We start from the raw sequence: 125,033 nt of genomic DNA, 5'->3' as shown, positions 1-125,033 counted from the left end.
GCTTCCCGAAATGCAGTTCTGAAGTCCACAGCCACCTTGGTATTGGCTGGATTTACCCGATGTCACTTCCTGTGTTTGCCACTGTGTGAGGTTGACGCGCTTGTTTGTGGACCTCGACAGGCAGCCTTCAGGAGGTCAGGTTCACACAGGGCTGAAGGCTCTGAATGCAGGCGTGTTCCGTGCAGGGTGTTATTTGCAGGTGTGTGAAGGTGTGTGGAGTTGGGCGCTGGCCTGGGCTCGTGGTGCAGGATGCCTGATGGATATGCAGGTAAGTTTCAGACGGAGACGTGCCAGTGTGCTCTGTCAGTGCTAACACTGCACTGATATTGATGTATATTAGCACTGCTATTAGCGAAATACAGAAGCACCAATGTGAAGTCACTCAGCTGGGTGCTCACAACATCCCTGTGTTTTTTTAAAATGGCTGCCCTCACCACAGGCTGAAATTAGCAGTCACCTGAGCTCGCCTGCTTTTGGAGCATCAGGAAGTTGCCTTAGTCACCGAAGATCCCGCCAAAAATGGGACCCATGAATCACCCCTCTGTCAACATCACTGAGGTCGCCTTGCGCACCCATGATAACCATTATTTTATGGGCAACCAGGCCTGATGCATCATTTTTGCATGTGACCCAATGCATGCTGGGACTTGCTTAATTGAATCTCACCTGTGGGGTTGCATGTTTCTGTCCTTGATTTATCGGAGTGCTTTTATTCTTCTGTTCAGTACCTGTACACAGCAAACTGAATGGAGATAAGCAGTAAAATCTGTTCATCTGGCATTTATTGCTGAAGGAATATCAGGGCTATCAGTGCTATTATTGGAATATATTTGCACTGTATAGAGAGGGCTTGTAGTCATTATTTCATTATGTTGCGGGCGTTCTAGCAGGTTGCGTTTCCGAGCTTCTCCCTGCTGATTTTCAGGCCCTTCTCAGGGACGCACCCGCAGCTCTGCGAAGGCAGCTCTGGATGTGGAGCAGTTCAAACGCTGTTTTCACTCTGAGCACGTGCGAACCGAGCTTAAGACCCACGATCTCCTGTTTTCAAAGAATCGCGCAACGCAGCCTTGTTCCCGTCGCTGGCGCTGTCTATTTTGAGCCTTTTGGGTGGGAGCCATTGCGTTCCCTCAGTCATCTCTGTTTGATTGACATCAGTCATCATTAGTCAGTAGCCATTCAATGCACTCATTTATTGGGTTTTAGGGTGACTACCACTCGGCCTTGCTTGGGGACAGACTGATTCATTCCCCTAAATCAGAACCTTTTATTTCGCCCATTTATTACTGCATTCTGCATCTGAAGCCTTCACTCCATTTTCAGGGTTTTTCCTGGCTCTAAATTGGGCTCGGGTGGTGAATTTTATTTCTCGGTTCAAACTGCACATATAGGCAAAAACAATGTAGGCTAACGATAAAATGGTAAAATCCGCTTTGTTGCATAGCGGATTGTCGCATAATTTGGGTTTTTGCATAGAACTGCCAAATCCCGAACCGTTTCTAATTCATGCCATTGTAAAGGGGTAAATTGCTACATGATGTACAAATAAGTTCATGGCTCGGATAATAAACCCGTACCCCATCTGACCACATGTCACAGAGCTAAACATAGGCGTGATACTTGACAAAAGCACAGCATATCTTTGGACCCCGCTTCGGTCAGGATGCAGACCTCTTAATATGATGTGATCTCCTGGTCTGTAGAATTATCATTCTACTGGATATTTCTTATATGCGTTTCATCTATACTCATAGTGGCTAGTGTCCAGTTCCAGAAAAAATGGTTTTGTGAACTTCTCATTGCATTATCTTAAACTGCCGCGTGCCCGCCTCCTGTCAAACTGATATGGGTCTGTTCGCTGCGATACCATGAAATAAACACTAATTAAATATTTATCCACTTTTTAACACGAAGTGTACACTAGTTAAATATTTATCCACTTCTTAACACAAAGTGTATGCTAGTTAAATACTTATCTACTCCTTAACATGAAGTGTTAAACACAGTTACTGATCATTTTGTATTTTTGAATTAACCCCACAAAGTCTTCTCATATGCATAATCTTGGCGTCCCAGGTTTGACATAGTAATCTTTTAGCCTGCGGTGGTCATTGTGCACTGCAGAAACTGTTTTAGTCACAAATTAGTCCCCATTTTCAGTTTCTCAACAGTGTCTATCCATGATTATAGAGACATTTATGAAATCTACAGGAAAGTCATACGCATGGCATAAGCTCTTCACTTTCTACCACAATACTACTTTCAAATTGTACCTTTATTAAGTGTAAGCTAGTCCTAAGCTTCCCGGTGCTAGGTATCTGTACGGAACTTTATTAAATCTACCATAGGTGCACAAATGTGTCATAAGATAGCAACTGTCTTCTACAGCACTCCACGCTAACTGTAGTCTCTAACTGAACTCAGGCTGTAGTAAAAAAACATATTTAGTAAAATCAAAGTAAAATGAAGCAATAAGCTCTTGTTCACATGTCGATGTGCTCCTTTGAAACTGGAGAGATGTTTATTGAATGTTAAATGAAGTGCATATGTGTGCCACACCCTTGCTGGGGTGGTTGAGTGCTCTGCCAGTGTTCGTCTGCCACAGTTGGTTCAGTGCCAGGCGGGTGAGGTAGGGGCGCACCTGCGCTCGGGGTGAGGGGTGGTCGGGGTGGGTGGGGGGGGCAGCTCCTCCGCAGCAGGTCTGGGGGTGCTGCAGGGCTGCAGAAAAGCTCCTGCAGGTGTTCTGTGCTTCTTAAAACTCCCACTCATAAAAAGACGCCTCTGCTTTAGTACACACACACACACGCACATGCACACATACATCGCACACACACAACAAAATACAGACACACACTCACCTGTGCACGCACACACACGCACGCACACACACACATTGCCATAGCATTGTGGGAACACGCTTCATTTCGATGTTGCTCAGTGATAAACTAAGTAAATCAAACCCTTCAGACTGTGTATTTATCCACGGTTTGAAATAACATTCGAGAACATTGTCGTGACTATTATATGTTACAAAAATGGCAAATATTTTTTCCAAAATCTTTTTTATCTGAAAATTGGGCACCTGCTGGAGATGAAGGGAGGGAGTTAATAAAATGTGTTTAATAACAGACCTCAGTGTTCCTCGGAAGTCATGTGACCATAAGCAGTGAAGGGGTGTCCTTGTTGGACGAAGCTGTAAGTGCTCCAGAATGAGGATCAGGCCTCAGCCGCGTAGCTCCGCCGCTCCTTCCTGCGCTCGTCGTCGCTGGTGCGTCTGTCAGCCATGTGGCCCGGCAGGCCTGCCTGTGATTGGCTGAGGAGTGAGGCAAGGGGGTGGGGCTTGAGCAGGCAGGCAGCGGCGACTGCTGTCCCAGCTGCGGGGACGGCGGCAGCGGAGGTGAGAACCGAGGCAGAGAAACAGAGGAGCATGGCTGGGCTGGTGCACCTGTGCGCGGTGTTCATGTGGACCACAGGTAAGCCCACACCTGTGCGCGGTGTTCATATGGACCACAGGTAAGCCCACTCTGTCCACACCTCGCCTTCTCACCACCCCTTCTGTCCAAGGGCTGGGACCAGGGCCCTTCTTCAGAGGGCTGCAGGCTGTTTGCAATGACCATACGAGCAGAGAGCAGAGCGTCTTATTTTACTCAGTTAAGAGTTAGCGAAAGTCTGCACCTGTTTTTTGTGCTTAGTCCAGTGTTCATGTGCAGAAATTTGGGAGTTGATGGAAATTCTTTTGTTCTGTAGAGAAGAGCAAATGGATGAAATACCATGGGAATTTGTTAGGCTGTGGTGCTGGTGTTGCTTCTAATTATCACGATTACACTGAATGTTTAATTGTATATTTAACATTATAATTTGTTCAATATAATGTTTTCTAAAAACATTCAACTATATTCATAATGTTGTAGTGAAAACATTATGTTTACTGGACCTGGAATGTTTATTTTTTATTTTTGGCCCATTCCATTTCCTAGAAATATGGAAAAAGCAGGAAAACTACAATTCAGACAATTTTTTTTTACATATTTGTGCTCCAGTTATGATTATTAATATATTGTAAATTGTGTGTAGCTGCCTATTTTTTAAAAATGCATTATTTATTGTTATTTATTCTGTGTTTACAGTTTATTTTTTTAAATCAAAGTGGGAAAACTCTGTACAAATAATTTTTAAGATTTAGGTCACATACAATTGTCAAAAATATGTATGGAGAAACTAATATTTATAAAAGTCTTTCCTTTATTAGTATAATGTGTGATATACAGTATTGAGCCATATTTACACAGTAATGTCAGACTCGTGTTATGCTACTTGTGCTGGCATAAAGAGGCAAAAACCACACAAAAAAAGTCACTCTTAAGAAGTATTTTAGTCTAAATTTAGACTTAAATCTTGTTTCTGTTAGTTTTTTGCTAAATACGACAAAGATTGCCAATGAGGTAAAAGCTTTACTTGCTTCAAGATTTGCCAGTGGGGTAAGACAATTTCACTTATCAAGTAAAAAGTAACGTAAAACACGCTAATATTTTCTAGTCTCATTACAAGACAAAAACACTTGTTAAGACACTGTTTTTGCAGCCCAGTGTTACTGGCACAACAGTGACGGCCAGGTTTATAACAGCAATATTATATAGCTGGTACAGTTATAAACGAAGCTGCATGAAAAGGTTATTTGGGGTTTAAATATATTCAATATTGCATAATATTCATATAGGACTACTGTAAATATGCCAGTGATCTAGGAGTGTTTATGGTTTAGTCTCAGGGCTTAGCTCCATTAGTTGAGTTTAGTAACTCAGAAAATGGAGGACAGGTCTATGGGCCCGATCTCAGCACCATGTTGCAGTCTTTGATTGTTCAGACCATAGCCGTCAGCACTGTATAAATTAGGGAAGAGCTCCCCATTGACTTTGCGTTAAAAGCTTGTTTTTTATTTGTGGATATTTGTGCAGATACACGTAAAAATGTCCTTCTCTGGAAAAACTACGTTGTGTGAATTTTGACTGTTGCTGAAGTGTCAGATTGAAATTGGAAATGGGTGTACTTTTTTTGAGCACAGATGTGTAAGGTTCAGCAGTGGCAATCTCCATTTTGAGGCGCCGTACACTTTCCACTGTTGCGAAACGCAGGGCCGTGCTGTGTAAGGTCTGCTCCTTGTTCTGCTCAGTGTGGTGGAAAGGTTCAGTTTGTGATTTCACAATGTACGCGACAGTCACTACCATGTTCATCGCCCTCAAGGTCTGAGCAGTCTACGGGGGTTTTTAAAATTCATTTTTAAGCATCTTAAGAACAGAATTACGTGCTTGTTTTTGGGTCATATGGGAACACTGGTGTGTCCTTGAGAAATTACCAGTAATTTAACATTCAAGATTTCAGATCAGTAATTGACTCAGTTGTCACAGCAACTGTGTGTACATCTGCTATTTGAATCTTATTTTCTGTTTTACGTTTAAAGTTGTTTAGAATTAAAAAACAGCTGTGGAATAAGTTTGCCAGGATATCCTCTCTTTCTATCTCTTTCACTCTCTCTCTCTCTCCCACTCCCTCCCTCCGTCTCTCAGTTCAAGTTGCTTTATTGGCATGAAATACAAATGTAATTATTTCCAAAGCATGCATATAAATAATATGTAAAATAATAATAATATTAAATGATAATAATGATAAACGTAATAATATATAACAATGACAACAATAACAGCAACAACCACAAGAGAAGTAAATAATTTAGACATGTTTATATGGGGTATATATAAACTCTCTTGCTTTCTCTCTTCCTCCCTCCCTCCCTCCCTCCTTCCAAGTGGCTGTCCAGTCGATTGGCTGGACCACCCGCTACCCGGAGCTGGGTAAACTGGAGAGCCTGCAGTGCAGCTGTACGGAAGGGCAGTGCCAGCCTGCGTTCTGGTGTCGATTACGCAGCGGTCAGTTCCAGTTCCTGTTCTCCCACAACACGGTGGACAAGTCCACGTACGGCTCGGAGTCCGACAAGCTCCTGTACACGGGCGCCGTTCAGGTGAGCAGCAGGACCACCTACTCCCTGAAGATCCTGAGGGTGACGAAGGAGGACGCGGGGCTGTACTTCTGCGTCTTAATGGGCAAAGGAGCCCTGTACCTGGGATCTGCTGCGGACCTCAGGCTGGGAGGTCAGCTCATCGCCCTGCTTGTTTATCGGCCTGTCGCCTGTTTGCAGTCGCGCCAGATAGTCTTTATTTTTTCTAGTCGTTTAACAGTGTAGTTAATCTGGCCTTTATTGTGCTTTGGAAATTTTCTGTGGCATTTTTGGTCTGTCTACTTCACTCAGTCTTAATCTCGTTGTCTCGGAATCTTCCAGAAACGCCTCCTACACTCGCCCCCATCACCACCACCACCAAGGCAAAGGCCAAGGCCAAGGCCCCCCCATCCTGCTCCTGTCGTGACCAAGGCAAAACTAAGCCAGGCAAGCCAGGTACGCACTGTAATGTAATGTAATGTAATGTAATGCACTCAAAAAATCAAACCACAAACAGTAATCTGAGGGACGGATGGCATCATTACTTGGAGTCATGTCTTTTCTGATTTTGAACCGCCCGATGCCGGTTGCCGCTTCTTAACAGGCTGAGGTTGTGCTTGGTTTCTTCTCGGGGGGGAGGGGGGGGGGTGTGCAGAATGGTGCCTGAATTCAGCCTGGGAAGGCAAGTCTGTGCCCAGCTCTTAAAGAGCCACTTCAGTGTGGGGTTTTGTGATCACGCGAGCGTGCAGTGGGCTGTGCTGGGCTGAGATGACACCGCCTGAGGGCGGAGCCAGACGAGAAGCCGTTAAACTCTGCGCAGACGCGCACGTCCAGGGCCTGGCGGGCGAGGTCACACACAGCCCCACAAAGCCCCCACCCCACCCCACCCAGGGTATTTTTTATATTTTGGTGTCAGCATGTTGAAATTACAGTACATTTTATACAAAGTCCCACTAAATGTTTCTCGGTCTCTCTCTCTCTCTCTCTCTCTCTCTCTCTCTCTCTCTCTCTCTCTCTCTCTCTCTCTCTCTCTCTCTCTCTCTCTCTCTCTCTCTCTCTCTCTCTCTCTCCTGCCCTCCCTCCCTCCCTCCCCTGTAATCCTGTGTGTATTCTCAGTGAAAGGATGCAGTCCCGCAGTGTTTTGGTCGCTTGTGGGAACACTTGTGACCCTGGCTCTGGTCTTACTGGGCACACTGCTGTACTTTTCGCGTGAGTAAACCCCTCGGCTGCCACACTCCTCTCGCCAAAAAACCACCAAAAACCGAAACGACCAAAACCCCGCTCAGAACCCTTGTGCACGAGGGACCAAAAGGGTGCGTGTGGACAAAGAGATGGTGCAGACCGCCCTGACGTAACCATGGCAACCGCACATTATCCTACAGCCTTACAGAAGAAGCGCGTTCTGTGAACACACACAAAGCACTGCATTTTTCTTACAGTTACATTTTGTGGCCATTTAACGGACGCTCTTATCCAGAGGAACTTGCACACAAATCTGTACACGAAGTGGCCAGAATTCATAAATCACCAACATTCCAAGTAGCAATTAGAGCACACTACTTGGGCCATGACACCCCAGCGATAGATACTCCTTTGTCACTATAATTGGCATGTGGAAGGGAAGGTGTGTGTGGGGGGGTGGCGGGGGGAGGGGGGTTGGGAAATATAAGGAGAAGGAAATAGGAAATAGGAGAAGATGTGGAAGAGGGGAATGGGAATAAGGGTGGAGACAGGTGGAGTGCCGTCAGCCAATGAGAGCACAGACTGAGGACAAGCAGCCACAAAGATGTTTATTAATTTGTTTAAGATGCTGTTGTTGCAGGTCTTCCCAGGAAGTGTCGCCACCGTATTGCCAAGTGAGTGCTGAACTGTACATATCATTTATCTTTGATTGTATTACTGATTTATAAATGTATTTATTATACAAACAAATTATTGCACTGATGCTCTTTCCCCGGAGACCTATATTCCTGGATGCCAAGCATGTGTCAAATAGGCATTCAACTTTACTGAACTCTTTAGATGCTGGTGAAAGTTGAAAAAAAGTACATGAGAATAAGCAACACAACATCTCACTAAGCAAAACATGCAATCATGTGAAGGAAGAGTTTTGTCCTCAGTACTGTTGAGAAGTTACGTTTTTTTATATTAGTGTATCTGATATACGATGTGTGTCTGATGTGTTTGTGCCTGATATGCATTGTGTGCGTGTGGGTGTGTGTGTGTGCCTGTATGTCTGTGTCTCCTGTGTGCCTGTGTATCTGATATGTGTGTGCATGTGTAATGTGTGTGTGCGTCTTTGTGTCTGTGTCTGATGTGTGTCTTTTCCTCTTCAAGAGGTCGTTGTCAGGCTAAAGAATAGGTCACACAGCCAACCCGTGACAAGAAGGCAAGTTCTCCCTCATACTCTCCTGTCATTATCAATGAACATGGCTGCTGCCATGGATACATACTACTGTAACATGAATGGATGCATTCTGTGCATGGGTACATACTACTGTAACATGGATTTATCCATACATGAATACATACTACTGTAACATGGATGCATACTGTACATGGATACATACTACTGTAACATGGATGCATACTGTACACGAGTACATACTACTGTAACATGGATGCATACTGTACATGAACACATACTACTATAACATGGATGCATACTGTACATGGGTACATACTACTGTAACATGGATGCATACTGTACATGAATACATACTACTGTAACATGGATGCATACTGTACATGGATACATACTACTGTAGCATGGATGCATACTGTACACGATTACATACTGCTGTAACATGGATGCATACTGTACATGGATACATACTACTGTAACATGGATGCATACTGTACACGAGTACATACTACTGTAACATGGATTTATCCATACATGAGTACATACTACTGTAACATGGATGCATACTGTACATGAGTACATATTACTGTAACATGGATGCATACTGGACATAAGTACGTACTACTGTAACACGGATGCATACTGTACATGGACACATACTACTATAACATGGATGGATACATACATGGATGCATACAAATATAGCATAGATGGACACATGGTGTATGTAATTTTGAGCACACAACAAAATAAACATTCCTGTCAAAATTAAAAAATGCATAAATTATTAATAAATCAAATAAAAATAATTACTGAAATAATACATAAATAAATGCAATTACAATAAAAATTAAAAGCATTAAATACATTTAAAACTGAAATGAATTCATATAAAAATAAATGATTATTACTCTTTTAATTTTTTAATTCCGTAAGCAAATGCCATCTATTCTCAGATTTATTTATTCAATTATGCAATCATTTATTTTTAGTTTTGACAGATGTGTGTGACACCTCCACACTTGTGAATATGGGATTAAAGGTTAGGTCTAAGCAGATTTGATTGTGAACAGAAACACACTTAAAAGAGAAAACATTACTTGTCTCTCTGCGATGTGTCTGTGTGTATGTAGGGTTCCCAGTTCAGAGGCTTTTAACTGGATCCAGTTCACCACGGAACCATAGGAGTGGAATCACATGCTTCGTCCCGATGGCTTCTGCAAGTTTGTTCTGTTTGGTTCTGTTCTCCATTTGGACTTTTAAAGGGGTTGGCTAAGGGAATATGTAAAAATTTTGATGGTATGTTAATTCTTTAAAAAGGTTGACCCCTTTACTCTGTGAGATGAAGTCTCTCTCTCTTGTTACGGTATGACTGACTAGAATGTACTTCTCATTTTCATACAGTATATACTTTCACATAACGCACACACACACACACACGCACACTTGTAAAAAATGTTTGATATTTTTATATGTGTGATTTATTTTGGGATATTTGTATGACTGTGTTTTTTGAATGACTGTATTTTCTAAATTTGACAAAAAGTATTTCATTGACTGGTCAGGAATCTATTTACTTTACACACATTCTTAAATTACAACTGATGTTATGACCAAAAGCTTTTTCTGTGCTGCATTTATCTAGTGCCATCTTGTTAAAATAAAATGTAAATATTTATGCTATAATTAGATTCATTTTGCTATTGGTTTGCAGTTGTGTTTTGTCTCCAGTAATGTGTGGTGCCAGCTGTTGATGTTATTAGAATGCATGAATTAGTTCTTGCTCTTGCACAAACGCATATGAAAAACACGTGACCTGTTCTATTTGGTGTGGATGTGCAGTTGGAGGGGGCTGACGTCAATGGGGAGGTGATTCATTTTCCGTGGTGCCAAATTAATTGATTCACACTCACTCACACCACTGAGGCATGCTGGTTAAAATCCAATGATGACAGAGAGCAAACAGACTGTGATGTTCACTGAGGCAATTTGAGTGTAAACTGTCCCCTTCCATCAGTTTCATTCTTTCTATTTCTCTACTTCATCTGCTCTCCTTCCTGTTATCTCATGCTTTACTTGAAATGACAATTATAAGAAGTGGTTTATATGTGCACCCAGTCACTTGTTTGTCACAGGTACATGTCAGGTATGCTCCTCTTGTTTTTTAAGTGCACTCACATTTTCCATCATGCCTAGTGTTTTGATGGCAAATTTAACCATAAACCTTTTGAGGGCAACTCTTCCCTCTCACTTTAGAGGAAGCATCTGTTTACATGTCTGTGTGTGTGTGTGTGTGTATGTACAGTATGTGTGTGTGTGTGTGTGTGTGTGTGTGCGTGTGCATCTGCATTCATGTTCGTGTGTGTGTGTGTTTTAGATGCATATAAATTTCTGAGATTATGACTAAATATCTTTTACATAAGGGGATGAACATTTATTAGTACTTGTATACCCGTGTTGATGATGACAACGGTTTAGTGAAAATGTTTTAAATGGAAACCGCACTGGCTGGTAAAGACCCTTTCCTGTGTATGTGTGTGTGTGTACAAGTGTGCCTGTGTGTGTGTGTGTGTGTGTGTCTGTGAGGGGGAGGTGCAGAGTGCATTGAGGTGCCATATCTTCACCTTGCTGGCTTTACAGCTCAGAGCTTCTCGTTTCTGTACTGCAGCAAACGGAGACCGCAGAGAGACCACAGCTGTCACCACAGGAAGAGAAACAGATAGAGAGATGAGGGAAGAGAGTAACAGATAGAGAGGTGAGGGAAGAGAAACAGATATAGAGATAGAGGGAAGAGAAACAGATAGAGAGATAGAGGGAGAGAGAGAGAAAGAGAGAGAGGAGGGGGAGAGAGAGATTGAGAGAGGAGAAAGAGAGAGAGAGAGGAGGGGAGAGAGAGAGAGAGGGGGAGGTCTGGGGCATTGAGCTGGCCCTAGTAGAGCACAGCTGTGAGTTCTGTGCAGATTGAGCTGTGTGTAGGACAGACTTTAGGGGGAATCATACTCTCTCTTCCTATCACTCCCTCTCTCTTCCTTTCTCTCCTTCTCTCTCTCCAGCTCTCTCTCTCCCTCTCTCTTGAGTTCACAAAGTAGGCCTATGTGTTAGTATATGTGTGTGTGTGTGTGTGTGTTTCTCTTTCCTGCGCTCTCTCTCTCATACATTTCTTTGCTCATTCATTCCAGTGATTTGTACTGCAGCATTTGAGGCAGTTTACATGCACAGCACATGTATTTTAGCACAGCACTGCGACAATCCATGGTCTTTCCTTCCATAGAAAAAAAAAGCTCTGTTTCAGATCACATGAAGTCCCTGAGTGAATCTATTCTCCTGCTCCACTGGTGGGCTACTGTGCAGAAGCAGCAAAGTTTTGGAGGGAAAGTTTGAGTCAGCACTCACGGGCCGAAAGGAAACGCTAATGGAAACAGGAAAAGGCCGGTTAACAGCAAACCCCTGTGTCTCTATCTCACTATCGCATTCACACACCCACCTCTGTTAAAGAAAAACAGAATGCGCCTTGCAGAGGCGAGACCAAGTCATTGTTTTGCAAGTCACAAGTAAGTTTCAAGTCTTGGCATTCAAGTCCAAGTGAAGTCACAAGTCATTGGTGTTAAAGTCAAAGTCAAGTTGCAAGTCATTTGTGATATTGTCAAGTCGAGTCTAAAGTCATCAAATTTGTGACTCGAGTCTGACTCAAGTCCAAGTCGTGTGACTCGAGTCCACATCTGTGATGTCTTGTGCGTCATAAAGATGCATGATGTCCGTGTATGCTTTTTCCCCCACAACACATTAACTGAACTCATCAGAGCAAGGCCTTAAAGTGAGGAAGGCGCTCGCATGGAAAGCTCTGAACGGCATGGCCAGTGTGTAGAAATCCAACCGCCCCCGACATATCAAGCGCAGCTTCTTCTCTGCGACTATTGAGTCCGTTCTTCTGTATGGATGTGAATGCTGGACCCTAAAGCCCACCCTGCAGAAGTCCCTGGACGGATGCTACACCAGAATGCTGCGTGTAGTACTGAGCATCAGCCAGAACGAACATATTACCATCAAGGATCTGTATGGGGGGTTATCAAGGGTGAGTGGAAAAAATAGCATCCAGGACAATGAGGCTGGCTGGTCACTGCCAGAGACACCGGGAGCTCCCAGCCAGCAAACTGGTGCTGTGGGAGCCAACACACGGGCATCGATCACGAGGGCGTCCCACAACAACGTACGTGGACGTAGTAAAGGAAGATGCAGGGGCGGAAAGTACTGGCGACCTAGCCAGATGCATGGAGGATTGAGATGACTGGAAACGCCGCTGGAGGGCTCGTCTGAGGAAGACCTAGATTAAATATTAAGGTCATTAAATTTAATTAAACTGAAATTGTAGTACATTATTATATATTGATTAAGGAAATAAATAAATAAATAAATAAATAAATAAGTAACAACCTGGCAAAGAGACTTAGGCTAAATAAGAATGGACAAAGGCAATTATTGATAGACTATCACTGAGACATAATTTAAATTTAAAAAAATATATATTATTGTAAATAATTTAAATCTTAATATTAATGTGGTTTATTAAAATATGTTAATAGGCCTAGGTTTATTACGTTTGCAATTAGACTTCGGTAAAATACATTTTGTTAAAGAACTGCCTATTGACTTAAATGTAGGCATATCATGTAAAGGTATAACGACGGATGCACAAAGTTCTGCCATAGTTTCCATCCGCTGCAGCACAATTCGTGACGTCTCCTGTCTCGTGCATAGATATTTTTTGTCCGTGAAAAATCATAACGGTTAATAAACGGTCTGTGACGCATTACTGTACGCAAGCTTAGCGAGCCATTTTCTTTTAAATTGACCTAACTATAATAACTGTTAGCCAGGCAGTTCGCTCGATCGGCGAGCGGTTCATCTGTCCAACCCTTCACGGTCAAGAAGATTTGGACAGCACCATGTCAGAATCTGACGAAAAGCGCCGACCTGGTAAGGAATCGCTTTCTATTTCAAGTAACGTTAGTCTAGACTAGCTAACGTCCAAACTCTGTCTGAAGTAGCAAGCAGGCTTGTTTTGTGAATCATGCATTTGAGTGCCTGTTCTGTTATCAGCATGCAAGTAACACGGGGAAGTAGCGACATCTAGCTGTCTGCTAGCTAACGTTATGTAATTTATATAGCTACATAATACAGGTTAACTTGAGTAACTTTCAAGTTGCCTTGCTAGCTAACAGTTATATTTGTATCATGCACAAATAAGCGGATGCAAACATAATACATACTAACGTTAACGTTAGCTTGCCTGATCAAATTACAAATAACTTTAATATTCAGATCAGTCAGTTAAAATGGCTAACTATCCAACAACTCCAGGCTAACGTTAGCCAGGTAGCTCCCCGGCTACAGATAATCAAGATTTTTACTATTTTACTCCTGTAGCTAAGTGCAACTACCACGCGCAGCCAGCTGACGTTGCATTATGGAAATACTGCAATATCGAGTAAATAGTCTATTATTCATTCATTCATTCATTCATTCATTCATTCATTCATATTGATCAGTTGGCCTGTATTTCACAGCAGTGTACTTAGCAAAAATTGGCCATTCCAATATCTGAAAGAAGCATTGCATATTTGGGCATATATTGTTTTGCAATATTTATATTTCAGTGTATGTTCAGTACATTCTATTTCCATAAGGGTTCAAATATGACAAAATCCTGATGAAAACCAGGATGTTTTTTTTATTTTTATTTTTTATGTGAGGTGCTAAGAGGAAAGTTTGTGGAGACACCACGGAACTGTGTCACCTGTTGTCTCGTTTGCTGCCGATCTCCTGCTGTCTTTTGCCCCAAGCTTCAGTTTCTACATATCCGGAGAACATGGACGGTAGCTTTGGGCTGTGCGGGTGGCTTATAATCATCTTCTCTGTCCTGCTGATCATCATCACCCTGCCATTCTCCATCTGGGCATGCATGAAGGTATCTCCACACCCCGGTTTAGATCCTGATCATTTCCCCAGGCCATCATTAATGAACGAGCACTGCTGGTCGCTTTGGAGATACGACTGGAATAGCATGGCTGCTTTAGATAAATAGGTTCCCCTGGCTGTCAGGGCATAATAATTATTTGAATTTTTTGAGGTACCCTGACCAGCAATACGCAGGTATAAATTATAGATGGATGGATGTTTTGGAGTGTGTGGGCAGGAACTGGGTTGTCCTCTACATCCTGGCCCTTGATGAGGGCATCTTTCTGCATGTCAGGCTGATGCCCTTTGACCTTTAAGCACCCTGATAACACAGCAGGGATTGGGCCCATAAGGATGTAGCGTTGGGAGCCTCCTCAGCCCTGATCGTGGAGGGCCATGGAGTCCGCTGGTTTTTATTTACGCTCCTGTTATCACCATCCAGTTTATAACACAGTAACCCTGGTGACGTGAGTTAGCCTAGCTGTGGGATCACAGCTTTAATCGATCAGTTAAGTTAAGCTCAGTACCAGTAAAAACCAGCGGAAACTGAGCCTCCTCTGAACCAGGGTCGGGGAGAACCAGCTCACCCGTTTTCTGTTGGTGTTGTACAGACCGTCAAAGAGTACGAGCGGTCCATCATCTTCCGGCTTGGGCGGATCCTGCGGGGCGAGGCTCGCGGGCCAGGTACGACGCCACAGTTGTAGTTCACAGTCTGTAGCACTCCACCTCATAGAAACAACCTTACCATGGTGCTCATGGCTTTGATTGACGTTTGTCCAGTAAAGCAACGCTTTTTTTTTTTTTTACTGCACGCACTCTTCCAGGGCTCTTCTTCATATTGCCCTGCACTGACAGCATCATCAACGTGGACATGCGCACTATAACCTTCGACATCCCTCTACAGGAGGTAAGGCCACACATCAAACTCCTGAGTAGAGGGACAAGACTCCATTTCCCAGCAGGCCCCTGGTCTCTGCATTGCTGGGACAGTGCACACTCAGCATTATTCACTTAAATTATTCACTTGTTTATCTCATACATATGTTAACACACTAGGCTTTGTGTGAGCACTGTCACTGAGAGGAGAGACATTTGTTTCAGCTCTTCCACAAAAAGTTTTTGTGTCACAAAAAATTATTTTTTCATGGTCATAAACTTTTCCCATAACATCAAAAATGTGAACCACATTCACTGACATCAGTCTTTAGTCAGACTGAGAACTGGTTATGGTGCTTGGAATTTCCATTTTTAAAAGTTAACTTTGAAACTTATGTCCCTAATTATTTTACAAAACTGAATTTGAAAACTTTGAAAGTTGAACTTGAAAAGTCTTTGAAAAGTCTTTGAATTTTGAACTGAATTGTGAATGCCTGTAGCTAGGGACATCCCTGTGGTAATCTGACAACCCCCCGTGTCCTCCCCACCAGGTGCTGACTAAGGACTCGGTGACGGTGAGTGTGGAGGGGGTGGTGTACTATCGGGTGAAGAACGCCAAGCTGGTTGTCGCCAACATCACCAACGCGGACTCCGCCACACGCCTGCTGGCCCAGACCACCCTGCGCAACGTGCTGGGCACCAAGAGCCTGGCAGAGCTGCTGTCCGACCGGGAGCAGATCGCCCTGAGCATGGAGGTACCGTTAACCGCACCTGAGAGAGGTACCGCACGCTGAGCATGGAGGTAGCGCTAACCGCACCTGATAGAGGTACCGCACGCTGAGCATGGAGGTACCGCTAACCGCACCTGAGAGAGGTACCGCACGCTGAGCATGGAGGTAGCGCTAACCGCACCTGATAGAGGTACCGCACGCTGAGCATGGAGGTACCGCTAACCGCACCTGAGAGAGGTACCGCACGCTGAGCATGGAGGTAGCGCTAACTGTACCTGAGAGAGGTACCGCACGCTGAGCATGGAGGTAGCGCTAACCGCACCTGAGAGAGGTACCGCACGCTGAGCATGGAGGTAGCACTAACCGTACCTGAGAGAGGTACCGCACGGTGTGAGGGGGATAACTGTACCTGAGAGAGGTACCGCACGCTGAGCATGGAGGTAGCGCTAACCGTACCTGAGAGAGGTACCGCACGCTGAGCATGGAGGTAGCGCTAACTGTACCTGAGAGAGGTACCGCACGGTGTGAGGGGGATAACCGTACCTGAGAGAGGTACCGGATCGGATGTGTTTCTGAATTAGCAGCTGCCATGGAATCCGCCATTGGAGTTGTCCAGAATGAAATGTGCAGTCTCCTGTGTTTGGACAGTAAGTGTAGCACAGGAGCACAATGGTACAGGGCTAGAGATTGATGAAGTAACCCCTCCCCCCTGCCTCCTCTCCAGCTGTCGTTGGACGTGGCCTCGGAGGCCTGGGGCATCAAGGTGGAGCGGGTGGAGATAAAGGACGTGAAGCTGCCCCATCAGCTCCAGAAGGCCATGGCGGCCGAGGCAGAGGCCGCGCGTGAGGCTCGAGCCAAGGTACGCCACGCCCCGCCCCCTTCACACTCTGGGGCGGGTTTAACAGGAAAATGCCCCGCCCCCTTCACACTTTGGGGCGTGGTTAACAGAGAAATGCCCCGCCCCCTTCACACTCTGGGGCGTGGTTAACAGAGAAATGCCCCACCCCCTTCACACTCTGGGGTGGGGTTAACAGAGAAATGCCCACCTCCTTCACACTCTGGGGTGGGGTTAACAGAGAAATGCCCCGCCCCCTTCACACTCTGGGGTGGGGTTAACAGAGAAATGCCCCGCCCCCTTCACACTCTGGGGCAGAGTCCCATTTCAAATCGTCATACAAGAAATACAAGTTATACTCAGGAAAGCATCAAAATTTCAGTATTTCAGTAGATCATGCAGATTCCATCGCCCCCCTGCAGATCCTTCTTCCTCTCCTCCCCGAGTCATCCTTTCTTTCTCGTCATTCCCCTCTGACCCACCCACTTACTCTATCCCTCTCTCTTTCCGTTCTGACCTTATTACCTCTCTCTCGCTGTCCTCGCCTCCCTCTCCCCCGGCTCGCCCCTGGCTCCGCTCTTCTTCGCGGTGTGGCGCCCCCTGCAGGTGATCACGGCGTACGGCGAGATGAACGCCTCGCGGGCGCTGAAGGAGGCGTCGCTGGTGATCGCCGAGTCGCCGGCCGCGCTGCAGCTGCGCTACCTGCAGACGCTCAACACCATCGCCGCCGAGAAGAACTCCACCATCATCTTCCCGCTGCCCATGGAGATGTTCGCCGGCTTCGTGCGGAGCAGCCCCGACGCAAAGGCCTTCCCGTAGAGCGCCTGACGGAGCTATCCCGTCGCCCGCTGGCGTTTGGGCCTTCCGCACACCGCCACCGCCGCTCTGGAGGGACCCGAGCCAGACGTTAACCCTTTGAACACCAGAAAATTCCATTCCTCCAGAAAGAAACGTTTTAAAAGCATCTTTAACTGAAACATAAAAAAACTGCTTTTTAAAGTCATTTAAAATCAATTAATTGAAGCATTTTTATCCTTTTGACACTGCTAAAATTCCTGCAGATTACTGTCCATTTTTAAATATGAGTTTTCACTCATGTATAGGAGAAAATTGTTCTTACAAATGATTGTACATTTTGATTTGATGTCATTTTCAGGGAGTTGTGGTTGTGTTTTCAAATTTTAACAGCATCTAAAGAGTTATAGTATTTCATATATGTATTTGACCCCGCACAGTTGCCGCAAACTGGCTCTGCTTGACTTGACGTGTCACAGTGTGTTTTAATCGTTGTTAAACAGTCCCGAAGTGTCTGGTGCCCGTTCAGAGTTCGGATTTCTTAAGGATTGCCCAGGAATCCAGGAATTGCCCCGGTAGTTTTAAGAAACGCCCACAAAAGTTTGTTTGTGTTTGTGTGCACGCGTGCGCATGTATGTGTGTTTTTCTGTGTATGTGTGTGTGTATTTGTGTGTGTGTGTGTTTGTCTATGTTTGTGTGTGCGTGCGTGCGTGCGTGTGTGTTTGTGTGCATGCACGCGCATGTGTGTGTGTATATGTGTTTGTGTGTGTGTGTGTCTGTGTATGTGTGTTTGTCTGTGTGTGTGTGTGTGTGTGTGTGTGTGTATGTGTGTTTGTCTATGTGTGAGTGTGTGTGTTTGTCTATGTGTGTGTTTGTGTGTGCGTGCGTGTGTGTAATAGAGGTGGGTAGCGCCCCCTACAGAGGAATCTGTTGAGGCTGTTTCCTGTCAGCCCAATTTAAGCTTCTATGTGCTTCTGTTGGTGTGAAATGAGGACGACCACAGTTTGGAGGGCTCTCTGTTCTTAATGACCATCTAATAAAGACTCTGGCTTCCCTTCGATTTGTTTATCCTCTGTTGTCAAATGCTGTGCAGTATAAGAAGTACATCATTTTTAATTTAACTGTATTGTTTTTTATTTATTCAAATGTGAAGTTTTACGGATGTTTTTTGTAATGTTTAGTAATGGCAGGACAGGTAATGCATTAGCTTGTGTATTATATGTATTGTACTAACATACCCTTTTAAAATTCAAACCTGCTCCCTTACCTCTTTTCTTTACCTTGACAGTAAATTTTTTTAAATCAGTTGCTGTAGCTTGTTATATAAATTTCATTTTCTCGGAGTAAAATTCAGCATCCCTCAAGTGTACAAATGAATCATTTATTTATAATACTTTTAATGTAAACTATACTGTACTTCACTAATTCAGTAATATTCAAATCAATAATTTATGAATATTTTTCGAAGGCAGGTAGTTGCTCCAGGTGCCATGTAACCTTGTGGTTACATTAAAACCTTTTTTATGGTGCAGTACTGGTGCCAGACCAGGTCAAGTGCAAGACCAACAACCACGTACGCTAGCCATTTCACTCAAGCACAGCAGGAGGCAGCGTAGCATTTTTCTGACGTGACTTGCTGAGGATGTCTTCAAACATTTATATTCACCATAGCTGCTAAATAAATTAGATTGTCTGTGCATGGCAATTTAAAATGGCATTTGGAAATTTGTTTACATTTTTTGCTTTGTTTTGACAAAAGGCAATGCACTTTGCCAAATGTTGAAACATTTGTAAACAACGTTTACATTGGTTGCTTCTTTTTTCGTAACTCCAGCAACCAACCAACCCCATAATACATGCCGACCAGCCCTGTGTTGGGGCTGGTTGGCACAAGTGTGAGAATTTTAGAAAATATTTGTGGACAGTTAAATATACTTATTTATAGCTGAGACCTTAACTTTTCATTTGCTACTGATTAGAATATTCTAACATATATTATGCTGAGAAATATGGCAAAGAGTGAGAAGTGTGCCAACTAACCCCGGCCTCCCCTCTTTGTATGCCACCAGTGACTGGATATTGTAGGCCTAAGATCGAGTGTTTTTACGTAGTAGACTCCATTATGACATTTCATAAGCGTCTACATACAATACAATGCACAAAATAGCCTACAGTGGCAAAATATAAAGACAAGAATAAAAACACATAGCGACACAATGCAGAATAGATAGCACAAACAATCAACAGTCACCTGTATTTGTTTGCAGAAATATTATTACTAAAAAAGTTGAATTAACTGCCTGTTGTCAGTACACAGTGTTGATTAATCGATTGATTAGACTTGTTCCACTCGGACCCGATCAACGTAAATATATTTAACTCAACGTGGTGACGTGACATCGACTGAAACAGCTGTTTGGGTCAAAAATAGACATTAGACAGAAACCGGAGAATAATGTACAGCCTTGTGATAGATTTTTACCAATATAAGTAGGCCATAAAAAACATAAGCATGTAAACAAAAATAAATCAAAGACTGTATCATATTTAAAAAATTGTATTGAAGTGCCTTACTGTGTGCTAACATAAATCTATTAAAACTGTTAGGTGTAGCCCCCACCATGTTAGTTTTTACCCCACCCACGGGGTTAAACACAACATTTCACTCCCAGTACTTTTGGTCAGATTGCTAGTGAATGGTATGTCCCTGAAATGTCATTGTGATGCGTAATCATAGTCAAGGGATGCAGGTTGTTTGTATTTTTAAAATTATTAATCTACTGTGTTATTAAACACAGTGGTGCAGTGGGTACCACTGTCGCCTCACAGCAAGAATTTTTTGGGTTCGAGCTAATTACAAGATGAGATGATGTTATTGGCAGATGTAGCCGAAAGTCCAATGGGGAGAATTATTTATAGTGGTACTGGAGCATTTGTGATGATGTAATCAGCAGGAAAAAGAAGGAGTGAAAAGACAAAATAACCCAAGTTTGGGGCTTCATTGCATAGACATGTGAAGTTGTTTGTGAATTATGTCTGTTTACATGAGGTCAGAAGGTACAGAAGTTAGTGTTCTTAAGGGCTGAGAGTCTGTGGTCATTGTGCTGTATTGGTAAGGTACATGTATGGGGCATACCCCGCCAAGGCGTAATTTGGCGGATGGCATACCTGCCAGCCCAATGTCCGCAGGGCTACCAACGGCAACGGCATTTGTGTTTGTCCCATGTACCCTTTTCTTTTTGCATATTTTTTGTTTTCAAGGTTTTGCATCATTTAATAATGCCACAGAAATATACTGACAAGGATTTTGTGTTTATCACTTAGTTATTTAAGAAGAGAGTACAACAATTATTTTATTTTGTCTGGAGCAATACACTTTGATCACACACACACACACTACACACACACACACACAGACTTTTCCTTGTGGACTTAAAATGTTTGATTTAGTAATTACAATGATAAATACATTTTTATTATTTATTATTATTTATTATTAGAGACACTGATAAATAAAATGATGCGTTTTAGGATTAAACCAACAAAATTTCAGTTCAAAGGGGTATCAAATCAGGCTGAAAAGTTCAGCTAAAAGACAAAATAGTATCTCTTAAATCTGTATGTTAAATATTTTTTCCAAACCAAATTACGATATACAGGTATAATATTTCTCCGAAGTGAAAATGTAAAGACATGGTGCTTTCTTTTTATTTCCTTAGCATAAAATGAGTTCTTTCATGTAGGCGAGTGCATTTGTATTTACAGTAAGTAGAACTTGCCTTTACCTCACCGGGGTCTCGCTCCTGACACGCAGCGGGGCTGTGGTTAAGAGCAAACTCATACTTTAGCACAGAACGCTGCTGATTGGTGGGCTGCAGTCCTGCAAGCGCGTGCAGACCACCCCGCGTTGCGCGCGGAATGCTCTGCAAGGTTTGTGCAATTACACTTTCTTTAATGGTGCGTTTAAGTAAGACTTTTTTTGAGGATGTGGGGAGCATGAAAGCTGCTTACTAGAATGGGGGGAGACATATGATTCTAAGGGCGTTAGATGTAGCTGGAATTATATATATATATATATATAGCGCAAGTTGGTTTGCTGTAGTCTGTATAATTGTTTCTTTTCCCTACAGTAAAATATTCACTGTTAAATTAATACTAATCAATGGATTTTGCGCAGAGTACATTTTATTCTCACTGAACTGATACAAATCCAATAGAAATAAATAACAACTTCAATGTGCGCAGACTGCGCCAAGTCATTATTTGGTTTGTATTTGGTTCTCTTTCAGTGGCCCAGATGATACAATGAATAATGATGCCTACAAGAAATCAAATAATTTCGGAAATCAAGGCATTAACAATAAGCACCATCGTTACGCAAACATTCAATGAATAGGCTACGAGTAATTCACTGACGAGTGCAGCCTAAATAATGAAATATTACGTCAAACGATAGCCTACTTCGTGTTCATTATAGACTATCTATTACAATAGCTACATTATGTAATGTTAATGTTACATTAAATTTGACTGTAGGTTTATATACGATATAGGTCAGAAGCACATCTCACTAAAATTAAAGTCGTTTAGCTTATTTCTTGGTATTTCAGAAATGAACAACCACAGGCCGTTTTATGGAGAGGCTACCCGTGGATTTTCCCAAATTTTAAAAGTTGACAAATGAAGTTTCTCGCGATATTTAGCTGTGAAGTGTAGGCTAAAACACAAAATGAAAAAAAAATATTCGACTCTATCCTTAACAAGAAGACTGAGGCGCGCGCGCGCGCGTGTGTGTGTGTGTGTGTGTGTGAGAGAGAGAGAGAGAGAGAGAGAGAGAGAGAGAGAGAGACTCAATACATCTCGGAGGAAAATATCTCATGGGCACACGAAAAGAAAATGTCGCAAATGTTTGAGCGGATATTTGTCATTCTGGTCATCTTTCAATGTAAGTATGCAATTTTTATTTTATTATTGTTTTTTGTAAACTAATATATATATATATATATATAAAGTTTATGTGAAGTTTTCATTACTATCATATGCGATAAACGTGGCATATAATCCAACAATTCACAGGTAGCCCACTTTGATATAAAGAAGTTGTCAAAATATAAAATAAAAAAAACACCAAAAGTAGGCTTCAGATTAGCAACATGAACACATATGCGCAGGAGATGCTGCGTCTCTCTTAAAAAATAAATAAATAAATAAATAAATCATTATTTTTATCGAACCTGCACAGTCTGTCTAATCCTGTGATATGAACGATAGCCTATATCAACTATCAGGGCCACTGAAAAATGTACCTATCATTTATTCTGGCACAGTTGACACAGAATTCACACATGCTAAACTGCCAGCTAAAACTTCAAATAAGGAATGAAGTCCGTCACATTTTCATAATTTCGTAGGCTTATTATGCACACTAACACAAAATTCATTATTGTTTTTAGATACACATCAACAGCCAAGCGCTGACTTTTATGAAGAGAAGGCGACGGTGCATTTAAAATGTGAACCACCGAGCAAGGGGAATATTATTAACTGGATCCGAATACGGGAGGACAAAATTGAGTTTATAGCATCATTTACTACAACGGGCGAAGCAAAGACGAATCCCTACGCCAGTTTGTTCAGCGCTGAAAAGATCAATCAGAACATCTTAACTCTGAAAGAGTTCCAGAAGGCACGAGACAGCGGAATTTACAGTTGTGCTTCATTCAACAAAAATGCGTTGCATTTCGGGAAGTCGACTCGCATCCAGGGAAAGCAAGGTCAGTACTGTCTGTAATAGCATAATAATAATAATAATAATAATAATAATAATAATAATAATTATTATTATTATTATTATCATCATCATCAACATATTTATAATAATATGGTGACTGTGATTATTATTTTATAACAACATATTTAGTGATAACACCACTACAGCTATTACTGCTATTATCAACAACAACAACAACAACAACAAAAATAATGTTTTTAATGTCATTATTTTTATTATAACATATTAAATATAAATTATGTAAATATTTACTCATCATTTGTAATCGAACTGTCAATTTAACTAATTCAAGCAGGCATAAGGAAGAACAATCTAAGACCATGCCTACAATGAATAATAATAATAATAATAATAATAATTATTATTATTATTATTATTATGCGTTTTGTTAGTATTATTATTATTATTATTTATAGGAGTAGTAGTAGTGGCAGCAGTACAGATATTAGAATTCCATAGATATATAAGCATAAATCATAGAAATAATCACAGGATATTTCTCCTTGATCTGCCTTCAGAAGCGAGACCAACGATAAAGACTACGGCAGCAGCCACCGCCGCATTACCAAGGCCCAGAGACATCACCTGCTCCTCCGTTCCCTGCACGTGCCAGACCCCCGCGGTTACCAAGGGTACGGCTTCATTCAGCATTCATTCAGCGCGCACAATGCACTACCGCATTTATTTCCGCTGTCCTGCACTATTATATTACTACCCTGCTCACACGAAGTAATGAATGGATGGATAGATGGATGGATGGACAGATCTTTCATTTCTCCTCTTTTCATTAAGAGACAAACGCAATGATAATTATATTACCTGTTCTCAGGTGACTGGAACTGAAGAACACAAACAGACTGCATCATCAGACTATTTCATATGGCACAGTGACACACACACACACACACACACAAACGCACACACACTCGCACACACGTGTGCATGCGAACAAACACATGCACACACACACACATGCGCAACCAATGCCACACATACAGACACACACACACACACACACATGCAGGGACACACATGCACACACACACAGAGACACACATGCACACACATACAGAGACACACATACACACACACATGCAGAAACACACACACGAAAAAATATTTTGTTTTTATCCCCCACAGTGTTGCACCCCAACATAAAATGTGAGCTGATGATTTTTGCCCCTCTGGTTGGTGGTTGTGGTGTACTCATCCTCATCCTCATCATCACCATCTGTTACTGCAACCGTGAGTCCTTTACAACATTAGCCATACCCTTTTACCTTACCTTTTCACAGTCCTGTTATTTTCCTGTCAATACCCTAGCCAGTATACAATTAAAACTATAGGACGTTACCAGACCTGGGTATAAAGAATAATAATAATGTGAAATACTTTAAGACTCTGAACACTAGTAAAATGCCTTCCGATTACTGGCCATTTTAAAACAAAGTTCTATTTTCAGCAACATTTGGAGTTAAGGCGTTATTTCATTAAATCTATGTTGGTAAGAAAATTTGTGAAAATGCTAAATGATTTTTAATACTGACATTTAAATACGTTAGATATTTTAAACATGTGGACCAGGTCTGGACCTTACACAGATACATATCCTGTTTTATGGTGTAACTCTACCTTATTTGATTCTAGCGTTGCTCTATACTGTTTTCTAAAAATGAACAATTTGGCTAAAGGCGTCTACCAACATAATGATGCTGCTGAAGACATACATCAATCATCTTTTTTTCCCACCTTATTTTTCAGGAATAAGAACGAAGCGATGCCCCCACCATTATAAAAGAACGTGAGTCGTCGTCGTCATCTTTGATAATTCTGGATCCGCAGTGATAGTGTAGTGTAATTAAATTGAGACCTAAAGTTAAAGTAAAAGTTTAATTGATGCAGAAGTTAAGTGAGTGAACCTCACCACAGTGGCTATATCACCAAAAGTTTAATTATCTACCCACGCAGGCCGAGGAATCCCACACCAGTGCGCCAAGCCACGCCGGACAGATACGTCTAAACCAGAGCAGGTAGGCGTTCTACGTTCTGAAAACACACACGCTTTGAACAAGTTATTCAAATCAATATACAGCCCTGTGTTTAGTAGGCGACTCTTATATATGAGCTCAAGAGCGTTGTGTGGTTTTGATACACTGCAGTTGAAATATCAAAACAGAAATTTCATATTTTTCCCCAGTTGACACAAATATGAAATGTAGCACGACGGAATTTAAAGTGAGAATATTAAGGGCACAGACTCAGTAGTAGTAGGCTAGTAGTTTTAGAAGTAGGCTACGATAGTAGCAACAATAGATTTCTATTACATATTTCTATTTTCTTTTCTATTTTTTGGCAGTGCTGATGATCGAGCTTCTTGGAAACAGAAGGCCCACCTAAAGCGGCTCGTCACTGATACTGCCCACGACTCCGCTGTATGCGCAGACAGCCACTGGCATCCAGAGCGGATGCAGCGCAGATGATTGTCAACGGCAAACGAATAATAGTGTTCCCCTAATTCCATCAATATTAAAAAAAAAATTATTATAGGCTAGCCTACACAACGGAAGTTTTGAACTGATGCCGGTGAATACAAAATGTAAAAATTAACTTACCGGGAGAAATGTACGTGTAAGCTGCACTAATTTAACCATTGATCAGTCTTCAATCATTAATCAGTCATTTGCAGTGTAGTAGGCTACTTGTTCATATTTGCTAGCCTTTTGCTTTCCTTTGCATCATCAATAGCCTTTCAGTTAAAACCAGTAAAAACTAGGCATAACATATTTGTCAGAATTTACCGATACCACCAAATCTTTTTTTACACATGCATACATTTTTAAACCGTTAATCTTAGATAGTTCCTATGCCAATCATACGGCTCGATATTTAGGTTAGGCTACACTGTGCGGGTTTGTAGGCTGCTTCAACATCTTTTAAAAATATAAGTTGATCAAAATTTATCATGTGACCCTGAACATTCTGTATACTGTATAATAGCTACAATGATTTATGTGGAATTTATTTTCATGCGGTCAATAAAAGGAAAATGACTAATCGCCATAGTCTGGAAGAACCGCTGCAAAAAATTTCTAACCGCCTATCGAGTCAGTGTTTTCAAATTTTTATTAAATGTAAATATTTAATACATTTTCAAATATGACATTGCATTTTCGTAGCCTACATGCCGAAAGCATGGAACGTACAATCACAGGAGATTTGCACTTCGTGCCGCGTTTCATTTGACTCATGTGACTGTCGATCGAAAGAGTTTATATGAGTTTCTTCATAATTATCTCGCGACCCACAGTGGGCCGACTCACAGTTCGGGAAACAGCAGGGTAGTGGCCTATAGACAGTATTTTGGTAGCTATTTACTTGAAAGCTCTGCTTCTCCCTTGTGGTTAAAACCGGAATTGCAAAAGTTTAGTGACAGCATAACACCCATTACAATTAACAAAAGACGCAGCAAAACTATATTCCTTTTATTCTTGTAGTCTTTTTATACAACACTTCTGTCTTGTAACTAAGACCGAGATAAAAGAACCAGAGGCACAACAAAACAAGGATTAAATATATCTAAAATGTTTTACAAAACGCAACGAGGCACTTTCTGTTAAATCACTTTTCCCGCGCGACAGTACAGAGGTCTTGAGTTCTAGAGAATTACCTTGGGGTGTAGTTAATTTAGAAAGAGACGTCAAAACACATAGATTGATTAATTGATTCATTAATTGATTGACTGACTGAATTAATCTTGTAATTTAATTGTTACATTACTGCAGTACTGTAGCCTTCATTTTAAATGGGCTACTTTCATTTTGTGCTTTGCTTATCGATGAATTTCAAACATAACATTTAAAATCATAGCATAGAAAAGCTCTGACAACCATGGACAAGCGAGTAACATGTCATTTCTGTAATAGATACACACACAGACCCACTCCCTCTACGTTTATTAATATTTCCTTAACATTTTTTTGCTTGGCATTCCATAAAATAAATGGTAAACAGTAGCTCCTTGTAGAAAAATAAAAATGGTGTATGACATTCCTCTGCTTTTGCTGTAATCCATTAAATAATACCATGTACACACATTCACCTTTAAAGTTCTAGAAGTCTGAGCATGTAGCCTAATATTTAGCCCCTCTAATGGAAACCCAGCTGGGTCATGTTTTTTTTTAAATTTAAATTTATTATACTTGTTATTTTCATTAAGATGTTCCTCTCAACAAATACTATCATATATTCTCAAAAACATTACCAGTAGGTTGGAAATTTGCAGAAAAAAAACAACTCATTTTCATAACCATGGCACAACATCTCTTCTTGGGATAGAACGAACATTAACGAAAGACCCATAACCGTCATGTAGCCATGGCAATAAGCAGGTGTATGACCAAACTCCATATTTGAATGCTTTCTATAAAACTGATATATAATATTGCTTAGTGGACAGCTCTCTCTAATATGATAGTATGTAGGCAATGTAACAACACTTACAGGCGAGTTACACCTTCACCCAAACTCAAAATCGCACGTGTACACTAAGGGGTTGTCCCGATTCTCTTAAGTGCACTTAGAAATGAAGACATGCATCGAAAACCCAATCAGCAAACCCTTTCATATATTATGCGAAAGAATGAAAAGAAATGAAAATTATTAGCATGATTCAAAAAGGTACTAAATCAGATAAATGACAAGATAAACTAAACGCATGTATTACCTGTACACATGGTGCTGTACACTAGTGTCTTTATGTGCATAGTAGAGGACAACCGTCGAGTGTGTTTCAGGGAGTCGTGCTTCATCGATCTGAACGGCTTTCATCTGAATTTCTTTCCCTTTGCCCAATATAAATCAACAACCGATCACATACGAAGATCGGTGAATTCTGTACAGAATTTCGCCACCTGGACCAGGACACCCTAAAACACCTGACAGTTTCTTCTCTTCGTGATTCCAGACTGAAAAAACAGTCTCAATCTCTACGAGTAAACTTGTTACCTTCACCCCCACCGCCGCAATGTCGCGCGGCCAGCTTCCGCACAACGTTAGTGCAACGCTTCTGAAACGCGACAGAAACGTCAAAAGAGCGATGTGCGGACAGATCAAAGGACATTCGTCTGGTCGCTGGCGACGGCTCCCACCCTTTTCCCGCACAGGCTAAGGACAAGTAAGTTTTCAGATGGACATTACACACATAATTCCCCACAGGACCCATGAAAAGAAAGTCAAATTGCTCGCGCAAAAACTGCAGAAGCCTTGGAGGGGGGAGGGGGGAGGGGGGGGGACAAAAAAAAAAAAAAACCCGAAGCCATCCGTCATGCACAAAATCAAGCAGGAAAATGCGTGTCTCGTAGAGCGTGAGTGTGTTTTTTGTCTTTATCTTCTATATGTTTCACTCTTCAAAAATAAAAAAGAACAGTTTTTTTCAGAGGAGTTCGCCATAGTGACCTCTGCTCTCCATCCAGGTGGTAGGGAAGGTATTTGGCACTTGAAACCTGCATGGGGGAGAAAAAAAAAACACGTTGTAAAATGCAGACTGTTTCCTACAACAATCATACAATTACACATATCAGTGAGAGTAGCTGACACCATAAATCCCCTTATTATTTTAGAATGTTAATTGATATCTATGCAAGATTGATGTACTGGAACATATCGGACCTGAAAGGAAAATTATAGGAAAAGTTCCAGGAAAAATGAGGACTTCCTTAAAATCTTCATAAATGTTAATTCAGTTTGCACTTGAGATATAATACCAGGATATGAAAAGGAACTGAACATCACCCGCTGCCACAGTGGTCCCGGTGTTTAAATGAGCTGGTCCAGGCTCTCACCTTACCTTACAGATCTAGCTTTTACTGCTCTTCTTGGCTGGGGAGGTGGACACCACGTCGGACCCCAGCTGCCCAGACAGCTCGTCAATGGCCGACGTGTCCGCCACCGCCTGCTTCTGCAAACGGAGGGTTGAGCGGATTTCAGTGGGTAAACTCCATGCGGAAGGGGCTCCCAATCCTGCTCCTGGAGATCTACTGTCCTGTTAGGCTTTCACTCCAACCCCTAACGAAGCACACCCTCATTCAACAGCTAGGGATCTTTGTTGAGCTGCTAATTAGTAGAATGAGGTGTCCCAAATTGTGGTTGAAATGAAAAGCTACAGGATAGTAGATCTCCAGGAACAGTGTTGGGAACCATCCACTGCTATACGGTGGTGTGACTTACCTTCTGAGAAGCAATGATACATGTGTCTCTATTAAGAGATAAATTCAGATCTGGAGGTGTGTGTGTGTGGGTATGTACAGTATGTGTGTGTACGTGTGTGTGTGTGTGCATGCGCGCTGGTTTTTGGTTCAAACCAATTATTCCAGCTTAATTATCTATACAACTGTATATACACCACGGCTGGTTCACCCCTATAGTATACCACATTAAAACATTTCCACGTAGAGCACGTGCAGCATGCAGCTGTAACACTACCGAAAGTCGCAGATCTTAGAAATGACTAGATCGACTAGATCTAAATAATTAAAGAGAGCACGTTAAACTGAAATCCCAAAATAGACCAACTCAAGTTCAGCATCCCGATGTAATCCTTGGCTTTGTGACGCAGGTTAGGCATTGGTACGAAGGTTAGACGCTGGTTTATGTCTAGTCCATGCTCATGCTGAACACAAATCAAAACACAAGTGCTTAAGATGATATTTAGTGTTGTTAGTCTATCAGACTTAGTAGAGGTGGACTTTATCACTGCTGGACATATATACTTGGCATGCCATTTAACGTGCCAGGTCTTACCTTTGATCTAGACTTTGATTTCCCACTCTTGGCCTGCAATGATGATATATCCACCGCTCTGTCAGATTTCCCATAATGCACTTTCACAGCATTGACAAGTCCCAACCTGCACCACAAGTGCACTACAGGGCTATATTACCCCATGTTAATATTCACACGAAGCCATTAGCACCGTTAAATTTGAAAGAGTATGGCATATGGCTGTCATCCGCATGCAGACGAGCACGGCGCTTCAGCTACTCCGAATACGTACCATAGCCGTGTTTTTTCCCACCGTTCAGTTCTATTTTGGGAAATCCCGGTTACATTTTCCTTTAAAAGGAGAGCGGACAGTTCTTCCCTCCTTTTCAATGAAAAGTCGAGGGGTTCAGTCAGAGAAAGGATTAGTACAGAAAACGCCCTGGCGGGTGCTCGAACCCCAAGCTACGCGGGGGGCGGCGGGGGGACTTGTATAGGAGCGTTGAGCCAGTGTGTTGGCCGCCATACAGATGGTGCCCCATGTCTCGACGTGCGTCGCATTCCCTGGAGGCAGGTCGGATCTCAACGGTGTGGTACTCTCAGCCTAACGGCGTAGTCACGTCGCAAAAGGCCGCCAACCATACTCAGCAGCGATGCGTTAGCCCAGCCTTCTCATGCCTAGCGACAAGCTGAGCACGTGCATGTTTGCGTCTACGAAGTCAACCCGACCTCAGACCACAGGTCTCCCTTGCTCCAAAGGACTATATACCAGATACAACAGTAAACGGCAACGGCAGGGAAAGGCAGTGTTTAAGTTTTGGCAGCCGCTCATCGTCCCGTATTTCAGACGTTTGAGGGAGTATTGCTTCTCACGTTACTAGTTTAACATTACTAGCCTGGCGAGGAACACTTAACCATGTGTCAATCACAGAACTTCTGACACATGTACACTTGCCAGCCCACTTACACATCTAATATTGCTAAAACAGTTGAGCGAATGTGGCAAAGCACCATGCTGAAGGATTCAAACCCACAACCTTGAAATACAGGGTGCCACGCACTAAACATTTGTTACGTCCCTCCGCCTCAGGTGGGGGCGCTGGCCGTTTGGACACATGCGTTTGTCTCGTTACAGGTAATTGAGAGCACCTGTGGCGGTGCCCTTTTAAGAAGCCTGGAGTCGGCTTCTCAAAGATGGGGGGCTTTCTCTCCTCACCTCTCGACCACGGCCGGGTCTTGATTTTATCTTATGTTTTGCAGCTACTTTGGTTTCTCATATGTGTAGTAAATTAAAGTTATTGGTTAGTTTTGGGAAACCTTGGTTTTGGCTTTGTTGTGTTTGCGGGTGCTTGAGAGCAACCGTAACAACACTACATTGCAGAACTACTTCGGAAGAAACCAACTTATCTGAGAGGGGAGGATGTGTTGAAGGACAGTTCCAAAATGAAGCAGGGGTTGAAGAAACTCTGATTCTTATTTTATCAGAGTCCTGGGTACCTTATTGACTAGATAATCTTGTGCCTTAATGACTAGATTACCTTGTGTCTTAATGACTAGGAGACCTTGTGCCTTGATGACTGGGTGATCTTGTGCCTTAATGACTGTGTGACCTTGTGCCTTGATGACTGGATGAACTTATGCCTGAATGACTAGAATGAACTTGTGCCTTAATAAATGGACCTTGTGTCTGAATGACTGGGTGAACTTGTGTTTTAAAGACTGAGGGAACTTGTGTCTGGATGACTGGGTGAACTTGTGCCTAAATGACTGACTGTTGCAATGCCTTGACCTCCCCCCACCCCCTTGTATCCCATCCTACCTTGGGTTTGTCCCCCACAGGACTCTGTTTGGGTTTGTCCCCCACAGGACTTTGTTTGGGTTTTTCCCCAACAGGACTCTGCTTGGGTCTGAACCCTGGGGTGTCCGGCAGCAGGGTGCTCGACAAGGCATCCAGGACAGGGCCCTGTACAACAAAAAATCCAACCAGTCAGTGCAAAAGAAATGAATCGCTCAATAAATAAACCAATACATTAATGAAGCTGTGACTCAATTTATCATTCCATGAAACAACCATAATCAGCAAACAGTAAATAAATCAACAGTAAATAAATTATTAATCCATCCATGAATAACTCTCTCATTGAATCAACCAACTAATGAATCCAACAAACTCAACCAGTCAACAACTCAACAAATCAATCAATCAATATATTAAATAATCACTCAGGCAATTCCCAGAACAAATGATTAAAAACCAATGCATCGATTACTCAACCAACTGTACAATCAATTAATCTAATAACTGCTCAATCATTAAGTCAAACCAATCAACCTCTTTATTCAATTTACCACTTTAACACATATAACCAAGTCTCTATTCAATGTTTTTTATGGATTTACACTTACACTATATGACCAAAAGTATCTTGACACCCCTTGGTCTGGGGCTATTTTTCATGGTTTGGGTGAGGCCCCAAAGTTCCCCAACATCTTGGGAAAGGCCCTTTCCTGTTTCAGCATGAAAATGCCCCTGGGCACACAGTGAGGTCCATATAGAAATGGTTTGGTTGAGAACGGTGTGGAAGGACTTGACTGGCCTGCACAGAGCCCTGACCAACACCTTTGGGATCAACGGCAAAGCCAACAACTGCGAGCCAGGCCTAATCGCTCAATCAGTGCCCAACCTCACTAATGCTCTTCTGACTGAATGCAGCAATGCTCTAACATCTAGCATAAAGCCTTCCCAGAAGAGTGGAGGTTGTTATAGCAGCAAAGCATGGACCAGCTCCACATTAATGCCCATCATTTTGGAAGAGATGTCAGGTGTCCCCATACTTTTCGCCATGTAGTGTATACCAAACATTCCTCATTAAGGTTCTTTCCTGCTTGTCAGGTATTTTTTAAAATGTTATGATAAAAAGAGCTTCAGACGCTTTTAAGGTTGTAAATAAGAAGAGCTGCAGTTTGCAGGCACAGAACCTTCTCGCCGGGCATAGTCTCTGCAGGGCAGGCAGCCGACTGCGTCTTTGGAGCAGCTGACGCAGCCACAGCAGCCGGAGCAGCCGGTGTTGAGAAGTCACCAGACAGAAGATCAAGGGCCGCATCATCGTCAATGGACTTCTGCAGGGACAAGGAGAGGAGCAACTGAGGCCCATGTCCAAACGTGGAAGAGTAGACACAAAGGAAAGTGAGAAATATTCCATTTAACTCCCTGAATGGTCAATAAAAGTTATTTTTATGTCAAACCTTCTTGGGTCTAACGTCTGCCTTGGCCTTGGCCTTCTCCTTCTCCATTTCCTGAAAACAAAAACAAAGCCACATTAATGCTTGCAACCTTTCTGATTAAACTGGGACATTAAAAAAACTGAGCTAAAAAGATGCAAGTGAGACAACGGCAACAAATTCGTATTCATATTCTATTGATTCAGCATATGTATTATTCATGCAGGCTATATATGTATTCAATTGCACTGGTGCCATCGAGTGTACCACTTCATTCATTTATTGTCCAAGTACTCTGGGACTAATACGCAACCAGATGCACACTTAGTGCGACCGATTCTTTTAGATGTATTACTCATGTATATACAGCAAGTGGTAAATCAATTGCAGTGGAGCCATGGTCTGTACCACGTCATTAATTTATTAAGTACTCGGGGGGGGGGGGGGGGGGGAGTAAGATAACCCCTCGTGTTTCTCAGTACCTTGCGCTCCTTCTCCGTGAGCTGAAATTCGGGTGGGAGGGTGTCGTCTCTCTCGCCCATCTTTATGACTTTCTCTTCCACTACTTTCTTCTCCTGAAATGGATAGAACAGCACACACGATGAGGGAGAGGGTCAGTAACCCTGGGTTAGAGGTTGGTTCCTTGAATGGGCGCAGATGGCATTGGAAAGCTCTGTCCACATTTTATTGATATTATTATTGTTATAATAACAGTGACAATAACAACAACAATAATTATTATTATTATAGCCCTGATGCAAAAGCACAATACAAAGAGCATTTGCCAAACAATGGGGAAAATGGATTCATAATATTATTGATTAAACAGATTCATTATTTGTGTGTGTGTGGCTCAAATCAGAGGGACACCTTGACAACATCTTTGACAGGGACGGGGGCAGGTGCTGGAGCAGGGGCGATGTCCTTCAGGGTGTCTGAAAGGGCATCCATAGCATCTGAAGCATCTGACAACTGGAGACAAATTCAAAATCAACATGTACACATTAAAGAGTGCCCAGTGATGCTATTCTGGCTCTTAATTCTTACACCAACACAGGCACGCACAAACACACACACTCTCTCACGCACGCACACAGGCACGCACAAACACACACACTCTCTCACGCACGCACGCACACATGCATGCACACGTAGATATGTATATGCAGACCATAAATCTGTATGCGCATGCACATTATTGTGATGCATATTGGGATATTCAAATCAAATCCAATTGAATTTGTATGGAGTTTACAGAACACTGTCACAAAGACACTTTACATAGTAACAGAATGACAAAAAAGGGGCAAAAACCAGATTGATCAGGTTATAGCTGAGGGTAATAAACTAGCTGGAAAATACTTGGAACAATCTCCTGGAACGGTACATAGACCCATCGCCATGGAGATTCTGGTTAGGGTGTCCGCACCTGAGGAGCGCCTTGGACAGCGGAGGCGGCTGTGGGGGTGACGACATCATCCACCAGTGCGTCCAGGGAAAAGTCAGAGTCAGGCTGAGAGACAGGCTGAGAGAGAGAGGACGGTGAGGCTCAAATTTGGTGACATAGCAGCACAGAGACCCTTGAAGAATGTTACCCAATAACATTCATACAATTCCAACCATCCAGCTCTTAATTTTAAGGAAAACAATTTTGTAAAAATTCCAGACGCCTGGAATGTACAAAGAACACATCAGGGAGTTCAAATGAATATAAAAAATGTTATTATATTAAAGTGAGAGAAGATTACTGACAGCACTGAACTGCTGAAGGGTTTTATTTGAATACATGCATGACCTGGTCAGACCTGAGCCAAGACCTTATACCGAGGGGGGGGGCTCTTACCTTCTTGACGGGTTTTACGGGGGGCATCTTAACCCCCGGAGGAGAAGCATAGCATGTGGATACCTTTCCAGAGGGGGGGGCAACATGATCTACTGTACCCTTAGAGGGCTGAAGGGTAGATGGGGTAGAATGAAGGACAGAGAGGTCAAGAGAAGTAGAATGGGGTAGAGAGGAGCAGAGTGGGGTAGAGAGGGGTAGAGTGGGGTAGAGAGGGGTAGAATGTTCATTAAATAGCTGTTAATTTAAATGAAGTTGCATATTCTTAATATACACTGTTAATTACTGTAAGAACATAGTTAGGTTTGACACTATTTGGATTTCATTTAATGGGCTATTTCATGACGTGAGTAGAATAACCTACATCAGAATACAATCAATATGAAATTTAATGAGCTATTTCTGTTTATGAACAGATAAGTGAAAATCTATTTGGGTACTGGGTCTCTGCAGCAAAGGGGTGCTTATACCTGTTTGGGGGCCTTTGTGGAGGGGGGTAGTGGGGCCTGCACAGTGGGGGCGACTGCAGGGGCATCAAAACCTCCAGCCAGGATGTCCAGAGCTTCCCCTGCATCCAGAGAGGGCTGAGGGGGGAGGGGACAGGAGACAGTAATGCAAAGTAAATATTAAACCTGGATGGTGTGCGTTGTCAAGGCAACCCAGTGATGGGATATTACATTTTAGAGATTTTGACCACAGACAAAATTGTGACCCCTGTGTTTTGCCTGTGATGATGTGTCATCATTTTGGTCTTTCACAGGCGTGTGTGTAAAGAGGGAGGGTGTAAGGGAGTGTCTGTCAGTCTGTAAGTGTTTTTACCTCAATTTTGGGAGGGGGCAGATGTTTCCGGTCCTCCTCTTTGAACCTGTAGTCTGGAGGAAGGGTGTCCTCCCTCTCTCCAACTCTCACGGCCTCCTCCGACGTCAACTTATCCACCTGTGATGCACACGCACACGCGCACACGTGCATACACACACACACACACGCACGCACGTACGTACACACAGACACACGTACGCACACATGAACACACACGCGCGCACACACACACACACACACACACACACACAAACAGATATTCAGCCATTTTGTGCAGACCTGGGTAAAATGGAGTCAAGTTCTTGCCAAGACTCAAACCACAGACATTCAATTTAATACAGATGTTCGGCTCCGGGTTCTTAACACGGTGTTTAAAAATGTTCAGTGAACGCATCGACTTTCTTGATCCTGCTTGATTCATGAAAGACAAAGACAAAACCCTCATTACTATGCCAACCGAGATCTCCCAGACACAGAAATCGAGAGGACAGTTGTGAGTTTAAGGTAATATTCCTTCATATTTAAAAAGCAGGAAGGTCATTTGGTTCTCAAAATGGTTGTTACGAACCCACAGGTCTGATGCTTGACCTTGACAATGTCTAGCAGTGAACACTAATGGTGAGCAACTATATATGGTTTCGACTGGAAAACAATGCAATCTTACATGCAAGGTTTCCACTGATAAAAATAATCTCTTTAAAGATTTACAGAAAGAAACAAATGACATCCTAACCAATCCTGGACATTCAACAGAAAAGCAGTCTCTCCTTCACAGGGTGGAAGCAGTGGATCAGTCACCCTGATGCACTAGGCTGTGTCAGTACCTTGACCATGTCCTCGGGGCGGATTTTGGGGGGCTCCGGTACGGGTTCGGCGTCTGGCAGCAGGTCCCCTAGAGCACTCAGAGCGTCCAGAGACATGGACTGACCACGGGGTCACGGCAGGAGGGGGGAGATGTGAGACCCAGAAACACAAAGGCCCTTTTCTTCACAGACACAATAAATACAGGACTGACCCAGAACACACTGCGCAAAGGCAGTTCTACAGCCAACATTCAGTTCTTTTAAATTAAATTTCTACATGAAATTCAAGAAGTATAGTTCAAATAAACATGATTTTTTTTCTCTCTTCATGATTTTCACACATCACCAATTAAGTCAAATCAGGAAATTAACTGAAAAATCGTATTCTATAATGAATTTTTCAATTAAAGAATTGAGTTTTATGAGCCGAATTGACTTACCCCAAAAGGAACAGACACAAATTAAGAGCATTACTACTACTGATGGTGAAACTTTCGATAAAAGAGTGAGTGATGAGTTATTATATAGCGGTACACACCTCATCCGTATTAGCTGCTGTGGGCGCTGCGGGGGCGGGGCCAGCAGCCACAGTGGGAGGGGCTTTCTACATTCAGGAAGAGAGAACCGAGGCAGTAGAGAGGATGAGGACTTTGACACAGCAGAGCTGGTGAATTTTCTGTCTGTGCAGAACCACAACATAATTCAGCGGAAGCAGTATTCTGGTTTGCATGAGAGTCAAAGGCATTTTGTCCAACCAAATCACAAGTGAGCTATTTTGCACAAAAATTTAAGAAAAAACAAATTTTGAAGTAGTTGATTAATAATGCCTACATGATCAACAATATATTATAATGAAAATGCAAACATTACAATAAGTCAATTTTGTGAAAAGCCATTTTGAATGACATTATCCCTGCTCTAAGTGATTTTTTCCTTTCCTTGTATATGAAGTTGGTGTACATCTGTTTTGGAAGTTACTTTGCTGGCTTGAATAACATGATGAATACGTTCATGCTGACAAAACTTCTTGCAAAATTAAGAAACAGATAAATAACTAACTAGCAAATTGTCTTTCAAGCTAGCTCTGAAGATGTTTGTTTTGCTGGAAAATTAATGTAAATACTGCTATATTGACACAATTTAATCACACAATGGGTCTGTATAGTGAAGTTAGGCTCATACCCTTCTGGGGGGGGGAGCGGCTGGGTATACAATGAAGGTTAGGGTGGGGCTTGTACCTTCTGGGGGGGGGGGGGGAGGGGGGCTGGGTGTACAGTGAAGGTTAGGGTGGGGCTCCTACCTTATTTTGGGACTGGGTAGGTGGGGGCACTGGGGCCTGGACAGCAGAGGCTTTTGTGGGGCGGGGCACAAAATCCACGTCGTCCACTTTAGGCTGAGGAGTGTGTGTGTGTGTGTGTGTGTGTGTGTGTGTGCGAGAGAGAGAGAGAGAGAGAGAGAGAGTGAGGATAACATGGCTACAATTTCAAGCAGCACTTGATTTTAAGGAAGACAGAGACCTTTGAAGAATTCCCTTACTGAATCCTTCCAGTAACATTCATACAATTCCAACCAGCTTTTAATTTTAGGGTGGGGCTTGTAGCTTCTGGGGGGGGAGGGCGCTGGGTATACAATGATGGTTAGGGTGTGGCTTGTACCTTCTGGGGGGGCTGGGTGTACAGTGAAGGTTAGGGTGGGGCTCGTACCTTCTGGGGGGGGGGGGGGGGGGGCTGGGTGTACAGTGATGGTTCGGGTGGGGCTCCTACCTTATTTTGGGACTGGGTAGGTGGGGGCACTGGGGCCTGGACAGCAGAGGCTTTTGTGGGGCGGGGCACAAAATCCACGTCGTCCACTTTAGGCTGAGGAGTGTGTGTGTGTGTGTGTGTGTGTGCGAGAGAGAGAGAGAGAGAGAGAGAGAGAGTGAGGATAACATGGCTACAATTTCAAGCAGCACTTGATTTTAAGGAAGACAGAGACCCTTGAAGAATTTCCTTACTGAATCCTTCCAGTAACATTCATACAATACCAACCAGCTTTTAATTTTAAGGAAAACAATTTTGTAAAAATTCCAGAAGCCTGGAATGTACAAAGAACACATCAGAGAGTTCTAATTAATACATTCTTTATTATATTAAAGTGTGAAAGCACTGAACTGCAGAAGGGTTTTATTTGAATACATAATTGACCTGGCCAGACCCAAGCCATACTTGACCTGGTCAGATTCTTACCTTCTTGACGGGTTCTACGGGGGGCATCTTAACTCCCGGAGGAGCAGCATGACATGTGGATACCTTTCCAGAGGGGGGGGCAACATGATCTACTGTACCCTTAGAGGGCTGAAGGGTAGATGGGGTAGAATGAAGGACAGAGAGGTCAAGAGAAGTAGAATGGGGTAGAGAGGAGCAGAGTGGGGTAGAGAGGGGTAGAATGTTCATTAAATAGCTGTTAATTTAAATGAAGTTGCATATTCTTAATATACACTGTTAATTACTGTAAGAACATAGTTAGGTTTGACACTATTTGGATTTCATTTAATGGGCTATTTCATGACGTGAGTAGAATAGCCTACATCAGAATACAATCAATATGAAATTTAATGAGCTATTTCTGCTTATGAACAGATAAGTGAAAATCTATTTGGGGTGCTGGGTCTCTGCAGCAAAGGGGTGCTTATACCTGTTTGGGGGCCTTTGTGGAGGGGGGTAATGGGGCCTGCACAGTGGGGGCGACTGCAGGGGCATCAAAACCTCCAGCCAGGATGTCCAGAGCTTCCCCTGCATCCAGAGAGGGCTGAGGGGGGAGGCGACAGGGGACAGTGATGCAAAGTACATTTAAAAAAAACATTAAACCTGGATGGTGTGCGTTGTCAAGGCAACCCAGTGATGGGATATTACATTTTAGAGATTTTGACCACAGACAAAATTGTGACCCCTGTGTTTTGCCTGTGACCCATAATTTTGGTCTTTCACAGGCGTGTGTGTAAAGAGGGAGGGTGTAAGGGAGTGTCTGTCAGTCTGTAAGTGTTTTTACCTCAATTTTGGGAGGGGGCAGATGTTTCCGGTCCTCCTCTTTGAACCTGTAGTCTGGAGGAAGGGTGTCCTCCCTCTCTCCAACTCTCACGGCCTCCTCCGACTTCAACTCATCCACCTGTGATGCACACGCGCACGCACACACGCACATTGAAGCATTGTGCAGACCAGGTTTGAATACATATTCTGAAACGTGCATAATGGACAGCTAGGCGGACTGATTTTGCTGATGCACTGTGTCAGTACCTTGACCATGTCCTCGGGGCGGATTTTGGGGGGCTCCGGTACGGGTTCGGCGTCTGGCAGCAGGTCCCCTAGAGCACTCAGAGCGTCCAGAGACATGGACTGACCACGGGGTCACGGCAGAAGGGGGGAGATGTGAGACCCAGAAACACAAAGGCCCTTTTCTTCACAGTCCTAGTAAATACAGGACTGACCCAGAATACAATGTGCCAAAGGCACTGTGGAGTATTTATGTCTGCCCCTCACAAATCAGTCAGTTTCCTGTACATCTGTATCGCTTTGGACCCCCAGTTTAAAAGGCAAATGCACTGGTACGTATTCTTCAAATAGAAAAAAAAGTTTAAGAGTGTAATTTTTTTTACTCTACATTCTATAGATACTCCGTATTCTTGCATCATAACAGTTGATCTGCATTCGTGCTCCCGCCAGACCTGGGTTATTTTATTTACTTTATGTTATTTAATTAGTTAAACTTCCATAACCCTTTAACGCCCCAGAAACACCCCATTTTAATTACTGACAAAATTCAAAAGAACCATGGTTTTCACCATTACTCAGGCCAATTTCGCTTCGCGTGATTGTATGTTTTTGGTTAGCAACATGCTTTGTTGAAAAAATACTCAGGAACCTGCAGGTGCAGTTTAACCAACATCTAACGAATTAAAGCATTTCAAGTATGTGTCTGAGCCAGGCCTGGTTTCTTCCTATTCGGCCAAAACACAACTCCAAGGCTCCAAGTGTTGATAATTGACGTCATATCTCCAAAGAGGACTGCAATTGGTTGTTGGGGCAGTGAACTGTGACATCACAGTAGCAAACTCACCCCATCCGTTGCAGGCTTCTTGTTAGCAGGGGCTTTGGGGGACTCCACAGCCCCCTTCAGAGAGAAGTCCTCACAACCCTGGGGAAAAACAAATTTGGGGTGGGGGTGGGAGGGAGTGAATGGGGATTACAATGGGTCAGTTCACCTTCAGTTCCTGAGAACCCTAATAACCACGTGGTAATGTCTGTCACCTCTAAACTATTCGGAGATTATGCCAAAATCCACCCAAACACATTTACAAATATTTTTTAAAATTATAGCAAGCGTATATAAAGGGCCTGGAAGAACAGCGTTAGACATAGGACATAGAAACCTGATACTGGCATTCACTGAAACTTTCATTCATTCAACTGAATTCATTTAGCGCTCAATGTTTTTTAAGAAGTACCTTCTCTAACTTGGCTTTCTTGTCAGCAGGTGGCGCTGCTGACTTCAATGGTCCTGCTGATGAAGCACTTGCAGTGACCTTTTCCTCTACTTTCTGGAGAAGGGAAAAGAGAATGGATTAAGGACAGAGAGAGAGAGAAAGGGGGGGAGAAAGAGCAAGGGGGTAGGGAGAGAGAAAAAGAGAGAGAGAGATAGTGTATATATAAAGGGAGAGAGAGAGATAACACAGCAGTAGAGGGGCCCTTAGAGAATCCCCATAGTGAATCCTTCCAGTAACATTCCTGCAATTTCAAGCAGCACATATAAGCAGAAGCACTGGATCTTTTCGGGGGGCAGTACCCAAACCTCTCCAACCTCCTCTACCCCTCTACCCACCCCAGTCCCCCTGCGACAGCCTTACAGGAGCAGGCGAACCTATGGAACTGCCGATCAGCAGCTCGAGAGGCCAGCTTCATCTCGTCCTACTCCTCCCTCCAGTTTCTTTCTGCCACTGAAACAAGCAGCATAGCCCAGACAGCCCAAGAGGTCGTCTCCTCAGACTTCGTCTCTGGCAAGTAAGGTCAATATGGTCTGCTTGCTTCCTCTTCCTGGCCATGTTCTCTTCTCTCTCTCTTTCGGCCTTGTGTATCACTTAATTTGAATTCCGTGCTGGGGCTGTTGCTACCCCCACCAACCGGTTTAATATGGCTCTCTACTGTCCACCAGGCCCTGCTGGCTGACTTTCATGAAGAGCTAGAGATCCTGCTTAGCTCATTGATTCAGCTGGGAGACTTCAACATTCGTCTGGAGAGCTCCCAGTCAGCTGGCTTCTTCCCTCTGCTCCACTCCATTGACCTCGCCATGCTGCAGTCAGTCTCTATCCACAGAGAATGAAACCAGCTGGGGCCTGGCCATCAAGAGAAACTGCTCTGCACCCAGTCTGACATTCAAGCCCCATCCAGACGCGTCATTACCACCTTGTCTCCTTTTTCTCCTCATCACTTCCCACTCAACCCCTCTCTCCTCTTCCTCATTTCTAATCCGCCTCGACTTCTCTGAAGCATTCGAAAGAGGTTGACCACCACCTCTTCCCTGAATATGTTGGGGATCTGGTTTGCCTCCTTTCTCCCCACTCACTACTTCCAGGTTGTATGTGAATGTGTGTGTGTGTGTGTTCAGTCCATGGTCCTCTTTCTCTACTGTCTATACTAAGTCTCTTGGTTCTGTCATATCCTCCCATGGCCTGTCTTATCATTTGTCATGACAAACAACTGTTTCTTTCCTCTCCCCCCTACCTCATACAATTCATGTTGGTACGCATCTCAGCTTGTCTACCAGACATCTCAAGCTAGATGACAAGCCATTGCCTAAAGCTGCACTTGGCTAAAACTGAGATGATCTTCTTCCAAGTACAGCTAAGTCCTTTTCCCCTGCTTGAGCTTTCCCTCACCCTGTATTGTACCACAGTGTCACCCTCTTCATCTGCTAGGCGTCTGTGAGTGGTACTGGACAACAAGCTGTCCCTCTCTGAGAAAATCATGGCCGTTTGTTGGGTGATCAGATTCTTTTCGCGCAATATCCAGAGAATCCTCACCACCTAACTCAAGCCAGGTTTTAGTCCAGACACTAGTCAGCTCTTCTCTGGACTACTGCAACTCTCCTTGCTGGCCTCCTTGCCACCAACATCAGACATCTGCAGCTCCTCCAGAATGCTGCTGCTCCTCTGACCTACAACCTCCTCAGGCTCAGTCGTGTCACTCCCCTTCTCATCTCCCTCCACTGGCGACCTAAATGAACTCACATCAAATTCAAGAACCTTGGTGCTGGCCGATCAGGCAGGTAAAGGGACAGCTCCGTTTTATCTTCAAATGGTCAGACCCTACATACTAACCAGACCTCTGCATTCTGCTACCTCTGGACATCTCCCCCTCCTCTTCCCCAAACCCCACTCATGTGTCTGAACTTCAAGGTCTCCTTGTCTGTTCTGGCCCCCCGGTGGTGGTATGAGCTTCCCACTGCAGACAGGACAGCAGAAACACTGCCCATCGTCCAACACAGACTGTAGACTCACCTCTTCAGAATCCACCATGGCTCCCCTGACCCTCTTTAGATATCCTTTGTTTGTTTCTTTCTCTCTTTGGATTTCCTTTTGGAATAATGTTACAGGTACAGCTAAGTAAAGATAGGTCCTCTGTCTCGTGGCGCTTTCCTTCGTATCAATACAATTTGTTGCTAGGTTAGCATTAAACTTATTGATCTCTAAAAGGGCATCCAGTACCTTCTTGGTGATACAGAATTTTTGTATTCCTGAGACTAACACTGATGTTCTTCACTCCAGTACATCATCCTGAATAAGAGCATCTGTTAAGTGTTCGTATTGTAGTGGTAGCAGACATTGTTGAGTGCAAGGCTGTTACTAAACAAAGATAAGCTAGTGCTGTCAGGCATGCTGTATTGTGGATTGAGTCCCTGTCTGTTTTTCTCCTGCTGTTTACCTTCTGTGTGGAGGGTGGAGGCGGGGCGAAGTTGGAGAACCCAGAGGACAGGGCGTCAATCGCGGACACGTCCTCCACTTTCTACACACGCAAGGCGGAGGAGGAGAAAACGATGTGGTAAGAAACGAGAAGTAAAGCAGCCACAGACTCCTGCATGGTGCGGCAGAGCTACTGCATACCTTAACATACAGACTCATGACTCTGTTAAAAGTTAAACTCACACTACTGGTTTAAGAGGGGCATTAAATGCTCAAAGTACATCCCAGAGCTGGCTAATGGTATAACAGCAGATTCCATTTTGCTGTGACCGCACTGATTTGACGCAGTACTTTATTTACTATACTGTTGACAGGAAGTGATGTAGGGAGGTTCTTGTTCTCTGGTGACTTACCGGCTCCTTCTTCTGGGTGCTGGGAGGCGGAGAGCTCTCAAACCCGAGAGAGAGAGAGTCCAGAGCCTCGTCCGTGCTCAAGGGTTTCTGGGAAATGAAAACGTTGAGTTAGCACACACGTACACAAACAGTGTTTTTAACCTTTTCCACCTCAGAAAGACTTCCTCAGATTGTTGTCCTGAGTTTCGCCCTCAATCTCACATTTTTTCTGTCTACACCTTAATTTAACTTTAATTACCTGTACATCTTTTTCCTCTCACGGGAGTTTGATATTGGTGGTATATGAACTGCGATTCCACACTCTAATTTTTTAAGGTTTTAATGTGTCATTCCATTCTTTAACTTCAGGCTGCTTTTCGACACAGAATCCACTTTTTTGTGCCAAATTACAAGCCTAAATACTGTGCTTGTTCGTCCAGTAAAAGTACATTTCACAAAACTTCCACAAGGGGGCGTCTGTGTTCATCATTCAGTGATGGGAGCCGCAGGAAAGAAAACACTTTGGGATGTGCGAGCAAGCATAAGCGGTCAATCAAACCCACAGCCACGCTCACCCTCAGCGCCATTAAACTAAACAGAAAATCACACCAATGGTTTTTTAAGATGTTGCTCTTAAAGACATTGCTAACACACAACAGACAGTTACATAATACACACGGGAATTTAAAAATGCACCACATGAACACACTGCGTTCAAATTAAATTGTTGTAATTAAAGTACACATGTGAACAAAAGTATAATTGAAGAACTTCTGACTCATTTCAAGTCTGATTTTTTTTTGGCTTTGTTACTTTGTTTTCTTTGTGCTTTTTGATTTAACTCCAAATAGCACAAAAAAGGAGGCAGATGCAATTATGCCACATGAGGATTCAAACCTGCAACCCTCTGGCTTCAATCCCAGCTGATCATCAATTACTCTAGTGCAGCTGCCCACTCATTTAATGCACAGCAGGGACTGCAAACAGGACAACCTGTGAGTGCCGGTTTGTCCTGATGGGAAAAGGCAGGTTTGATTCCTGGGTACACTGCCCTTGAGCAAGGTACTTAACCTTACTTAACCTGCAGTATAACAGCATAACTATGTCAAAGTTGCATTGTGTTAGTCACCCTGGATAAGAGAATCTGATAAATGCCTGTAATCTCATAGATGCACAAAACCTGTGGCAGTTCATTAGGCCAAACCAACAAAGATAGCACTGCCATGTCTGAGATTCAACTCAGACGTCTTCTGAAAGGTAATCTCGGATTTTATTAATTCCTTGCTTTGTATCAGACAGTCTTGAACTATCTGATACAAAAGTATGATACAAACTGAATCTTGTCCTCAGTTTACTTCTTGGGCCTTGTCTGGAGTTCATGCAAGTACAGCATGTGCAGCTAGCAATGCTACATTTGCCTGAAGTGGTTAGAGTAAACACCCCCCCATTGCGGATTTGTTTCAGTGAGGACTTCAGCTATGGGGGCAGCCTTACCGTGGGCTTGACTTCCGGTAGGTCTGCAGGGATATTCTTACCCTTAAAAAGACAAAAAAAAAGGAAATTGAAAAAGTCAGTTGGGTGAGGAAACTCTAAAGGCGTCTCGAATCTATCGGTATCGGTCACATGCGTGTCCGTCATTCAGAATTAGAGGGTTGTGCAAATTGCAGGAGGAGAACTGGAGCTCTATTACACTGGAGCCATAAGCGTGGTAATGAATACTTCCACGCTGCTTACAGTCCCAGGCTATTCGAGGACAGCAGTGCGTCAGCAGTGTGGCTGTGAGTTAGAAGAAGAGAAAGTGGAGAGAGGAAGAGGAAGTAGAGAGGGCAAGAAGATGAAGAGGAAGTGGAGGTGGTAAGAAGAGGAAGTGGAAAGGGTTATAACAGGAAGAGGAAGTGGAGAGGGTTAGAGGAGGAAGTGGAGAGGGTAAGAAGAGGAAGACAAAATGGAGATGGTTAGAAGAGGAAGTGGAGAAGTTTGGAAGAGGAAGAGGAATTGGAGAGGTTTGGAAGAGGAAGACAAAGTGGAGAGGCTTAGAAGAGGAATGGGAAATGGAGAGGGTAATAAGTGGAGGAGGAACTGAAGAGGGTTAGATGAGGATGTAAAGAGGGTTAGAGGAATAAGAGGAAGTTAAGAGGGTTAGAAGAGGAAGTGGAGAGGGTAAGAAGAGGAAGTTGAGGGTTAGAAGAGGAAGACAAAATGGAGATAGTTAGAAAAGGAAGTAGAGAGGGTTATATGAGGAAGAGGAATTAGAGAGGGATGGAAGAGGAAGGCAAAGTGGAGAGGGTTAGAAGAGTAACAGGAAGTGGAGAGGGAAAGGACTGACCATGTCTTCAAATCTGTATCCTGGTGGTAATGTTCTCTCGTCCTCCCCACACAGAATTCCCTTTTCACTCGTGACACCATGCTGGGACATGCGACACACACGTGTGTTACACACTTCCAGGGCACATGGACACACGACACACACATGCACGCATACGCACTGCACAACGTCTCGCGGCCTGCGAGGACTGGTACGCACTCTGTCGACGCAAAGTCAGCATGCACCCCCTCACAAGCTCAACATGATCACTTAGGCCAAATACTCTGTGACACACGTGAACAGATCGCACAGTTCACACGCGTGGTAACACGTGCAGTCACAGCACACACGTGTTACAGTATCCCATCGCAACAAACTTTGTAGAAACTACGGACACACCCGATCAACTAAACACAATCCATCACGCTACTAAAACACACCATAACAAACACATAGAACTACTCATCAGATTAACAATACTCTTCCTATACACATAATTAATATGCACACACTCTATCACCCAATCAGCACACTACACATACTATCAAAGTGAGATGTTACACATTTGAAGGTACCAATAACATGTGGCAAGGCACAGTAAACACACAACAACCAATCATCATTCTCAATTATTCCCTGTTGATACACACAACCAACATGAAGTACCTAAAATTACTGTGGTGAGCAAACACTCGGCACAAATGGACATGTGGACGCACAGCAGACACACACTTTATTCCACAGACAGACAGACAGACAGGCAGACAGGCAGACAGGCAGACAGACAGACAGGCAGACAGACAGACAGACAGGCAGACAGGCAGACAGGCAGACAGACAGACAGGCAGACAGGCAGACAGGCAGACAGGCAGGCAGACAGACAGACAGACAGACAGGCAGACAGACAGGCAGACAGGCAGACAGACAGACAGGCAGACAGGCAGACAGACAGGCAGACAGGCAGACAGGCAGACAGACAGACAGACAGGCAGACAGGCAGACAGACAGGCAGACAGGCAGACAGGCAGACAGGCAGACAGACAGACAGACAGGCAGACAGGCAGACAGACAGACAGGCAGACAGGCAGACAGACAGGCAGACAGACAGACAGACAGACAGACAGACAGGCAGACAGACAGACAGGCAGACAGACAGACAGACAGACAGGCAGACAGCGAGCTCAGTACCTCCGTGACCTCGGGGCCTGTGTAAACTGGTGCTGTGGGGGCCGGGGCCTCGGAGGGCAAACTGTCAGCAAGAGCGTCAAAGGGGTCCACAACAGGCTTCTACACACACACACACACACACACACGCACACACAATAAAAAAAACACACAGCAAACTGAGGACAATGCACCACACTGTACCGCCAAGATGCAAAGTGCAAGGGGGTGGGTCAAGAGGCAGGGGGTTGGGGGGGGGTGGAAATGCTCACATCGGCTGATTTTGTGACAGGAATGGGTACCACCTCCACCTGGATCTGCAGGCCAGAGTGGGACAGACTTAACACAGGGGAAACCGCTGTGACTTATTGGAATTGATTTTCAAGGCCTTGCACGGTTCCTCCAGCACTGTTATACGCAAGCTTGTAAGTCACTCTGGATAAGAGCGTCTGCTGAACACCAAAATGTAAACTTAAATGTATAGATGTTTCGCAGTACCATCACTGTGCTAGCCAGTTAGCCACTTTGGTTTTGTCTCCATCTGCATATTCAGGTTTAAATCGAAGTTTTATTTCTTATGATAAACTCGCTCAAACAATACATTTGTAAGTCATGGAATGTTGCCTAGTTGGCCAGGTGCAGCTATGGACGTTGGCTAGTTAGCTAGCCGACTAGCTTTCTATGCTTGCCTCATGACCCAGCAGTTTTTCCCACAATCTTGCCAAAAAACTATCAATCTTTATAGAAAGAAAGGCATATTGACCTGCAAGAATAGATTTGCAAAGTGGTAGTGTCAACAACAGTGGTTCAGCAGTTCAACCACAAACTACTTAAAGGAATGAAAGAATAAGGTATTGGATTGTCCTTCGCTGTCATATTTGAATATTTTCAGAAATTCTGAGAGACAGTCTCAAACACGTAGTACATTAAAAGGGTTCTGCATGTAAAAGTGGGAAACATTCCTAAATCTAGATTAGAAAGGCGGTTAGCAGACTACAGTATATGTTTAAAAACTGTGGAGGAGAAGTTACTGACTGACAGGGTGCCTAAACTTTATCACAGACCATATTTAATGCTTTATCTTTTTTTTTATCTGTCAAATTTGGCAAATATATAGTACTAGTGCATTAAAACTTACTGAAATATATCATGTTCAAATTTGTTCCCTGCAGAAGTTGTTAACTTTTCATTCAGAATATCAACAAAACAAGCAATTTGATGAGGGGTGACCAACATTTTGCATACCACTGTACACTCTTACTTCACATTGTATTAATCATATAGTACGCTACAAAATGAATGATGATTTATAAACTCTATTGGTCCTACACTATTATATGATGTTCTGCAGTAACGTCTTCGTTCTTGTGCAAATAATTGCACAAACGATTGCCAAAACTTCTTGGCAAAAGCCAGTTCTGTTTGTTCATCAGGTAGAACAAACAGAATCTGAACAAAAACACAGGAATGCTTCTCACAGAAAAAGCAGACTGGCTAGTTCTCTGAGAACGGTTCTCTGAGAGGCAGGTGGGTAGCTTGAAAGTAGCAAGAATCAATAAATTATCCAATGTACAGGACCGATGACAGAAGATAACCCAACATTTTATAAAAACCCGGAAATGTTCTTCTCGGTCCAACTACAAGTTAAAAAAACAGAACATATATATTGTTGATCATTAGCAGGGATATTCTACAGTAATGGCCTACTTGCAATCCATAGACGACAGTGGCTTTTGTCCAGTCATCTTCCATTGTCAGGAAAGTTTTGGAAATTTCTTGCGAGTCACAAACCTGTAGCTAACCTCACACACCCAATCTCTCTATGAGCTGTCTGGTTTACTGGTCAGAGATGGCCCATTTATTTTTAGAGGATGATGAAGTGGACCACCGTGACTCAAAACCGAAACACAAAGGTACCCCCATTCATCCTCTGTCCAGCGTGTATTTGCTTAGGTACCTTGGACCCCTCTTGAGGCTTCCCTGGCTTTGGTTTCCCCTTCAAGACGTCAGCTGCTCCAGCTACAGGCTTTGACGGCTCCACTTTGCTCAGAGAACTGGGCTTGGGCTAAGAACACAAGTGTGATTAAAACCAGCCCACAAAAGAGCCTGATGAAGCTCAGCACCCAAACCCTACTGCATGAGTAGGGGACCCCCAGTTGAGGAAACCAAAAAGGACTTCAGTAGAAAAAAAGAGTCTGTTAGTGAAGAAGGGAAGATGATGACAACTGGCTGATGATGGATAAGAAGTGGAGATGAGGCCAGGTGATACATACAAGACATGCCAGTTATTAATTGGTGAACGGGGTTTTGTCCAAAAACAAAGGAAGTGTGATGAAAACCAGCCCAAAAATGAGCTTGAAGAAGCTCGGCACCCGAAAACCACAGCATGAGTAGAGAAGGCCCTTAACGCAGAAAAGACCCAGTAGTGCAGAAGGGAAGATGGTGAGTTTCAGACAGAAGATCCCTGCCCGTCTTTTTCTCAAGTCTCACATTCCATGGATGAATAGTGTGAGTGAAACGATGAAAAAGAGGATGTGTACAATTAAAACCAGCCCAAAAAAGAGCTTGAAGAAGCTCAGCATCAGTAGAGGACCCCCAGAGCATGACACCAAGAGAAAAGACCCCAAGAATGCCAAACTGAAGATGAGGTCTGAACAGGAGATTCCTGCACATCATCTCCTCAAATTGCCTAAGCTTATACTTCATGGAGAATCACATGCAATTGTACCCATGAGGTTACGATCAAGAAGAAGATCGGATCAGAACGCCAAGGCCGGAAAAGGAGACTGAAAGCATGGGTGGAAGAAAGGATCCCTAGAGGTTAGCTTCTCCTCACATTCTGCTCCTAATGAAGAGTAGTAGGACACAGACTATGACCAGGAATGTGAAGCAATGATCAAAATGGTGGCAAGGTCAAGAAAACAAGGCACTGAAGTTTTGAAACAAAGGATGATGCAGACCACCGAGACTCAAACCCCAAACACAAAAGCCCCCCATGTATTGTCTGCCAATGTGTAGTTAGCCAGGTACCTTTGTCGTCTCTTTAGGAGTCACTTCCTCTGGTTTTCCCTTTTTGGCCGCAGCTTCAGCTGCAGCGGCAGGCTCACCTTTCACAGGCTTCCCTTTGGTCGGTGAGATGGGTGAGCTCTAACAACACAAGTGTGATTAAAACCAGCCCACAGCAGCGCCTGAATAAACTTTGCACCTGACTCTCAGCAGAATGAGTAGAGGAGCCCCAGAGGGGGAAAGCAAGAGAGAATTTAATGAAGAAGTGGCCAAAATAATGCAGAACCTGAACATGATGCTGATTGGGCAAAGGATCCCTGTTCTACTTCTCCTCAAATCTCTAACTTGGATCCTTAAATGTGCAATTTCGAGCAGAAAGAAGAGTGCGAGTATACCCATGAAATGATGCTTGTGAGTAAGATCGTATCAGAAATTTGAGGACACAGGAAAAGACAGACAGAAAAAGATCCCCTATAGTCAGAGTTTCACCAAAGCCACCATTCTCTTCCAATGGTAGCGCAGGAAGATACTGAATATGAGCACCGAAAAGAAGCAAGAAATGTGATTAGTTCAAACGACAAAGATGAGATGGGAAAGTCATTAAAAGAATGATGAGATGAACTCGAACCCAAAACCCATAAACTAAGGTCCCCGTGTATCCTTTGTCCTGGGGAGGTTAGCTGGATACCTTGGGTGATTCTTCAGGATTCACTTCATATTTTTTTTTGTGACTGCAGCCTCAGCTGTTTTGTCTGCCTTGGCTGCAGCTGCAGGTTTTAAAGGCTCCCCTGTGCTCAGTGAACTGGGTTTGGTCTAAGAACACAAGTGTGATTAAAACCAGCCCGCATGAGAGCTTGATGAAGCTCAGCACCCAAACCCTACTGCATGAGTAGGGGACCCCCAGTTGAGAAAACCAAGAAGGAGAAAAGTGAAGAAAAGAGTCCACTGGTGTAGAATGGAAGACGATGAGAACTAGTTGATGATGGATGGAAACAGAGATTAGGCCAAGTGATGAACAGAAGAAGTAACAGTTGTTAATGGATGGACTGGAAAGACCACAAAAGCTCAAACCCCAAATGCAAGTGGTCATAGTTCTCCACCCTGCTCCGGTTTGGCTGGATACCTTGGGTGACTCTTTTGGCTTCACATCCTGCGGTTTTCCCTGGTTGTCAGCCGGTTTGGCTGCTTTGTCTGCTCCGACTGCAAGCTTCGCAGGCTCCGTTTTAGCAGGCTCCCATTTGCTTGAAGCGATGGGTGTGGTCTGACAACACAGGCATAATTAAGACCTGCTCTGAACAGAGCTTGAATAAGTGTTTCACCACAACCCCTCCCGCCCACACCCCCACGGCCGCACACCCAGAGAAGGAACAGAACCCATCCAAAAAGGGGGAAGCTTCAACAGAGAGGCCAACCCAGCAAGAGATGCACCGAGAGCTGGATAGAAGCTTGAGTAAAGAAACATGACTTGGGTACATTTCTGTATACTGTTCTCCTGATTCTAATGGCTTGAGATAAAACAAAGGACAGAAGATCCATGAGGCAGTGAAAACAAGATAAATCCCACCAAGACATCAAGACCCTTGGAGAGGCAGCAGCTTAAAAGCCCATGTTGTTTAATCTCAGCACACATGCAAAATCAGGCGAGCTACCTTCGGGGATTCTTTCGGGGTCTCCTTGGGGCTTGTGGCCTGGACTGCAGCTCCAGCTGCAGCGTTAAACGGCTTGGCTTTAGAAGGAGAGGCAGGTGCCTTTGCCTGCTACAACCAGAAAGTGGTCACAGGTTTTACACACACAACACAACTTCTAAACTGAAAACTGAAGTCCTCGTAGACAGAATGCACTTCCACAACCAGAAAAAACTTTTGATTATGATCCTCCAAATGTATGAAATAAACAGGAATATTTAATGAGAAGAACAGGTCATTAAACCCACCTAAGCTTATTTGCCTGTTTGTATAGAGTCACCAGCACTGTGTCAACACTGATGTTGACACTGCATTATGAATGTTTAAGATGCTGATGGGAAATAATCATAAAGAGATCCTGGAGTCAAAGATATAGGCAAGGGCTAATTTAAATATCCTGCTCATATAGCAAATTGAAATGGCCCCCAAAAAAGTGAGCCATTTTCACAAAGACAAGACACAATTAACATCCACAATTTTCTGGGTAGAAAGGTAACACAAAATAACAGCTAAATTTTCATACCCACTTTTCTTTTGAAACCGGCAAAGTGGACAGCGATACAAAAAAATAAGTCGAGTGGCAAGGAGAACAGAATTAGGATGGATGAGGATGAACCCGTCAATAGCACATCATCGTGCAGAAGGAAGGTGAACGGGAAACATAAGAGAACGCGGATGCAATGGAAAGTAATTGTGATGAGATTACAAGCGGACCTGAAAAGGGCGGTCCCCCCCCCCCCCCCCACATTGAGAGGTAGGAATGCGATGCATTGATCGCATGTCTCAATGCAGCCCAAGCAGGAGGGGATTTCAGCAGGACGTGAGAAGCGGTTAATCCAAGGGAAAGAGGTCAGGGGTAAGAGTTCAGAGGTGAAAGGTGTTTAAAGAGAAAGGTCCTGAGAGAGAAGCGTGGGTTAACAGAAGATAAGACCGCAAGGGAAGATTGCCAGCGAGTGAGCGGTCTACCTTGGGACTTTCTTTCGGAGCTGTCGCTGCCCCTGGGGTCACCTGCTTCACTGCTGCAGTAGCTGCAGCGGCTGCTCCAGCTGCAGCAGTCGTTGCAGCTGGCTTAGCAGCCGCAGCTGCAGGGGACGTGGCCGCTTTCTGTAAATGCAAAAGGAGCGTGTGCTTTTCAATGACCGCCCCTCCTCAACTATGATGCTGTTTCCTGCTAATACAATGCCTATGCTGGCATGAGAAGTTATTTACAGCAACAAAATGGCGGGTCATTAAGAAAAAAAAATTCCATTAGAACGATACACAAACACATTCACACAATTTTCCATATTCAGTCCGCATTTCCATGCAAATAACATTGTGGATACATTGTGAATCATTTTGTGAACACTGAGAAATTATACGTACATGAAAATGGCTGTTTAATTTATTACATTATCGGTCGTTATGGAAATGGACATTTGGACATAAATGGACATAAATATCAACCAATCACTTTGATGTGAACTGCATAGTATTTACTCAGCATCATTCTAGGGAAAACATGCCAGTCTTGTCTTGCACGGTCTCACAGTAGTTTGAACTGGTGAGAGCGACATAATCGGCCTCACATCAAAAGTAAACCAGCACCCAGTTTTGTATATATGCTAATCAGGCCTGGATCAAATACGCATTATAACACAGTAGCGGTTTACAGCAGATGCTGGCAAAACGTGAAAATACTCCTTTAAATCCCTGAGAATTTTCAGTGACACATTGCAAATCAAAATGTACAATGATATGAAAGAAGACTCTGGCATAGAATATTGGTGGAAACAGATCTATTTTGAGACTAGTTAACAATCTGCCAGAATTGTTTACAGGTGTGTAAAGGGTCACGGTATTTCAAAATAACTATTTGATCCAGGTCTGGGGAATTCACAGACATTCTTTCTGTTCTGTTCCTATGGACTCCCACTGGCGCCTGACAAATATGCTACCCAGGGTTGCCAATAACACAATGTACCATCACCATGGCGACCCCAGGGCTAAGCGACGGACTGCACTCTGAGATTTACAGGAGCCGCATTTCAGAAAGTGAGTCAGTGGGTAGGGGGCCGATCTCCCGTGGCAACGAGCCCTGCCATCCAGTGTCCAAGCGCATCCACCATCTTCATAATTAGAGGAGTTTTTATATGGCCGTCATTCAACATTAAATATCACTACACCCCCACCCCAATCCAATGGATTGGTCTACCTTAAACCGAAGGTATGCATTTAGGAAACTGAGGCACCAGTGTCACAGTGGAAAATTTCTTACTCTCTTCCTCAAGAATGTTACAATGTTCAGTAACCCCGAACAGTGATGCATGGATGCCTGAACACAAACTCCCTGCAAAATGACAGATTGTTTTCCTATTTCCATGTGAGCGTTTAAAGCAGGGGTGTCCTATTTTATTCCGAGAATATTCGGACACCCGATTCTACTTTTCAAGGTCTTGATTGAAGACAACAATTAATTGAATAAGTTGAATCAGGTTTCGTAGCGCTGGGCTAAAACAAAAACCCACACTGGCCCCGCCCTTTTCGGATAAGACAGGACACCCCCTTGGTTTAAAGCATGTGTAGTTGGCTGCACTTAAAAAAAAAAATTTATTATTATTATTCTTTTTTTTTAGCATTTTACCCTCCCAGACACTCCCATTACAATACAGGCATTTTGCAGACACTCTTATCCAGAGTGACTTACACAACTTTGTTTACGGTGTATCCAGTTGCACAGCTGGATATATGCTGAAGCAATGCAGGTTAAGTACCTCGCTCAATGATACATTCGCAGTGTCCTACTGGGGAATCAAACCTGTGACCTTTCGGTTACAATACCAACTCCTTGCCCATTACACTACACCGTCTCCCAAAACGGGACACTGCACAGCAAAGTGCACCCTGAGCTGCACCCCATTAATGCTTAAAATCCCCTGGGATCAGTGCCGCTGTGACATACATTACTTTACATTTATTTGGCAGACGCTTTTATCCAAAGCGATGTAAAATAAGTGCATACCAAAGGTCATTGGAACAACTACAAAACACAGGCCCGATAAGGCCCAACACTCATTTTGTACAGTTATTCATAGCCAAGAACACAAAGTCCAGTTCACACAGTGAACATTACTCTGACTTAACCTATGCTAAGCCAAACTAGGGGGCACTACAAGCTACAAAAACAGGACGATGATACAAAGTACAATAAGTGCTGGAATGGAGTCTTAGTCCCGGCACAAAGGGCTTCCTTGTCTCTTCCCTGCAGGCGATGGATTCGCCTTTTTGCTTTGAAACACAGTTTTCTGTTAGCGCAACGGCGCAGATGACTCCTCACTCTCACAGCCATCCAGCCGCTAACAGCGAAAGTCCCGCTAAGCGCTCGATACGCGGTGCTGACCCACTGACTGACTCACACAGGCCACACTGACGTTTGGAAGAGCGCGGGGGTAGGGGGGGTGGAGTGTGACGTTCGCTGCGTCTCGCCGCGTCTGCTGTTCCTGCGAAAAATCGATGCGGGCGTGTGAAACGCGGGTCACCGGGAAAATTACGTAACACGCTGACGACTCGGGCGTGGCCCTGGCCTGATGACATCGTTCCCAGGAAGAAGGGATTATCTGATGAGGCCAGTGGGGGCGGCCAGTGGCGGTAGTCACAGGGTGGGGTGGGGTGGGGTTTAAAACACTGCATGACCACACCTACGCACACAGAAAAAAAGACCCTTCCAGACAAAAAAATGTTATTAGAAGGTCACCAATTAATAATGTCTCACTCTCCTCACACTGATATTTTAATTATTGACACCTTGCGAAGAGGTCACTTGGTGGTCACATTGTGGGGGAAATAAATCATGTCACCCTGCTGGAACATTCCGCCTCTTCACACTTGCCTGTCAAAGTTCAGGCCACGGTTTTTGGTAAAAGGGGGAGGGGGCGTGGCAGGAGGGGTAGGGGGTTTTTCCTGGATGTGTTCACACGTGCTTCTTCACTCCATCTAACCCGAAGTTCCAGCCAGGGCAGAGAACAAAAGTGTGGAAACAGCAGAGTGATCGAACAGTGAAGGGTTCTGGTGGGTTTCCTCGCGTTAAAACATTTCTTTCCCGCAGAAGGGATATTGTCGAAGGTGACAATGCGCCTCATCATCAAAGCACAACAAGGCAGAGATCGAGAGATTGTTGTCCATGTAGTCAAGGCCCTTCTCAGGCACCTGATCGGAACCCCAGTCATGCATTTACGGAATATCCTGAAACAACGTCCGAGATGGAATGTAATTCTTCTATCATCTAACCCGAGCTGATACTCTATTTTTCATGGAAGACTGCCACTAAATTCCCCCCGCAGAATTCCACACATTGCTACATGCCACATCGCACACAAGGCCGTACTGGACACATGCGGTGGACACAACATCCTACGAAGTCCCTGTATATTCCCGATAACATTTTGCAGCTCACCACCTGTAGATACGTTTGTTTATTAGCAGATTCATGAATCACTCGGCCTTGTATCTGATAAGTTCTGCATTGCCAGCTTGAAACACCAGTTGCTTCTGTCCCCATTATAAGCTGTTCACTGCACACATATGCAGATTTGTTTTTTTTTTTTGCATTAATGCATTTGATTTTTGCATTTGTAAAAGCCAACCTATATTATTTGTGCTTATGTATGGAATCACTGAATTGTCCTTATGCGGTATGTAATGCATTTAAAAAGTTAAAAGGATTTTTTTTTTTCCGGAGACATGATAGACATGACAATGCTTTAGGCTACTTATTCAATGTTAATAACAAATATTGCATTAAAACAAATGAATTCAAAAACTCCCCAAAAAAGTTACAATACACTATCAATTCAGAAACATGCAACTTATTTTGGGATTCAAAGGGTTACAGTGCTTTTCCACTGTGCATATTCAGGAAAGGGGCGGGGCTACACCCCCAGCCCGAACAGGAGGAAGAGCTGAGGTTTCTTTTCCGGCCTTTTCTGCTGCGCAGTTGGCACATAAGTCTGCCTGTTACCCAAAGGCTTTTTAATAACAGGCCGGACAGGGGGATCTGCGCAGCTCTCCCCTGTAAACCCCTTTCCATACCCTAGTGAAATCCTGCAGTGATCACAGACAGTTTTAAAGGAAATGTCTATTCAAGAGTCGGAGAAAAATGATTATGTAATGTGGTTTGTTGAAAATTCTGTGGTTTGTTGGCATCTGCAGCAGTGATTTCAACATTTCAGCTGCATCTAAACAGTTTGAAGGGTTTTCTGTATTCTGTCCCAAGTTTAGAGAGGTTAGGATTATGGCTGGGTTTACAGTATTTGTCCCTGGTTTGAACAGGTTTGGAGGTGTTTGGAGAGAAGAGGTTAGGGTTGGGGTTGGTGTATTTGTCCCACTTTTGGAGATGTTTGCAGAGAAGAGGGTTTGTACCTCAAATTCAGCAGGCTTCCCAGTGGAAGCCAGCCCCACTGGGGCGGAAGTGGGCTGTTTTTGTTGAGACTGCAGACAAAACAGAGAGACAGAGAAGGAGGGAGGGAGAGAGGGAGGAGGGAGGGGAGAGAAAGAGAGGGAGAGGGAGATAAACATTATGGACAGCATCAATACACTGTCAATACACAGAGAAGAACACTTTTCAGTCAGGGCTACATTTCATATTCATGCTCTAAAAAAATAAAACAATAAAAAATGGTTGTCTTTGTTCATTCATATAAAGCTTTGATTCCTAATTGTGGCAGCAGCGATATACCTGTAAGGTGGAAAATGTACAGGTACAACAGGGAAGCAAAATAATTCACCCTTGATTGAAGATTTTTCCTGAACGATTTTATATCAGAACTAAATAAACCTCCCCATCTTAGTTAGAAGAACTCTACTACTAAATGTCACTAAATCTTAGTTACTAATATATTTGATATAAAAAAATACTTTAGAACAAAAAACAAAACAAACATTAGTAGCCAGAACACTGAGGATTTATTTTCAACTATCACTATGGCCTAGTTGATTTTTTTTGCAAAAAAATCAAAATCAAAGAAGCAAAATCAAAAAAGCAAATTGAAATGAAAATGATGAAAAAGGGTGATTTTAAAAAACTGGTGATGTTTTTTTAAACAGGTGATGCCCCTTTCTGAATCAGTGAAACACAGGTTCAGAACAACAAGCACCAGTGGAGGAGGAGCACCGCTGCTCATATTATCAGCACCAGGAGAAGGGCAGAACATTTCAATAACCTTATCAACGAGACTCAAAGTTTCAGGGTCAGTCCCAGGGACATTGTAAACAAGAAACATCTAATTTGACCAGTATTCAGCACAAAGTAGTTTCCCACCCTTTCACACAGGCCGCAGTCACATTTTCGGCGGAAAAAATGAGGAATGCTTTCACCGGCATCTAAAGGATTAAAGTCTTTGGAAAAACTTGCAGTACTTGATCCAGGTCAGATCATGGTGCATACAGAATTGGAAAAAAAACAAAAAACAAAAGAATGTAGACGACTAAGAACAATGCCGTCAGAACTAGCCTCCTCAGACAGCCAAAAATTGAGTTATAGATAGGCATACGGACACAGTCATACAGGGCGGTTTTTAATCAGGCTAACCGATAACATACCATGAAATTTTCACATTGTTGCTTCAACCTAACCATGAGTGCATCTCATCATTTCAATAACAATAGTCTATTACCAGTCTGTGTACAGTTTTGTAAACTGGAGGAGCACTGCATTTCACTCTTATCCTGAGAAGCTTACACAGATTACACTTAAAAAAAAAAATTTTAACATACAAAACATTGATACAGCAGGATATGTTACAGAGGCAGCAGCGTAGTGTAATGGGTAAGGAGTTGGTCTTGTAAGCTAAAGGTTTGATTCCGCAGTAGGACACTACCGTTGTACCCTTGAAAAAGGTACTTAACCTCCATTGCTCCAGTATATATCCAGCTGTATAATTGGATACATGCAAATAAAAAAAATATATATATATTTTTTTTAAGTTCTGTAAGTCGCTCTGGATAAGGGCGTCTGCTAAATGCCTGTAATGTAAAGTAATGAACTTAAGGCTAACTGTGCTGCTCAAGGGTATATCTGTGAATGGCTTGCAACCCAGCGGCTGCAGGTGCGATTCCTGGGTAGGACGCAGCTGTTGTGCTCTTGAGCAGGACGCTTAAGCAGCACTGCTCCAGTGTACATCCAGCAGCATAAAAGGGATACGAAGCAAAACAGCTGAATGTTGTGCTGGTTGCCCTGGATACGAGCGGTGTGCTGAAGGGCGGTGACGTAATGAAGTGACATAACTTCAGCGCTCCTGCTGGGAACCAAACCAAATCCAGCTCCCTCGCCATTACACCGCCGGGCCGGGACCAATACGAAGGCTGCGGCGAAGAGCAAGGGAGTCAGGAAGCTGTCGCTTTGTGTTGCATTGACATGCATTGACGACAAAAATCGTGCACCGCACCCCTTCCACACCCCTCTCCGCCCTCTCCTACCCAACCCTCTCTCTCTCTCTCTCGCTCTCTCCTGACGGGCTACCACACCCATCCATCTTGAACTCAGCACAGCAAGGTCTGCAAACAGGTGCCACTACTTTGGCCTGTCCTGACACCAGCAGAACCGTACAGCTTGCCAAACCACACGCCCAGACCTGGGACAAGCACGCATTTACAACACGTCAACTTGGAGAAAAGAAAAATGTTTTCAATCCATCCATCCATTATCTATACAACCGTTTATCCTGGGCAGGGTCACGGGGGGTGCTGGAGCCTATCCCAGAATGCATTTGGGCGAGAGGCAGGATTACACCCTGGACAGGCCACCTATCTATCACAGGGCACACACATTATTCATGTTTTCAATGACTTCTTTTTTTTTTAATTATTTTTTTTTATAATAAATTTTTTCAGCAACTAAAAGATAATTTAATTCTAAAAATTAAATTCTAAATATTGGTAAAAATGGATGTAACGGTCCATAGACTGCAGAAGTTTTACCAGTGTTATGGGGGTATCAGTGATTCAGACAGCGGCTTGATCCAGACAACTTCCTGAGGGATAAATGCGATGAAAAGACCTGGTCACCTCCAGTGTCAGCCATACCCTTTGAACAGCAGGTTTTTTGGAATGTTTTTTTCCTCAAAATTCTAAGTCAGTGTTCTAGAACTCCATTGGTTCCAGATTTAATTGGCAAAAAAAAAAAAAACGTTTTCTCCCTCTCCACCTTAGATAATGTGTGGCGAGTGGCAAAATGGCTGCCGTGCATTTCTCAGGTGGGTGTTACTCATTGGTGGTGGGTGTGGGTGAGTTCCCACTCATCACTATAAAGCACTTTGAGCATTGGAAAAGTGCTATACAAATGCAATTACATATGAATTCCTTTCAATTACCAGTAGCGACTGTTAAACAACAGCATTAGAATGTTCAGTTAAAACACAAACGTGACCTTACCCCTTAATGGGTTTAACCGCTAAAACAGGGCTTGGGTGGCGCTCACGCAAGGGCGAGACCCGCCCAAGCCCGCCATTGTTTGGTGTGACAGTGTTGAGGGTGCCTCCCTCCCTGCCCAGCTGGTCTGTGGGTATTCTTTCCATCGCTAGGTGATGCATCAGTCCTGTCACCACCCAGGAGCAATGGGTTATTTTTAACCACCCCCCCACCCCACCCCACCCCACACTCAACCCTGCACAGACTGGATCCTTAATAGCCATAAAAGCATCAAGGGTGGATCTATGGGCAAATAAATCCCTGTTAATGCACTTGGTTGGCCACCATTTATAGACTGCCCTTAAGCCCTTGGAAGGCCTTTGCCCATCCCGAATGCTTTCAAACTGCTCGCTCGCTCACGTCATCATTTTCACTGCTGTGATGTGGCCGCTGATCGCCTCGGTGAGGAGTCGGCCATCTCACGTTACAGCGCTGAGCGAACGCTCTGATCCTACCGATTTGCCCAGATTACATTTTGACAAATGGCCCCATTTTATACAAACAGGATATTTTTACTGAAGCGATTTTGGGTTAAGTGCCTTTCCCCAAGGGCACAATGGCAGCGCCCCAAAGTGGTAATCAAACCTGCGGCCTTTGAATTGCAAAGAAGGGTACAACTATAGTCACGGTGACAGCCGTGGACTTGGTATGGACTTGGCCAACTAACTAAATACTGCAGGGCTCATTAAAAAGTGAAGCTATTCTAAAGAAAAACTAAAATAATAACTTCATGTCAAGGTTATACAGACTACACTATAATGACAGTCACCACAGGGCAGACAACTCTTTATCATGTATGATCTCCCCTGCACCCACCCATGGCCCCCACCCACCAAATCCCGCATGGGTATGGGTTCAGTTCCCCGACAGGGCATCTGCTGAGCTGTGATCCCTATTCTGTCTGTTACCCTCAATGCTTTCAACCTGTCGGAATAAAGCAAGAAATACGACAGGCGAGTGGGCTGTCGGCTCTCATTAAAAAAAAAAAAGAAAAGAAAATCATTTAAAAACATTATATTATATAAAATTATTTTGAATCAAGTATTTCAAATAATCGTTTGAACCGGGCCTGGAACTGACCTGAATAGCTTTGCTCTGCGCTAGCCAGGAGAAGGCAGCACAGACGCAGTCTCTTTTTCAGTCAGGTTACGCAACACACCCCGTGGGGGGGGGGGGGGGGGGGGGGTCTGGGTGTTGTTGAGCGACAGGGCTGGGAGAACAACAAACAGCAAAACCGAAAAAGAGCCAGCGGCAGCAGAGGTCATAAACTCACCCGTGCGCTGCCGAGGCGTGTTGCTAACGGTAACGCACTCCCAACATCAGAGCGAAGTGCCATCCAAACGGGTATCTGCTTCCCAATTTTAAAAAAAGGTGTGACTTTTGGTGGCTGGGCGGTGGGGTGCTCTTTGATGGAGCTGAATCAAAAGCAAAACAGGAACCAAGGCACTCTATTCAAAATGCCTGTATTACACCGGCAAGATCAAAATAATCTTTTACTTTAAATAAAAAAGAAATATAAATCAGTGCTTTAGTACCAGCCGCCAATAAAATTCCTCTGAATTTCACTGACAACTTTTAAAAGAGGCTTTTTCGCCAAAATTCCCAGCAAAACTCTCTCATACAATTGCGCATGCGTTGCGTTGTTCTCTGTTGAACGATGACACATTGCCCTTACACAAAAAAACTGTAGTTCGGCTGCATTTTTACACATCCAAGTCTCCCGTTTGTTTGGGTTTGGTTGGGTTGGGTGCACTGGCAACAGCACACTGTGTCCCGAGTATGCCTAGGACACCCAGTTTTTGATTGGTACATTCCAAAAAAATCTGAGGTTCCCCCCTAGTCCGCGATCACCAACCCCTCCCCCCCCCCCCCGCCCTGGTCCACCCACAAATTTTTTTGGGTACACCCATGACTGGAATCCTGGCGCCACTACTGGTTGGGTGTGCACGGAGTGGATTAAATAAGGAACCAGCTCAGGTGTCTCCATGGTTACCTGCTGATGCCAAAACACCGTCATCTCAGCCGAACAATCCATCGGCATCACGGTACCGGGAATACACACGCACCCTTCCTGTGGGACCACCGGATGGTCAAGGGGCATTGCAGGGCAGAACTTTTGGATTGGGGAACAGGGGAAGTATTCATAAAGCATGAAGCATCACAGAGTAGGACAACTGATCTAGGACCAGTTTTTGTAGCTCATAATGAATAAAGTTAGGATGTGGCTGAGCTAAGCCTGATCGTAGATCAGCACTCCTAATGCGAGATGTTTTTTCCCCCCAATACAGGCTCAGATCTCTGTCTGATTGGGAAGACTCTCAGAAACTAACCTGGGGTGGGCCTTTCTTGCAATTCGACCGAAAAGATTCATCTTGCGTAAACTGTAAACCCCCATGATATTCCCAAAAGCAAAGAAACTAGGGTATTGGGAGGAAAACATGTTTGTGCCAATTGGTATCACACCATGAGCACACACTCATAACCACTGTCACACTCAGAACACACACACGACCACTGTCACACTCAGAACACACACACATGCTTACTGTTATGGTCAGAACACACACACCTGACCACTGTCACACGCAGAACACACACTCATGCTTACTGTTATGGTCAGAACACGCACACCTGACCACTGTCACATGCAGAACACGCACTCATGACTGCTTCTATGGTCAGAACACACACTCATGCTTGCTGTTATGGTCAGAACACACACGCATGACCACTATTACGGTCATGGCTTATTTAGTATTTTTGGGGAAGATTATTCTCACTTCCGTTGTCAGTTCCCATTTTTCCACTCACCCTTACCTTAACTAACACCCTTCAACTGTCACACAATTTTATTACATTACATTACAGGCATTAAGCCAACGCTCCTATCTAAAGTTACTTACACAACTTTTACATATCATTTACATTGTACCCATTTATACAGCTGGATATACACTGAAGCAATGCAGGTTAAGTACCTTGCTCAAGGGTACAACGGCAGTGTCCTACCTGGGACCCAAACCTGTGACCTTAAGGTTCCTTGCCCATTATACTATACTGCTGCCTATATTTATTATTTATTATTATATGCTTATAATTATAAAATTATTAGAAACATTCTCCCTGGACCTTAAATACTGCAACACAGAAGCCCCACTATTCCAGGTTTACAAAATGTAACTTTAAAATGTATTTTACTCACATTTTGTTTGAGTATTAGTCAAATGTATGCATATGTATGCAGGCACACGTGCAGTTCTTTAATGCACTTTTATTATTACACCTAATAAAGGTAAGTCGCTTTTATTATGCATTTTTAAATACCGAATAAAGGTAAGTATGAAGCGATCTTATTTTGCCTGAGATGACCTTTATATTATGAAATTTATAAAAAATTTGCTATTCAAAACACGCATTTCCCAGAATCACGGCATCAAATTTAGCAGGTGTGATCCACCTACACTTCAAAGAGCCCTCGGCTTTTGCAAACAAACAGATAACAGATTTGGAAAGGTGTGCTTTCCTGTCGGAGCCAGCGTACCGTACCTCCATCTGCACCCGTGGCACGACAGGGTGGAGTGTTCTGATCCTCTCTCTCTCTCTCATTCTATTTGCTCTCATCCATTTCTCCTCAGTGCATTAAGTACCTAGTTGTTTACAGCTTGTCCAACTGGTTAGTTCAGTCATGGGAGGAAACTAGTGTCTTAGCATGAAACATTTGTTTGCATTTGTGCAGTGTGATTGGGTGAATCATTTTCACAAAACATGTCAGCAGTCAAGCACCTGCTGAGGCCCCATAAAACACAATACTGCAGGTTCTACATTAGCAACATGCTAACAGACACAGGAAAACACAATACTGCAGGTTCTACATTAGCAGCACGCTAACAGACACAAGAAAACAATACTGCAGGTTCTACATTAGCAGCACGCTAACAGACACAAAGCACAACATAGCAGGCTCTACATTAACATATTAACAGCATGCTAACAGACACAAAGCACGGTTAGCGTAGGTTCTACATCACCAGAAAGCTAACAGACCAGACCTGCGTCAAATACATATTTGTTTTGAATTCAAACACTTTTCTGTGCTCTATTGATCTTGCCTGGTGTAATCGAGCCTGCCAATATGACCAGAAGGCAGAGTTTGCCGTTTTTGATAGTATTTCATTGGTTCCAATACACCAGACAAGATCAGAAAAGTGTAGAAAAGTATTTGAATCCAAAACAAATACGTAGTTGACCCAGGTCTGTAGCAGACACAGTGCCCAGCTGGTGCCAGTGGCCGCTGCCAGGTTCTGCCATCTCACAGGCTACATGGGAGGAGATTTCCAAATGTTTTTGAAAGATAGCGCGGTGGTTCACAACGCTCCACCCTCCCCCACCCCCCCCCCCCCCCTCGCCCCCCTTACCCAAGACCCAGAAAGAGCACACTGCATAGCAGGTCACTCTGACCCAATACCCTAACCCACTGCACTGCTACTGTGAGTTCCTCTTCACGCCAAACGCCCCAATAACAAGGTAGCAGCAGCAGCTAGCCATAATGTTCATCCAAAGACACGTAGCCCAAGGCCTACAGACAAAAATTAGCCTCCCTGGCTAACTCTGGCACATTTACAGAAATGTTATTAATGCACATTGACCTTGACAAGTAAACTGCTAAATTAAACTAAGATGAAATGTTGTTCTCATAAATATTGCCAAGTGATTACCAACGAACAGGATCTTACATGGGGGGGAGGGGGGGAATTAAATGAAAGAAAGAGTGTAACAGAAAGGCTGTGGATTATTTTTGGACACACCCAACGTTTGCTGAGGCCTGGCAACTGCTTTGGAGGCCTGGAATCCTCCTGCGCACTTCCAAAAACCACAAGCAGATGTCAGGGCGCTGACACCAGGGGGGCGCAGGCAGATCAGAGCCATCTTAAAACGACAGCGAGCAGCGGATCCAGAACCGTGAACAGAGTCTGACTGAGGAAGTGGCTGCCTTGTAAACAGACCAAAAAATAAATGAAATTAAATGCTTCTGAATTATGGATAAGGACAGGAGAACATGCACACATTCTGTACAATGCCGGTTCTTGCCTGATGTAAACAAAGGAATAATTGAAAACCCACATACTAAGCCGGGCAAGTACAGTGTGTTGCTTTTTTTTAAAAATATTTTAATTATTGGTGACGTAACATCCTAAAAGGAAACTCCATTTTCCCTTACTGCAGACCATGTTCACGCCACACTGCAGTTAGCTATGTTCCCACGGGAATAAAGAACTAAATAACAAGAGAATCAATAAATCTAACAAAAAGAGGGACTATTTTTATTATGCAAAGGTACCTCTTACTGGGTGGGTTTACCGAGTGCTTTTATATGCACTGTTAAAAAGCGCGCGCACAAAGCAAACATTCTGCTTATATCCATATTCCTTTGCATGCAGTTGGCAAGAACATGTGGATGCCAGTTCTGCCGGTGGGAATCAAGGTGGAAGCCATCCTCCCACTGCTTCAGGTTTGCATTCAGGCCTGGCTTCAAAACGTAAAAAAATTAGGTTCCTAAGGTCATGTTTAGAAATTGCAAATTGCGAGTGAATGTTTTATAATGTTTTAAGTCATTTTAATTTATTTTATTCCACGTCTTTTAGTTACCATTTTAAATGACTATATGTAGTATCTTTTATATGCTATATCTAATATTTATTTTACTTTACACCAATTTTCCTTTCTGGTTTTTTGTTGCATTTTATGTGTACATCCAGCACCCTTGTGAAAGAGAGCACCTGCACTCAATGTGTCTTTGAACTTAAATAAGAGAAAATTATTTTTTTAAAAGAAAGAAAATGATAATGATTCTGAGCTCAAGAAACAAGCTGAACGGAACAGCAAAACAAGTCAAAAGGAGAGAATGAGAAAGATGTTTCCAACGTGGCCATTTTGCTCGGAGGCAGTAGGCCTGCTGATGGCTGTAGGCTGACCATTCGCCACCACAGAACACTCTTTAAGGGGCTAAAGGCATACTATGCAGGATTTTTTATTTGGAAAATATTATAAAATAACAATGCTAAGGCATATCTATGTGGCACTGGCAATCTCAGTCTTTACACACTTTAGCCACGTTTGTGCACCGTTTACCTGTACTTGTTATTCCAAAATGCTTTTGGGGCGTTTCTGGGCATGGTGCTCTTTTCTGTGAGGGGAGGGGTGGGCGTGGCTACAGAGCTTGTGGTTTGGGATCAGATGCAGGCACAGTGTTTGTTGCGAGTTAGCTGCTGCATTGGCAAATACTAAGAAGCCTAGATACTATGAAGCAAAAAGGTTTGGTAGGTTTTCGAATTCTGTTCTTCCATCAAGATGTCCTCCCCCCATGACCAAGGCACTGGCCTCAGAACTGGAGTCTGTCCCCAGGTGTTGCACTGTGGCTGCCCAATGCTCCTAAGTAACTAGGACAGGTCAAATGCAGAAGACAAATTACCCCACAAGGTTCAATAGAAATATAACTTTATGCACAGTGTCAGTATGGTAAACACTGAAAGTTCTACCGTTGAAGCTCATTCAAACCTGATGAGGTTTGAGAAATTAAGGAGTTATACAATGCACGTGAAGCCATTCAGAAGCACAGGAAATTCCTGTTACCAACCAGAACCTCCTGTAGATTAAGATTAAGAGCAGACAGGAGGAAAGTGCGAGTTGATAATCAGGTTAGTCAATATGTACGTTATAACTGGTGCTCAATTACGGTAAGCCATTGGTGGCCAATCCCTGTAATGGATACCTGTGGTTCTATTTTAGATGTGCCGTACAAACAGCAGGTGACTAACACATGGACGACAGGGCCATTCCCAGCCCAATCGGAAACTTTGATTCGGCATTTAAAAACCTGAGCCGCAATGCAAACCTGAAAACCCATTCACCTGCGGGAAATCAAACACCTGTTACAATTTGGGTGAACATTTCCATTTGCTGCTCGTCACTGCTGTTTGTCACTATGTAACTGAAGAACGACAAAAGGATTTAGGTGTGCCAAATTGAGTAAGCATTTCCTGACTAAAAAAAAAAGTGTTTTAAACTTGTGGGTTTTTGGAGTCATGGGTCCAAAATGGCTATACAATTGGAACGGGAAGCATCGCACGTGACTGTCCAACGCCATTGGCTCATCCAGGGAGCTTCAGCATAGGTCTAACTGAACACAGCTCATTCAGAAAGATACAGTGAACGGAACACGGGAGCGTGGGGGTCCTGAACATGGTGATAAAATTGTATTTGTACATGTGCGTGTGTTTTTACGCGTACATACATACTCCATACCTTTTTATTGCTTTTTTTTTTGGACTGCCCTTTCTTTTCTACCTTGTTTATTTGAATTTCTGTTGTATGTAATGTCAGGTTATTATTGTGTGTATTGTGTCCCGTTGGTTTTTGATGTTGATTGATGATATGCCCAGTAATTAATTGCCCCTTGGGGATAAATAAAGTTTATTGAATTGAATTGAACAGAACAGCAGCTTTGGACACTGGCTTTTCTGAAGGCTCTGTGGCACGGCCCAGATGACGCATTAATCTGAATAAAATGGATTACACACATCCAGCCTGACTAGTTTCTGTACGGATCATCTGTACCTGAGGAAAGCTTCCTTCTTGGAAGGAAGCCTTGATGTGCAGTAATGTTCATGGAGTACTGTATTAGTATGGGGTCAGAGGTCAAGGACTATGGCTGTTAACCAGAAGGTCACAAGTTCAAGTGCAGAACAAGCACTGTTGCCGCCCCCCTTTGCAAGACTGACGTTAATTCTTTCAGTAAACACCGAGGGTAACGCTTTAATCCCGGCAAATACTTAGGGCCTAAAAACCATATTATATTTCCTTATTAATCGGGAATAATCACATCCCTGATGACTGGTATTATATTTAACATGACGCTGATGGTTCCATAAAATGACACAGCGCTGCATTCCAAATTATGGCTAAACCAGGCGGGCAATTCACACGTCTAACTTCACATTTCGCCGGTCTGCTCCTCCTACTGTCCTAACCAGCTATGTTCCCTGGTTCAGTAAACCAGTAAAACCAGTCAAAACATGAAGCTTATGACTGGTTTTGCCACCCTGTTAAATAAAATCCTCAACTGTACACGTTTGAGAACTACTACATGTTTGAACTCATTTTATTTAACACGTTTTTTTAAATCTAATTAACGATTATTTCTTGGCATGACTGTCGGGGGAGAACTTCAGTGTGGGGTTTTGCATTTGTTTTTTCCTTTCTGCTAATTTCCCATAGGGCATAAGGGTTTACCTTGAGTGGAAAATACCACTTGTCACTCTTTACTACTAGTATTGAATCTAGTTTAATTAAACCGGCGCACTACATTCTATGAAAATGGTTTTACAATTGGTGCACATATGAAACTCATTCAGGGAACCTGGAGTCTCTGGTGGGCACGGAACAATCTCTTCCAGGTGAGCACCTGCAGCCTCAAAGCGTTTCATGCGCGTGTGGCTGTTACCTGCCAACCACAGAATTCCACTCCGCACAAAATCCTGAAGATGGAAACCATCTGTTATCGGTTGTTTGTGGTCTTTATTTTCTGGAGCTACCAGCTAAACACCTTTATGGCGAGCACGTAGAGGACTCCTAGGCAATAGGACTCCGCAGACAGGAACCTTGTGCAAAAGGTTTAAAGTTTCAACAACACAAGAAGGGTCAGGGTCCTCCTCAAAGTGACCTATGTTCAATATAAGGTGGCCCCAATGATTTTTACAGCTAACCATTATCCTAAGTCATTCCCTTTGCTATTGATAATGTACATTCAGACAACTACTTGTCCTGTTAATGTGTAAATCATCCACCCATCCATCCATCCATTGTCTCTATTCCTGGTCAGGTTCACAGGGGGCTGGAACCTATCCCAGCATGCATTGGGCAATAGGCAGGAATACACCCTGCACAGGTTGCCAATCCAATGCAGGGCCCACACATCATTCACTCATACCTATGGGCAAAATAGAGTGTCCAATTAGCCTAACCTGCATGCCTTTGGATGGTGGGAGGAAACCGGAGCAGCCAGAGGAAAACTGCGTAAGCAATGCGATTTTGAAACGATCAAAGAGAATAGTTCTCAGAGCTGTGAAATTCCACAGGTGGTTTTCAGCGAGTAGCTTGCAATTTTGGTGTTCCTGTTAAAATAGCAAGACTGGCGAATGCTGTTGTGGAACATCATCCGACAGCCCAATCTAGGATTGAGTGATTGATTGATGTTTTGCATTCCACAGTCTACACCAGAGATATCCCAAAGAGCATGTGACTGCAAGCAGAGCTGGTGATTGGACAACTCTTCTGCCGGCCGAAGGCATGATTGGGTAACTCAGAGCACAAAGGTGAGAGAAGGGCCCCCTACAGAAATTACAGGGGACGATCTTAACACACGCTAACATACTCTCATAATACGAATCATGTCAATCCAACTCACAGAGTTCTTACGAGTTCAACGAGGATCAAATGTGCCTTATCAGAGCTGATTTGCCACTGAACGGTGTGCTGTGTGAAGAGGCTGTGTGTGTGTGTCTGCGTCTGTACGCATGTGTGTGTGTCTGTGTGATGTGTGTGCATATCTGTGTGTTTATTTTTGTGTGTGTGAGTGTCAGTGTGTGTGTATGTCTGTGTCTGTACACATGTGTGCAGTTGTGCAGTTGTCTACGACCATGAAATGCACTTTTTTGTACGTCGCTTTGGATATAAGCGTCTGCCAAATGAATGTAATGTAATGTAATGTGTGTCTGTATGTGTGATGTGTGTGTATCTGAAAGTATTAGCATTCCAAACATGCATACCTCCTCTGACCTACGAGACTCAGGTATGGACCCACCCACCCCAGACTACTGTTTACAGACACCACCCAATGCTTTAAGGGACTTACTGACTTTCACACTGACAAAGCGGCCAAATTGAAATGATAACTGGCACACGCCAACTGCATGAGGGCATACAAATGCACAAAGATAGAAAAAAGGAAAAAAAATGCTAACAGCATCACATTTTTGTATTCATGCTTGTGATGACTCAGCCAAAAGCACTCTCTGTCACCTTCACCCAATACAGCCGTGTAGCAACTTCATCACATGTTTCAAACAGAAAAGCGCCACGACCACCCTGGCACATTCGCGTCTGTTTGAAGCACAGTTCGCTGGCTGCGGGAGAGACGGAGAGACCCCGGCGGAAGGGGGGAGAGGCGGGTGTACAGTTACTGCCTGCCAGGAAGCAAACACCAACGCCCGCAGCTTCGGAGGAACACGGGCTGTAAACTCAAACGTAAACGCGAGAGTTACAGAGACGGGCCGGCGAAGAACAACAGGTCGCGCAGACAGTTACGGGGCAGTTCTCAAAAAAACATTTTTCCGTGCTCAGAAATCTGAGCGCAAGCAGATGGCTTTGGTTGGGAAACCTCAGCCGCACCCGAAGGATGAGGGGCGGGGCGTTGCGCGAGCGGCTCTGAAACATCCAAAAAATATTCAAACAAGACTCGGCAGCGGCAGGAATGCTAACAGTCAGAGGACATGCACAGGGCAGAGCCAATTCCAGGCGAACGCAGAACACAGCCTCCCGCTTCGGAACCGGCAGTTAAATCCTGTTCTCGCACGAGGATTACTGACGTGCGAAAGTGCCGTTTGTTCGCTACCCTGTCCTCATTCCTCATTCACGAGGCGAATGATGACTAATCTCCGCGAGCCCCACCCTTTACCCACAGCTAAAGCAGTCCGGTTTCTGCGCAGAACGGGTCCATCGTGCTGAAGCTAGCACGGCTGCGTCACAAGACGGCCACACATTACTGCTGCATTGACCAATAGCACTGGCTGCGTGGTGAGCTCCCCATAACCCAGCTGGCATATTTGCATTTGAGAATTTGACACTCTGCAAGAGGGCAAGGTAGTATCTGATAAAGTATGCTATGTACAGAATGCTTAGGGAGACACATATGTATGTAATATCAATAAGAAGTCGTCTGCATTCTTTTTTTTTACTTCAGGAATTGATTAGCATATGTACGTAGCAAAGGCACAAACACATGCACGCACACAGACAGCATGCATTTACAAATAACTTCACTTAAGCTGCCTTACCATAAAAATAAAATTATGAAAATGAAAATTGAACTAAACAAGAGCTACAAGTAAAAAGTATAGTCATTTCAAACTATTTATGACAGTAATATATGCTGTGTATATAGACTATAGAGGTGTATGATATACAAAACTATAATTTCTCACTTTGGAATACTTAAATGAGATGGTGCTTCCACGAAGCAGTGTTCTGTGTGAGAAGCATATACACTGTAGGCTGCTGAACCCAATTTAGCTGAGGTGCTAAAGGATGGCAACCATGGTATTAAAAGAGAAATGCGCTAATTAGCGCCTCTCTGTGAAGCATCCGTAACTATGTACAAGTGTTTACATGCCGGCACGCTTCAAACAGGAAACGCATCTGCCGGGCACTTCCACCACAAGGGTGCCAGACCGCCAACACTGAAACACCAACACTGACAATTAAAAAAAAAAAAAAAAATTATAATAAATAAAAAAACAAGCAAAAAACCAAAACGGTGAAAGTGACTCATTGTCCACTTAAGAGACAACCGAAATTAGGCACAATGTTGGGTGGTGACTGCGGCCTCCATCACAAAGAAGGGCACAGCATCAATTATGCCATTAGAGAAAAGGCCTACCAATAACACACCCATCAAAATGGTTGCCTGGGTGTTGCACTAATGCAGTCCTGGGGATTACAGCAGTACGTTGAACGCTGTGTGTTTGTTCCTTTACTCTGTATTTTATTTGAATGCGTCATTACGACACCCAGTGAGAGTCACAGCTGGTAGGAAACAGCTCACTGGATTCAACTGATATTTGTATTTGGATCTTACCCACCTTGGCCTCAGGCAAAAACTGCCTAGACCTGAATTATAGCTACTCCTCGAAACTTTTCCGTTCTGCAGCGGGGCCAGTCTCAGTCAAATAAGGTTACATAGACTCGGTCGCCCCCCCAGATAAAGCTGACATTTACATCTACACAAAGCAGTGAAGAGGTTAAAAGACTGTTCCCACTCTAGTTTCCTGAATCGTTTCTGGCTGCAGAAGAACTCTGTCAGTGAGTCAAAACCACAGACTCTGTGACAGGAAACAAGGAGCTTCAGCTTTTAAAAGGCTGCGAGTACTCACCATCGGTGTGTGTGTGTGCGCACGCGAGCGTGTGTGTGTGTCTCCGTTTGTGTGTCCTGTCTGCCGGTCCTCCTTACACGGTTAAATCCAGTACAAGTCCCAGAGTGCAGTCTAACAGGACGGTCACCTCGTATCCCCTCTCTGATCCTGTATAACTCAGCTACTCTCCCTTGCACACTACTGGGCAAGGGGGAGGAGGGAAAAAAAGTCTAGAACACGCCCACACTGGGACTGTGACACGTAAGCCCCGCCCACATATCCCAGATGGCACTGCACCAGCCTGAGCCCATTGGCCAGCCGGGGAATCCTCTGCCCGCCCACATTCGGTGCTAGCCAGGAAAAATAAACAGGACCAGCCTCGTTCCGTGAGGCAAGCAAAGTTAAGGTGTAAGGATACAGGTTTCTGTTTAGTACAAAAAAAGAACAAAGACACATAAATATACAGGCGTTTTTGATAAAAGATCAACAAGAAACTTGAAAGGGGAAAAAGGGAGGGGGAGGAAGGAAAGCAGAGAGAGGTTGCGGGGGGGGGGGGGGGGGGGCAGCGTCTGTTGCAGGACTCTGGGAGGGTGTGACAGGAACAGTCACTGCGTAGGAATCTAAGCAGTGCTGCCCAAATGCACTGAGGGAGGGAGGGAGGGAGGGGAAGAGAAAAAAAACAATAAGCCAAGAGCCTCTTCTGCCCACACCTAAAATTACAGAGCAGGGAGGAGAGAGGAAGGAGAGAATGAGAGAGACAGAGAGAGAGAGAGTGAGTGAGAGAGACAGACAGGGGAGAGAGAGAGAGAGAAAGGGTAGATTACATTTTCTATCGGAAAGCTGTCAGAACTATTGGGAGGGGACAGAGCGGAAGAACGAGGGAGTAAGCAAGAGAGAGGGAGACGGACGGAGGGGAAAGAGACCAGATGGAAAAAAAGAACAAGAACAGGGCAGAGAATTAGCAAGAGAGAGAGGAGGGGAAAGGGAGAGAGAGAGAGAGAGAATTGGATGAGAACAGGAAAGGGGATAAGCAAGAGAGAAGAGGGGGAGGAGACATATTTGAAGGAAAAAATAACTAGAAGGACAAAGAGAAAGAGGGAGTGAGGGAGAAAGAGCGAGGAGAACACTTAAGAGGCTTGTCTCCTCTGCAGTCAGTGTGTGAACTGCAAACGCACTATAAATAACAGCTGGATTTCATCCAGTAATCCAGCACCCCTGCAGCCCAAATAGAAACTCAAGAGCTGTGAACTGGACTTCTCTGATTAAAACTGGACCTCTCTGGCCTCTCTGATTAAAACCGGACTTCTCTAGCCTATCTCTGATTAAAACCGGACTTTTCTAGCCAGGTTTAATAATTCATTTACTAAAGTTTTGGAAGTTTTTCAGTTTGCAGTATTGTATAAGAGGCAGTACATTTTAAAGATATGGTATTGTGCTCCGTCATAAGCATGATCAAAGGGGAGAAGATACAACACAACAGCACCCCCTAGTGTTCATCGATTTATTTAGAAAAAAACTGGCAGCAGAGGTGAATGAACCAGCACGGTTATGCTTCATTACTGACAGACAGTATTAATTGAGTTCAGATAAAATTTCAGGATTTGACAAGTGACAAATACAATCCTTTCACGGTAAATGTTCATTAATCCATTTGGTCCCCCTGGACACAATTAATATATATTTGAATATAATTAAAGGAAATACATCTGAATATTATATTTTGAATATAAAAACAAACATTCTCCCATAGTTCACAATTTTGTACCCTTACTGTGCAGAGTTCTGTCCATGTGGGTATCTCCCCCCCCCCCCCACTCCTCCCACAGTAACTGGAGACTCTAAACGTACCATAGATAGCTATGAGTGTGAGTGAGATTGGTGACCTCTCACCCAATGCACACTGGGATAGGCTCCAGTACCCCGTCACCCCGTCACCCAGGAATACGCAGGTATAGATAATGGATGGATGGACGGACTTTGGGATAAAAGTGCATTTATACCTTTTCCACCAATGCTACGGTACACTATATCTCTTCCCTAACGGCAAAAGCTGTACAGAAAAGGGGAACTATCACCAACAATATTGTCTGCCAATCTCAATATTGACAGCTTTTAACATTGGCACGCTGTGTTCTGTTCAGTAAGAAATTAACTGTACCAGTGAAAGAGGTGAGTAGGACCGGCAGCAATTTTGACAGTAAGATCAGGGCATATCGTGTTAAAGGCTGCATGGTCTGCAATCTGTTAAGGAGCTGTTCTAGTGCATGGCTGGGCCCCATAGTCTGGTATCAGTTAAGACCCTTCACAGATGCCAGGCAGTCCCAGATGACTGAGACCCTTCCTTTCCAATGTGCAAGCTTCACCCAGGGATGTGTGTGTGTGCCACATGGGTATGCATGTGTGTGTGTGTGTGTGTGTGTGTGTGTGTGTGCCCACGCGCGTGTGTGCGCGTGTGCCTCTGTGTGTGTGTGTGTCTTATCTCGCACCGCCAACCCCGCCCCAACGAGCTGCATGTGAACGGTCTTCCTCACACTCATATCTGCACAGGCTCAACCTGCAAACGCTATGATAAGAAGCGGCGGATGGCATCACATCACATGAGGGGGGTGGCAGCGTAGTATAATGGGTAAGGAACTGGCCTTGTAACGTAAAGGTCACAGGTTCGATTCCTGGGTGGGACACTGCCGTTGTACCCTTGAGCAAGGTACTTAACCTGTATTGCTTCAGTATATATCCAGCTGTATAAATGGATGCAATGCAATAGATAAGAGTGTCTGCTAAACACCTGTAATGCAATCACATGCTTCAGAGGAGAGCACACGCTTGTCTGCGCTCTTCTGGACCAATGGCCATGACTGGGCATTGCAATTAGGGAGGGGGAAAAAAGAGGAGAAGTATTAAAAAGCAGGTTAAAAATAGTGAGTGCCTCTTGAAGTAATCACTCCTTTAAGACCCTCTCAGCCACTCTAGATTTATTTTAACATTTATTTCTCTCCAGCGTCTTCATAAGATGTGCTCTAAAGCTTCTTCCATTAAAGGCCAGGTTACATAACAGAATTTACACGGAACCTTCATCACTAACAACAGAACCTGGCCTATATTTCTTTGTTCACCGCGGGCAAGTCGACAGGGTGATTTAACATCATCTGGCCTGGCCCAAGCACGAACTGTTACGCAAGAAAGGCACTACTGTCAATATGTCTGCGTGTGTGTGTGCATCTCTGTGCATGTGTGCGTCTGTTTGTGTGTGCATCTGTGCGTGCATATGTGAGTGTGTGCCCGTGGGTATGCGTGTGCCTCTGTGTGTGTGTGTGTGTGTGTGTGTGTGCATATGCGTGTGTGTGTTTGTCCGTGCATATGAGAGTGTGTGTGTCTGTGTGTGTGTCTCTGTGCATATATGTGTGTGTGTTTGTCTGCGCATATGAGAGTGTGTGTGCCTGTGAGTGTGTATGTATGCATGCATGTGTTGGAGACGTTGTGTCATCAGTACTGACAAGCCTAACTCAGTCACTATGGCATCGATAAGCAATAAATAAACACAACAGGCCTTTTCACCTTGTCCACATCTGCCCCTGTCTCTTATCTCTGTTTTCCAAGGGAAGGTATTCAGGTAATAATAAAGCAATTAAGCACTCTTCACCCTCCTGATCCAACAGTATAACCCTAATTCAGTGCCACTGGATGCAGGCGGGATATTCAGTGTGCAGCACACACACTCCACCCTTCCAGCAATGTACTGACTCTACCCATTACCCTGCAGTTATGAACTGTCAGTTCAGCTGAAGATTACTGGCCCATTTTATTGCTTAAAGCTGCATTAAAAACTTGGAGGTGAACAGTTTTATTCCCTCTCTAACTGCACATGGGCGGGTTATCGTATAACATCCCACATGACGAGGCTGGGGAAGATCCTCACACCAGCTTGCCAGCGTAGCAGTATTTCTGCTGTGAAAAGCCAGGGAGAAACGCTGATCCAGAATCAGCCGGCTGACTCACAGACCGCACCTCCGACTGTCAACTCTGAAAGACTGGAACTGATTCCAGAACTGTGTCACACTCAGGCATCTGTGGAACACGCTGTACTGTGTGTGTTTTGATACAGACACACCCTCTGGTGAAAACAAAGGCCTCTAATGGCTGCAAGCAGTGAATAAGACAATAGGCCTCCTGAGTTTTACAACAGACGGGAAGTGACAGAGTAGAATGCTGAGGGGGAGACATTGCGAAGTCAGCTTGCTTCAAAAGCAAGAACCAAAAAGGGGTTTTCCCCCCCAAACGGAAACAGTTTTGTTCTGTCTAGCAGTGAACAATGCAGCTGGTACGTCGCAACTGGCTCTGGTTCAGACTTAAACAGAAAAAAAATGAAGAAAAATAAATAAATAAATGCAAAAATTTCTTTTTACCACAACCCAGGGGAGGCTAAAAATATCGACACGGGAAAAAATTTGGCTAAAAGGTCCGTGCCAAACCCCTTATCTCCCGTCTGGTTGCAGACGGCCAGGTCTCCTGCATGCCATGTCTGGATAAAGCTGGAGATTGCGGAGCTTGCATTCCGTAACCGCGGTAGCGAGAGGAAACGGCCTCGCTTGGCAACCTTATCTGTTTACATCACCGCGCTCGGGCCCGGCCCGGCACAGCGAAGCAGAGGGGTCGGAGGTCGCCGTCCCGCTGCTAACTCACACCGCCTGCTTTTGGGCGGGGGACATTCTGGGTGTGAGTACAAAACACACCCTTCAGAAAAAAAGAAGAAAAAAAATCACAAGAAGGAATCTCAGTTCTAAAAGTTAAGGAACACATAGTTTCGTACATGTCAAAATGTCCTGGAGATATTAGCAAATGTAGTTACGCAGCCGAGTCACGTCCATCTTCCATATGCGCCACGCTGCTTTTAAGACTACAGAATGCATTTTAAGATGTAACTGTAAAATGAAATGTATGGACTGCACCGTAAAACAACTGACACAATCAGACCTGGGTCAAATACGCATTTGTTTTTGGATTCAAATACTTTCATGTGCTCTATTGCTCTTCCCTGGTGTAACTGAGCCTGCCAATAGGACCAGAAGGCGGGGTTAGCACTTTTTGAGAGTATTTCATTGGTTCCAACACAACAGACAAGATCAGTAAAGCGTAGAAAAGCATTTGTATCAAAAGCAAATACGTATTTGACCCAGGTCTAGACACAATATAAGCCTGAACATCAGCGAAAGGGCTAAAACAGGCTGCATATGGCTTTTATTAAGTCCCTTAATGAAACAGATTGCTCTAAGCGGAGGCCTTTCAGCAATATTTTAGTGTAAGCGATATAATAGCGCTCACAAGCACACAAGGAATTAGCCGCCCACTGACTGCTATTAGTGATGTTTGTTCAGTAATGTTTATGTACAACATTGTTAGGTCTGGACTCTGAAGTATATGGACCGCTGTTGTTCCCCAGCAGGGCTACTAAAATAGCTTGGCCTGTAAATCAGCCTAACCCCTGCAGTAGTGGCCTGTCCTGCGGGGTGTTTTGGGGAAGGTATCTGCCCCATGAGTGTCTGCATCAGGACACGCTGCTGCTGTAATTTATGCCTGCCCCAAAAATACACAGAGAATCCGAGCGTCCGGCTTCTCCGCACTGCGGGAATGTGAGGTGACAGCAGTTCAGTGGCACCCTGTCAGCTTCACATGCACACACACACGCGCACACACACACAAATACACACAAAAATACACCCATACACACGCACACACACAAATACACCCATACACACGCACACACAAATACACACAAACACACGCACACACAAATACACATGCACACACGCACACACACACACACACACACACAGACATGCACACACGCACACACACACACAGACATGCACACACACACACACACACACACAAATACACCCATACACACGCACACACGCGCACACACACACACACACACACACAAATACACCCATACACACACACACACACACACACACACACACACACAAATACACCCATACACACGCACACACGCGCACACACACACAAATACACATGCACACACGCACACACACACACACAGACATGCACACACACACACACACACAAATACACCCATACACATGCACACACAAATACACACACACACACAAATACACCCATACACACGCACACACATGCACACACACACACAAATACACCCATACACACACACACACGCGTGGGTACACATATGCACACAGCACACACACGCATGCTACACATATACACACACACACAGACACACACACATGCACACATGCAATTCCACTCAATCATCAGACCTATACACAACATATACCTATATCCAGAACAATCATATTTATACATGGGTGAATTCTTTTCTGGATCAGTGACCAAATCCATCTCTGGGCTCCGTGGTCAGGTGTTGCTGGTGAAACTCACTTCCCACGAACTCCATATTAGCAACACGGCCCAGCAGTCAGAGGACAGACTAACGAACAGCAAGCTCGTCCCTGGGAGCGGTGTAGCAACACGCCTGAAATTAGGTTTTCCGCGAAAACCGCGGTTCAGCCAGTACGCCAGCCAGCCGGCGCACGAGCCTCGTCTTGTCTCGAGAAATCTGTGCCACGGGGAAAAAAAAAAAAAAAAAACATGCAGGGGCTAACGTGACAACGCCCACTTTCTCTCTCAGCATTGTTGTCATCGTCTGGCAGGAACAGCGCGAGCTCTCGCCCCTCTGCATGCCGATGACCTCGCCCCAATCGGCTCCGCCCAACCTCACAGGTACACCGGTCGCCTCGCGTCAAAGAACGCGCGAAACGCAGCCGTCTGCGAATTCTACACCAGGGCCCTCCTGCAAAAAAACATCCAGAGGGTCCACCGCTAGCTAGCGCCAGCTGTATTCCAGCGCGCTCAATCATTGACTTAAATTAAGGCGCTTAAGTCAATGATTGTGAGTCCATACACCGTGTCAGACAGCCAGAACTGGCTGCTGATTAAAAAGAAGCCACGCACGCACGCACACGCACGCACACACGCACGCACGCACACGCACACAAAGTGCAGACTTCTTGATACGGCCCTTTGGGACCGTAGTTTGAGCAGTGAGATCACTCTGGGGGGGAAGGGGGGGCCACACGCCTCACGCCCGGCCAAAAACACAACGGCATGCCCCGGGTGAGATCTTTTTAAGAAGGGAGAGGTGGTGAGGGGGCGGGGCACTCAAAATAAAGGAAGCCAGTGTGGTCACGTGATGCTCACAAGTCTGAGAGCACTACCTACTGGCCTCCTGGTTTACCTCCAGCGCTTTCTCGTGTATGCAGATAAAGATGCGAGAAAACATGAGGTAATGATTATTTCAGAACCGTCACATTAAAGTCCTAAACGCACCGCAATATTATAACTTTTAGGAATAATAATACTTATCATATGCACCAATTGGTGGTTGCTCCCATTTCATTGACATGCAATGTTTTTCCAAGTATAAAAAAAGAAAAGACTTACCAAATAAAAAAAACCCAACACAGCCACGAAGCGTGACCTTTAACCTAACCACAGACTGAGAGATGCCAGTCAAATCGTATGTAGGATTATCAGGGTAAGCTTGAAAGGAAACGAGGAGAAAATGAACGTGACAGCTGTCGCTAACACCAAGAAAACCTGTTTCTGCTCTGTCAGCTGGAAACGGCATTACTGAGACAGCGGAGTACACAAGTCAAGACCCGTGCCACCGTTTAATTCAACACCGCAGTGGGAAACAGAGACAGAGCTGAAATCAGCACAGCATTAATGAATCTCAAGGACAAAACTCTCACAGATACCAAGAGGCCACAACATATTACCAGGGTTGCTGGGGTAACGGGTGTTTTCCAGGGTAACATCACAGGGTCAAATCGTCTGGACTGTCACAATAACTTTAGGAAGGCTGCCTCTAAATATCTAAACTTGTTAAACTTGTTAAAATTTCACCACTTCTTGATAGTTCTTGACTGTTCATGCAGCATTGCTAAACGATGTATGCCTCCTCCTTCAGCAAGGCTACCATTCAGTCAGGAGAATAAGTTTGGGTAACTAACAAACAGATAAGCAGTTATAAACTAAATAAAGAAATAAATAATTGTCCAGATGTAAGCTTTTGCACTTTAGCGATGCCTTACATGGACACGCTTCCTCAGGCATTTTCCTGTTTTGTACAATGACGGCCTCAGATGATGCTAAACAGAGTCGGCACCGTCGTTCAACAGCAGCACGTACAACATAGACCCCCCAGGGAAATGAAAAATCCCCACAAAAGAACTATCGGCGTCTCGCAGATAAGCGCTAGCAAAGGCGGGGGGGGGGGGGGGTTCCAACTCCCAGACTTCCTAGGTTTTCACATTCCACTGTCCAGCTGAAACACCACCCCCTCCCCAAACCCACCCAGCACCCTCCTCTTGAATTCAACCTCCTGACTTGATCTCCTGCCAGAATAAACCGTCCCTCGAACAAAGACTCCCATGTATCCCCTGCAAAATTCTTCAATGCTACACGAGAAGGACCCAAAGATTAAGCAAAAAGGCCTGGGAGAGGACAGCGGTGGGTGGAGGGGACGACCCCCCCCCCTCCTCACACACGCCCCCCTCACCCGGTGATCAGTCTCAGGCAGGGGCTCACCTGTTGCTCCACGGCCACATCCTGCACACCCGGACCATCGCGGGGTCCTCGAACGAAGCTGAGAATCTGCCCCATAGCGCCTGTTCCCTGAATCTCTGCCACCGACTCTCTGCCTGAACACAGAGCTTCAGCATGCTCCCAGCCCCACCAGAGAGGGAGAGGGGAGGGGCCAGGGGGGCTGGGGGCGGGCACTAAGGGGCCGGCGGCCAATGAGAGCGCTCCTAGGGGGGAGGGCCTAGACGAGGGCGGGACCGTGTCTCGGGTACATGGTTCAGCTCACAAACACACAGACAGATCAGCCGTGCGAGTAATACAGCTGGTTATTCATGTGACAGAAGGAGAGGCTTCTTACGCAGTAGATTCTTAGCTGGCAGGATCTTTTAGGATCTTTTTTTTTTTGGCCTGCCCGATCTACACAGCGGGATATTTTGACATGACCTTCCACAGAGTGGAACAGACTACGTTGTGTGTTACGAGTCAAACAACGATGAACCCTTTGCCCTACAAGTTTTTATTTTTATTTATAGTATATTAACATACATTACATAACAGCCATTCGTAGTGACAGCGATGCCAATTTGTTTCCCTCCTGTTCCTTGACCCTAAGCACAAACATGCACCACCAAGAAAATATCTAGCTACTCAAATGTCCAATTTTAAACTGGATTCATGGAAAAAATTAAGTAAATTAGTCATACGTTCTTGCTCATCAAGTATCTATTTCATTTCATCATGGACGGCTACTGTGCTACGTGTGTTTCCACTGAATACAGACCTTCAGTTTTAACCCTGTTCAAACAGTGACGAGGCAACAACAGGTAAAATAATAAATGAATCAACTTCCATGGCACGCTACGGATTCGAGGCCGATCAGGTCTGTAGGAAGAAAAAGTAATACACACACAATGGATTCTATCTGTATTTGAACCTTTGGGAAATAATGCCTGGTTGCATTAATAAAAGTGTTCTGGTGTACTGTCGCAAGGACAGCTCCCCCTACAGGCCAGAGTCTCTCTGGGTGTGTGTGTGTGCGTGTGTGTGAGGTACCGGAAAGGAAAACAGGTTCGGCCGTGGGTGCGGTGTGGATCTGACAGCACCAGCCACCACCCAGCGGTTAAGTGCTCAAGGTTCAGCCCGGTTTCAAACCGCTCAGCAAGAGGCGTTCCTCGGGAACGCACTCAGTCAGACCTGGTTCAAAGAGTTTGAAACACTTTGACCCTTTTACATTCCTGCACTCACCAACGATGTTCTCCTCAACATTCATTCATTCATCCACTCTCACGGGCATGTGTTTGGTCATAAAACGCGCTCCGCTGAAAAATTCTCAGGAGCCTGAAGGGAGCGTTTTTCATTTTCATTTTAAGGCCATTTAATCGACGAGCAAATCTTTCTAAAATTGACATTTGACCCATTTTCTGCTCTGCCCAAGTGACATACTCCGGCGTAGAACATTCCTTTCCACAGTAAACAAAATTCCTACACGCCAGTCAGCAACGAGCCTAAATCACAACGCAGAATCTAAGGGGCCAGCAAGGCGGGATAACATGGGCTAGCATACAGAGACCAGGAAGGTGGTGGTGATGGGGGGGGGGGGGGGGGGGAGGTTCATCACATGACCAGAATTGAGAAAGAACTTGAAGGACACCTCGCAATCTGAGATCGCTCGGGCCAGCAGGCAGTGATGGATATCTCCTGCGTACAGCGCCAGGAATAAATATGTAAACACATCGAGGGCCCTGGAAATGTATAATTAGAAAGACGGACGGGCAGAAAAAAACGCCGCGCCATCACCGGCGAGGCCAACCGGCGAGGCCCCAGTCCACTGGAGAGGCAGAGGAGGAAGAGAGGAAGGGGCGGGTTGCCAAGCAACCCAGCTTTAGGGTCGTGAAGAAAACGTCTTTCTGCTTTTCAATCCACCAATCACAGTGAGCGGAGAGGAAGACCAAAGACCATTCGAAGAAAAGAGGTTTGCCAAGTTCACACATCACTTACATTTATCTAACCAGTCCGGTGTTATGATATGATTTTATTACATTTTTAAAAAAATTACTTTTGGTAATATTTTTTATTTTAATACCCATTGAACTAACTCACTTATGTGGTAATATAGGGACATATTACATTCATAATAATCACAGAAGCCCATATTCTTCGACACAAAACAATGCATCACTGAGGTTGTTTGAAAGCTGGTTTCCCAGATCAGAACTTAACCGCCCATTTCAATGAATGAATGTCTCGGTGTTTGTACAGAGCTGCCTCTTTTTTCCCAGGGCATATTTGTGCTATGCAGACCAGAGCCTGGAGACGGAGAAGTGAAATCGAACGCTGACGACAGCGATGGCAAGGCCGCGTTCCCAGTGCTGAGCGGGACGCCACCCCCAGGACTGTCCTAAGATGGACACCAGGAAGGCAAAAACCAGTGGAGACAGAGACTGTGACTGATGATCTGGCCACGATGAGTGTCTTGTGGGGACAGGACACGGCATGTCACTAAGGTTGGGACATTTTGAAAAAACAGCTCATCGAAGCCTTATTCCCCATAGGGAGCGAAAGGGTTAAGTATGACCAGAGTGTAGTCACCATGACCTCCACAATCATTTCTGATTCCTTATCACCCCCCCTCTCCTACTATCCCACACTGTAAACACTGTTCCCCCCGCCCCCCAACCCCAACCCCCACCCCCCCAAAACCCGCCTACCAGGATGCCATGTCTTTCAATCAAGAGCACATTTTCTCACCCTCCGTGAATGGAATGTGGCCAGACTCAAATGCCAGGTATACACTCCCTAAAAAAAAAAAAAACACCTGAGAGCTCACCTAGCCAGTCTGACCAGCTGTGCTGCCCTGGCCTGTCACCTGTCGCCAGCACCCTGTCGCCAAAATTCTCACCCCCCCGTTAACCAAAAAAAAAAAAAAAAAAGAATAAATATAAAGTCCATGGGGTGCCCGCGGAACGCAAAGGGAAGCACTCCACAAACAGAGACGTTCATATTTATTAGAATCGAGGTTCAAGCCATCAACACAAAGGTTAAGTCGCTATGCCTTGTGGGCGAACATGAATTCCTGCAAAGTCTGCACATGGGACAAGCAGCCCATGCACAGGCCAGCGTACGCCTGAATGCTCAAGAACAAACTGCAGACGAGTCACAAGACAAGAAATAAAAAGCAAAAAACTGAGGAGTTATACGGCCGTGTGCTGTACTGTAATCACAGATTCTTCCTTCATTGCTGAAATACACAGGGGGCTGTGAGGCAACACTTTGGAGGAGGAATGTCGACCACACCCACTTAACTGAACTGCAAGTGCACACAGCGCCCCCTTGTGGAGAATGTTCCGAATGCACCTGCAACACCACATCACACGTTTGTGTGACTTGCTTATTGATGATATTTAAAGATGACATTCTCTCCATGAGGGGGTCTCTTGTGCTTGGTATATTCTGCTAGCACCGTGGTAACCAATCCTGTCCCAGGAGATCTACCATCCTGTAGGTTTTCACTCAAACCCTAACAAAGCACACCTCATTCAACAGCTGAGAGGGTACCAGAGAGAGGTGACTGGGAGTTGGCGTTTCTTAAGGGCCAAGAGTATCACTACCACAAAAAGGGGGAGGTGGGCCTCTGTGGATAAATACACTATTTTTAAACAGCAGATGAACTGGGTACGAATCCCAAAAAAATCTGAATGAAATTGAAAAAAAAAGGCTTTGGCCAAAAACGTCGGGTGTTTTATGGTACTGCTGTTTATACCGAATAAAATTTTTTTTAAATGTCAAAGAAGAGCAAAACGTATTACTACTACCACACAATAACTGATCCATGATCAGCTAACCCAATGCTGAACATATCCAGGACCATTCCTGTGCAAATGGTGGACACTGAACCAGGATCAGTGCTTGGGGTGCATGCATCTACCACGCAGGTGCAGTGGAGTGAGTTATATAGATCCTTGTGGGCACAGATTTTGGGCAGGCAGCAGCTGGGCCAGTAGGGACCCTCGTTACCCCTGCGAGAGGATCAGGCCCCGCCAGGTCGGGTCCTGAATGGGACGCGCCACGTCTCCCATGTCACCCAATCCGTCCGGTTAAGCGGACGACACCCCCCTTGGCTATTTTTGGGGGGTCCCCATCGTTCATCCACCCCTCTCATCGCCTTGGTCACAGGACCTGAGGGTGTTGCCCAACCGCTGCCATCTGGTGGACAGCCATGGCAGCGTGCCCACCCCTTCCCACATTGCTCAAGCTGTTATTGAGAGGAGCCTGTCCTTAAGACGAGAGAGAGAGAGGCAGATAGAAAGAGAGAGAGACAAAGAGAGAGATGGAGAAAGAGAGAGATGAAAAGGGATAGAGAAAGAGAGAAAAGGAAAGGGACAAGGAGAGCGAGAGAGATACATGGAGAAAGAGAGAGACGGAAAGGGACAGAGAGAGCGAGAGAGACGGAAAGGGACAGAGAAAGAGAGAGACAGACAGACAGACAAAGAGAAAGATGAGAGAAAAATAGGCAGAAAGAGACAGAAAGGGAGAGTGTGAGAGAGAGAATTACTGCTAATCGTGCAAAGTTTAATATATATATATTGCCTTTGGCTTTACCTGTGCCAAAATAAAAACTGTTAATCATTTAATGTGAATTTAAAATAGAACTTCGATTTCAAGAGCATATTGAATAATAAACACGTTATCACATATTGCCATTGGTGATTCTGCCTCGTTTAAACATGTCTACCCATTTTCAAATACTTTGACGTGTCTAAACTGTGCTTTTCTAGTGGCAAAAATACACATTGACAAGGGTTTCAAATGAATTATGGGTACATTTTGGACTGGTAGTCATCGGATATTAAATCAAAACCTAAAGAAATCGTCAAAAGCAACGATTCAGCTTCAAACAAGGTAATAATCAGGCCTATGTTTCAAGACAGAAATAAAATTGGGAAACAAAATTTGAATGCCAACTGTCACTAGGCTGTTGTCTTGTCAGCTGCATACAGAACTGTACACGGCATGAAGAGGTTACACAGTTTACAGTCAGCACAAATCAACCTGCCAAAGCCATGCAAACAGATTCTGGTGCCAACGTGCCCTCAGTGTTAAGAAATGTTGTGCCTACAAGACGCACACCCACAAAAGCCACTTGGCGCAAGGCTGCGGACGCCACCAGTTTTATTTTCACAGGGACGTGTCCTGGGTACGTTCTGAGCGTGCCGTTACAGAGGTCGCATTTTGTTAGCAGTACGCAAAAAATCCACGTGTCAGCGGTTTCTTTTTCTCCATATGATAAAAAAAGCATTGTGTTTCAGTCATAAGGGGGTCCAACTTCATCTGTTGCATTATTTTAAAATACATAAAAAAGAAATTGCAAGTTTGCGTTCGACACAAATACATGTACAGTGCCATGAAAAAGTATTTGCCCCCTACATGATTTCCTCTATTATTGCGTATTTGTCACGTGGAGTGGTTTAGACAAAATGTAATAGTACACAAAGGGAATTAACACAAAACACAGTTTTAAAATTCGTATTTCATTTAACGAAAAAAGTTATAAAACATCCAAAAGGCCTGGGTGTTCATCGATCTACAATAAGACAAGCTGTCTACAAATGGAGGAAATTCAGTACTGTTGCTAGGAGCGGGCATCCTGCAAAGGTCACGGCAAGAGCACAGCGTGCAATGCTGAAGGAGGTCAAAAAGAATCCTCGGGTAACGGTGAAGGCCCCAAAGAAATCTCTGGAACTTGCCAAAGTCTCTGTTCAAGCGTCCTCTAAAAGAAAAACACTAAACAAGAATAGTATTCATGGGAGGACACCATGGAGGACACCACTGAAAAAAAAAAAAAAAAACATTGCTGCACATCTCAAGTTTGCAAAAGACCACCTGGATGTTCCACAACTCTTCTGGGACAATGTTCTATGGACGGATGAGACAAAAGTTGAACCTTTTGGCAGAAATGGGCAGCGTTGTGTTTGGAGGGAAAAATCGCTGATCGCCAACACCAAAATGTTTTGGGACGGCCAAGTTAAGAGTCCAGACCTTATCCCAATTGAGATGTTGTCCCATGACCTGAAGAGGACCGTTCATGCAAGAAATTGGAGTTTTGTACGAGGGAATGGTCTAAAATCTCTCCTCACCATTGAGCAAGTTTGATCGGCAACTATAGGAAACTTTTGTCGGATATTGCTGCTAAGGAAGTCCTACCAGTTACTAGATACAAGGGTTCACATACATTTTCCAGCCATGTGTTCAATAAAGACATGAAAAGTGCAACTGATTGTGTGTTATTAGTTTGAGGAGAACGTGTTGTGATTTAGATGAAGATCAGATCACACGATCTGATGAGTAATCAACGCAGAAATCCAGGTAATTCCAAAGGGTTCACATACCTTTTCTTGCAACTGTACATTTCTTTCTAATCAATGGGAAGTAGGTCTACATTTATCTTTTTTTTTTATCTAAACTTGTCCATGGGAAGATACAAAATAGTTAACATTGACGAAGATGGTTGGGATGGACAGGTATTGTTTTTGCCTTCTGCGTAACATTTGGAATGATTTGGTCGCCTCTGTGCCAGAACACCCCGTGTATCCACGCAGTACTTAGTTTGCATGCCGAAAGGTTGAAAGGAACATGGTTTCTTACTGCGTGCTAGCTGTTAGCATCTCAGCACCTTACCTGGACGTTTTGACGCAACGTGGGTATCTATTAAACTGACTGCGCTTGTCTGTCTGTCTAAGGCGGTTGTTTTTTCAGTTGTTCGACCATATCGCATCACACGTATTCCGAGCTCTCCAGCTGTCTCTCTGCTCTCAAACCAGCGGATCATTTCAACCCGGCGTCTGCCACGAACCGCTAACCCCCCCCCCCGTAAACCCTCGCAGCGCAACGGCTCCCACAGCTGTGCCAGCAGCACAGAAGCGTTCGGTATGGTGTCCATTTTCCATTTAACTGGAACAGCAGAACACAGCAGAATACTCACTGCTCAATCTCCTTTTGCTTAAATAGAAATAACGACTGTATAGCAAAAGAACACCACCGGTAATGTGCTATATTTTACCTTAAAAAGGGGAAATTATATTCGTTTACACAAAATACAATTGTTTAGAGAAAAGGTTTTTTTTTATTTTTTTTTTAGGAAAGTAACAATTTTATAACAATCTAAAAGATCCCCCACCACCCCAACCACCCTCCTGTCCCGCCTCGTCCCCAAACATGATCACTTATCTCATTCAACTCAAACTGGAATTTAGTCTCATTCCTATCCAAAATGAAGCTGAATACATGGAGGTGTTGGGTTCAGCGAACCATATTAAAACAGGACTGGGAGCTAAAGGATTTGCATATTGACCTGGCACAATGATTGGCCCACTCTTTCAAAGAGAGCTGGCAGTCTGGCTCCACACCTCAGTAACTGAGCGTGTGCTCGCAAGAATACAGCTAATGGCGTTTTCTCTCAGGAGTTTGAAAGGAAGCCCAGAATTCCCTCTTAAACTGCCAGCTGCTCCTGTTCACTGACTGCCATTTAGACATCTTGTTTTCTGTTTTTTCTCATGGCATGGGTCACTCTCTCTCTCTCCCTATGATTGATCCAGATTCTCCATGTGACTCATCTGAGCCAATCAAAGACATACCTGCATATTGGACACAGAAAAGCAATATATATAGCTCAGGAGGTAAGACCGATTGTCTGGCAGTCGGAAGGTTGTCGGTTCAAACCCCGCCCTGGGCATGTCTAAGTGTCCTTGAGCAAGACACCTAACCCCTAACCCCTAACTGCTCTGGCGAATGAGAGGCATCAATTGTAAAGCGCTTTGGATAAAAGCGCTATATAAATGCAGTCCATTTACCATTTACCATTTACCATATATAATAGCATGTATGATTCCTGGTTTGCAAATATATATATATATATATATATATATATATATATATATATATATATATATATATATTTGCAAACCAGGAATCATACATGCTATTCCCGAATATAATATACAGAGTGAATAATTAATGTAAGGTACCTTATGTATTATGTAATTTCTCACCAAGCATGTGTACAGCAAGCATATCTGAGGTGTTTCTTGTGGAGATGTCCTGTGTGGTACTGTCCTTTCCTCTACTGAGTAACGAGTGGCTAAAATTAAACAATGCGACACTCAAAACAAGGAACCCAGACAGACTGTCGTACCACTCTTGAACACTAGAGAGCTAAATACTAGAAAATATCCAACAGTAAATCTTTTTTGTTTTTAGACATTAAATAAATTTGCATGTTAATATATTGTCAAACATATTAATCAAATTATTAGATGCATTCATTCCAGGGGGATAAATGCCATATATGGTTGAAAAGATTACAACATGCAAAAAAAAAAAGCAGTATCAGCAGAAATGGTGGGCAGAAACAGTATGTTCCACACGTTCCATGTACTGTACCATGGAATTGCTCTTCTTGTCAGGACAGGACATGAGCAAGTCACGTTACGTGCACTAGATATTTTAAAATAATAATGCTACAGGGGAAACATGCTGGCTAAACGGGGGTTTGTTGAGAGACCCCACAGTAAAAAGCACCAGCAGTGAACTTTAAAAGCAACCCGGAGGCCAAAACCTTATCAGTCACTCTTTATACAGCAAGATCCATATTTCACGACAACGAGGGATCTGCACAACCATGTAAAGTGTATATGCCGCATTCCAAACCCCCTGCCCCCCCGCCCCCCTCCCCCCCCACTGCAAATGCAAGGCACAAACCCAGGATTTTTTAAAAGGTGAACTCTGCTGTTATATGGTGGGGAAGTGAATTTAATATTTTATGAGTTTATTTTATGATTGTTATGCTATGAAGAGCATCTAAGGATCACTTTAAATCATTTTACACAACCCCCCCTTCTGACACTTCAGATTTAAAGGCACGGTTTCCGCCAGTGTATTGCAAGGCCGGTGGCCCGCCGGGCCTAAGCATCAGGGAATTAAGAAGAAAAAAAGTATCTTAAAGATGTTTTTTAAAGTACAGTTACAGTGGGGTGGCGCGGTTGGAAAGCTCACCAGCGACATCTGTTGATTAAAACGTGAACGCACTATAGGAAAACAGCAGGTCTGAGATCAGTGTTCTTTACCCTCATTGTGCGTAGAATGACGTTCAACACTTGACGCTTCCAACTATCACAAGCTAACGTTACCTAGCAAGCCACCATTTCTTATTTAGTAGGCTAACCTCGTTACAAACTTCCGCGTTATCACTTCATCTCGTTGGTACGTAGGCATAGCCTACATTCTTTTTATATTAACTTAAGCAGTGTGTAGGTAACGTTAAACTAGTAGCATGCATGTAATGTTCGATACATTGTAACATTACATGACTTATTAATCGCCATTGAAATAACGACTTCACTTGTTTATTAATAACGTTAGCTAGATGACATTGATGTGCACGACAACGTTGTCATATTTTTTTCCCGACCGTTAAAACTGCCGGACTTATTTACATTTTGGACAGATGTGGCTCCTGAGCAGTACTTTCGACACAAAAAAATCGGAAAATCCTAAAATGTCTTCTTACGCTGAAGTGCCTGACCGGCAAGCGTAGAAATGTGTTAACACAGCGGCAAAATTAGGCTATATCTAGAAATACCATCTTTGGGGGAAAATACGCTGCAGTTCAGGGTCAGGCACTCTTCACGGGGGTTTGGGGGGGGGGGGGGGCCGGGGTAGTGGTTAACCTAGCAAGTTTTCACCGCAGGTTTTCGCCACAATCAGTTAGTAATGAGCCAATAACTGTTACACCACCGCCGTTTGTGGTGTTCACTCGCTGGGTGACACTGTCATAAAATTTTCCCCGACCGCGAAGACTGCCTTACTTGTTTACATTTTGGACAGATGTGGCTCGTGCTAAATCTATCGCTGTTTCCGTCGCAGCACTTTTGACACAAGCAATATTGGAAGCGCTATCCTAAAATTTCTTCTTACCGTGAAGAGTGCCTGACCCGCAACCGTAGTAATGTGTTAACACTAAATTTTACGACAACGCTAACTAACCTTTCTAAAGTCACATTAAACAAGTAGAAATTAACGCCATCAGTGGTTATTAACAAATCTACCAAGTATTTTAATAATGGATTTGCAGGCGTGGATTTCGAATTATTTGTATTTTCTTGTAGACCATTAAGAGCAATGAAGAAGCGCCAACGTCCTAATTGTCAAATTGTCTGTACCCATCGCTTACAGCAAAGTGCTAGTTATTTTTGGCTGGACCACAGTAGCGAGGCAGTCCTCAAAACCATATAGGCCTACTAGGTTTTGACCTGGTCTTGTTTTTAAAGTGGAAGAAAACCACTGGGTGCCCTAGTGACGGATGCTGAGCTGAAAAATGAGCAGGCAGAAAATTCCCTTAAACCGATTAACGTTATTATTGGTGTCAACTTGTTTTTAATTATTGTACTTGATTAGAAATGACATATTACTAAATATGACAGAGACAGTTCTCCTCAATTAGTTTAGACGAGAAAAACATTCTATTTGCATCGCAAAATTGTGCACATTTCAATCGACATTAGCATATTAAAAACTGGATAAATGTACACACATATCTAGTTCCGAAAATTCCATAATCATAATTCCACACCACAAGCAGACACTGGCACAAACGGTGGGACCTGCTATACAGTACCTCCACACGCACAAACCTCTGGATCAGAGGTGCACAACTAGGACCGACCTGTTTTAGGATTTTGTGGCAACTTAAGTATTTAAATCAGCTCAGTCATCCCTTGAGCTTACACTGGTATAAGCACCAGCTGCAGCCACAGAGTGTAAGTGTATACTGAAGATTTTACTCAGCTCAAGTACAGGAGTGAATGAGAGTAGTTTATAGAGCTGTCAGAAGACAAAATCTAAGGTAACCGGTTGGATCAAAAACCAGCACGCAGACCGGCCCTCCTGGATCGGAGTTGTGCAGCCCTGCGTCAGATCATCAGCCCTGTATAAAAGTTTCGTAAGAGCCAAGAGCCAGCTTTCTGTGAGCCAGGGCTTTTGTGGACGACTTCCAAGGTGAGTCATGCATTTCTGAGCAGTGGAGGTGAGGCACAGCTCGAGTTCGAGTTCCATCTTCACACGTCGCACACTCTTCCCTCCGATTGGCTCGGGGCACAGCAAATCAGAGGGCGGGGCACAGCGAATCAGAGGGCGGAGCACGCTAAGTAAAGACTCTCCTCTGTCGTCATGGCAAATTTGGATTTGGCTGAGTCATTCCAGCGATGGCCTCTGAAGGCCTACGGAATGGAGCCTGTGCCCAAGGTCAGTGTGACCTTTCACCTTTGAGAGCGAGGCCTTAAGGGAGGCTTACCGTGGCTTCAGGCGCAGCTGTGGGAGAACGTGGGCCGACCTCTACCCCCTCAGCTCCTCCGTCCGGGGCCGGACCTTCTGACGCCGCCACGCCCGCCGGGGCAGCCTGTGCCGCCTTTGCCGCCTGTGCAGCCTGGAACACAGGGACACACAAACACATCAGCGCTGGGCTCCCAATCCACACATCTGGGCCCACATTAAGCCCGTATATGTCCCCGAGTAGGAGCACTGATCTAGGATCAGACTGGCCCTTCCGGCTCATAATGGATAAGGTCATGGTATGGACCGGCCAAACCTGCTCCAGGATCAGCACTCCGACACCCAGGGCCTGCTTCAGGCCACAATTATAGCTATCACACCTGCATGAATCCCACCAGACAAGGTGACAAACATCCATCAGTGCCGACAGGTTCAATCGCACCTAGAATTCCATTCATTTTTAAATAACCACATAGATGGAACAGATCACCATTGGTTAGTCCACACGTTCTCGATGTGTTACACGCCAAAGGCTGCAATGAGAATTGTGGAGCAGGCTAGTGAAAATATATTTGACTTATAACATATTCTTGTAAAATATTCAGGGCGCCCTGTGTGCACAGCTTACCCCTCAGTGTGCGAGCCCGAGTGCGGACTTCCTGGTCAAGCGCTAAGAGCGCTGCTGCCTCCAAACGAAATAAAATAAATAAAAACAGCTAAAATAAAGAGTGACTGGAAGAAGCTGTGTTCTGCAGGATAAGAAATGTGACTAATCAGCCAAAGTATTGCATCCCTTTCTGTGGAAACAACATTGGGAGAACACTGTGCACCGATGTTCTGGAGTTCCAGGAACAATTAGGACTTTAATGATATATGATATATATAAAACAGATGTGTTTTATTTTAGGAACTCTATGCTAACATGAAAGTGATTTGCAGTATATCATCTTACACGCACTGTAAAGGCAGACGTTGGCAAGTAGCAAGTAGCAGGCACTGCGGACCTCCAGGACTGGAGTTAAACCTGCAGGCACAGTGGCCCTCCAGGACTGTAATTAAACCTGCAGGCACTGCGGCCCTCCAGGACTGGAGTTAAACCTGCAGGCACTGCGGCCCTCCAGGGCGACATAGCTCAGGAGGCAAGAGCGGTTGTCTGGCAGTTGGAGGGTTGCCGGTTAAATTCCCCGACCTGGGCGTGTCGAAGTGTCCCTGAGCAAGACACCTAACCCCTAATTGCTCCCAACTAACTGACTGGTACCTTGCATGGCAGCCTTTCAACGTTGGTGTGCGAGTGTGTGTGTGTGAATGGGTGAATGAGAGGCATCAATTAAATGCAGTCCATTTACAATTTACCATTTAGCCCCATACATGTTACATCCTGCGTTATAAAAAAAAAAAGTGCACCCCAAACATTCTTGGGTTCTGGTTTTATAATCTCCTCCGCAAGCATAGTTTCTTGCTAAAACCTGCAGACTACATCCTCCCTAAACATTCCACCCATAATTTTAATCCTCAAATAAGAGGTTAATGGTCCTTAATTAGACACTTTTAATGTATACTGTGGAATTACGTACCCTCTTTAGGGCATATTATAATACAGTGGTCTCCAACCCTGGTCCTGGAGAGCTACAGGGTCTGCTGGTTTTCATAGTGACTCTGCACTTCATGAATCAATTAGAGCAGTTGATTACACAGTTAACTCAACTCACCTGGTGTCCCGGGTCTCAATTGGGTGCTGATTTTAAGGTGAAAACAGAAACCAGCAGACCCTGTAGCTCTCCAGGACCAGGGTTGGAGACCACTGATATAATATAATATAAAACATAGCATGCCCTAAATAGATTCCACCTGACATCTCAGGAATTTTACTCACTCATATTAAGAAATCTTTTCACATAATGTGTTACATGACATGTCATCATTCTAAAAACATCATTATTTTAAAGAGAGGTTCATTTTTTAAATTAATGGGGTCCTAACTGCAGAAGGAGTGGAAACCTAGGCCGTGTCTGAATTAGCACACTTTCCTACTATTGAGTGTATGCGATGCACACAATTTTCATACAACTTGTATACTCAGTAGTACACAAGTGTGCTGATTCGGACACTGCCCTAGTCACTGAACCTAAACATTTGTGGAAAAGGAAGTTCATAGCCATAAGCCAATGAGCACATTTTGCATTGTGTTGATCAGTTTAAAATAGAGAAAAAAATCTCAGTTTTCAACGGTCTTATGTAGAACGTCTTTAACAAAATCCGACATAAACGAGGAGGCTGGAGACCAGCTATGAGAACCTCCAATTTATGCAGTTCTGGCAAGAATTAGTCAAGTAAAAGTCCCAGTAATTCTTTAGACTAAAAGTCTAAAGTAATTATTTTCCGCATATGCTGTTTTAGCTCTATCTGTCTATCTATCCATCCATCCATCCATCCATCAATAACACAGCTCTAGTTGTAACAGCAAACGCATTCTTCAGTTTAAATGACCACGTTTCTTTCCATATAGTTGGCAGTTTTAGCTCTTTATTTTCACTCTTAGTCCTTTTTCCCCCCCCCAGGACAAACAGTGTGCGTCGGGCATTGGCTATTTCGGGTGTGCAGCGTCATAACTCTGACCTCTCTGGCAGACATTTTAGGGCCCCTTTTGGCTCCGGGTTTTGAAATCAGCCCGGCAACACTGACTCATCTTCACAGATTTAAAAAAAGCCTTTTTTTTTTAATACACAGCGATTTTGGCTGATCAGCTCCACAGAACGTAGCTGAATGGTGCATACCTCAGTCAGTCAGTGTGGAAAGGACTGTAGTCTGCACTTGCATGTGAAGAGCACCATTCATTAAAAAAAAAAAAAAAATCCACATTCTAGTATATGCATGTTCATCCATGGGTGAAGCACCCTGACTTGCCTGAGGTGACACACCTCACCCAATCAAAAACAGTTCAACATACTGTGGCCATTTCACTCTAAGTGAAATACATTTTGTCCCTTGTTATTTTATCCATGAGTGTGGAACTTGTGACTCTCAACTGTGCTTTAAAAAATAAAATAAATTTAAAAAACTGAGCCATAAACTCAAAGACATGTCAATGTGTGAGAGGGAGAAACGGTATTGGGAGAAGAAAAGATGTATTTGATCAAACTGACCAACTGACATAGCACGCCGAGTTCCTGTATCACCATGAGAAGATCCTGCTCAAATCAGAAATTGTCAGCATTAATAATCTAGTCCTACCAATGGGAAGACACAGACCAGTCAAGAACAGTAACTCTGAGCTGCACTTTTTTCATTCATTCATAAACATAATTAGTTTAATTACGGTTTACATAACTGCTGAGGTCGCACGTCTAATTTTACAGGGTTTCATTGGCTTATATACTGGCTCCTGTCAGAGCCGGACGATTGAGATTTGACGTTTGTACCACACACACCCAGATTAATCGGTGCGCAATCGGTGCGCATATTGCTTTGCTTTCTTTAAAATGTCATAGATAAACGCTTAAGGCTTAAAGTTCCAAGCTGATGTGATTGATGCCTTCTTGGAACTCCTTTCATAAACTGCCAAGCATGGCCGGGCCGCGCCCGTTGTTAACTTTCCTTCAAAAAAATAAATAAATAATCTAATGAATCTAAATGCCGCCAACTAGGATTTGTTGACAATTCGGTGGTTACATCTCGTTTCACATGTTTCCAAACAATACAATGACACCAACTAATTAGAGAATAGTGCAATAGATAATCGGAGTACGTACCACTACCTTCTGTTGAGGGTAGAGACACGCCTCTCCCGGCATTTCTCATCTAACTGAGGATTTTCACGCTTCATAATCGATGAACAGGTTTCTTGTGAAACTGACACTACAACCAAGTAGGAAGGCCATTTTAGAGCAAATAACGTCTTAGAAATTCGTGTTTACAGGACATTAAAATTCGTGTTAACACGTAATATTTTTACGCGTTAACACATCACACATTGACACCTTAACGTGCATTTTCTGGTTGTGGCCAATGAGGAACCTTGAATCAAGATAGTCATACATATTCATGAGGGGAACAACAACGCAAGAGAGCACGTTGTGCATAACTTACTGATGAGGGCGTCTACGCACATGACAGCCTGATTAAATTTCTCTGAACTGTAGCTAACTCATGATGCAACAGGACTGGTTGCATTCAGTGTTCACATGGTATAGTTAAATTGAACTACTGTACATCAATGTAATTACTGATTGCATTTACTGTGAGTTAAAGGAATAGCCTACTGCGTTGTTCAATGATAGTAGGCCTATATTGCAGAAGGTTGTTGAGTGTCAATGAGCATGTTGCCTGAATCTATGTCGATTAGGCCTACTTGATTTCTCTATCTTCACCCACTGTGCAACAGATATGTTGTGTACATGGAATTTCCCGCATGGTCTCAAGTTTTGTAAGCCAGTGTGCTAAATTAGCTAACGCCAAGGCGTTGACAGCTATCTGTTTGGACTTACAATTTTGTGTGTTCAGTAGATTATAGTGGGTTTGAAGTTGCAGGGCTACGTTGACGGGCAAAGACCTTGGAAAAGCCACAGTCTAGACGATCAAGCGTCAAATTCGCAATGAAAATTGTGGGGGCGTAGCCTTTGATTGGCAGGCTTTAAAGTAAATGATCAGACCCCACAGTGGAAGTCAAGTGTCCAATTGAATGAGAGAACAGCATCACGTGGAGTTGTCACTATAGATTAAATGGGGTAACTCATTCCCGCGCTGAGTTCGTTTGTTAATTAAAGTGCTGAGTTTTCACTGTGTCATTTGGTTCATCCATATGTTGAGTTTTCACGTTTGAATGTTGCATTTTGTTCATTGACGTGGTCGTTGGTTAATTCATGTATGTCTTCAGTTTTCAGCATTCGGCGTGGTCTGTTGTTATTCGTAGGCTAATGACCGCGCACCCGATTTGATATGCAGCTTCCTTACTTCGTTATGATTAAGGTTTTATCATGTCCGGGGTGACTAGCTTTAGGATAATTTATGCCACGAGCAAGATATATCCCACTACGTGACATTTAAAATAAATAAATAAATAAAATAAACAAATACACACCAAAGCAAAAGCTGTGTAATTTCGTATACCTCAATGAAATACAGCCACTTAAACGTACAATCAATAATCAATAGAAACTGATAATCCAGCGAACACGGTGGCTTGGGTGTTAATGAGGCGAAATAAACAGACTGAGACGAACTTCAAAATGTACGATGATTTACGTACTATGCGCCACAAAACGAGAACAGTGATGTCGCAAATAATTTTGCTGAAAATATGTGAAAAGATTAACCAATGATGTTTGCTCTTATAAAAGTAATTACCATTGCACAAACGTATCGAACGGTAAACGAATCCTTGTCATAAAAAAATAACTTACCCCTTTCGGCTTTCCGTGTCGACTGTGCTTTTTCTTTTTATTATGCGGCATCTTCTGAGTTGCGCGGAAAATAAAATGTGTTGATCAGAAATCGTCTCTCAGTGCTTCTCCCCCTTCGCCCAAGTTGCTGCTCCCACTGCCTATTTCGCAGGCTGCTAGAAGGGTTTGTAGCTATTCGTATTTCCTCATTGCAGAGTCTTTTGGGTTTGGAACCCGAGGCGATACAGGCTGTGTGTGTGTGTGTAGACGCCCCCAACAAGAGAAGTACGGATCGCCACTGGTGCAACATGCGCACTTTGTGCTCAAGTTCGGTGAAATTGTCGGCGTTGGGCATCCGTCCACCGCCCCTGGGACACCAGCCAAATAGCTGGTTTTGTGTAAACACCATGATACGAGCCAGTCCGCAGTGAAGTTTGGGATCTCTCTCGCTGCTACGCGGGATGCTTGTTGAAAATGTACCAAACAATCAAATTTAGCGGTGCAGTCGTAAGACGGACAACCGCCCTAAGTTCACAGAATCCTTCTGCCTGTTTCTCAGGTGAATGGATTCTGTGCACACCTTGCATGGTTGTTAATTTACCGACAACAACATTTGTACTTGAAGCTACAAACAACAGCATATCAATCATTGTTCTATTATTTGAACTTTGAACAACATTGCATTTAAAAGAAGTCCTCACCGTATCCTAATGTTTGATGAGCTGAACTTGGGTAAATTTAACACCCAAAGACCAGTATTCATCGGGCCGAGAAGGTCTACCACTGTGCAGCTATGGTATCAGAAAAAACTGACAGACAAATGTGTAGTTTTTAATCTATCACTTTTTGTTTTATTAAGTCTCATATTTCTTCTCACACTACCATGTAAAAATTATTAAAGCAGAGTACATTGTACAGTGCTTATGAACATACACAGGTACCTGTCCCTGATAGTTGTTACGACATTTTTGATCTTTACCACCATTTTCACCGTCTGATATGAAGTGCAAATAACAAAATTTTTTGTGGCGACATAGATTGGTTTTATGGGTAAACTGCGCACCTGGCAAAAATACCAATCAGACCTGAAAACATGTATGGGTGTGGAACTCTGCTTACTCTAACTCAGCAAGCCAGTTATATTTCAGCTTCTAGCCACAGTCCTCCTGCATCCAAGTGCCAGAACTCTGCTCCAAGTACTTTCGGCGCCAATGACAGTCCCGGGACCAGTTTGTCTGCCCCTAGTCCCGATTCTAATCTCTTCTTCTAGGGGGTTGACACTGATCCAGAATCAGCAGAAAGGGGTCAAAGTGTTTTTGACAAACGTGTCGGAAAGAAACACCAATGAGTGACCCGGGACGTCCTCTAGCAGTGGAACGCTGCATTCACTGTAACAGAGGTCAAGAGCGTGCTGCTGTTTCCAGGTTAAAGTGGCGACTGGAGGTCAGGTAATGACTATAAAAGGGGAATAAGGAACCAGACGCACCACAGCTTCTGATCTAAGACAGCCATAGTGTTTCTGCTCCAGATACTGCACGCAGTCATGCTCGTGCAAAAACACAAGGTGTGTATGTGTGCGTGTGTGAGAGTGTGTGTGTGTGCGTGTGAGTGTGTGTGTGTGCATGTGTGTGTGTGTGTGTGCATGTGTGAGAGTGTGTGTGTGTGCGTGTGAGTGTGTGTGTGTGTGTGTGTGTGAGTGTGTGTGTGCGTGTGTGAGAGTGTGTGTGTGTGTGCGTGCATGTGTGTGTGCGTGTGAGTGTGTGTGTGTGTGTGTGCATGTGTGGAAGTGTGTGTGTGTGCATGTGAGTGTGAGTGTGTGTGTGCGCATGTGTGCATGTGTAGATTCATTGCACTAATAATGAAACAAGTGTGAAACAGTTAACAGGACTTGGTGGAGAGCCAGTGCTTTTTGTTTCTTATCTGATGTTGCCTGGCTTCCTGTTCTCCACACATATCTGCCCTGGCAATGCAGGCCAGCCAAAGCACGTTTCCAGACAGAACACGCAGGCCTAATCAGCCGTGTTTCTTTACTCTCTCTTATTTATACACGACTGTTTGCTTTCGCTGAATTCCCACCCTCGGGTACTAACGGATCTTCTGCTAGAAAAGAATGGGACCCATTGTAGTACCACATCCAACATTAACATATAGATTCTGATGAACACACAGTTCTGGATAACAGTTGTAATTACATTCTTTGGGGAGTTATAATGGCATCGTATTTTTACGAGCATTGCCGTTTCTCAGAAAGGTGTGCAAACGAACGCCCACGCTGACACGCCATGGCTGCCATGCTTAAGAGACAGTGCTGGGCAGTGAGGTTAAGACTGAGGTAATGTCAGATTTCTGACTTTAACAGAAAAGGCATCCAGACCATCGCATCAGAACATGGGAATATATCAAATCAAAAACGAATCTATTTCAGTATCATGTATATCACTGTTATATTACACATAGACGGTATTTTTCACATGTCATTGGCAGTATATCAGAGTGCTGCCAAAGCCTGGTTTTCAGGACATAGTTCTGCCCCATGTGCTCAGTCCAGACCGTGCAGGTCCCAGTAAGGCAGCGTGTGATTGGCTGTCGTGCGGCAGAGGGGGAGCGTTTCATTGGGCAAGGCTGCCCCCCCCCCCCCCCCGCCAAGTGTATGAGAGTGACTCCAGCTGTGCAGGAAATGCAATGACTGCGCAGCTGTGCCACAGAGAGGGAAAAAGCAGCAGCTGAAGTCGCATTCTTCAGGGATGCAGGATGGGATAGCGCTATAAATGTGATCAGATATTACAAATTTGGACAGAAATGACAATAAATAAATAAATAAATAAATAAACAAATAAAAATAATCGGTTCAATAAATAAATCAATAAAAATGGAAAGATACAATTATGCATATGTGTGCAATATTTTCATCATGTGTAATACAATTTGTTGTACAACAGTATAAAATGACAGATAACAAAAGCTTGGCTATTCCCTATACACTCCAACATTTATGAGAAAATACTCCCAAATGGGAAGAAACATTTGGAGGAACCCAGTAACAGAGGGGGAGCCCATCATCCACTGGCTGGGCCAGTGTGGCAGAAAAGAAAAAGAGAGACTGGTAACCAATGCAAATTCCTCCTATTCATCCTATGCTTCTAGTTCATTTTTGGGGATATAGCGCTCTCTGGTGGCTCACAGTATTTTTTGTAGAGACAGAAAAAAAAATGGTTGTGAGAAGAGGGAGTGTGTGTCTACACTTTTGATCCTAACAGTATTGTACATATATGACTAGCTGGTATGACATTAAATTCAAGCTGTGATAGGTCTAAATCATAGGTTCCAGACTCCAGTCCTAGAGTTTTTGTAGTTTAAATTCAGCCTCTTGGTCTGGGGCATTTTTTCATAATTTGGGCTAAGCCCCTTAGTTCCAGTGAAGGCAAATCTGAATGCCACAGCATAGAATCACATTCTAGACAATCCCATGCTTCCCCAACAGTCTGGGGAAGGGCTTTTCCTGTTTCAGCATGACAATGCCCCCTGGGCACACAGTGAGGTCCACATAGAAATGGGAGAATAGTGTGGAAGAACTGGACTGGCCCGCACAGAGCCCTGACCTCAACCCCATCCAACACCTTTGGAATCAGTTGGAAAGCCAACTGCAAGCCAAGCCTAACTGTCCAGTCCCAACCTCACTAATGCTCTTCTGGCTGAATGGAAGCAAATCCCTGCAGCAATGCTCCAACATCTAGTATAAAGCCTTCCTTGAAGAGTGGAGGTTGTTTTAGCAGCAAAGGGTGGACCAGCTCCATATTAATGCCCTTAAGGTAGGATGAGATGTTGGACGCCATGTGTCTGCATACTTTTGGGCATATAGTGTATCTTTTTTCAGCTACTCCTCCTGTACAAAGGATGGGAGCTGTGATGCTGTGGCCTGTCTTATCTGTAGTTAACTGGTGTAATGTGGGCACATGGAAACTGTAGAAATGCAGCGCTTCCAGTGTTTTACATCAATGAGTGGTTTGCAATCACCAGGCAAAGCTGTCCAGTGTCAAATAACCGTTTCAAAGGCCAAGACTCTGAATATGAATTTGGACGATATTCAGTGGAAGAATTATTTTGGGTGTCTGACATCTTGAAGGCTTTTAATTTCTTCAGATTCAAAGTCAGTGCAGATGTTCAAGGGAAGAAGAGCAAATGAGGCATTTGTTTAAATATATATGCTACAGAAAATAAGATATAAAAATGAATAAAATTTATTTGAAGCTCAAAACTTGACCAACCGAAGTTGAGAAAACAGCCTACGGTTTTATTTCCCCACACCTCCCGCTGTTTGGCAATCTGTTCGGACGCAACCGCGAGAGGACTTAATTCATACACAATGCTGTTTCCATGGAAATAGGATGATGCTTTATTCTGAGATGCTATATGAATAGCGGTCCAGATCTATGCTGCAAACGCAGTCCAGTACACATTCTACACTGTGGAAACTGCCATTTAAAAAAAGGTGAATACACCGAGTGCTTGTTTGTTCTGTCAGCATTAACATTAAGGAATGCTGTGGACAAGTCTGTAAATTCATTTAGAACCTGTCAGGACCTATTACAGCACGCATTTATTCCCCCCGTTCAAATCTCAAATTCAGCTCATTTCTCTTATCAATCACTGGCGGTTGGCTCAGTGTTCAGAGACGCGCGGTTTAATTTGGGTTCCTTTCTCTGGAACTGAGAGGGCGAGTGAGGCTGATTAGCATCGGCGGTGTTACCCGTTCTCACGCGCGTGTGCTTTTGCGATCCGTCGATGACTCATCGTGGGCCAGCGCAACCAACGCGTCTGCAGCTAGCTGCGGCTTCTCCCGGTACTAGCTGGCGGCTGCACGTGCGCACCTGTTTTCCCCGGTAACGGCGCAGACGCTGGTACCTTTCTGCGATCTCCCCCGCCCCCCCCCCCCCCAGTTCAGCCATCAGTTACGGCCAAAGCACGCTGATCCACCTCCTTCAGCCATGGGACTGCGTGACTCTGTGTGAGGGTTATTTTTAAACATCTTAACGTTCTTTCAGCGCACTTCTGTGCATTTACAGTGGCTTACTGAGAATTAGATTCCTTGTGATGTCCAACCTAACGCACATTTAAAAATAAAGGGAAACCAAACAAAGGGAAATGCATTACATTCACGAGAATCGGCGAAACCCCCGGTTGCCCCCTCAACCCCTGTTCTCAAAACACCCCATTAAAACAAAATGAACGCTATTCTGCAGTACAGGATGACCTTGAGCACAGCACAGTCCATTGTGAGATGAAGATGCATTTTCAGCAGAAGATGCATCATATCTGAATGCTTTGCTTTAATAGCAGGAGGGGGAATGACTTCAAATTGCCTTACAACTTAATTTCCCAACTCTTCCAAACACTGACTGGGCAGGCAGACAATACATTTTTGGCACACAAGTTTACACTAACGTTCAAAATGAAACAAACCAGCAACAGCCTCTTTGCTGTCACGGGACCAAGCAAAAACAAAAAGTTAAGCACTTAACCGAAATTTAAAAAGCCCAAGGTTCAAATAAAAAACTCCAGCTGGTTGCTGGGCGCCTTATCCGATTAAGATGTCATTCAGGTGCATTTACGATGAGCCACACGTTCTCGCCTCAAACCTGGATCATATCCAAGCTGGGGGCTCTGGTATAGTGGCTCAGAATTCCCCCATCACTGTCAGGCTGAATTACATTGACTCTGTCTCCAGTCGGTTAAGGAGGATGTCGCACGTCAGCGCAGCCAGCACAAAGCCAGCTGCTACAGTCAATGCGCCTGCCGAGACTGTGCATGGCAGCCGGTGCAGGAAGGGTGCAGTTATTGAATGATGAGGAGGGTAGGGGGCCGCCATATTGGTGAAAACCCTCGCCTGCCGAGGTCATGCCTTTTTAAGTGTTCACTGCCAATTTGGGCAGATGCCAGACCGCACAGGGTGTCACCACATCAATGTGCAGTACCAGGACCCCGGCAGGGATCTGGAGGCCGAAGATGACTGTTATTGTGGCCGTTATTGTTAATAGTAATAATTACGCTAATTGAACATAACGGCCCTGCTGTCTGCGCAGCTGTAATGGCTCTCGCTCGGTAACCAGGCCGCAGAGACCCTGAAAATAATGGCGGCTGCCGTGCGGGCGATAATTGCGTGCGCCCCCCCTGCACCCGAAGGCCCCCGTGGCCCAGGAGACGGACGACCAGTCCCCCCCCCCCTGCACCCGAAGGCCCCCGTGGCCCAGGAGACAGACGACCAGTCCCCCCCCCCCCCGCCCCCTTCCCACAGGACCTTTACATGGCTGTTTAATCGCGCGATGTCCTGATAGGCGGAAACACCGCCGAACCGCGGCCGCCAAAGACAGCGGGAGGGCCGCCATCACCAGGGAAACGAGGGGGGAAGTGGGGAGACAAGCAATTTTAGTAGAGCGCATCCAGGGTGAGTGGGTCTGGTCATTAACACCAGGGGCTCAGACTGCCGTTTGTATACCCCCCCCCCCCCATTGCGCTTAATGGAGGGAAAGGAAAGGCAGAAGATAAGAGAAGGATGGAGAGTTTTCTCCCGCCCTCAAACCCCCGAGCGTGCCTCCCAGCGCGCTCCCCCGGATGTCCCTGCTCCATTCATCCCGTTTCCCGCCGGAGCAGACGGCGTGGCGGGGTATCGATCGGGCGCTCGCCGGAGCGCCCGCGCCCACGCCCCCGTCCCCGTCCCCGTCCCCGCCCCCGCCCGCGTCCCCGTCCCCGTCCCCGTCCCCGTCCCCGTCCCCGCCCCCGCCCACGCCCACGCCCACGCCCCCGTCCCCGTCCCCGTCCCCGTCCCCGTCCCCGCCCACGCCCCCGTCCCCGCCCACGCCCACGCCCCCGTCCGCGTCCGCTCAGGGCCCCGAGAGGTACGCGGCTAACTCTGCCACAGGGCGGGGGCTTTCAATGCAGCCGAACGACCGCTGTGCGTTTGTTTGTCTGGCACTTAGCGAGAACACCTGCCGGTTCATTTAAACGTCTCAGCATCAGTGCGCAGTTCATAGAGGAGGCGAAGGTTTTTTTTAAAGCAGTGAACTCCACTTCCCATCATCCCCTGTAACACTTTTCACTTTTCAAACAATCTGCTGCCCAAGTCCCCCCCCCCCCCCCCAAAAAAAAGAGGAGATCTTGTCATGATGCTGATGGGAGATGAAGTCCATAATTTGAGACTGTGTAATGCTTCAACTCCAGCTCTGGACTACATTTCCCAAAAACACCTTGGTGAGGATGTTTGATACATGTTCCTCTCTGTGTGAATTATAACAATCAGCACTCATGTTCAGGCCAAAGTAACAGTATTTGGTCATATTTAACTTTATCATCTCATATTAATGGTCATAATTCTTGTCGTTAGCACAAGCCGAACGTCCAGCTATTAACAAGTTACATTAAGTGTGAAACAAGTGATGAGGATCGTTATGGTTGTTAAGAAGTAACCTGTGAACACCTGTTGCTGTAAGCTAGGTATGTTCATTCATGGTTTTATTTCTGATAATGGTTATGATGCATTTATGTCACACCCTGGTATTATCAAATCAAATACACGTAAAAGTGTCACGCTTTTCACCATTTTTATATCGAAATAATTGCATCATATGAAAAATAGATTCCTTTAACCTTGAATTTCATAACAAGTATTACATCACAGGACAGCACGGGTTTCGATGAGTCATGGGAGAAAGATCGCAAGTCTCTGTCTGCGGCTGTTTAAACAGAGAGCAATTAGCCCAGAACAGCATGAGAGGTGACCAAGTGGCAGCTGCGTGCTCAGAAAAGCCGACCGTTTTAGCGAACGCTCCTCTTATCAGTCCAGTCTTTTGTGAGCATCTACAGCTTGCGCCTCGAATGCCTAATGACGTGCGGCGTACGAGGCTGCGTGAGACGAATGGGACCGCCATTACCTTTGCACAGGAAGCTACTGTAGCGGGAAACCAACAAATGGAAAAGCGTTGTCAGGACGGGCCTAAGTGCCTCTCCCTCACCCATGGACGAGCGAGGGCACGCAATGATTTATGCCTCCAATTAAGCCAAGCATCTCTCAGTGGAGCATTAAAAAAAAAGAACAGCAAACCGCTCCCCCCTAATTTTCCTCCCATGAAAATCCAAATGAGGAGTTGGTGTGAATCACTTTTATAGGCTCTTGATTTGATTTGCTGACGGTTTCATAAATCGTGCCTTCCCACGGTAATACACTGCGTGAACCCCCAAACTCCAATCCCTCCCCCCCCCCAAAAAAAACGCTCACATTATGGTCAGCGGAGACTGTCACATAGAGATGCTGATGAGCAAATTAATATTCCCCTGGGAGGCCCTCCCACTCTCTCTTTCTCCATCGCTCTCATTACCTCTTTTTGGCCCATCCTCTGTCATTCTTCCTCTCCTCATCTATCTTTTGCTCTTTTCTCCCTATCTCTGCCACACATGCATCTGGATCCCTTCTTTCTCTCTCTCTATCTCTCATTTTCTCTCTCTCTCTTGGTGTCTGTCTCTCTCACAGACTCACTTTCTTCCTCTCACCCCGTCAATCCCCTCTCTGTCCCCCTCCCCACTCTCTCTCTCTCTCCCTCGCTATCTCCCTCCCCCTCTCCCCCCCCCCCCCCCCCTCAGGGTAAAGAGCAGTGATGACGTCAGCGGGGCCGCGTATCCCACTGATCGTTTGGCAGTGGCGGTAATAAGCGGGAGCCGCCGGAGCGAGCGGCTGGCCGGCGGTGGGAGGCGGCTCAGATAGCCGTCAGAGATACGGGTGACCTTCAGCGGCTGATAGGCCCAATCACAGAGCCCCGCCTCTCATCTCCACCACCACCGCCTGATAACGGGGGGGGGGGGGGGGGGGGGGGGGGGGGGGGGCTGCAGAGGAGTTCTCAGCGCAACCCCAACATTCGCCGCCTAAACCCAGAGATAAAGCGCCTCATTTTTATCGTCTCTTTGATTTTTTTTCTTTCTTTTTTTCCATTTTGAACTGTTGGTTGTATTATTATTATTATTTTTACTTTTTTTGCTGAAGCAGGCTCACTCCTCCGATACAGACCTGCGACTGGCGACTCTTTGCAACAATCCGAAACTCAATTGTAAACCATCATCACCAGTGGAGGACTGGCATTGTAAACCATCATACAATGTTTAATTCACCTAACTTTGTTTATGTTCACTTTGCTAGCCAGTTATATATATATATTCAGCCAGTCAGCCTTCGTTTGATATCTAGGCTATAGGGCTTATCCAGCAATCATTTATTTATTGAGTCACAGTGTAATATTTTTATACTGTAAAGGGGAATGTGATGACTCAGCTCTGGGGACCTGGAGGATATCAGTGAGTGTTCATATTTGGCTTCTTCTGGTGCCATTCTAGAGAAATCCTGATATCAGTATTCCTTACAGCATGTCCTTACCTCTTGCTTGCTGTGATAGATCCCTTATTACGTTCCTGTTACATTTATTCTACCACTACACTATTTACACCAGGCCGGCCAGTGGAGGATGGGCTCCCCCTCTATAGCTGGGTTCCTCCTGAGATTTCTTCCCATCTGAGAGTTTTTTCTTCGCACCAAGTTTTTCTTTCCTTTTTTTTTTTTTTTTTTTTTACCTCACTGCTTGCTTTTTGGGGATTTTGGCCTGGTTTTTGTCCAATTTTTTCTCTGTTCTCTGTTACTCTGTGAGACACAGTACAGCCTGTGTGTATTTTTCGAATCCCTTTGTCAACTGCCATTCTGGTAGCTCAGGAACAATGGAATCTTGCCTTCCTCATGGAAGGGAAAAGAGGACCTTCTTCTACACCTCACTTCTACACCAACAGGAAACGCATCGTTCCTGAAACCACAAAATTAGAAGTGACAGGAGAAACATGCCTCATTGTTTGCGGGAATTTGAAGAGATGAGGGTGGAAAATGCAGCTAAATAAAAGTCCAGGCACTACGCCACGAGAGAGGAAAAGAGATGAGTGTGTTTGTCAGGTGACCTCCCCCACAAAACCCCAGCTGAGGGCGTAAATGGTGACAGACGCACACACACACACATACACACACACAAACACTCTCCCCTGCCATTGGGCGTAGGCTCACTGGAAGGGGGAGGGAAGAAACGGAAGCGAACAGCGATTGGCCCATTGGAGGAAACGGCGGGGCTCATTCCCTCCAACGGGCCAATCCGCGTTCACCTCTCCGGATCAAGCCCACGCCCACGTCACCGTGACTACCCGAGAGGAACTGATTGATGAGCTTGCTCGTTGTGCTGTTGTTTGTCTCAAAGCGCATTGTTGCACTCTCGTTAGTTAGCATCTCAGAAACAATTTGAGGGTCAAAAACGGTTTGGATCCCTCCTGTTTTTTTCCTTTGTGTAAAAAAAACACTGAAGCCTTGTTACTGAAGCCAGCAAACTACAGTCTTCAGTGTGTTTAATGCCCAAAAGTGTCTCATGGATTTTAGCCCTTATAGATTTATTTGAGATTCTGCCTTGTGGCATTTTTCAGGGAATTAGTGTCTTCTGTACTGTTGTCTCCTTTAGTCTGTGTGTGTGTGTGTATGTGTATCTGTATGAGCATCTGTGTGTATGTGTGTGAGTGAGTGTGTATATGAGTGTGTCCATGTGTGTATGTATGTGTATGTGTTTGTGTATATATGTATGAGTGTGTGTGCAGGTGTATGTGTACAATTATGTGTGCATATGTACTGTATGTGTGTGTGTGTGTATGAGTGTGTGTGCAGGTGTACACGTACAAGTATGTATGCACACGGACATACTTTGTGAGTGAATGTCCATGTGTGTATGAGTGCGTGTGCATATGAATGATTGTGTGTGTATGTACTGTATGTGTGTGTGTATATGAGTGTGTGTATGATTGTGTGTGTGTGTGTATATGAGTGTGTGTATGATTGTATGTGTATGTACTGTATGTGTGTGTGTATATGAGTGAGTGTATGTACTGTATGTGTGTGTATATGAGTGTGTGTATGATTGTATGTGTATGTATGTGTGTGTTTTGGATTAGCCTGCTCATCCCCAGGCCTGTAGCAGAGGGAGGAGCTTTGGGCTCCAGGCCCAGTATCAGACCCTCACTACAACGTCTCCCTGAATGGAGTGCAGATGGACTGGTGGGAAAACACACACATACGCACACACGCACACACACACACACACACACACGCACACACACACACACCCACGCACACACACACACACACACACGGTGACAGCCGCCGGCCTCTCCCTCCGCCCGGAGCCCTGAGCCGCCGCTAGCCGCCGCGGAGCCGCCGCTGGCTCAATGGGCTCTCTGTCCACTTCAGATCCTGTCACAGATTCGGCCGGAGTGTTTGCGCGGACACAATGGCCCCGGCCTTTAAACGGGGGACGAGATTAAGCTCAGAGAGGAGAGCAGAGGAGAGGATTCAACGTCCCCTCGCCCCCCAAAAGCACCTCGCCCCGCGTGACTCACCCGCCGCGTCCGTAGCGCCAGGCCGCGAGGGCGACGGAGATAACGGCGGACGACGCGGGCGCCCTTTTCCACGACGCGAAAGGGCCGCAATTAATTAGCAAACACCGTTTCCTGGCTGCATTGTGGGAGTCAATAAGCATTCTGGAGTGCAGTCCATTCTGAGGCATGCTGGGAAGTGGGGGAGGGGGTTGGGGGGGGGGGGGGGGGCGTGGCGTGCCCCCGCCCACACGCCAATCAAAGCCAGCTGGTTCCCCATCCATAATCCCTGGTCAGTCTCCTCGTGCAATCGGAGCCAAACCCAATTAGCGCAATTAGGGAGGAACTTAATTGGCTGATTATGCACCACAAAGCTGACAGGCAGCCATGTGGGGCCCCCCCATAATTACAGGAAGGGCCATTTTTGGCAACGTGGAGGAACAGGGGGGCGCAGTAAGTTTCCTGTTAAAAATAGGTGCGCGGGCGTCTCCTGTGCTGAGAGAATCTGTGCTGCATGTAAACAGAGCTGCCGCTCATTGGGCTGAAATATTTTCTACTCTCAGAATCAACAAAAATCTTAAAAAGTCTATCCCCCTCATCACGTGGACGGTGTGTTATAGGGTCCCGTCCAGAGAGAGGTCCCAACCTGTGCAGCCTGTTGGGTTTGTCGTAACCTCAGTGGGGCCTTCGAAATGATGATGCGATTTACTGAGAACAGACGGAGAAGCACACAAACAGATAATGCCCCCGATTCCTAACCCAACCCACCGGACACTCGCACACACATCACATTTCATCTGTCGTCTGTCGACGTCAAAACATCCCAATGTCATATCACTGCAGAAAAATGAATTAGTGGTAATATACTCCCCCCCACAATGTGTGTCTCTGTGTTGGCTGTTGAGCTGTTTCCAGGCGGGGGTGGGGACTGAGGGGTATGTGTTGAGCTGTTTTTAGGCAGGGGTGTGAGGGGACTGGGGGTTAGCTGTTTTCATGCGAGGACGGACTTATGGGGAGCTGATTTCAGGTGGTAGGGGGGGCGGGGAGGGTATGTTTACGTGAGAGAATCTGGCATTCTGCTGGAGTGCAGGTATGGAATGATGCTCAGTGTGGGCAGTGCTTCTACCTGCACCAGGAACAGGCGAATGGTCCCCCCCTTCCCTAAAGTAAAACACCTGTTGAATTCCACACCCTGTTTTATGCCAGCAAGAAAGGTGACAGGAAAAATAGATGGAAAGAGAGACAGCAGAAAAGAAGAGGAGAAAGCAGTCGAGAGAGAGAGAGAAAGAGAGTAACCATGACAACCACGCGATGGAGATGGCGGGGAGAGGGGGAGCGAGGGAGTGAGTCAGAGACAGAGGGCGCAGGAGAAAAGCAGGAGCATGTCTAAATGGCCTTTCTGTCTGCACAGAGCTCTCGATGCTTTAAAAAACACCGGCTTCGGGGAGGAGCAGAGGGGCATTTTTTAATTCAACCACTTTCCGTTACGTCAAAAATGAAGAAGGCACACAACTCGGAGGGGGGGGGGGTTATGCTAGAGCGCCCACCCACACTGTTTTCATGTGATTCAGACCCCCCGATTAATCTTAAGCTCATATTTTATTTTATTATCTCGTCTCATTGAAAAGATGTAATTTCCATGAAATGGACACCAGGACACATCCTCACACCATCACCGTCTGCTGGGCTGTGTTCATCCGGCGCAGCTTAAAAGCTTTGCGATCACAACTGAACGTTCTAATGCTGATGTCACAGTCATTACTGGTGACTGAAAGCAATGGAGTTCTAGAACACTGACTCAGAATTTTGAAAAAAAAACATTGCTCCAAAAAAAAAAAAAAACCCCTTACTCTTCAAAGCATTAAAAGGCTCGTGAATGCCGTTCCACCAGGTTTTTGGATGTGCTTCGTCTGAGCTCCTGTTTCCTGTCCGAGCTAAAAGAGACGGCTCCTGGGAGAAAAGGAGACAACTGAATCCACACAGTGGTAATAAAAAAAAACAGCTCAGAGAGGTTGATATTGTTTCCTGCGACCGTCACTCTAAGCCCTATAAATCTGGCGAAACAGTGCAACTAGCTCCTGAGTTATCGATTGTCAGCCCCCCCGCCCCCCCAATTTATACCGCAAACCTGCCCGCCCAAGGTTGGCCACCCTCAACAGAGCGTCAATCGCTGTCAGGAAACGCGGTGGAGCGTGGTGTGATGGACTACTGCTGGGTCTGATGTATGAACCCCATGCCAAATGGATATTCATCATGAGGACACAATTGTGTTGCTACAAGGCGGAGGAGCAAAATGTGTTATTTTTATTTGTTTACAAAAAAAAATCATCATCCCTTCTGTCTTTATCTGTGTTTCTCTGCTCTAAGTCTGCAGCAAAAAAAAAAAGATTCATTTAATCGCTTAACTACCAATCAATACTGCAAAAAGCTTTGGTGTGTTTATTAGGTACCAGTTCATGCCGGTGTGACCACTGTACAAACTGAGCGTGTACTGGCACATAATGCAAGTTCTAATAACGAGAACAAAACCTAGAACCTCCATCTGAGACCCAACAGAAATATAGTTTAAGTCTTTTTTTTGACACAAGTGTATTGATGACAAAAACATGTTGCAGTGAAAATATTTTCAAAATTATTATTTTATTTAGCTTACGACCACAGACTCATGTCCCCTACAGTGGACAAGAATGAATTGGGAAGAAAAAAATGGTCTTTCCTCTTATGTGTGAATTCTTAACAGTTTTTAAGAGTCCAAGTACATGTGTGTTTTAATTTCAGTTGTGCAGCTTCTCTCTGTTTGATGCAAATAGCCCCTGTTTAGTCTAAATTTCTTTAGAGACAGCTTGCACACACATCGAACACACCATTTACTCTTCTTTTTTTTCAGGTCAGTTTAAAGGCAGCCGCCCAGGTGGACCAAGGTTTAATGAGCAAACGTCAATCAACCAGCGTAATGAAACAGATCGGGCCGACTTTTCCCGGTTTCGTGCTTAAAACAACGTTCACGCAGCGGACCGTTCCGCCCACGTGACGCGCTGATTGGTGGAAACAGTGCCTAACGAGGCCCGCTAATCACATTTCTGGCAATCAGCGATCCTTCGCTCGCCAAAACGAACGCTGAATTCGGATCCCGCGTTGATTATCTTCCCCGCACGCTCATATAATCACGGCATCTTGCTTCCTAATTTAATTAAAATAAATAAATAAATAAATATACTGTTTATATAATTTTTTTTAAATCAAGAGGCGGCTTTTGAATGGTGGCGTGTGGGGGCGTCAGAAGTGATTGTGTCAGCGCGTTCCGTGATGTCACTCTGCGGGGTTCTGCGTCTGGGTGAGTCAGCTGTGTGGTCCCTCCCCTCTGTGATGTCACTATGTGGGTGTGGCTTGCCCTTCGTAAGCCAGCTGCGTGGCCTCCCCCCCCCCCCCTTCTCCTCCTCTCTGTGACTTTCACGCACAGCAACCCCCCTGACCTTTTAGGTCTCCCTATTCTTCGCCCCCCTCCTCCTCTTCCTCTGTTTTTCGAAGCCTCGGACGCCGGCCCAGCGACCGTACGGCCCAAAGACAAACACGTGTTGCTAGGCAGCGGCTGATTGCCCTCTGTACCTGACGGGGAGCCCTGTTTGTTCCCTTCCAGGTGGCAGGAAGCAGAATGCCTCGTGTGTCACGCCGAGGTCCAAGATGTGCAGTGACTGCAGGTCCCGGTTTATCGCATTTACCATAAATGCTCACTGGGAAAAATGAAAAATCGTTGAACATGCAGGCAGCGAGAAAATTAAAAAATGGAAAATGTGAATGAGAATGACTTTAAAATGGCTTAGTAGGGTGAATGGTGTGGCCAGTAGAGGCTGTATGTCATGGCGCAGAATCGTGCAGGAGGAACACAGCACCGCTCTTCCGTATCAGAGTCAGTCAGCTCTGGCTGGATTGATAAAAATGAAAAATTTGGCCTCAGGTCTCAATTCCTGAACGACCCGCAAATGGCCAAACAATTTTGGAACTATTCATGAGGATCCAGGTGACTGAAAAAGAAAAGAAAAGATATTGACATTGCAAGTGCCACGCTCCTCGAACCACTGGCTACTGTTTGTGCTCCGTGAACACAGGCCTTCACAGCCCGAAAGACGTTCATCTCCGCAGGAGCACAATGCTTCAGTCTGAGTAAGAGGTGATCGCTCAGTAGTACCATTATATAATGAGTCACGCTAATCTTGCATTCTCCTAGCTTAGAAAATGAGTTTTCCTCTGGGAGATTAATTGTGAGCCTATATGGGTTGAAGACAAACCTGGAAATGGAAACTTAACGGAAAGACACAAGATGGAGGATCACAGCGGAAGACGACGGGAGACCAGGAACAGGTTAATGCAACCAATTAAAATACGCTTTAGAACATGTGGTTCTGTGATTCGCTGGGTCTGGAGTTCCATAAGGCTGAAGAAAATGGAAGAGTGATGTACTGCATTGTACCGAGTACTGTGTGTGTGTGTGTGCGTGTGTGTGTCAGTGTGCGTGTGTGTGATGCATCGTTTTAGACCTCACAACTGCCATAATGAGCTATTCAACTGTACAACAAAAAATGTTCCCATCTTTATACACACGGACAAAACACATGCTCATCACACTCATCTCCATCCCTCTCTCTCACTTGCTCTCTCTCTCTCTCTTTCTTTCCTTCCAGCTTGCGTTTCGTTGGCAGTTAAACAGAACCAGCCTAGCCTCGTTAGTGGGCCTACAATAAGGAAGAGGGTGACGATGTGGGTAGCAGTGTCCTTTCGAAATCTAGGGCTGTCTGCCCATCGCACCCTTGTGAGGAGAACGTGCTCCAATGCAGACAGGTTCGGTGGCTAAATACACACACCTGCTTTACCTGGGCCAATCCAATTGCGTAGCTTTCACGATGCTCCGGCTACCTCTTTTGAAAGTGGCCTTGTCAGCGCATTGCATAACCTGTCACTTGAAGCGCGCGCGATGGCAACATCTCATCACTTTCTGTTGAGGCGTTCATCTCACGATCGGTCGCTCGCTTCTAAAAATGACTGTGTCAATGTCGATCGGAGGCGAGTGTTTACTCGGATGTAAGGCGCGTAACTGAACATAATTACGTTTTTTTCCTTCCTTCCTTCGTCTGATTAATTGGAAGTTTCCGCCTGAAATCCACACTTGAAAATTTTGACACAAGACAGGAGTTCCGTTAACGTCATTCCATCTGCAACTCTTTCAGGCGAGGGCAACCGTAAAATGTAGCTCTGCCCATTTTCAAAGGAGAGAACATATCGGTTAATTTATTTGATAAAAAGTATAAATACATTTCTAGTTATAGTTTTTTTATATCAATATGGGTGCTTGAGAAAATGAAATTATTTTAAGTGCGAGTTAAAATAGACCTTTTGCAAGGAACTTTGTTTTAAAAAGCATCCAGAGCAGTAGCAGCAGGAATCTGAGCACTTGGTGCAGTATCGGGTCGGCCTATAACTAATAGCTAGGTCTATCATATAGAGGTCCTGTAAATTCTGAAAAGTCGCAACAACAAAGAATTCCCCTGGCACTTTCAGGTGAGTCAAAAACTCACTAGTTGGAGATGTAATTAATAAATAAACATGCATATATAAATGAGCAGACCCTGAAAACGGTGACATGATAGGTTGAAGAGCGATCAGTTCCTGGCGTTGGCGGACTCGAGCATGGCAGCTATATTAGGTTTCGCTGGACGTTTTGTGGCTGACGTGCCGGACAAAGCTCTGAGTACATCCACAGCAAGAGACGACGTCCGACACTATAGACGCAACCAACGGCAATACCAAGACAAATGTTCCAGTCTCACCTGCGGGAGGGCAGATTGCAAGTGCACAAGAACGCCCGTGAAAGATCCCGCTTTATTTATTTGTTTATCTTTCACAGAGTAGGCTATTGGGTCTGGTTTAGTCTCTCGATCTCTCAGTCTGTGTCTGTCCAACAGGGCCAAGGAACAATTTTCATTTTTCCCCCTCCCGCAGAAGGTCAAAACAGAATCAAAGCAGGCTATAAAAGAATAGTGCAGTCTGGGAAATGGCAGGACTGTGTCTGTTTGCTTCTTCCTTCTGCCAGCACAACAGCTTCTCCGAAATAAAAAGAGTGTCCTTGGTCTCATACAGCTCAGCCACAGCACTCAGTGATGACTGAACTTTAACAGAAACGGAAAATATCAAATATATTGTACTGCAGCATCTCCTGACCGATCTGTAAAAATGGACAACGGATAGGCAGTGTTCTTAAATGCCATTTTGGTTATAGGTGGACAGATACAAGGTTTTAAACAGAAAAAACAAGTCACGGAATTAAATGACCTTGTATATCCATTAATTTTGGTATTTCATTATAGGAACCAAGAGTCAAGAATAGGCTGTTAGTAGTGTGATTTTTATTAAACTATCTTAGAAATAGGAATATGGCGTCATAAAACTCGTCAAAGATACTGCAGCGTCACTCGGCTTCTAACTAGCCAACTAATAGACTGAGTTTCGAAATTCATTTATGTATCGCCTTTTTATCTGGCAAGACTGAATATGTGAAGCAAAATGCAAACGTATTAGATATGGTTAAGTAAAGACATTTTTTGTCATATGTTCTCCGAAAAAACAAGTACTATTTGTAAATTCAGAAATAATTTTTTATATAATTCCAAAATAATAATAATAATAATTCCTTCCGCCTGCGCTGAGTTATTCTTGTTCGTTGGTAGACGAGCTATTGTCTCCCGCTGTGATTCTCCATCTTTCCGATTGGTTAATTCGTTCGTTTACATCAGCAATGCGTCTTCGCTCGAGGAACTGTCCAGTACCGAAGTGCTGAAAGATGATTGAACGACATTCCGTGGAATTGGATTCGCAACGAAAGCTTGGGCTATCAAAAAGCTCGCTGTTGCAGCGTGGTGTGCATAAACCGAGCCGTAGAGGCTATATATCAGTTCCACATATGATAATATGAGCCTAAATTCGATCTGAGCTGATTAGACAGTATTCAAATGTCACACATCAAATTAAGGAAAAAAGGGTTTACTGGATACCGACAGGCAGAAAATTGTGCAAGCACTTACACATGTATAATTGCTTACATGTATCCTATTCGTCGTCGTGGTGCGGGATTTGAATGGAGATTTCTTGGTAATTTTCCAAGATACCTGTATATTAAATAATACACTCCGCTGAACACGTTGGGTAATTTGCCAAGACTAAACATGGCCACTCTCCGTTCATTAAGAGAAAAAAACCTGCTCGTGTAAATGAGCACGGAAGATTAATGCATATTGTCTGTCTTCTTTTCTTGAATAAAAAGGGATATTTCTATTTTTAGATCTAGCTTTCCCCCCCTCCCCTTCGGTCCCACTCTCACCCCGCCTGTCTCTCTCGGGACTCGAGCTCAGCTCCTACTCCAGGTAGATTCGAAATTGACGTCAGACCCCTTCGTAATTTGACGTGTAAACATTTTTTTTTCTTCCTTTTCATGGTTTACTCCGTGGCTTTCAACGTCAACTCAACAAGGCAAAGAAGCGGCTGTGGGTTCGCTTCCTCTCTCCCGGTTGCCAGACATATCTGTAGATAGCCTACATGTACATAGCAGCCATCATAAACATTACCGGTTAAGGAACAAGCGCGTATTTATTTATTGGTCTATTTAGTTTAGTTTTTTTTTTTCGTTCTTCTTTTCCCACATCTTCCTTGGTGGCTTTGTAAATACAGCAAATCAATATATTTAATATAGTTGTATTTTCTGCAATGGATGTGAGATGTCGCCCGCTGGTGATGTACTCAGCTACTCTCGTGGTTTTCTGCGCGCTCGCTCGCGCCGTGGACGCTTCTGCCGAGAACAGACAGTATCTGAACGAATGGGCGGTGGAAATTCCAGGCGGACCCGACGCCGCTCGGGCAATCGCCGAAGAATTGGGCTACGAATTGGTCAGACAGGTAAAAAAATGGACCGCTGATAAATTAAAATAACAATCTTGTTTTGCCCGTTTACTGTGTGCGGGTGCCTCATTTTCATTCCATTCTGCATTTCATTTTGTAACACTGGCCTTAGTTAAAAAAAAAGATGCGACTACTGTATTTGACATTTTGCGATTCGAGAAGATATGCATGTTTCAGCGCAATCTTCAAAGATTCCAGAAGACTTGGTTTTCACACATTTGGTTTTATTCATTTGGTTGTCTCGCGCATGTTTCCATACCCAGATACAGTGAACGTCAGCCCTGTTGCTGCTTATCCCGTCTCAATTGACGTCGCCAATGCTTCATTTAAAAGCATTTACATCGAAGTATGACGCCTTGCCTTGTTCCTGCGTGTGCTCGTTTTCGAGCATGCCAACTAAAATGCTGGTTTCCACACAATCATAAACGTCACAGGGAACCGTAGACAAGCGTATGGAATACATATATACCACACTTAGTTTTATTACTACAACAATCCGTTTTCAGGAACAAAGGTATTGCATTTTCTAACAGTGACGTTATTCAAATAAACGGAGTTTCTTTTATTTATATTTAGCGTTTTTAAAATTACAGACCTATTGCTAATTGAGTGAAAGGATAGATGTGTAACCTACAACCGATAAGGCGTTATTGCATGTTGAAGGCTGTAGCCTACTTTCTTCCTTGATTAGCCGTTATTGTTTATTTTTTTCTCAGATAATGTTTTGACTGAAATTATTGAACAGAATGCATTGGAAGTGCGTTCTCTTTTTTTGTGATTGATAAAGATCAGGTATGTGATAATTGCGAGTTTTCCAGTTGCATTAAAGGGCTCCTTTCATTCCCCGTGGTAATGGTTTTTATTATAGGTCAGTTCGTGCGGCGCTCGTGGCGCTCTCATTCCTCGTCCGCGTGAGCAGCAGTGGCCCCATAAACCTTGATTGCAGTGATTTTCAAGCCCCAACTTAATGCCTAATCGGTCGACCTATGGCAACGAGTTGGTTCCTTTCATTATTTAGCCCAGTTACCATGCAGTCGTCTTCGAAACGTTTACAGTTAATAAACTGACACTTTGCCACTGTTTTCTACCGGTGAGAGAGAGACATTTAGGAAGAAATGGCAAAATGATGAGTTTATTAATTGTAACTGCTTCGAGAACGTTTTGTTTGTGAGCAGTTATAATTGAAAACCTGGAAGTAAAAATAAGCACCATCGAGGCGTATCTTTGGTCTTTCGTTAGCCTTTTTTAAATTTAAACACACAATGTAGCATGTATTATGTATGAGTAAGTTACTGCACAATTATTAATTATTAACAGGTGTTCTCCGTCAGAGGAGGGAGGGCTGTGATTAGGAGGGAAACAGGTTTTACTCTTTCCCCCCCCCCCCCCCTTCAACAATGACATGCATTTTCCCACCACAATAGGAACACATTAAATGAGAGAACAGCCAGTCTATATTAGGAATGCAATCATACTTCACATTCAAAAACGAAAATGAATTATTTTGCCTTTTTTATTTTTCACCTGTCGCCTAATAAAAATGATTCCCCTTCATTCAGAGGGGTTAACACCGACAATTGTTGAAAAGAAAAAGAAAACTTTGGTAGCACTGTAGAAGTTATTACTTTCAAACATCAACATTTCAGGCCTATTTGTCCCATGGTTGTAACCACTTCTAATATAGATAAGTCAATAATAATAACAGGGTTATTATTATTTTATTTTTTTTACTGAATAATCTTTTTTTCTTCCACGAGCCCACCAGCATCTGTGTTTAAAGGATGAGGCCCATGCTTCGGTTGAACAGCAGAACAAGCTTGTGAGAAATGTTCTCTCCTCTTTGCAGATCGGGGCCCTGGAAAACCACTATTTATTCAAGCACTACAGCCATCCTCGCCGAGCCAAAAGAAGTGCCGGCCACATCACCAAGAGACTGTCAGAGGATGACAGGGTAGGAACTTCCTGGGAACTCAAATCTTTTCTATTTAATATATTTTTTTAACTTCTTTTTAGCTTCTGTCAGGCTATAGAAAGCTCCTCCATTCTCCAAAAGGACGTGTTAACATCCAGCGCACACTCTGTGCTACTGCTTTTTTGTGTTACTTTCAACACATTTTGTGTCAAAGTTACTACATGTGTGTCACGAATACACAATGAATGCTTTACAAAAGGGGGACTTTTTGAACACAGACTGCGTCGAAAGTGACACAGAACGTTCTGTCCTTAACTGGACATCCAGGTGTGTTAAAAAATGACACGTTATGTGTTGTTTCTTACACATCTATTCTGAGGGTGCTGAAATCCAAACAGCCCAGATCATTCATTAAGAATCGTCCGCTAGATACTGATTTATTAAATATAATTTAATTACATGATTTACTTTATAATATATTATATATTACAAATGTTTTATACAAAACATTTTCCCCTTTTTCCATTAAGGTGTGCTTCACCCATCAGTAAATAAAAACAGGCGCTCTGTTATTCCTTTCCCTGTTATCAAATAATGGTGAAGCCCAGAGGCCAGAGGTCTGCTTCTGATTGGGCAGCCAGGCCTTTGTGATCGGGAGCAGATGAGCAGAAGACTGAATTACATTCGGAATGACTCGGGGTCCCGCTGGTGTCAACATGCCCCGTCTCCATGGCGCTGACTCTTAAGCTTTTTAATACCGGGACCCTAATTAGAAATACCTTTTAGTATCAGGACCCAAATTAGTGATACTTTTTAATATCGGGGCCCAAATTAGATTGGGAAACGGTAAATGCACTGCATTTATGTAGCACACTTTCCAGTAACAATGACAAAGCGCTTTACAAAGAATACCTCTTATTCACCCATTCACACACACACACCCCAACGCTGATCAAGGCAGCCATGCAATGGCACCAGTCAGCTCGTTGGGAGCAATGGGGGGTTAGGTGTCTTGCTCAAGGACACTTCGACACACTCAAAAGACCGGTGATCGAACCGATAACCTTCCAGTTGCCAGACTACCAAATAAGAAAATTAGTACCTTTCAGGGATCCATAAAATACATATACTAGCCCAGCCTACTGGACTACAGGCTTATTCCGGGACCCACCACATACACTCCTGCGACCCATAGTTTGGGTCCCGACTCATAATTTAAAAAACACCGGTCCACGTCAAGATGTCCCCCACCCAATTCACTCTGTAACAAAACGAGAAGCCTTCCATGGAAAGCCCTGCTCTTCTGTGTTCTCCCACCTCGTGGTATTTTTCTGCAAAGCCAGCCCTCTGACTTGGATTCAATTCAATTCAGTTTTATTTGTATAGCACTTCTTTTGTACAGAGGCACTGTCCCAAAGATTTGCTTTACAGTGAAAACAGAAAGGAAAACTGGGCAAAAAATGAGGTCTGAACCCCCAGAAATGAGTAAGGGAGGATAAAAAAAATCCCCAGTGAATAAAACAGTCAAACAGTGGTGATTCAGGCTTTCCAGGGGTCTTTTTCACAGGGGGGAGAACACAGTGTGTCAGGCGAGAATAGAAGCAGACGCAAGGACTGTGTGAAAATAACACAAGGCAGAGACGTCTGTAAATAAGGAGGACTAGAGGACTCACAGGAAGACCAGGCCTGCCTGTTTATAGGAGGCCCCAGCCGGGAGCAGCAGGCTGGAGCAGCCTGCGCTGGCTCCAAATGAAATTATACTGAGGATCAGAGATGCAATATGGCCTCCGGTCTGTCCTGTTAGCACTGCTTTAACAGAGGGAGGCTCATTTCTGCAGAAGTGATGCTCTGAACATGCGGAAAGTGCTCATAACACCATCCAGGAAATGTGCGTGGATGTGCAAGATTTTTGTGTGCGTGTGTGTGTGTGTGTGCGCAGGTGTGTGTGTGTGTGTGTGTGTGTGTGTGCGTGCGTGCGTCTGTGGGTGTCTGTGTGTATGTGTGTCTGTGAATGTGCACGTGCACGTGTGTGTGCATTTTGGTTGTATGAATATGTGTTAGTGTGTGTGTGTGTGTGTGTGTGTGTATGCATATGTGTGTCTGTGTGTGTGCGCTTGTGTGTGTGTGTGTGTGTGTGTGTGCGTGCGTGTGTCTGTGGGTGTCTGTGTGTGTGTGCGCGCGTGTGTGTGTATGTATATGCGTCTGTGTGCACGTCCGTGCATGTACAGTACATGTGTATGGAAACAGGGCAGCACCAGTTTTCAGCACAGTGAACTGAACCCCTCCTCCCTCCCCCCTGTCTGCCCATCAAGGTGTCGTGGGCGGAGCAACAGTACGAGAAGCAGCGTAGGAAGCGTACACCGTTGCCGGGGGGATGCCAAAACTGCCCCGTGGAAAAGCTCTTCGACGACCCCATGTGGAACCAGCAGTGGTACCTGGTGAGTTCCTCCGTGTGGTACACTGCAGTTACACAGCACACGCGCCCAGAGATTCACGTGTTCGTCACTTCCGCTCAGCGATAAGGGACCTTATCAAAATACCAACTGCAGCATTAGTTACTAAGGTTACAACAGCTGTGTGTCTCTCTTTAGAACCCGCACCGCCCCTATTGTCCATCATAAAAGAGTGTATTCTTGCACTGTGTGTGTGTGTGCTTTTTCTTCTCATTGATCCAATTGGTTGTGTACTGTTTGCAGACATGTTGTGCACCAGTCGGGGAGTTTGGCAGCGAGGGCTCTGTCCATTTCAGGGCTTCATGCCAGATTCCGCTCTTAATTATTTAATTTGCCCCAATCAGCTGCGTGAATGAGACATCTCTGGCGAATGAGCATGTGAATCACAGAAACGTCGTGCTGTGGTCTAGCCTCAGACAGAGAGAGCAGTGGAGGGTACCACTAATTAGCTAACTGAGCCAGGGGTAATTGCTAAAAGCAAATTTCCCTTCCCCCCCCTCCCCCCCACATGTAATGCTGTGATGCTTGGTGATGATGCCATTTCCCATTCTTTGGGTCAATAAAGTACTACTACCACTACTACTGATGCTAATGCACATCCTGCTACTAATATTATGCTTCTAACGCTATTTGCTTGGGGGTAGGATCCTCCCCCTTTACTGCTATTTTGGAATCACAAATCGTTCCGGATTCTGTCATCACTACACCACCACCAATCAGACCTGGGTCCAATAACTATTCAAAATGCTTTTTCCCTACAGATGCTAGTAAAATCTGTGCAAGCGATTGATAGTTTTTGTTTCACAGATGTTGTGAACAAAATTCTCGCTCCATACAATCGAATCTTTGACATAACATAACATGCTCTGTGGCAATCTCACAGGTAGTCACAGTTTTCTACAGGAGAGTCAGCACCAATCTCACAGGAAGTAACAGTCTTCTATAGCAGAGTTAGCACGAGTCTCAAGGGAGGTCCTTCCACCGTCCTAGTCATACGACCTCATCTGATGGCAACTGGTAACTCGTACGGTGCTGCTGGAGACGAGCTAGGGGGCGCTCAGGCAACACTAACCCAACGAGGTCCGGCTGATTTTAGCGCGCTTCGCCCCGGAGGAATGAGTGCAGCCGTATCCCTCCGCCGCGGGAGGTAGTGACCACCGTATCGACCGCGTCCTGACAGGAACCCGCCGCGCTCGGTCTGCACACGTCTCGCTGTGACCAAAACAAGGCATTCTGGGAGCTTGCTTCCAACGGCAAAGCTGACCGAGGAGCAGAACGGTTCAGCTTGAGGTTTCAGTCAAACGGGAGGGAAAAACTCGGGACCTGATTCGCCGAGAACAGGATTCCGGCACAACAAAATAAAGACGTTACTGCAGTGGCTGCTCTATTAGAAGCTAAATGCAGGTGTTCCGTAGCACCAGACAAACAAGAAAACGATGCCATTTATGCCTTCTAGAGTAACCGCAGACGCAGAGGTCTGAGGAGAGCCGGGCTGTGGTTCAGAGAGGTCTTGTGGGATTCAGGGAAGGAGAATTAGTGGTTTTTGGGTTAAGTCATCCATCTTTGAGGCTTACATTAGCTGCCTGTACAAACATTAGAAATCCCACACTCTTACAGTAAGTCTGTTCTACTCTATACCCAGATGCAATTACCAGTCCTTGCAAGTAGCGTGAGAGAAAACCATTGCAACTGGAAGAGCCAGTGTAGTTTCCACATATCCTGATTGCTTTGGAGATACATTGTTAGTTGGCTTCTGTTTTTGAATTGGCTGCACCATTTTGCTGTGCAACAGACCTTTATTACTTATTTTTTCTTTTAGCTCATTAGCACAATGATTGTGAAAACTTTATCGTAACACTTTCTTTTTTGCTTCCCCATTTTTTTCCTACAATTTGGAATGTCTAATTATAAAAAATAACATAACTGATTTATACAGGTCATTACTGCGTCCTCAGATTTATCGATTTGGGAGAGCGCAGGCTAGCGTACGCGCTCCTGCTGAGCAGGTCATGTCAGCCGTGGCTTCTTGTCACGCTGCGTTTCGCGGGTCGGACCCGCGCAGGCGCGAGTCGGTTCAGTGGGCGGACTTGCGGGCGCCTGACCGGTGAGGCGCTGTCATCGGGGCTGACCGAAACCCGGCCGGGCGACGCTGGAGCCGAATGTGCGTCATCCAGAGCCCATCATCGCTGGCGTGGTACCTATTGTCACTTCTTCGACACTGTTTGTGACAGAAGGGGGCTGTACAGTTTTTACAGGTGTGTTTATTTCTTTATGAAAAATGCTGACAGTTAGTTGCTGCAAGTGACATTTAATGGGCACAATGGGGCAACTGCCTGTTCGACTGTAAAGGCACCCGCAAGCCAAAAGGCTCTGAGCTAATTCATCCGGGCTTCAGAAAAACGTGTTCAATCCTTTACACGGAAGAAAAAAATTGGTCTCCTGTGATCTGTGAGCTCACTGTGAGATTGAGATAACAGAAGAGGAAGTTTCTTGGTGATCTGTTACGGCCAAGGGTCCAATTCAGCCAGTCAGGGGTTCCTGTTGTAACTGGACGACTGTTGCAATCAGCTCTGCTGAAAATTCCAGCTTAAACCAGCCTAAACTGGTCAAGATGGTTTAAGCTGCTTTTGACACTTCTAACTGATTTTTTTTTTTGCTGGTTGACCAGCTGTTCACCACCTGAACAGGCTATAGTATAGCGAGTCCACCAGTTTGGCCACCAGCTCACTCCACCAGCTTAACCAGCTTTGAGCAGCCACTTCGCTCTTCGCTGGAATTTTCAGCAAGGAGAATATTACAAATATGAAAGAAACCACCAAAGGTGGTTATACCCCGCAAGCAAGCAAGCGCCTATCAGCCCTCTGTCCACCCGCTAGCATTTGGAGAGTCGGCCTGCTTAGTGGGAGGACACATTACATTACATCGCATCTACTTAGCAGACACTTTTATCCAAAGTGACGTCCAAGTTTCTTGCGTTATTTTGACCAGTGAACGGCATCGCAGCTGCCCGACTGTCTGCTAGCGGGTGGCTGAAGGGTCAGTGATGGCGGCTGTAATGTTTGGCATTATCTCCAAAAGC

General features: G+C 44.5%; 5 protein-coding genes across 37 annotated transcripts in view; 4 read left to right on the top strand and 1 right to left on the bottom strand.

Annotated features, from left to right (window-relative positions):
* The first annotated feature begins 3,387 nt into the window (after nucleotides 1-3,387).
* cd8b (cd8 beta) lies at nucleotides 3,388-10,049 on the top strand. Its single transcript, XM_035390220.1, has 7 exons — nucleotides 3,388-3,470; nucleotides 5,802-6,143; nucleotides 6,332-6,445; nucleotides 7,106-7,198; nucleotides 7,812-7,845; nucleotides 8,327-8,378; nucleotides 9,488-10,049. The coding sequence occupies exons 1-6, from the start codon at nucleotides 3,425-3,427 to the stop codon at nucleotides 8,349-8,351; spliced, it is 654 nt and encodes a 217-aa protein (XP_035246111.1). The 5' UTR covers nucleotides 3,388-3,424; the 3' UTR covers nucleotides 8,352-8,378; nucleotides 9,488-10,049.
* Nucleotides 10,050-12,957: 2,908 nt separating this feature from the next.
* On the top strand, nucleotides 12,958-17,570 carry LOC118213153 (erythrocyte band 7 integral membrane protein-like). Its single transcript, XM_035391875.1, has 7 exons — nucleotides 12,958-13,328; nucleotides 14,195-14,319; nucleotides 14,921-14,993; nucleotides 15,134-15,216; nucleotides 15,737-15,940; nucleotides 16,641-16,775; nucleotides 17,358-17,570. Exons 1-7 carry the CDS (start codon nucleotides 13,298-13,300, stop codon nucleotides 17,568-17,570), a joined length of 864 nt encoding a protein of 287 aa, XP_035247766.1. The 5' UTR covers nucleotides 12,958-13,297.
* Nucleotides 17,571-22,371: 4,801 nt separating this feature from the next.
* On the top strand, nucleotides 22,372-26,395 carry cd8a (CD8a molecule). Its single transcript, XM_035392372.1, has 7 exons — nucleotides 22,372-22,491; nucleotides 23,000-23,320; nucleotides 23,856-23,969; nucleotides 24,478-24,582; nucleotides 25,099-25,138; nucleotides 25,306-25,367; nucleotides 25,694-26,395. Exons 1-6 carry the CDS (start codon nucleotides 22,443-22,445, stop codon nucleotides 25,355-25,357), a joined length of 681 nt encoding a protein of 226 aa, XP_035248263.1. The 5' UTR covers nucleotides 22,372-22,442; the 3' UTR covers nucleotides 25,358-25,367; nucleotides 25,694-26,395.
* A 409-nt stretch (nucleotides 26,396-26,804) lies between these two features.
* Nucleotides 26,805-98,544, bottom strand: cast (calpastatin). 33 transcript variants are annotated; one of them, XM_035392336.1, is made up of 37 exons: nucleotides 98,237-98,538; nucleotides 92,860-92,991; nucleotides 57,658-57,726; nucleotides 53,227-53,364; nucleotides 52,225-52,332; nucleotides 51,699-51,836; nucleotides 50,600-50,716; nucleotides 49,527-49,634; nucleotides 47,842-47,886; nucleotides 47,594-47,692; nucleotides 46,427-46,507; nucleotides 45,595-45,636; nucleotides 44,122-44,208; nucleotides 43,731-43,811; nucleotides 43,307-43,381; nucleotides 41,258-41,350; nucleotides 40,870-40,947; nucleotides 40,050-40,148; nucleotides 39,805-39,921; nucleotides 39,451-39,564; nucleotides 39,003-39,110; nucleotides 38,541-38,633; nucleotides 38,078-38,170; nucleotides 37,316-37,381; nucleotides 36,799-36,897; nucleotides 35,975-36,091; nucleotides 35,626-35,739; nucleotides 35,159-35,266; nucleotides 34,745-34,828; nucleotides 34,186-34,287; nucleotides 33,798-33,890; nucleotides 33,340-33,390; nucleotides 33,073-33,213; nucleotides 31,913-32,056; nucleotides 30,136-30,168; nucleotides 29,183-29,293; nucleotides 26,805-28,838 (listed from the first exon to the last, which is right to left on the bottom strand). In XM_035392336.1, exons 1-36 carry the CDS (start codon nucleotides 98,285-98,287, stop codon nucleotides 29,192-29,194), a joined length of 3,420 nt encoding a protein of 1,139 aa, XP_035248227.1. In that variant the 5' UTR covers nucleotides 98,288-98,538; the 3' UTR covers nucleotides 26,805-28,838; nucleotides 29,183-29,191. The 33 variants fall into 33 exon arrangements, with proteins under 33 accessions (XP_035248227.1, XP_035248226.1, XP_035248233.1 ...); XM_035392335.1 differs by having other exon boundaries at nucleotides 34,745-34,840; nucleotides 98,237-98,535; XM_035392342.1 differs by lacking the exon at nucleotides 38,078-38,170 and having other exon boundaries at nucleotides 34,745-34,840; nucleotides 98,237-98,536.
* Nucleotides 98,545-117,029: 18,485 nt separating this feature from the next.
* Nucleotides 117,030-125,033, top strand: part of pcsk1 (proprotein convertase subtilisin/kexin type 1) — a 27,236-nt gene continuing 19,232 nt past the window's right edge. The window contains exons 1-3 of the mRNA XM_035391807.1: nucleotides 117,030-117,586; nucleotides 119,436-119,540; nucleotides 121,814-121,939. Coding sequence (XP_035247698.1) covers nucleotides 117,398-117,586; nucleotides 119,436-119,540; nucleotides 121,814-121,939 — 420 coding nt within the window. The 5' untranslated portion in view covers nucleotides 117,030-117,397. The remainder of the gene's footprint in view (nucleotides 117,587-119,435; nucleotides 119,541-121,813; nucleotides 121,940-125,033) is intronic.

The sequence above is a fragment of the Anguilla anguilla genome, chromosome 14 (assembly GCF_013347855.1).
Source record: "Anguilla anguilla isolate fAngAng1 chromosome 14, fAngAng1.pri, whole genome shotgun sequence".
Lineage (NCBI taxonomy): Eukaryota > Metazoa > Chordata > Actinopteri > Anguilliformes > Anguillidae > Anguilla > Anguilla anguilla.
Note: the sequence above shows the minus strand (reverse complement) of the source record. Positions and strands in the feature narration are given on the sequence as shown.

Bases quoted from the DNA above. Each gene is read 5' to 3' on its own strand.
- LOC118213153 (XM_035391875.1), top strand. From the start codon at position 13,298: ATGTCAGAATCTGACGAAAAGCGCCGACCTG. The intron at 15,217-15,736 runs GTAAGGCCACAC...CCTCCCCACCAG, and splicing joins TCGACATCCCTCTACAGGAG to GTGCTGACTAAGGACTCGGT. The intron at 16,776-17,357 runs GTACGCCACGCC...CGCCCCCTGCAG, and splicing joins CGCGTGAGGCTCGAGCCAAG to GTGATCACGGCGTACGGCGA.
- cd8a (XM_035392372.1), top strand. From the start codon at position 22,443: ATGTCGCAAATGTTTGAGCGGATATTTGTCATTCTGGTCATCTTTCAA. The intron at 23,321-23,855 runs GTCAGTACTGTC...ATCTGCCTTCAG, and splicing joins TCGCATCCAGGGAAAGCAAG to AAGCGAGACCAACGATAAAG. The intron at 25,139-25,305 runs GTGAGTCGTCGT...CTACCCACGCAG, and splicing joins CCCCACCATTATAAAAGAAC to GCCGAGGAATCCCACACCAG.
- cast (XM_035392335.1), bottom strand. From the start codon at position 98,287: ATGCCGCATAATAAAAAGAAAAAGCACAGTCGACACGGAAAGCCGAAA. The intron at 47,887-49,526 runs GTACCTAAGCAA...TCTGGCCTGCAG, and splicing joins AGCCTCAAGAGGGGTCCAAG to ATCCAGGTGGAGGTGGTACC. The intron at 40,948-41,257 runs GTACTTCTTAAA...GTTTTTCCCCAG, and splicing joins AGAAAGCCAAGTTAGAGAAG to GGTTGTGAGGACTTCTCTCT.
- cd8b (XM_035390220.1), top strand. From the start codon at position 3,425: ATGGCTGGGCTGGTGCACCTGTGCGCGGTGTTCATGTGGACCACAG. The intron at 7,199-7,811 runs GTGAGTAAACCC...CTGTTGTTGCAG, and splicing joins CACACTGCTGTACTTTTCGC to GTCTTCCCAGGAAGTGTCGC. The intron at 7,846-8,326 runs GTGAGTGCTGAA...TTCCTCTTCAAG, and splicing joins TGTCGCCACCGTATTGCCAA to AGGTCGTTGTCAGGCTAAAG.